The sequence below is a fragment of the Desmodus rotundus genome, chromosome 5 (genome assembly GCF_022682495.2).
Source record: "Desmodus rotundus isolate HL8 chromosome 5, HLdesRot8A.1, whole genome shotgun sequence".
In the NCBI taxonomy this organism is placed as follows: Eukaryota; Metazoa; Chordata; class Mammalia; order Chiroptera; family Phyllostomidae; genus Desmodus; species Desmodus rotundus.
In genome coordinates, this window is record NC_071391.1 from 80,511,098 (window position 1) to 80,653,204 (window position 142,107).

General features: G+C 38.9%; 1 protein-coding gene across 6 annotated transcripts; it reads left to right on the plus strand.

Annotated features, from left to right (window-relative positions):
- The first annotated feature begins 55,844 nt into the window (after positions 1–55,844).
- On the plus strand, positions 55,845–118,979 carry ZC3H12C (zinc finger CCCH-type containing 12C). Of its 6 annotated transcripts, none has more exons than XM_053925007.1 (7): positions 55,845–56,118; positions 61,889–61,927; positions 86,925–87,679; positions 104,853–104,992; positions 109,103–109,337; positions 111,036–111,142; positions 111,776–118,979. In XM_053925007.1, exons 1-7 carry the CDS (start codon positions 56,095–56,097, stop codon positions 113,170–113,172), a joined length of 2,697 nt encoding a protein of 898 aa, XP_053780982.1. In that variant the 5' UTR covers positions 55,845–56,094; the 3' UTR covers positions 113,173–118,979. The 6 variants fall into 6 exon arrangements, with proteins under 6 accessions (XP_053780982.1, XP_053780984.1, XP_053780983.1 ...); XM_053925009.1 differs by lacking the exon at positions 61,889–61,927 and adding an exon at positions 71,803–71,873; XM_053925010.1 differs by lacking the exons at positions 55,845–56,118; positions 61,889–61,927 and adding exons at positions 56,632–56,746; positions 59,267–59,269.
- Positions 118,980–142,107: the final 23,128 nt, after the last annotated feature.

The window sequence follows — 142,107 nt, forward strand, 5'->3', positions numbered from 1 at the left end:
TCCAATTTCCTCCCCACCTCAGCCACTGGAAAACACCATTGCACTCTTTACTTTATGGATTTGACTATTTTAGGTACCTCATATAATTGGGATTATGCAGTATTTGTCCTTCCGTTACTGGCTTATTTCTCTTAGTATAATGCACTCAAGTTTGATCCATTTTGTTTTATGCTGAAAATTTTCCATCTTCTTTGAGGCTGAATAGTATTCTATTGTATGTATATATCACATTTTCTTTATCTGGTCATCTGTTGATGGGCATTTAGGTTACCTCTGCATCTTGTCTGCAATAGTGCTGAAATGAACATAGAAGTGTTATTATCTTTTCAATATCCTGATTGCAATTCTTTTGGATAAATGCCTGGAAGTAGGATTGCTGGATTGTGTGGTAATTCTATTTTTATTTTTTTGAGGAACTTTCACACTGTTTTCCACAGAGGCTGCTCCATTTTGTATTCTTACCAATGGTATACAAGAGTTCTAACTTCTCCACATATTTGCCAAAACTTCTTGTCTGTCTTTCTTTATTTCTCTCTCTCTTTTTTCTAAGTACTAGCCATTCAGACAGATGTGGGGTTTTAGATGTATTTCCTTGATGACCTCGAACATTTTGTTGACCATTTCTATGTCTTCTTTGGAGAAATGTCTGTGCAACTTCTTAGCTAATTTCTAATGAGATTATTTTAGATCTAATATTTTTTATGATACCTTTCTGAATTTTACATGTGCCAGTAAAGACCAAAGTAATACTTGAATGGAAAATAATACAATAATTAACAAACAAGAATAAACCCTGTGTTTCATTAATCACAAATATAAACATGCTTTTGCCCAACCGTTTATATTAATCATAGTAACTGAAAGCAATTCCATCCATGTGACTTTCATGAATTATAATAATTATGTTTTACTTAATTTTTCTAATTTTCCAAATAAATTCAACCATGTGCTATACCACTAAAGTTAATTAACAATGTCTTAACTTTAATTTCATTAAAGACAGTGTTATTTCTCATTTTTGGCCAAGTATTCCAAAGGCTTTGAAGTATTCCAAAGTATACCCTAAAAAGAGCTATTATTTTTCAGTTTTAATGTATAAATTTCCCACAAATCCACACTTCACCTGATTTTTTTTGTTTGTTCATTCATTGTCTCTTCTCTGATCCAAGGTTCATGTTGTGCTTCTCTGTCCCTTTTCCAGTAATCTTACCTTTTCTCTGTTTCTGATGGTTTCGACTCTCTCCCATTCTTCAGCATTTTCTATTCTTCCTCACTGACATCTGCTGCTGAGGGTTTCTTTGTGTTCCCTGGCCTCAGTGCAGGGCTTCCCTTCCATTTTCCTCCCTCCCTGACCGTCCTCCCTTCCTTCAAGCTTCTTTGTCTTTTGTGCCGCTGATCAGAGCCGTACAAGCTTTGAGAAGGTCATGAGGAGTCACAATTCTGGCCACAGCTAATGATCCAAGGCTCTTTAATCTGCAGGCAACTTGTAACATTCAGGCAGGAAAGGGGAGCACAGAGAAAACCTCTGCCACCGCCTTTCCAGTAATGTCAGTGTTCTAGAAATAGAATAGGGACTGATTCTACTCAGCGTTCAAATCAGCTTGCTCCTCATTCAACTAATATTGTACATCTTGTAGTCAGGCTCTTGGAGTGGGTGCTAAAGATCTTTTCCCTTCTAGTGAAGTTTGGATTTGGTTTATATTTTGTTGTGTTGTTTGTTTGTTTACCAAGAATTTCACTTTCTGTGCTTTGCTTAACCCATCTGCCTTGCTGGGAGATTTTTCTGGTGCTTATTTGTGGAGACAATGGCTTATCCCTGCATGGTACCACCCTGGAGAGAGTTTGCCTGGAGACAAGGGGGTCCCAAACACAGCAGTGCCAACATGGCCTCATGGGGCATTTCTCAACAGCCTTGTCCTACCAAATCAACATGGATTTCTTTGTCAGTTGATGATACTGGAATTTATTGGATATGTTCACTGCCCTCATCCAGGAGGCAGCAATTTAGGTAAGGTCACAAGACTAATAGAAACTGAAGAGATAACGTAGTCAAGTAAGACCACTCGTGATTAATTGAGGGAGACAAATTGTAGGTAAAACCGAGGTTCCTTATGTTTTTGATTAAATTTAGCTTTAAATTCTAGCTCTTCAAATCCTATCTGTCTGTCTATCTGTCTGTCTGTCTGTCTGTCTGTCTGTCTCTCTCTCTCTCTCACCACGATAATCAGCAGAAGACAGTAACCCAGACCTGACTGATGGTCACAGGGTCTAGACCTCTGGCAGGCAAATGATAACATCTTGACCTAGGTTATGTTTCAGTTCCTTCCTGAGCCCTAAGGTGCAATAACCCCCCTACCTTCCCATGAAACCAGACAGAGGGATACCGGAACAGGCCTCAGAGTTGTACTCAAAGCTTGAAGAAATGATTCATCACCCTTACCTCACCTCTGACCAATCAGCTCCCAGCACTACCCCCAACCCCTAACCTACAGGCCCTTAAGATTTTTCCCTATATAATCTGTAACCTATGTGCCATCGTGCCATCAGGGAGTTCAGGCTTTTGAGCATCAGCTTCCTGTTCTGGGTGCACCATTCATACTAAAATAGCCAGTCTTTCTCCACTGCAATTCGGGGTGTTTGGTATTTGGCTCTGCTAATGCTAGGTGGACAAACTCTTTCTGTTCTGTAACATAGGAGCAGCTGGGATTGAAGTAAAGGCAAAATCAGGGTTGACTGGGAAAAACAGGAAGAGCCCCTGGCTTTGATCTGGTCCAGGAAGGGGTAGCATTAGATAAGGAAGGTCAAGAGGATTCTAGGCCACAATTGTGACTTTTGTCACACTACATGATTGCAGTGCCCCAGGCATCTGTCCTTGGCCCTGTTTTCTTCTCTATCTGTATTCTTCCCCATGGCTATACCACTACCTAATCTAATAGGTTATGATTCAGATTCATGACTCAAGCCAGGATCTTCCTATTCCAGACTTGTACTTTTATTGTTTACTTGATATTTCCAGTCTGTTGTCTAATAAACATTTCCAACTTTACATGACCAAAATAAAATTCTTTCTTTTCTTTTCCAAAATCCACTCTCCCCCATAGTGTCGCCTATCTAATTAAATTGCACCACCAGTCATCAGTTGCTTAGGCTGAAAATCTAGGGGTCATTCTTAAATTCTTCTCCTTCCCTTATACTCATTTTCAATTAGCAAGTTCTGATGTTCAGCTCTAAAGCTTGTCACAAGTACTACCATCCCTGCCATGTCTGTTGCTGAAGCCCTAATCCAAGCCACCATCATCTTTCCTGAACTACTTGATAACCTTCACCTGCTCAGCCTTCCTCCACTATTAACCCTATAGTTAATTACCCACACAGCAGTCAGAGAGGTCTTTCCTAAGGTGAGAGTCAGGGCATTTGCTCTCTAGCTGAAAATCCTCCAATGGCTTTCTATTCCAATAGAATAAAATCAAACTACTTACCATGGCCCTGCATGATCTGACCCCTGTCTCTGTCTCTGACCTCATCTCTCACCACTCGGCTCCATTCAAACTGGCCTTCTTTCGACGCTTCAAACCTCCGGAGCTGAGTCTAGCCTTGGCCTTTGGACCAGCTGTTGCCTCCAACTGGAAAACTCTCTCCCCCAATCTCTGTGTGACTTTCTTCTTGGTTTAGTCTATTCAGATGAAATGTCTTCTCAAAAAAAGAGAAAAAAAATCTCTATTCTAGCTAAAAACAAACAAACAAAAAAACCTTCCTGCCTTCTCCACTTTCTAATTACTGTTTTTGACTTTCTTCACAGAACTTATCTGGAATTATACTATACAGAACACTTATTTACTTTTGAGCTATTTTTTACCTCCATTGAGTGCAAGCTCTGTGAGCACAGCACTTTCTCTAGCGCTAGCAAGTGCTCAACAGATAACTGTTAATGAAGGAAGCTGATGTGGAACAAGGCCCTCTAAGGGTGGGGAGAAATTCAATCAGAATGAGGGCTCACAAGGTTGGCACGGGGACAGAACTCAGGGATGAGGTGGCGATCACAGGATGCCTTCTCTGTGCAGACACTGATACTATCTCCTCATCCAAGCAATTTGCATTGTGGACTTTGGAAAAGCCCTCCTAGAGAAGGGTTCAGATAAAAATGCACCCCAGCAGCATTCTATACTTACTGAGGACACAATGCAGGGTACCATATTGGTATGTCATTCTTTCCACCAGTTTGACAGGAAGGTAGTTTGAACTTACAGCAAGTCTTTTCCTAAGCACTTTGCACTTACCATAACTGATCCACACAACAATTACACTGTAAAGTAGGCATTATTATTCCCATTTTGTAGATGAGAAAAATCTAGGCTCAGAGAGCTTATATAATGCCTAAGGTCACAGAGCTGCTAAGCGGCAGAGAAAGAACACAAACACAGGACTGCTCGATGTTAAGCCAGTGTTCCTCCCCACCAGCCACATGTTCTCCTAAGAGGAAACAGCCATAGTTACAAATCAAGAGCCGCTGGCTTATAAGTGGCCAAGGGTCTGGTCACAGTGCCCTCCAGGGGGCAATCGGCATTTTGACAGGACCAAACAGCTCCTCTTTTGAGCTCTGTCACCATGGTAGGAAGCAGTGGAGGAGGTGGAGGAGGCTGCTGGGCATTGGCATGAGGTCTGTAAGACAATGTTCCCACTGCCCCATGAACTTGTCTTGAAGTAAACAGAGGATGTGGCAGAAATGGAGTTTGAGACATACAGCTAGCTGGTGAATCGAAGCGTCGTCGTATGAATTTCATTATCGCATGTGTCACCCAGGTGTTTACGGTCCTGACTCCTCATCCAGGTTTGGCCCCATTAGACCCTCTCTTGTCATCATGTGTCTTTCCTTCATAGCACTGAGCATAGTTATAACCTTTGATTTTACACAGTGAAGGACAAATTCTATTTTATATTCGTTATTATGTGAGTGTGTTATGTCACATCAGGAAGTACGTATGTCTGGTAGTTCTAAGCACAGTGATTCTAAATTTGATCACTAAGTTGAGGCAGCAAGAGCCTGAAATCTGCATTGTAAGGTACATTTATCCCTGTGTGATTAGAAAAGTAAAATTTAAAAAATCTTGGGAGTTATATTTTGATAGCATTGATTTGTAACCCAGGCTGCTCATTGGAAGTCACTTGGGAGGTTTTAAATACCTTGATGCCCAGAACTCATTCCAGACCAATTCCGTCAGAATGTCTAGTGGTTGGATAGAGGTGTCAATTGTTTTCAAAGCCCCTTAGTGATTCCAGTGAGCAGCTCACTTTGAGAACCACTAATAATTCTGCCCTGGTTTTTTCACTAGGGGTTGAAAAATTGGTGCTTTTCTGATTCTATAATTCCTTCTCCCTGTTTTAAAAAGAGCTTTCCCTCATCAGTGGACTTACCTGACTATTCTAAAATATAATTCTACTGAAGAGGCACAATAAATTCTTAATTCTTTTCTCATATACCTTCTTACTTTGGGAAACTCACATGGTTAGATTATTCTGATGTCAAAGAGGCTAACGTATTATTTGTAATCATTGATATCCCTATTGTGTGAGTTTCTGCTGCTGATTTTTTTTTTTTTGTCTATGTATTAGTTTCCTACTGCCACTGTAACAAATTAATACTAACTGGGTGGTGTAAAACAACAGAAACTTATTTTCTCACAATTCTGGAGGCCAGAAGCCCAAGATCAGTTTCAATGGGTAGAAATCAAGGTCGACAGAGCTTCTGCTGAGTTCTATACGAGGAGAATCTCTTCCTGGCCTCTTCTAGTGTCCTGTGGCTGCCAGTTTTCCTTGGCTTGTGGCCACATCATCTCAGTCTCTGCCTCTGTGGTTACATCACCTCTTTCTCTATTATGTGTACCACATCTCCCTCTACCTCAATCTTATACAGATGCATGTGTTTTTTTTAGGGAAAATCCAGGATAATCTAGGATAACTTCCTCATCTCAAAATCCTTACTTATATCCACAAAGACTTGGGGGGAGGGGCAGGCAGAGGTGCATGTAAGGTAATATTCACAAGTTCTGGGGATTAGGAGGTGGGTATCTTTTAATGGGATACTGCTTTTCAACCTACCACAGTCTCAGGAGAAGACAGGCCATATGGGGAATCAGGTAAGGTGTGGTTATCCTATTCTTTATTTTTTTCTCCATTCTCTTAAATTTTATTAATTTTACCTCTTTTCCTATATCCTACCAGCAATCACCTATTAGAACAATGTTCAGAATTCTTATCCTCCTGCAGTTATCAGCAACTCAGTTTCTTTAGCCCCTTCCTTTCTATCTCTCTATCACTTTGCTTCTGTTTATGTTCCAAAAGACATAAAAATGATCTTCGTTCCTACTGATTCTTCCTGGCCCCAGAATTCTGTCTCTCTTTGACCTTGTACCTGTTATCTTCTATTTCTCATCTTTATGATAGTTACGCCTTTTCCTTTCTGCCTGGGAAATATTTGCTCCAGAGTTCATCTCAGAAAATGTTGCCTTCCTATCTTTTAACACTCCTTGATAAATACAGGTGATGACAAATTTCAACAGACACATGAATATGATTCCCACATTATTCCAGACCTGTGCTATTTTCTGCAGGACAGTTTAACCTTGCCTTTCTGAAACTTGGCTAAGCACATCAGATCTCAATTGGTTCCACACTCTCTTCCTCTCCTTTAGTTCTCAAATGACTCTATTTAACATCAATATTTCTTTCTGTGTTCATGGCAGGTGGTAATTCATCTGTAAATGTTCATTTGGCCTTGAACATCTCTCACAGTATTCTGCTGCTGTCAGAGGAAAGCAAAGTGCAGCACAGAGGCACGTACCAGCATGCCAAAAACCAATCACACCGTATGCTGGGCATCCATTCCAAGAAACTTCACACCAGGTTTTTTAAAAAGAACCTTTTGCTTTCCAGTTTCCCAGGGAGATAGATGTGCGTCCTCACATTTTACAGGGGAACAAAATGGGACTTGGTATTTAACTATAGCAATCAGGGTACTAAATACAGGAACACTATTTTTTTTCAGTTCTATTCATTTATAATAGATAAAACCCTTTCTATCAGGCCAAATGAGGCCGATTTTTCATTAACTCCTTCTCAAGCCAATATCACTGCTGTGTGATTCTCGTTGCTGAGCCTCAATTACTTAGGAAACTTGATAAATTCAATATGTAAATAATCTAATTTTCTGGTGACTCAAAACAATATTTTTATTCCCAATCTTTATTATTAGATATCTTTCTAAAATGTGAGTCTACTTTTTAGTCTTAGTAAACATGGAATAGTGGCCATGATTTACTCTATTTCTACATGATTAGGAAACTTACAATACTGTGGGCTAAGTACTCTGAAGAGTAATCATGATTTGGAGCAAAGGTTCTTAATCTGGGGTTCATGGTTGAGCTTCACATTTCATGAACTGTCTGAGAGCGTATATAAAATAGTTCACATTTTTCTGTGAGAACACTGGCCACAACTTTCATCAAATTTTCAAATTGTAATGAAAATAGACCATTTCTTTATTATATGAAATATATGTACAGCATGATATTATTTATACAAAGTTTTTAAAACTGTTCATGGATCTACATAAATATAATATTATAAAAGTATAAATCCTGTTTGGAGTTGATAAACACTGAATTCAGAATAATTCTTACCTTTGCAACTTAATCTACTTGGGCTGCTATAAGAAAATACCATAAACTGGTGGCTTAAGCAACAGAAATTTCTTTTCTCACAGTTGTGAGGTTAAGATTGAATTTCTGGCTGGTGAGTGCCCTGTTCATGGCTTGCAGACAGCCACCTCCTCACGGTCCTCACATGACAGAGAGAGAGCTCTGGTATCTTTTCCTTTTTAAAAACAAATGTTTATTACACAAAAGAACTAATGATGTATTTAGAAACATTTGTAGTTGGAATAACAATCACATGATTTGTTGCTGTTTACACTGTCAAGATCCAGCTAATAAAAATACTTGCATCAAGTGAAGTTGTCTAAATCTAGATTTTTTTGTTCTTCCTGATCCAGTTGAAGGTCATACTGCTTCCCCTGCTCTATTGCATGTTGACTCCTTCACTGTCAATTCTGTATCTTTAAGTGGTGCTATGTCCTGTTGCTCTCGTAAAGGCTTGCCTTCACAATCACGGCCAAACCAAAGTGGAGGGTCATTAGGGCTGTATTCCTGCCGCTGAACTATAGATGACATTTTCTTAGCTGCCTCCTTGGAAATAAGTTTGCAGTATTGCATCTTAAGGATTTGGAGTTGTTTGCAGCCTATCTGAAGGTTCTCAAGCATTTGATCAATAAACAGGACACAATCAGAAATACCTAAAATGTACAGGTAATGGCATTTTGTGGGTAACATCTCTGAGTCAGTAATTGTTCTGGAGGCTGAGAAGTCTAAGATCAAGGTGCCCGCAGATTCGGTGACTGGTGAGGGCCCTCTTCTTGGCTTGCAAGAAGCTCTGGTGAGCTATCTTCTTGCTATATCCTCACATGGCAGAGAACTTTTGTTGTTGTTGTTGTTTTTAAGGCACCAGCTCTAAAGGGTCAGGACACAATTCTTAGGACCTCATTCAATCTTACCACCTCCTTGTAGGCCCCATCTCTAAATACAGCTACATTGGGAGTTGAGGCTTCAATGTGTGGATTTCTGTGGTGCATAATTCAGTCCATAGGATTCTGGGAAGGGGACATGGAAAGGGAATGGGTCTGATTTCCAGTACCCACCTGACACCATACATAGTTATTACAATATTAGTGACTATCTCCCTTATGCTATAGTGTACACCCCCTTCACTATTTTGTAACTTCCAATTTGTTCTTCTTCATCCTTTCACCTTTTCCCTCAGCCCCAACAGCCCACCCTTCTGGAGCCATCAGTCTGTTCTGTATCTCTGAGTCTCTCTCTATCTCGTTTGTTTATGCTATTCCTTAGATTCTACATATAAGTGAAATTGTATGGTAATACATTTTGTTATAGAATTCTCTTTGCTTAAACCATTTTTAAAAGAAAAAATGACCAAACAAAAATGTATTTATATTTCTCTAGAATATGAATGTGATGCGAGTAGGGATTTTGTTCATTTTGTTCCCTGCTGTATCCTCATTGCTTAGAACAGTGCCCAATCCAGAAACGGCATTCAATAAATATCTGTTGAAGCAGCCTAAGTGCCCATCAGTAAATGAATGGATCAAAAAACTATGGTTCATTTACACAATGGAATATTAAACAGCAGAAAGGAAGAAGGAGCTCCCACCCTTCCAAACAGCATGGATGGAACTGGAGAGCATTATGCTAAATGAAATAAGCCAGGAGGTGAAAGGCAAATACCATATGATCTCATCTCTAAGTGGAACCAAATCAATAAAACAAACAAGCAAGCAAAATAGAACCAGAGACATTGAAATTAAGAACAAACTGACAGTAACCAGAGCGGGGCTGGGAGGGAATAATGGGGGAAAAGGAGGAAGGGTTGTCAGGAACATGAATAAAGGACACATGGACAAAGCCAAAGGGGGGCTAGGATCGAGGGTGGGAGGTGGGGATCGCTGGGGTGGGGGGAATGGTGGGGGGGAAATGGAAACAATTACACTTGAACAACAATAAAACATGTGAATAAATATATATATATATATATGTTGAATGAAAGGAAATGGCTAGAGAATTGACATGTCTCTTTACTGAACCTAAAATATTCAGCAACCGAAAGATTTTATTAAGGTTGTGTTCCTTTTCTACAATTTCTTTACATAGGTGATTATTATAAATCACACCAACATACAGGAAATACGGTCCTAAATGTCAAAACAATCATTGTAGTGAACATGGGTATGAGACATGGTATCTTACTTATCATAGGATTAATATGAGTCAGAAGAGATTTGGGGTTAAATATGACTTTTTAAAAATGATTCCTGCCCATTACATTCACTTCTAAAGGAATATGACTTCTCTGCAGTCCTGCTAAAGGGTAGCAGCCATGTTTTCTAACACAGAACCTACCACTTGCTGACTATAACTGACTGGACCAGGATGGGAGCTGATCTCAGTGTAGCTCGTCTCCTGGCTGGCCAAGAGTCTACCACTGTTTCAAAAAGATGAGCTGTGCCTGTCAGTTTCCTTTCACATATGAGAAATTAAATGGAAACTGACAGACTGTGCAATTGACAGCAGAGGCAAAAACTAAAAATTAAGAACTATCAGAAATTAGGGAGGAGAGTCTATCATCATGGACCAGGTGAGATTCTAAGAAAATGGAAACTCAGAGAACTCACAGGAAGACAAATAGTAGAGAGAGAAGAAGAGAACAGACCTACAGAAAAAGAGATGTTGAGAGAGAAGGAAAGAGAAGAGCCTGAGGGTATTTCTAAAAGCCAAAAGCAGCCTAATTAAAAATCATTTTGTCAACCTCCTTAATTTACAAATGAAAAATCTGATGAGTTTGGTAATTTGCCCAAGGCCAACAAGAGTAATGAGGAAAGACAGGATGGTGTTTATACCACCCTTTAGTGCTTTTCTAATTCTCACAGTGTAGTGATCCGGTGGCAGAGGGGAACGAACAACTCCCAGGATGTGCAGGCGCAGGCCAAAGCAAGTTACTCTAAGAGAAATATTTCATTTTAGATTTACTTTAAAATCTTGCACTCTACTCCATAGTGTCTCTGGTTTTATATACATACAATGATATTTAAATACATAATATATGAAAGTATATCATATTTGGCCTCGTGGTTCCAAGCCAGGGATGTCAAACTCATTTTCACGGGGGGGGGGGGCCACATCAGCCTCGTGGTTGCCTTCAAGGGCTGAAAGTAGAGCTCCTTGCCCCTAGTTAAGGAGTAGTTACATTTATACAGTCCTAAAATTACATTGAGCCCTTTGAAAGCAACTGCAAGGCTGATGGGCCCCCAGTGAAAATGAGTTTGACACCCCTGTTCTAAGCTCTGCCCAACACACTGACTATCCTCCCAATTTGAGAATGTCCCATGTCAGCCCAGCTCTCTCTTCTTTCCCAAAACACATCTGGCAGTTTCAGATGGAGTTCTTTGAATTGTGAGCCCTCTTTCGCTGAGCATGTAGATATTCATTCGAACCAGATCAGGGAGATGCACTTTGGGAGGATTCTTGCATCTTTATGTATCACCTGCAACCAGGAGTCCCTAAAGCCTCTGGACTGCTCTGTAACAGCTTGTTTCAGCAACTTCGTCCCTTTCATAGGGTGTGAGAAGGCCACCATTTTCCCACCCTCCTTGGGGTACATATGTTCTCATCGACACTTTTCACCTCACTGCATTCCCACTGCATTCCCAATCTGCCTGAGTGCACCCCCAAGCAATATAGCTGCATTGCTCCAATGTCTGAAACACATTGTGCATGTGAGTGTGAGCCATCTTTGTTCTTAATCATTGGGATTTTGTTCATATCTCTTCTGCTCCCAGAGCTCTCACCCTTTTGCTGGGGAGCTACCTATACAAACTTCAAATTCCTCTCTCTGTCTTAGGCAGAGCTGTTCAGGCCTCTCCAGATCTGCATTTCCTTTCAGGTCCATGTCCTGCGGGCATCAGCTTCCATTCCCAAACAGGCCCATTCAAGAATTTTTACTAAAGGAAAGAAACATCAGCCTAAGCAAATGGAAGTTTGTAGTATTAAATAGGTGAATCAGGGTAAGCCTCATTGTAATAGGAGATTTCAGTAAAAACTTGAATGCATTAGGGCAGCTGGCTAAAAGGTTCTTTGGAGGAAGAGCAAAGGTGCTCCAGCAGGAGAGAACCTGGTGTGTGCACAGCAGAGTGAGCAAGGATATAGCAGTAGCAAAGGAGACAGCAGCATAAAGGGGAGTTGATCCTAATTGGGTCAGAGATTATAGCATACAGTGTGAACTCTGGTTGTTACTCTGAGTGAAATAAAGCTATCTTAGGGTTTTGAGCCAGAGAAGTGACATGATCTGAATGGTTTTCAAAGGACTCTGCTTGAACTGGCTAAGAGGACATGTGCGTGGGTGGGCAGCCTGGCACAAGATGTCTTTAGCCCAAGAGGGAAAGGAGGGTATCCCAGGCAGTAGCAGCAAAGAAGGAAGCCTGTGTGGGGGAGGGATTTCCACAGAAAAGAACCAGTATTCCTTGTTTAAAGACCTGATTCCAAGGCTCAGACAGGGAAATTATAACATGAACCTGAAACATCTTTTGCCAAGGCAGGCAGGCAGGAAGGAAGGAAAGAAGGAGGAAAGGAGAAAAGAAGGAAAGGAAGGGAGGGAGGGAAGAAGGAAGGAAGAAAATGTTTAAATAATGATAGGTACATGGCAAAAGGATACAGAAGCCAGCTTGAAAGAGCGCCCACTAACAAAACTAGGGACAATTTGAGCACCAAAATAAATCATTATAGTCACTAGTAAAAATGAAACAATAAAATGAATAAAATTACATAAAGTTAAAACTTACTATATGAAACAATGAGTCCATACAGATATAAAAATACATAAATAAATTATGTTATAAGGAATGATATATTTACATAGTTTCCCAGTAACTTCATGCAAAATACTTATCAATTACAAAGGGGAACATAGTTACTTTACAGTGGAGAATATTGGCAGACACTAAATGAGTGACCACATTCAGTCTCATCAAAGTTGTATACTACCTGATAAGATGCCTCAAGAGAAACACAGAGCTGATTTTTGTAATATTCTTGCCAAAGCAGCATAATTTGAATCTGTTTATGAGGAAATGTGAGACAGACTCATGTTGGGAACAATTTAACAAAATAACTGGTCTGTGATCTTCAAAAATATCAACAGTATGAAAGTCAAGGGAAGATTGAGGAACCCCTCCAAACTAAAGTTGTCTAAAGAGACATGACAATTAAGTGCAATGCCGGCTATAGAACTGAATCATTTTGCTACGAAAGGCATTATGGGGACCAAATGGTGAAACTTAAATGTGGCCTGAGGATTAAGTAATTGAGATGTATCATTGTTAACTTCTTGATTTTCATGGTTGCATTGTTGTTACATGGGATAAAGTCCTTGTTTGTAAGAACACATGCTAAGGAATTTGAGGGAAGGAGAGTGATGAGGCATCAGGTCAGCAATTTATGCCCAAATTATTCAGGAAAAATAAATTCTTTGTACTGAACTTCCAATTTTTCTAAAATGTTTTGATTGCTTCAAACTAAAACAATAATAACCATAAAAGAATCCTGAAGGCTGCTGGGTTGAGACCTTTAGGAGGCTATTATAGGTGACAGGTGATAGTGATTTATAATAAAACAGTAGCTCTGGCAGGAATGAATAGGGGTCAGATTACAAATCTATATATCAGGATATACAGAATATTGAATATTCTGCATGATTTCCTGATTAATTAGATAAGGAATATGACAGAAAGAGAGGCATTCAAGAATTCCAGTTTCTTTGGGCCTGAGCAACTAGAAAGAAAGTTAACTGAGACAGAGAGAAGGCTGCATATAGAGCAGATTTGAGGCAGGAGATGGAAAGGAAGACCAGGAGCTCAGTTTTGAACATGTTGAGTTTGATATGACTATTGGACATTCCAAATGGAGAGATGAACTAGGCCTTAGAATAGATGAGTCTGATGTTCAGGAGAGAAGGGTTTGCAATGAGGTATAAATTTGGAAACAGTCAAGATACAGATGGCATGTAAGCCAGGGAACTAGATAAGGTCATCAAGGGTATGACTATAAATAGAGGAGAGAAGAGGACTATATCCAAGGGCCCAAATTTATACACATAATCCCAAACATTTATTATTTTAAAAAGATAATACAGCAGTTTTATGCATAATTGCTCAAACTTAGAAACAACCAAGATGTCCTTCAGTACGTGAATGAATGAATAAATTGTGGTACATCCAGGCAATGGAATATTATTCAGCACTAAGAGGAAATGAGGTATCAATTCATGAAAAGACATGGAGGAAACTTAAATGCATATTACTAAGAGAAAGAAGCCAATCTGAAAAGGCTACATACTGTATGATTCCAACTATATAACATTGTAAAAACACAAAACTATGGAGACAGTAAAAAGATCAGTGGCTGCCAGTAGTTGAGGGAATGGAGGAGTAGGAATGAAAAAATAGAGCAAAAATAGTGGATTTTTAGAGCAGTGAAACTACTCTGTATGATACTATCATGGTGGGTATGTCATATATTTGTCCAAGCTCATACAATGTACAAAACCTTCATATATACTATGGACTTTGGCTGATAACTTGTCAATATAGATTCATCAGTTGTAAGAATTGTACCACTCTGGTGGAAAATGTTGCTAACGGGGAAGGCTATGGATGTGTGGAATATATGGGAATTCTATGTCCTTTCTGCTCAATTTTGCTGTGAACCAATTCTTGCTCTAAAAAAAAGTTTTAAAAAAGAGTGAATTTATAAAAGAAATATTATTTTTTATTTGCCACATCAAAATTTTAGTTCTAAAACTGAATAATATTCTACAAAGAATCCTTGTCTCCTAAGAATACCAAGAGAATAAGAGACTCATTATGCTGAATATGGCATTTACTTTAAAATTAAATTCTCCATAAACTGATGAACAACACAGAAACAGAGGCATGGACACATGGAACAGGTTGACAGCTGTCAGAGGGGAGGGGAGACTAGATAAAAAAAAGGTGAAGGGATTAGCCAAAGAACATTATGCATCGCCCACAGTCACTGACAACAGAGTGGTGATGGCCAGAGGGAAGGGGTAGCGGGGCCTGGAGGTGAGCAAAGGGTGGAGTATAGGGACATCTGTAAAGACATAAATATAAAGTGAATATAAAATAAAATAAAAACATCACTTGTTTATAAAATAACCAGTTTCTTATACTGACCTGAATTGTCCTGGATTTTACATTCTTGGCCCAGGTGGCTCTCTGTCTTGGATTCTAACCCAGATCATGTCCTATGGACTTGGCCAAAAGCTGCCCAATTCTAGGACACAAATGTCAAGTTAATTTTATGATTGGAAATCTTAAATCAGAAATAGAGAAAAAATGAAGGGAATATTTGTACATATTTTCACATAGGAAACAACAGTAGACATAGTGGAAAATAGTTGACATGTAATCAAAGTGTGTTAAGAAGGTATAATAGATTTATAATTGATATTAATCTGATGATTGAAAGAATAAATGTGTTTTAATTTGTAAAGTGATTGAAATGCTCAGCTTGTACTTAGTGCTTTTCTTTCTAAAGTTTGGCCTTATTTTTAATTTCTTATTTAATTTCTTGCCTAAGAGGACATTTTGCCTTGGCTATTTATCCAACATTTAGATATTTTAACATCCTTAAACCCATTCTGCTTTTTCATTTTCCCATTATTGTCCATAATGTCATCATTCTGTCTTGGGAAAAGCCAGAAGTTGCGAAGGGCCAAATCTGGGCTGTAGAGGGGCTAAGTCACTTGGGCAATTTGATGTTTCACCAAAAATCTCTGCACAAGATCTGATATCAGGTGTGTTGTCGTGATCAAGCTGCCAATCACCAGTTGCTTATAGCTGTAGCCTTCTGAATCATCTTAATGATTCTGCATAGGAATGGTCAAGCTTAATGCAAAATTTGATGCAGATTTGTTGCTCTACTTGCTCAGCCATTTTGAATGTGACAGCCACACAGTATACATGCCCACTCAGCAGCATCTACTGCCCCCACCAACTAGTACAGTGAAGTTGTCATTGTTCACGCATGCGCATTCCAGTCCACTCTCCTTGGCCGCCAGGTTACACTGATGTCATGCAAACCATTCTCATTATATTAACAGTGGCTGGACTTTTTGGACAGACTGTGTGTGTGTGTGTGTGTGTATATAGATTGGAAGTAGAATGGTGGTTTTCAGGAGCTGGGTAGGGAGTAGAATGACGAGCTAGGGTTTAATGGGTTCAGAGATTCTGTTTGGGGTGATGAAAAGATTCTGGAGCTGGATGGTGGTGATGGTTTACACAGTGTGAATGTACTTAATGCCTCAGAACTGTACACTTAAAAATGATTAACATGGTTAATTTTGTTATGTATATTTAATCTATTTTAAAAAGGTATACTCCAACCTGAACACATAGTGCAGGACACCAATTATGAGTTTTTATTAATCTCACAATTAAAATATATAAAATTAAGTTACCAAAGACATAAGGAGGGAAAGTCTTAGAAAATATAATAAAACAAGAAAAATAAAAATGAAGCATAATATTGAAAAGGAAGAGTGAAACTATTGTTATTTATAGATAGTATGATTTTGTACATGGAAAACAGCATTGTATCTACAAAAACACTAGAATGAATAAGTTGAATTAGCAGGATTGGATCATATAAAAAGTCAAATTGGTATCTTATCTCCCACCAGCAAACAATTGGAAAATAAAGCTTTTAAAAATTGCATCAGTCCTGGCCAATGCAGCTCAGTTGGTTGGAGTGTCATTCCGTAACAAAAAGGTTGCAGGTTCTATTCTCCATCAGAGCACATACCCAGGTTGCAGTTTTGATCCCCAGTCAGAGTGTGTACAATCCCTGGTTGGGGTGCATACAATCCCTACTTCAAGCACATATGATCCCAGACCATATGGAAGGCAACCAATTGATGTTTCTCTCTCGTATGAATGTTTCTCTCTCTCCTTTCCTCTCTCTCTAATTTATTTATTAAGTCCTCGGGTGAGGATTTAATAAATAAATATGGTATTAAAAACATCAAATCCCTGGAAATACATCTAATAACCAACAAGTAAAATCACTAACTGAAAACTACAAAACATTGCTAAGCAAAGTTAATGGACTTCTAAACAAATGTTTATGGATTTGAGGATAATATTATTAAGATGTCCATTATTTTAAAATTAATTTATGGATTTGATACCCATCTATTAAAATTTTACCCAGTTTTTTATAGAAATTAACATGCTTATTCTAAAATTTATATGGAAATGCAAAGAAACTAAAATAACCAAACAATCTTGAGATATTACATTCTGATACAAAGATTTATTATAAAGTTACAATAATAAAAACAGTGTAGTATGGATCTAATGACAGACAAATAAACCTGTGGGATGGAATAGAGAACTCAGAGATAGATCTTTACATATGTGCTCAACTGATTTTATTATCAAGGCACCAAGTCAATCAATGGATTAAAAAAGACTTTTTAACAAATGGTTGTAGAACAAAAGGATATTTTTTATGGGGAAAAAAATGAAGCAACTTCTGGTCAAGATGGTGGCATAGGTAAATATAGTACTCACATCCTCTCACAACTACATCAAAACTACAAAACTATCATCATCCAGAACCACCTGAAATCTAGCTGAACAGAAGTCCTACAACTATGGATAGAAAGGAGAAGCCATATAAAGACTGGTAAGAGGGGTAGAGACAAAGAACAAGCTTGTCCCATACCAATGTGTGGTAGATAAAAATCAGGAGGAAGCCCTGGCATTTGTGACTCAGTTGGTTGGAGCATCATCCCATACCTAATGGTTGGAGGTTTGATTCCCAGTCAGGGCACATACCTAGGTTGCAGTTTCAATCCCTGGTCAGGGCACATATGTAAGGCAACCAATCAATGCTTCTCTCTTGCATCTATGTTTTTCTCTCTCTCTCTCTCTCTTCATCTCCCATCCATTCTATCTAAAAGCAAAGAAAAAAACGTGATCAGATAAGGATAAAAACATTTTTTAAAAATTGGGGGGATATATCAGCTGCTGAATTCCTCCCGTAGGAGTAGGGGCCCCAGCCCCACACCAGGCCTTCAAGCCCAGGGTTCCAGTGCCAGAAAAAGAAGTCCGCATAACTTCTGTCTATGAAAACAACTAGTGATTATGGCTGAGAGAGATGGAGGTTTTCTGGAGTCCCAGGCATTCCTCTTAAAAGGTCTGCACTAAGACTTACTTGGACTTACTCACTCTCAGCTCTAGGGTGGGGAAGCAGCTTGAAAGGAACCAGGGACATTCAAGGTGGAACTGAGTTGTCTGGCATCAGGATGAAAGCTAGAGGGGCAGCTTTTTCCTAGCCAGAAGTGCTGGAAGGGCCATTGTTCCTTTTCTGAGCAATTCTCCCACGGAGCCAGCAAGTGGGCACCATATTAGTTTCCATCTACTTGGCTATCACTGCTTTCCCTACCCTGGTGATCCCTGAGATCCTGTCCTACCCAACTTGCTGACCCAGCCAAGGTGCTTCCATATGAATATTTTATCTTGGCTCATGCTTCAGACTTTCTAAAATATCTCAGACAACAGCATCTGGCCTCAGCATGCCCCATAACACCTGCTTAGTGGTCCCAGACCCAGCATTAGTGGCAGCCAGGCTTGGTTCACAGTTTTGCCTCTCCTGGGCACCTCCAAGCCCAGCATAAGTAGCAGCCATCTGCAGATCACTTAGTACCTCATGTCTGGTGGCCCCAAGCAGAGCACAGGTGGCAGCTGACTAAGGCCTGGGCCTCCCAGAGGCCCCTGAGCCAGTGAGCAGGGTGGACAAATTCAGACTGCACTGGGGCACCATCCAACAAACTCCACAAGTGAAACCCTCAAGGAGTAGACTCAGTGAGCACCAGAGCCACACTGAAATAAGCCCTGCTCCATGGGTGGGGTGGCCCTGCACAGCTGATCCGCCAAGGTGATCAAAGCTAGTCTTTGGAGCTGATCAGCCAGGGTTAAACCCCTCCCACTGACATACCAACAGCAATCAAGGCTCAGTATAACAGGACAGTGCACATAGCCCACACAAGGGTGGGGGCAAGGGGTGTACCTACAGTGACCAGCTCTGTTGAATGGGAGGCTGTGCCACTGTACCCTACAGGACACCTACTAGATAATGCCATTCTACCAAGCCCAGGAGATGTAACAGCTCTGCTTAATACATACAAACAAACACAGAAAGGCTGCAAAAATGAGGAGACAAAGAAATATGTACTAAATAAAACAGACTTATGGCCAAGATATAGGTATAGGTAGATACATTTTGTTACATCACACAACCAAAAGAAGAAAAACAACAAATTTAAAAACAAAAAATAACAAGGACTGCCAAAAATTGAACTGTATGGAAGTCTGACAACCAAGGAGTTAAAGAAGAAACATTCACCCAGACTGGTAGGAGGGGCAGAGACAGGCAGCTGGGGTGGAGACAACTCACAGCAAGGTGGCAGCTGGTGGAGTGGGCTGTCCCACATTTGTGTGCAGATAAACTGGGAGGAACAACTGGGGAGCAAGACAGACCATGCAACCCAGGGGTCCAGCATGGGCAAAGAAAGCCTTAAAACCTCTGACTGAAAATAACCTGTGTGGACTGAGGTGGCAGAAGAAACTGCCAGCCTCACAGAAGAGTTCATTGGAGTTCTAGGACCCCCCAGGGCCCTAGAATGTACACAAACCCACCCATCCAGGAATCAGCACCAGAAGGGCCCAATTTGCTTGTTGTGGGTAGCAGGGGAAGTGACTGAAAACTGGCAGAGAGCTGAACAAGCAGCATTGTTCCCTCTCGGACCCCTCCCCCACATACAGCACCACAATGCAGTAAAGTGGGTTGCCCCACCCTGGTGAATACCTAAGGCTCTGCCCCTCACTACATAATAGGTGAGCAGAGACAAAAAAAAAAAATGGCCTAAATAAAAGAACAAATCAAAACTCCAGAAAAAATACAACTAAGCAATGAAGAGATAGCCAACCTATCAGATGCAGAGTTCAAACCACTAGTAACCAGGATGCTTACAGAAATGGTTGAGTATGTGACAAAATAGAGGAAAAAGTGAAGGCTATGGAAAGTGAAATAAAGGGAAATGTACAGGGAACCAACAATGAAGGGAAGGAAACCATGACTCAGATCAATGGTTTGTACCAGAAGGAAGAAATAAACATTCAAATAGAACACAATCGAGAAGCAAGAGTTCAAAAAAATGAGGAGAGGCTTAGGAACATCCAGGACATCTTTAAACATTCCAACATCTGAATCATCGTGTTGCCAGAAGGAGGAGAGGAAGAGCAAAGAATTGAAAACTTATTTGAAAACATAATGAAGGAGAACTTCCCCAATCTGGCAAAGGAAATAGACTTCCAGGAAGTCCAGGAAGCTCACAGAGTCCCAAAAAAGTTGCACCCAAGGAAGCGCACAACAAGGCACATCATAATTACATTACCCAAGATTAAAGATAAGGAGAGAATCTCAAAAGCAGCAAAAGAAAGGAGACAGTTACCTACAAAGGAGTTCCCATAAGACTATCAACTGATTTCTCAAAAGATACCTTACAGGCAAGAAGGGGCAGTAGAGAAGTATTCAAAGTCATGAAAGGCAAGGACCTACATCCAAGATTACTGTATCCAGCAAAGCTATCACTTAGAATGGAAGGAAAAATAAAGTGCTTCCCAGATGAGGTCAAGTTCAAGGAGTTCATCATCACCAAGCCCTTATTATATGAAATGTTAAAGGGATTTATCTAAGAAAAAGAAGAAGATAAAAAATACAAACAGTAAAATAGCAACAAACACAACCATCAACAACCTTACCTAAAAAAAAAAAAAAAACCTAAGCAAACAACTAGAACAGGAACAGATTCACAGAAATAGAGATCACATGGAGGGTTACCAGTGGGGAGGCGGAAGAATCGGGGAAAGTGTACAGGGAATAAGAAGCATAAATGGTAGGGTAGGGGGAAGTTAAGAATAGTATTGGAAATGGAGATGCCAAAGAACTTATATGTATGACCCGTGGACATGAACTAAGGTGGAGGAGTGATAGTGGGAGGAATACGAGGTGGTGGGGAATAAAGGGGAGAAAAAAATGGGACAACTGTAATATTATAATCAATAAAATATATTTTAAAAAATAAAACTGAGAATGGAAAACAAACAAACAAAAAAAGAAACATATACTAAATAAAGCAATAGAACAACACTCCAGAAAAGGAACTAAATGAAATGGAGACAAACAATCTACTAGATGTAGAGTTCAAAACACTAGCTGTAAGGATACTCAATGAACTTAAGAGGAAGAGTAGATAAACTTAGTGAGAATTTAAACAAAGAAGTAGGAAACATACAAACTGAACTAAAAACATAAAAAAGAATCAGTCAGAAATGAAGACTATATTAAATAAAATGAAGAATATATTACAAGAATCAATAGTGGAGTATCTGAAGTAGAGGATCAAATCAGAGATTTAGAAGATAAGGAAGCAGAAAACACCCAATCAGAACAGCAAAAAAAAAAAAAAAAGTAATAAAAAAATGAGGATATTATAAAGAGCCTCAGGAAAACTTCAAGTGTAACATCTTTCACATCATGGGGGTACCAGAAAGAGGAGAGAGTAAGAAATTGAAAACCTATTTGAAAAAATAATGATGGAAAAGTTTCCTAACCTAATGAAGAAAATAGACACACAAGTCCAGGAAACACAGAGATTCCCAAACAAGATGAACCCAAAGAGGCCCACACCAAAATACATCATAATTAAAATGCCAAAGGTTAAAGTCAGAGAGAGAATCTTAAAAACATCAAAAGAAAAGCAGTTAGTTACCTACAAGGGAGCTCCTGTAAGACTGTCAGTTGATTTCTCAACAGAAACTTTGCAAGCCAGAAGGGATTGGCAAGAAATATTCAAAGTTATGAAAAGCAAGGACCTACAACCATGATTACTCTACCCAGCAAAACTATCATTTACAATCAAAGGGCATATAAAGACCTTCCTAGACAAGAAAGAGCTAAAGAAGTTCATTACCCCCAAACCAGTATTACGTGAAATGTTAGTCTTCTTTAGGAAGAAGAACAAAGATAAAAAATGTGAATAATAAAATGACAATAAATACATCTATCAATAATTAAAATTAAAAACAAAATAAACAAGCAGAACAGAAACAGACTCATAGATACAGAGAACATTTTGACAGTTGCCAGATGGGAGAGGTTTGGGGGGATGGGTAAAAAAGGTGAAAGGATTAAGAAGTACAAATTGGTAAGTACAGAATAGTCATGGGAATGTAAAGTACAGCATGGTGAATACAGTCAATAATATTGTAATAACCATGCATGGTGTCAGTAGATACAAGATTTATTGGGATGATTACTTAGTAAGGTATGTCTAATCACTGGGTTGTACACCTGAAACTAATGCAATATTGTATATTAACTGTAATTAGAAAAAAAATTATTTAAAGTAAAAAATGTGACACATGTATAATGTAAAAAAATGAACCTTGATCTCATCTCACTCTGTATACAAAGATTAATTTAAAATAAATCATACACTTACCTATAAAAACCAAAACTATAAAGCTTCTTGAAGAAAACAATGAAAAATATCTTTGTTACCTTAGGAGTAAGCCAACACTTCTTGAAAGGGAAAGAAAAAGCCTAAAAATATATTAATAAATATCGTCAAATTTTAAATGTTCTACTTTTCAAAAGTTACATTAAAAATAAATAGTTAAGTCACAAAATAGGGAACAAATAGACTTCATGGTTTCAATATATGACAGATTATATTTATACTGAAAATATATTAATATCTCCTAAAAACCAACAATAAAAAGACAACCAACTTAAAAAAAATGGGCAAAAGATTTAAACAGTCACTTAGAGAAAGAAGATACATGAATGGCCAATGAGTCCATGAAAAAGTGTCCAATGTCATCATGGAAATGATAATTAAAACCAGAATGAGACAGCACTTCACCCAGACTAGAATGGCTTAATCACAGACTGGCTCCACCAGATACTGGAGATGAGAAGCAGCTAGAATCCCATACATTACTGGTGGGTACATAAAATGGTATAACCACTTTGGAGAACTCTTTGGCAGTAACTTATAAACAGATATTTACATATGAACCAATAATTCCACTCGCAGGTATTTACCAAAGAGAAGTGAAGCAGGTTCATCAAAGATAAGTAATCTTTTGTAGGAATACTTAGGGAAACCTTATTTATAATAGCCAAATAGTGGGAACAATCCCAAATGTCCACCTAGAGAAGAATGGCTAAACACATTGTTGTATATTTCTATAATGGAATATTAGAAGTAAAAGGGAGCAACCACTGACAAGCAACAACCTGTATGACTCTCACAGACATTATATTGAGCAAAAGAAACCAGGCACAACAGAATACATAACGTGTTTTCATTTAAATGAAGCCCAAGAATAGGCAAAACTAATCAACAGGGATTGAAGTCAGAAAGCAGAGTCCTCTGGAAAGGGATATGAGAGAATTTTCTGATGTCATAGTAATAATCTACATCTTATTTTAGGTTGTGGCTGAATGGATGAACACGACTGAACACTTAAGATCTGTACATGTTAGTATATGTATATTATACAACTTCTAAAATGTGTCTTTAAACGAAATAGAAAGCTACGTTAAAACTGGCTAGAAAATTGACTGTTAAAGAACATTCTAGTGCAACACCTAGCAGTTACCATACTTAACAGGGAAACACAAGGATTCACATTAAATGCAGACATAAAACAAGGACTCTTAAAACGACTGCTATTCAACATCATACTGGAAACGCTTATCAAATAATATTACAAAAAAAGAGGCAAAATTATCAGAAAAGAAAAGGCAAATTTCCCACTTTCCAATGATTATCTAAAATATTAAAGAGAGTAAATGAAAACCTATTAAAACTAACAGGAATTGCAATAAGATGCTCAGATATAAGATCAATATACAAAAACAATTTTATTTCTATTTCCTTTATAATTACAAAGCATGATGAAAATTATTCCATTCATAATAGTATCAAAACTACAAACAGCTAAGGATAAACCTGTCAGGAATAGTAAAAGAAAACAACTAGACTATGACTATGGGAAATAAGGACTGTTTTTAAAGACCAAAGTAAGTACAAAAATTGTAAGTTTCTGGGTGGAAAAACTCAAAATTGTAAAAATATCCATTTTTCCCATTCATTCATTCATTGGGATGATTGAATGTATGATTCATTCAATCATACATTCAATGCAATAACTAGATAAAACCTCAAGAAGAATTGTATGACTCTAAATTTTATATAAAGAAAATACCAGGTAATAGCCAAGATTTTTTTTAAAGAATTATAAAAGGAAATAGCTCTGCCAGATATTTTTTAAAATACCTTGAAGCTATAGTAATTATTACATCCATGTGATATTGATGTTTAAATATGTAGATAAATAAACCATAAAAAGTCCAGAAACAGATTCATTTATAAATAGGACTTTTTTATATTCAATAAAGTTGGCATTTACAATCAGTTAGGGAAGGATATTCAATAAATAGTATTAAATAAATATCCATTTGGAAAAAAAAATAAAGCCAAACTTTTTCTTCAAATTCTACACACACACATGCACAAAAAAATAACAATAATGGCAAATGTAATAGAAAACTAAAGGTGAAAAATAAAATTAAAAATTAGACTAAGGACACACACAAAACACAGTTTTATAATCCCAAGACTGAATAGGTACTGCCAAATTCTAAAATTTTAGAATTCAGAATGGGAAAGATTGCTTGATTTAGTCAAATAAAACTTTTAAATAAAAAGTTTTAATAGTGATTTTTACCATAAATAAAGTTAAAATACAATACTGGTAGAAAATAATAGGATATAAAACACATAGATAATATTCAATCTGCATACAAATCAAGGTTATAAAAAGGTAAGTGGCAGAAGAAATACATACAAATGACCAATAAAAACTATCAAAAGTTGCCTGACCTCACTGGTAATCAAGAAAATACACATTAACTTAATATTATATTTTTCCATCAGATTCATAAAAATTTTTAAAATTTATAATACATACTATAAGCAAGGATGCAGGAAAATAATCACTGTTAGTGAATAAATTGGTAAACTCTTTTTGGAAAGACATTTGGCAGTACTTAATGAAATTGCAAATGAATATACATCTGGTCCTGCTATTTCATTTCTAGGAATTTAAAGAAATTTTTCCAAATGTACAAATAAATATGCATTATGATCTCCATGAAACAATAATGTGGATACTTACACAACATTTAACAAAGCTTCTGACATGCAAAAATCTCACATGCATAGTGCAGTTTATAAAGCAATGCATATTGATTGAGCCCATGTATACATTTTAAATATATATAATATATATGTATAAATGTTTAGAAAAATAGAAGGATACACTTAAAAACTTAATAGATGTTACTTCTGGGAAGGCTAGTGGGAGTAAGTAAGGATAGACACCTTTTAACATTTTGTTCTGTATATTTTGTATTGTTTAAATCTTTTATTAGGTTACACCTCTTTTATTAGATTGGGCTATTTGATATTGCTACTATTCGACCATTCTGACCTACAAAAATGGAAACTTCCTAAGGTTCAGTTTAATAGAGTAAGAATTTTTAGTGTATTGCCTTTGTAATTTAAATATATAGATAAGAAAAAAGAAAAATTATATATATTACATATAATATAAATATTTACTCCCCTGGAACTGAGTGGAATGGGCAGACTTGGCCAGGGCGCTCTAAGGATTTATGAGAAGCTGTCCACAGAGAGGGCAGTGCTCAGTCAGTTCTCATTTAAAATGGCTGCCCACCCATCATGTTGTCGTTTTGCTCTTTGCCCAGAAATTTTATAACCTTCTTAGCTTTGGAAAGACAGGCCCTTTGCCTTCTTCCTGACTGTGAGACCCTGGCTATTAAGTTTGGCAATGGTCTCAGAACAATGTATTCCTCCTCTTTGGACTCATCTTGACAGTTTTGCATGCTAGAATAAAAATTCCTCATTTTACAAGAAGCATTGAGAATTGTAATCGTCACTGTTTCTACTTCTCCATTAGTAATTTTCTAAAATCATCCTGAGTACCATGGCAAATTACTGTAAAAACAATGACCCAGGCATCTTTTTCTTTTTTGTCTTTATCAAAAACCCCATTAGCAATTTTATTTTAATAGACTGAGCCTTTTCCTGTAACCACTGCAAACAATTTTAAATTAATGCACTTTAAAAAAATTGAATATACAGTTGTTAAAAGTTTCACTTAAAAATGTGCTTTTTAAATGATCTTTGCACTGATTCACTGAGAATATACAATCATAGTTAAAAAAAGAATCTCTTCTAGTCTATTCAAAGATGACAGGTATAATAATTCACTTTTTAAATTTTTATCAAAGTAAATTTGGATAAGATCTGTAGGTTAGAGAATAGTCTTAGCCTGATGTTAATTTCTTGATTTTAATAATTACTCTGTGGTTATATAAGAGCGTGTGTGTGTGTGTGTGTGTGTGTGTTTAAGAAATACTGAAGTATTTAGATTTAGTGTCTTTATATCTCAACTTACTTTAAAACATATCAAAAATTATACATACACACATAGAAAGAGAGACATATGAAATGAGTAATAAAGAAAGTATAGTAGAATGTTAACATCTGGTAAAAATGATTGAAAAGTAAACAGGAGTTTTCACACTATTTTTCAACTTTTACTCTGAAATTGTTTCAGAATAAATTTTTTTTATATATATTTTCTCCTGTGGATGAAAAGGGTTCTATGGAAAGTAACCTAACAGGGTGATCAGATGATAAATCCTAACTGGGCAGGTCATGGTGGGTAGTCATGCCCCAGGCACATAAATTCTTCAGTAAAAGTGTAATCTTTGCCTTAAGGAAGCCCTGGCCACTGTTTCTGTGCATATCCTGGTCAACAAACCTTTTAAATGCCCCTTCTCAGACCCCTCCTTCTGGTGATCACCTTCAACAGAGCACATAGTTGTAACTATCCTGTAATCTAATCCCTGCCTTGCTTTCTCTCACTTCATACAATTCTTATGTTTTCTCCTTAATCCAAATGCATAAAAGAAACTGCAAACTGTCATTTCTTTGAAGCATTTATCTCAGTCTATTGAGATCTTTCTTCCAGGCATATCCTCTGTTTGACTCAAATAAATTTTTATGAAAACTCTCTACAGGTTTGGACTTTCTTACATTAGCACTCCCAAAGTGATCCATGGATTCAATAATTATTACAGCCCCTAATTGCCTCTATGTGCCAGACACTGGGTCAGGCCTTCACAAGAACTATTTCTAACTCCAGTCCCTGTGAAGTGATATTACTGTCCCTGTGCCTCAGAGCACATGAGGGTCTCCACCAGTAGCTCAGCAACGCTCAACTGTTCCTCTGGGCAGCCCTGATCTACGGACTTTAGGCGCTGTTCTGAACCTTCAACACTCTCTTCAAGCCCACTTCCTCCCTCATTCTTGTTGCATCTTCCACTCCCTCAGCACATTAATTCATTCCTTTGTTCATTATGTAATTATTTCCTTCCTCTTCTATGTATTCTGAGTCTCTTCCTCCCAACTGACTCCCCTCTGGCCATATATACATGATACAGTTACTCCCATTCTATTTTAGAACTCCCCACTTACCCCAATGTCCTTCTCCGCTTCAACCTTCTTAGATTCCATTCACAATCAGACCTTTATAGAGAATAATACATATGCCTAACCTTCACTTCCATTCACACCAGTGAAGAGAACTCTATATCCTACTATTTGATTGATTTTTGCTATTTTATTTTTTGTATAGGCATGTAGTAAACAGGAAAACTGCATTAAGAAAAAAAGATAAGGATGGTGCCTGCAGGAAGGAAGAAACAGACTTTCTCCTGATATGCAAAAACATACAATGAATGAAATAAATAGCTACCGGATACCAATGTAGTTTAGCTACTGGATGTTTAAGAGAAGCTTCTTGTTCATAATTTATTTCTAGCTGTTAATATAAATCTCACCATCAGAAGCAAAACAAATGCTAAAGACAGTTTTTATTTTTTTAAGTGTTTTATGAGTATTTATTTTATTTTATTTTTATTTTTAGAGAGGGAGAAGGGAAGGAGAAAGGAAGGGAGAGAAACATCAATTTGTGGTTGCCTCTCACACAACCCCTGCTGGGGACCTGGACTGCAACCCAGGCATGTGTCCTGACTGGGAATCAAACTGGTGACCCTTTGGTTTGTAGGCCAACACCCAATCCACTGAGCCACACCAGCCAGGGTTAAAGACAAAGTTTGTTAACATAATAGAACAGAATTATATCAAAGAATCCTCTAGTTTTTTAGATCAAATAAGATACTGGCAACCAAGTAGAAGGAATAAAGACTATTGTCAGGTCTTTTATCACTAAAGGAGAATCAGGTAGCATACCATTTAAAGAAAACTTAAAATCCAGAATAGTTTGGGCTTTGCTTGTGTCTTCAGATGCAAAGTACCTTATGGATCAGGTGAGACTATCAGTGGACCCTAATCTCAAATTGAATAAGCCCCTCCCAGTTGCTTCCTCCCTCTAGAAGGGGGTTGTAGCTAGTTTTCTCACCATTCCCCGAGGCCCATACTCCACTGCCTGCATCTGGACACTTATCACCATGCGAAGACATTTTGGAGCTGGAGGAACGGGGGCAACATTCAGCATTGTAAACTGAAAGGATGAATGAATGGATTGTATCTCTAGCATCCAGCACACAGATGAAATTTTATGAATATTTGTTGAATGAATAAATGAATTGCACCCAATAGATAATGGAACAAAATTAGTGGCCTTGAAGTTATAATCCCAACTTTTTCCCACTGCCCTCCGCAGCCTACACATCCCCCTCCCCAGACTTATCCCCATCCTTTGGGAGCATGTGAGGGCTCAGCTAAGGCTGATGTCCGTAATTGATCATGTTTTAATCTAGGATCATTTCAGAGCCAAATAAAGATAAAAACAAACAACTTGGATAGCCAACTCAGAGGAGTTATGGGGTTGACTGGTGGCTCAGTGCCATGAAATGGTACTGCACAGTTTTTCTTAGTTTCTACCTTGATTCATTTATCCATTATTTCAACGAATAGTTAATGAAAAATTATTGTGAGCCAGACAGTGTCCTAGTCACTGGGGGCAGAGTAATGGACAAACCAAAAAGGTCCCTGCTCTTATGGAATTTACCTCTTGATTCATTCAAATGACAAACTGAGGAGCTACTGTGTGTACCAGGTCCTTTGCTTAGCAGTGAATATACATTCCTACATTCCTGCCTCCAGGATATTTATATACTAGTAAAGGAAAAACAGAAAAATAAATAAATAACATTGTTTATTGGGAGATAATAAATCCTGGGTGAGGGTTGGAGGGTGTGGGAGGGTAGTGAAACAGAAAAGGTGATAGAGTATGGGTAGAGTATGGAAAGGTGTGCTTTTAAATAAGGTGTCCAGGTAGCACTTGCTGAGAAAGTGATACTGGAGCCAAGTCCAATAGGAGGAAGGGAACAGGATATTTAGGGAAGAGCATTTCAGGGAGAAGAAAGCAAATTTAAAGGCCCTGAGCTGAGAACATTCTTGGTGTGTTCAAGAAACAGCAAGGAGCTCAAAATGGCTGAAGCACAGCAAATAAGTAGGAGAAAAGTGATGAGGTGGGGGAGAAGGAAATTAAGTTGGACCTTGTTGACCATTTTATAGATTTTGCCCTTTTCTCTGACTGAGCCATCAGATTATTTCTAGCAGATGATTAACATGAAGTGACTCAGGTTTTAACAGGGTCACTCTGGTGCCTGAGCTGAGAACACGCTGCAGGCTGGCGGAGAAATGATGTAGCTGTGGCATTTTGTATGCTGATGAATATGCTCTAGTGAAAGACAAAATAAAAGTGATGCTCCAAGAAAAAGAAAGGATAATTGCTGGAGAAATGACCCTAAGTAGTCAAGAGGAAGGGCTGTGGTAGCCAAATGGAGGGGCTAGGGACACAGAGCGTTCAGCAATAGCATGAGGGGAAGGCGCAGTTTATGGGCATAGATAAACACAATTGGTTAAAGGTGGTGGTGGGAGCTGGTGTTATGTCTCTCACACTTGCCTCAATTTTTCAGTCAAGTGGGAAGCAAGACCATCAACTAAGAATGAAGATGGAGCAAGGGGTATTGTATATTTTAAAAGAAAAAATCTGCCCTGTATGAATACATCTTTAAATAATCCCTTGAAATACTCATAAAACAATACACATAGTAGCAAAATTCTGGCTATAGATGTGGTTCCAGAAAAAAAAAAAAGAGATCAGAAGACATTTTCACACATAAAGCATATGTAAAACCATCTGAATACAACATGTACAAACGAAGTGATATGATTTGACATGTTTCCATGAAGCAATAAACACTGTAAGTCAATTTTCTAAATGCTATTGAGTTTTGAATCAGGCAAACATCTTTTTATTACTGGAAGTCATTTAAATTTAGGTCACTGTAGTAAGAGTTAAATACTGTAGTGTAAAACACGTGTCCAGAGTTGAGCAAGTGAGAAACATTGGCTTAGGAACATGATCGTAGGATCTACCTCATGAACTGCACTGAATTCTAGCCGTGAACTGCCTTTCTAATACAGTTCTGTGTGTGCCTCCCCAGAGGATGGGAGCCTGAATTCCCAGGATTTTTTTTAACTCTCTCTTCTCTGGTGTTAGTTCAGCCTGCAGTTCCACTACAGGAAAATGTGCCTAGAGTACACTCAGTGCCACGACTGGATTTTACCAGCTGGATAAGACAACTTTATGGTGCAACATGCAAACAGTTAAGGTGAATTAAAAACCCAAGTGCCTCTGTCTGTTAAATATCTTTAAACCTGAAACATTTGAAAGCATTATGCACTTCCTTGGTATCTTGGGAGCCTGTTCTGCAGCCCAAACTTTGGCATTTTCCAGCATCCAAGGCTGTTGTTGGTGCATCAAGCTGGGCTGTGTATGGTGGGTAGGCATAGCTGTCCCACAGCACAGAGAGCATTTAACCACGTGGACAAGTGGACATGACTGGGCACCAGCAGTAAAAGGGATAAGAAAGAAGCTTATGGGTCCTTGCTCTTGGCCTTTAGCAATCTGGGGATCTACCTTGGGAGCTTTGGAGATTTGTTCCCACACAGAGATGTTAGCCCTAGAATTTTAATCTGTTATCCATTTTCACTTTCATTTTTAACTCAGTGCATTTTAACTTTTTTAATTTTTCAAACTTTGGCTTAACTGAATTATTTTAACATGTTATATTAGTATATTTATTTTTTTAATATTGTCTTTGCATATGATGGTTTTTGTTTATCTTCATTATATTTAGTTTATTTTATCAATGCCTCATTTTTAGTTACTTTTAATTCTTTTATTCTTTTACTACTTTTTATAAGAGCTATATATTTATTTCTAGTTTTTGGTTTTTGTTTTTTTGTTTTAACTAGTTGCAGGATTGGTTTTGATTTCTTAGCATTGCCTAGTGGCTCCCCAATTTCTCCCCACTTTAACAGCCACTCCCCAACCCCTCTCCATGTAACAAGGTGCAACCAAGAGTGGGGCCCCAAATAGGGATTGGTAATGGGGTCCAGAATTCAAGGTGTCCAGGAAATACTAGAAAAAATATATATAGGATGTCCTCGCCCCCACAAGTCTGAGCTGGGGGATGGGACACATGGAGCAGGGCCACTGGGAGCTGTTTTGTACAGCAACAGCTTTGCAGCTAACCTCTGGCATGGTCATTTAACTATCTATAACCTTTAACTGGTTTCATGGATATGTTAAATAGCTGTGGTCATGCTTTCAGCCAGGCAGATGGGAGTGACGTCCACCCAAGATGTAACTGGGAGGCAAGTCCCCCTGGTTACAGCGCCTACATGAGAGCTTGGAGATGATTGGCTCCATGCCATGGGGCCACACCTGCCCAGACTTACTATGGCAGCCCAGTAAAGCTGGAAAAATACAGGAATGCTGGCAGGTGTAACTGATTGTAGGAGGAGTCAGAAATGGGGCTGCAGAGGAAGACAGGCACTGGAATTTAAACCCAGGCCCGGCAGCGGCAGCCATACCAGGGAGGACCACATGGCTTTGACGGAGAAGGGGGAGACCACGCCGCTAGGGCAAGAGTCAGGACCAGGGGGCTTTGGGTTGCTCCTTTCTGCCACATGGCTTAGGAAGCAGGAGAGACTTTGCCTGGAAGAAAAGGGGTGAAAGGATTCTTGCTGGTGGGCCATGAGAAGGTGCCACATGGCTTTGGATTACCTGGAGATCGACACAGCTGATGGTGCCAGGACCCTGAATCACAGACTTCTACTTCTTTCCTGAGATACAATACCCCAGACTGGGCAGAGGGAGAAGGAAGGACTGTATGCATCTGTGGGTATTCTAAAGAACTTTAGTATTTTAATGAAGACATTAAGTCATTACTCTAAGTCTGTATAGCTTTTAAATAAATAATTCCTTTCCTTTTCACCAATCTCTGGCATTGAGAGACGTCTTTCCTCTGGCGGCGGGCAAAGCAAACCTAGTAGGTGGGGGAAACCCCGGAGAAAAATGGGGATCCTTTCAGTAATAGTATATCGTACACCGCCCCCCGCCCCAGGTCTGTTCTGTGACATCCATACTCCAAAACTTCCAGTTAAAACCTTTAACGCAGAGAATTCATGAATAACAGCCACCATTACTTCTTTGGACCATAAATATCCTATTCTAACTGCACATACTTGTACATTTGAAATGGTAGTTGTTTCTCACACTGTGCTCTGTAATGTTCTTCTAGAACCCATGGCCTCTACTCTACAAATCAATGGATGGGAACCAGTCCTGTGGAGGACCACTGCTCAGCAGGAGGAAGAGGAAGGTGCCAGCTTTCTTTCAGAGAAAGACGACATACTGTCGCCACACTTATTTTTACAAGGGGTGGGCATGAGACATGACTTTCCTAAGTAGGAGCCACATTAAGAGACCAACAAAACCTTCAAAACCTTCAAACACTCTCTCAACTTGCTATAACTAATATAATTAATCTGTTTCCAAAGCCCAATATAAAAAATTATATTCTTGAGTAGGCCTCCCACTTCCCTTACTTGAAGTTTCAAGGAGAAATTAGCTCTGGCAGGAATTATCCCAAATAGGGTGTAGATTTTGTTTTACTTTACTTTGGTTTTCTACAGCTATATGAAAAAAATATATACATACATTAGATTAAGCTGCTCTTTTGCTTTGAATCTGGATCACTTGGAGACCAGAATTTTATTTAGCAGCCTGGGTACTATGAACCCCCAAGTCCCACAAGAATGTATAAACTTCTGTTCCCCTTGACTAAAATGGGTCATTTTCCCACAAAGGAGGGACTAAGGAAAGATGTCTATACCCCTCTGTTCAGTTCCCCTCCCCCCCACAAAAAAGCCAGATGCCGTTGGGGTTAAATTCAAGTTTCTAAAAACAAGCAGATAAATTATCAAGGTCTGGCCCACATCCACTATTCCCCTAAACTAAGGGAAATTTTGCCAGCTAATTTTCCTACTTACATTGCCTAAAGAATGCATTTATGCAAGAATCTACATCTCTCTCACTCTCTCTCCCCCTCTCTCTTTCTCTCCCTCCTCCCCTCTCTCCCTCCCTTTCTGCCATCTATTTATCCATTACTGTTATCAGTGTAGTCCCTTTTTTTACAAAAATTCTTTTTGGGCTTAGAGCTTATGCCTTTCTTATTAACATGTAATTCTTGTTGTCTGTACACCTCATGGGTGCAGGAATTCTTCTCAGTTGGCCAGCTCGGGCCATAGGGACCCTTGTGTACCTGCTGAGCTTTCATGGGTCCCTGCAGTCTTCACCTCCATGAAGTGTTCAGTCATGCTCTGTCTTATGTACCTCAGCAAAGATGCACCGAGTCAAGCCAGTTCTGATTCCCATTCACGGCCAACAGATGTGATCATGTCAAGATTGGCACCTGACTTGTTAACGTCTTTTCTGAAGATGGTTTACACTAAAAGGATATCTCCATGTGGCATGGGCCACTTCTCTACAGAGACTTATTTTAACCTAAATGAAAAAAACACTGTCAAATCTACAAACTTCACCAAGTATTGCTGAAGGGCAGCCTAGTTCAAATTCACTCACATTTCAATTCTCTTACATTAGAAAACTAGAAGGGAAAATCTCTAAAATATATGGCAGGTGACATTTGAAGTGTTATAGCTTTTTAGAAAGCAGAATGGCGATATCTATAAAAATTTAAATTATTGCCCTGGCTGGTGTGGCTCAGTGGATTGAGTGCCAGCCTGTGAACCAAAGGGTCACAGGTTCGATTCCCAGTCAGGGCACATGCCTGGGTTGTGGGCCAGGTCCCTCCACAGGGGACACACAAGAGGCAACAACACATTGATATTTCTTTCCCTCTCTTTCTCGCTCCCTTCTCCTCTCTAAAGATAAACAAATAAAAATCTTTTAAAAAATAAATAAAATAAAAATTTAAATTGTGTATACTTGTCAACCCATTAATTCCATTCCTAGGAGTTTACCCTTTGGAAATAAAAGTGCCAGTGTACAAGGAAGCATGTAAGATCCAAGAAGTGAAAATATAAAGTCCATCAATGAGAGTGGATGGCTGAATTAATTGTTGTATGTCCATGAAATGTCACACAGCCACTAAAAAGAATAAACTAGAGCAACACAAGATGATGTGGAAGGTCTCCATTAGCTACTGTTAAAGGATAAAAGCCAGAAATAGAAAAAAAGTATATAATTTGTTTCCTTTAAAAATATTACAAAAAAGTCTATATGTGATGGACACATAGATATAATGGACCTATACAGAATTATATAAATGTTTATTAAAATATAAAAAGACATTCACTAGGTATCAACATGGGTCACTTGATATGGTCAAGGATCAGAAATTGGGTAGTAAAGCCTAGATGGGTTGGGATGATGTGTCTATGATAAAAACAATATATGATATGATACTATTCCTGCAAAATCATATTTATGTATTTATTTGTATTTTTATTTATACTCCAAAAATGTTCATGAGAACAATGATAACCAAACATTAATAATGGTTATCTCAGGATAATGAAATTTTATATGAACTTGACATTCTTTTTATTTATTTTTTAATATTTTTTACATTATATTTATTTTTAGAGAGAGGGTAAATGAGGGAGAAAGAGAAGGGGAGAAACATCAATGTGTGGTTGCCTCTCGTGCGCCCCTTAATGGGGACCTGGCCCAAGCATGTGCCCTGACTGGGAATCGAACCTGTGACCCTTTGGTTCACAGGCCCATGCTCAATCCACTGAGCTACACCAGCCAGGGCTATCTTTTTATTTGTTTTTATGTGTTGCTTGAATTCTTTAGAAAGAACATGTGCTACTTTATTTTATGTAAATTTATTTATATTTTATATCTGTGGTAATAAACAAAGACCAACCCAATGAGAAAAGCAAAGACTATTTACTCCAAGCTTGCTCTATAGAGAGTCAGCAACCATCACTCATATTTTGGCAGAGACTCAAAGGCAGGCAGAGTAGTGGGAAATGTTATAGTTGGGGAAAAAATAGAATGCTGCAGGTGTGTCCTCATTGGAGACTGTTGGCATGGGGAAGCTATGGGCAGGCTAACCAGAGCAGGTATCCTTCGTGATTGGTCAGGGGTGTACATTTGGCTTTCTCTGGTTGGTTCAAAGCTAGAGGTGGGGACAAAAATTAGGGAAGCTGTTAGTTATTAATCAACTTCTGGCCATTTTGGAGCATTTGTTACACAAGTTATTGTTTAGCTTCCCGGATTGTTACTAGAGAGAGCTATCTGTCCTCCAGCAAGTCTGACTTATAGTAGGCTGGTTTCCAGGACTGATTATTCTAGATAAGAGGGTTGGTTTCCTGGGCGCATTGCTGCAGGTTGTGAGTCATAGTTCTACTTTTGTATACAGTCTGGCCATTGTCTGCTTGTATATCCAGTCTCTCATATTTTATTACATTTATAGATAAATATATTTATATGTGTTGACAAATATATTTTACATAATTTGTAGTGCACATAAAATGAGCAATTTATATTTTATATAAAAATAAAACTAACTGTGAAAAGGGCAAAAATAATAGTAAAATAATAAAATAAAATAGGCTAATAAATGATGAAAAGCGAAAACGTCCCCTCTTCCTACCCCTTATTACCATAATATGGTAGTGGTTTTCAAACCTATTTATACATGTCATTGTACTACTAAAAATAATTTATTAAACTGAAATGGGAAAGATATTTCTACTTCTATAGGAATATTTTTTAACTAGAAGAACTTCTTAAATTCCTGTCCTAATTGCTCTACCTACCCCTTACTGATGCACTGTTACCTGCACCACTCTTGCTGTGGGTGTTTAGTGAGGACTGTTAGGTATTGAGAATGAACCTGTCTAGATTAGCACTGTGAAAAGGAACACACAGCAATGTGCTGAAGTGGCCTGGAAGGACCATGATCAACCATCCCAATTACATGTCCCAAGTCCTGTCATTGGGGAAATTAAAGGTGAGAAACTCCCAAGATGGGTGGAGGTTGGAGTTAACAAACAAGTGAGCTGGGCACTACAGCAGACCTGCTATTGCCTCCCTAAATAAACTGTCAGTCACTGGGTTTGTTTTTCTCTCTGCAACCTGGAAACTAACACATGTGTCCACTCAAGACATAAATATCTAAGTTTTCAAAAATTACTTCCAAAAATGAATGTAACAGATCAAAATAGGAGGTCCTAACCTCGTTTTGTATTACTAATTGTAAAGGTGTCTTTGTTGACAGTTTTCCACTGTATAGCTTTCAGAAAAATGTATTGAAAGCACAGATCAACATTAATGTCTGAATGGCCTATTTCTTCTAGCTTTACAATTCTAAAGTGATTGTTGTATGCTCGAGTTTCTCATGTTTCATATACTGTAAGTCTCTCAGATTGGACCTGGTCACTGGTCTTGCAATTCATCTAAATACGCTACTTAAATTGAAGTTTAGGGTGACTATCCTTTCTCACGGAGCCATTTAGTTCCTACTCACCAAAGACTTTGCTACAATCTCATCTCATAAAGCAATCAGAAAAGAAAAATTTAAGACTGAATAGTGAATGCCTGCTTGAGAATAAATCTGTATTTTTTTCATTCTTGTTTTCTCTAAACACACCTCTTAAGAAGAGGTGAAGAGAGATTCCGTGCAGCTGCCCTCAGACAAGGATGGGACTGCAAGTATTAAAGTTAAGCAATCTTAAAAAGGCAATGTAAGTGATAGGGGACTCAAGAGTTGGAAAATTTTAGTTTAAGTAATAGCTAATAAGCTTAGTAATCAATGCATGTAAAAGCTATTATTCCAGGAACTGAAGGTATGACCCACCCTGACTCCAGGAGAACATAAGCAGTTCCACCTTTGTTCCTCAGGAGGACTTCAATTCAAGATGGTATCCGACCCATTGTACTCCAGGGTGAGATGACCACCTCCTGGGGCAAGCTAAAGACCACTGCCCAGGGCAAGAATGATGCAGTTTTTTTTAATCCAATTAACTTTTCCCTGAATTCCAAACCCCTTACTACACTTTGTTCTCCTTATAAAAAGGGCTGTTTTAAAATGGAATTTAAGACCATTAGGGTATGAACCCACTGTTTTCTCAGATCACTGGCCACCTGAATAAAGCACCCATAAAGATTCAATCCCTGTCTCTGCTTATTGGGTTCAGTATGTGACATGCAGCATGAATGCCAGTCTTTTCTGGTTTCATAAGGATTTAAGGTAGCTACCCTTCCAAGACGAATATGAGTACTTAGGGTGGCCACTTTTAAAGGGAAGAAAGAGTCCCATTATCTGAAAAGTGGGTGAGAGAAGAAATGAGGTCAAGGGGGACTAGGAAAAGGACAGGACAAAACAGTGTGTCTGGGGTTGGATGCCTAGGCCTTATTCCCAAGAGACTTCTAATTCCATCTGAGCTAGCACAAGGGGAACTACTCAGTGGGGCACCGTGCTTTGCACTCCAGAGCTGCAGCAAGCTATTCCCTGAAAAAGGAGACTATCAGATCTCAGCCAGCTATTGCCAGCACATTGCAGGAGAGGGCTCACTGTGCCCCTACTGCTTCGAGTGCACACACACCAAGTCATTTGGTCCCATTCAGGCAACCACCTGTCTCAGTCCAGCACACATGCAAACCACTAGATTCCCAGCTGGGGAAGGGAAGGGAAGAAGGAGCTCTTTCACACCTGGATTCCACAGCCAGACAATGGTTCCCTGGAGCAACTCTAGCAGGGAGAGTAGCACAGGCGCCTCCATCACTACTTCTTACACTTTCAAATGCCCTGTCATTGCCCTTTTCTTTGGGATGTGGGAAGTGGCTCTGGGCCAAGCTGCATGAACTCAATATAGCCTCTGACAATTTATGTTCACACAAAATGACAATAGGCATGAGTAGTCCTCTGACAAGTCAGATGCTAACCTCCAGTAGTATGTATTCTGTCCCAATGCTTTTTAATTTACACATTCATAATTTGAAATTAATTTAGATTTCCTGAAAGATGTCCTCTCCCATATATAATAATAAGACAAGATGGGTGTGAAGAAGACCCTCCTCACACCCATCTTTTAGAACCTCTGACAAAGGAAATTAGAAAGCTTCCAGTCTTTTCTCCTTGCAATCTATCCTCTGAACTGAAGTCAGATTTATTTCTCTAGAATGAATTCTGGCAATATCTCTCTCATGCTTAAAATCCTTCGATGGCTCTCACATGGCCTTAAGATCAAGTCCAAACTCTCTATGGGAAACACACCAGACAAAGTCCTTCACGAGGCTGCTCTACCATTTCCAGCCTCCCCACTCACAACTCCTTTCATCTTAACCATGAGGATATACTTGCGTATCTCCCACTGTACCATGATTTCCCACCTCTGACATTCTTCCCTACCAGAATGTTCTTTCTTGTATTGTTTACCAAGTGAACTCCAAGCCTTTAAATATAAATGCTTTCTTCCCCAAAAAACTTTCCTCAACTTCACCAAGCAGAGCTTACCATGTCATATCTGATGGTCCTACAATGTGTTTCACTGACCTTATCATACAGTTGATCATTGAACAAGGCAAGGAGTAGGGGTGCTGACCCCAGGGGGTTGAAAATCTGCATACAACTTAAGTCAGTCTTCCACATACATGGATTCCTAGCCACAGATTCCCAACTGCTCATCAAAAATATGGCTGTGATTAAATATTAGTAATAATTTATACCTTACATTTATAACAATAATTCATGATTAATTTAAATAATATAATGATAGTTTCTAATGCTAATTTATAATTAATAATTTAAATATTATTCTATTTTTGATCCGCAGTTGGTTGAATCTGCACATGTATCCTGGGCATATGGAGGGCAAACTATATAGTTATTTTTCTAAATCCTGGTATAACTGGACCCACACAGTTCAAAGATCAACTATATATCACTATAATCATATGTTTTTAATGTTTGTCCTCCCACTAAACCACCAAGGGAGACAACTGTCTTTTATTAATCTTTTAATCCCTAGCTCCTTGCATAGTATCTGACCCATAAAATTGTGCAATAAAGAAACTGACAAAAAAATGAATTAATGAATGTTAGAGAGAATCCAAAACACATTTAAGGAAAATTTTTAATGTTAACCTTAGATATGTAACTCTACCAGAATTGGGTAATATCACTTGATTTTCTTTAAGATGAAAAAGAAGAAGCATATGTTCTATAGTTTGGATCAACACCTTGAGAGTTTCTCTGGGACCTAATGATTCTTGCCCATTCTCCAGGAATTCTGAAATAGAAGAAGTTGTGGTGGGAACAAAGGGAAGGAAAAGAAATCAATTTAAAAAGATAGTAGTTGATGGTTTTCCACATAAAAAAAATAAAACGTTTGCTTTGATAACATTTTCAAATATGTGAACTAGCAGGAAAAAGAGCTATAACCAACCAATTATTACACAAGTTAGGAGAGAATGAAAATTTGTACCCAGTGATCTCAGGCTGTGTCAGCGATGCCATAAGGAAAATCATGCTGGCAGGCAGGCAATTGAATCAGCTGGGAAGAGATGACACCACAGAATTGTCATTATCAGTAGAGTCATACCAAAGTGTTCATAATTTTGTTCTTGTTTTCACTCTGAATGAAAGGTAAATAAGATTTTTGTGGCATCAGAGAATAGAATGCTGAGATTCATTTTACAACTCACATAACTGGTTATGTATGTTTTTGATGGTTCTGTTGAATTTTTATTATTTTTTTTAATTCTGAAGAGTTGGGTGGGGAGGAAGAAGAAGTTTCCTCCCCAACTCTCTGTGTCTCATAGGCACTGTGCTTATGATTCTCTGGTTCATTTCCATGTAAAGGTAGAAATACGATCAACAAAGGGTGTACTTAAAGAGCTTATATGTTAATAATAAGATGACTAGCTGATTGCTATTGTTTTTTATTTTCAAAGCACATATCAGTCTCAATCAGCCACTGATGCACAAGCTCCTGGATAGAGAAGGTACCCTCAGCATTATCTGCCCCCTATCCAGCACCTACCAAGAACCTCGCTGAGTGGTATTGTTTAAAACTTATCTTTTATTGAAGTTAAGAACAATCTAATAATAGCCAGAGGAGAGGGGGGAACAAATGGAGGGAGCAGGGTTTTCAGGAGCTACTATAAAGGACACATGGACAAAACCAAGGGGGAGGGTGGAAGCAGGGGAGGGAGGTGGGTTTGGCTGGGGTGGGGTAGAGAGGTGGGGAGAAAATGCAGACAAGTGTAACTGAACAACAATAAAATAATTTAAAAATTGAAAGAAAAATAAAAAATAAAAAAAACTTATCTTTTATGATATACAACCCACTGTTCTTCTAGGTACTATGCGTGATAGCCTTAACTCAAATCAAACCATCAAATGAGATGTTTATCAACAAAACTGCAAGGAATAGTCATTAAATTCCCTATTTCTTTTCCTATTTAAAAAAATTATTGGGATCATTAATGACCATCTCTCACAGAAAGTTTTCCTGTGTAGTATTTCTTTTAAAAATGCCTTGGCTACTCTGAGAGAAATTGTGTATGCTTTATCCTTTCTAACAACATTAGTCAAAACTGTAGCCCAGTAGCTGACTTCCCTGGGTCCTCTGAGCCCACCAGTTCACAGTGAAATCTCTGTCTAGTCATCTTCAGGTAATATGGTCATTCTTACTTTTACTTACTATCTCTTGAGTTAAGAAGCCAACTTCTCCATTTCTTCTTGCTTTTTCTCTATTTCTTTTGGGCCTAAGTAATTTAAGTGATAACTTCTCAGTCTTATTCTTTTACCCATTGATTCAAAATGTATTGAGAGGTATTGAAAGTCTACTATGTGCCAAGTATTGTGCTATGTAATGAAGACTGTAAACATGATAAACAATAATGGAGCTTACAATTTAATCTAGGAATCAATACATGCTAGGCTTTCATTAGCTTTTTCACAAACCAACAATTTCTCTCTCAAAAATTCCAGGATCTTTGCGACGCTGTCACCCCCTGTCTTGGTCCTTCCACCTCCTATTACCAACAAAATGTAATTCTAGGTGTTGAATTTGAGTTCATTGGTAAAGGTCAGGAGTTCTGGATGTCAGACAGAACTGGATTTGAATTCTGTTCCAAGCCATTAACTAGCTGTATGAGTTTGGGTATGTTACTTAACATCTCCAGACTCACTTTTCATATCTGACTAAAGTTATTTTAAAGATTAAATGAGATAACATATTTTAAAATTTTAAGTATTGTTCTAAGTGCTTTATATGCATTAACTCATCTACACTTACAGGTGCCCATCCCATAAGAAATTTAGGTATAAATATCCCATCACCATTTTACAGTGACTTCTACCAGCCCACACCTCCCCTACATGCCACACTCTGTGCCTCCCAAACACAAAATAAGGCAGTTTTCTTGCCCTGGCTGGCCTTGAGGTATTCCTAACCCTAGGCATGCAGCCCCCAAGCCCTTCTGAAAGAGACTTTCAAGTTCACTGTGGCTGCTTCACTCAGATCAGCAACCTGCCACACTTTGCACTAGCTGCAAATGCATCTCTGCATTTTAATCTAACAGAGCTAGGTTTGCTGACATTAAGGACATGCTGCAAAGCATAGCTCTTTAGTTTCCGAATGAATGAAAATGGCATATTAAAAGCGAGGCTGGCCACAGCATCAAGCTAGAAAACAATAATGACTCACAGGAAAGACAGAGACTGAGTAAGCACCAACCAACGAAAGGCCACTCACACCTTTATTCACATCACTTGGGAAAATATGGTCTCGGCATGGCACAACCACAAACATGTGGACAAAAGTCTCCCAGGTTTTTGAGGATAGTCTAATTCCCATCTGGTTTATAGTTTTCTAACTTCTAAATTAGCTACACCAGGAGTTGGGGGATATTAGAAATTCTTCCGTGAGGCATGCATCTGCATCCCAACTGGCATTGCTAATCAATTGTGAAATGACTGTTAGACAGCTTTGATGAGAGATCTTGTCATTTACTGCCTAGCTGTTGGACCACAAAAACATTCCACTGGTGACAAAAAGAGATTGAAGCTTCTTTCTGCATGTATGTACTGTCAGAGGTCTAGACAGAAATCTAAAAAAAAAAAGGAAAATCTAAGAATAAATAAAATTTTAATGTGTTACTCTTCCCTTGTTTTTATTAATAGTAGTAGTATTAGTATTATGACATTTAATGCTACAAAATGTTGGCAAGTCTTAAGCATGAAACTATCTTATAGTACATAAGCTTTTCTTTCAATTTATTCATTACTTTTAAGAATGAGCATTTTTAATGTATTAGCAATTATCTTTGCACTATGAAAAAATCAATCTTGATTTTTAATGCTAGTAAACATCTAAAATTCTGAATTAAAAAACTATTTGCATAGTATTTCACAGGAAGAAAATTACTTAGGTTAAAGGGTCTAATGAATCAGTACTGAAAACTAAAAGGAAATGTGTAGAAGACTGGGAGTTGTATGCTAAAATATTTTGTATTAACTAAATCAAGGGTTTGCTGACCAAAATAAAGTATCCTTAGAAGACAAACCTTGTATACATGTTTAACATTTTTGTCTTTCTATCATCTAATCCTCTTTGCTCTGCATGAGAAACCTTACAACAGAGCTCACCTACCAGTACCAACTTGAACTTACCAAGTTTTAGCTTGCTTAGCTACCGTGCTGGCACATGACTTAGACTCCTCTGACTGGATGTGCTCACCTCAGATTTTGAACCAGGAGCTATCAACTTAAGAAGAAGGAACCTCGTAGAGTCCATTTTGACAACAGTAACAGCAGGCACAGAAGCTATGTTCACTTTCCAGAGGCAGCAGACACAATGGTTCTAGTGGCCATCTCTAGTGCCAGCATCAGGCTGGAGGTTGGGCAAGCTGTGGTATCTATACCTATCAAGAGAGACGTTGATATCTTCCTGGGCTACTTCTGTGGGGTGATGCTGGTCATGGTGCCTGGCTCTATGGCCTCTAAGCCTAGTTTTTGAGCCCTTCTAGAGCTCATGTCAGATAACCAGTGTTCTTTAATAAATTCTATTGTATGAGACCAGAATTCTGACTATTTCATTGTATTTACATTTTAAAATATTGGACACATTACTGCAGCTATATATTGTAGGTTGAGAAACAAGGTAGTTTCTTCTCTCTCTTCTAGGTTAAGAGAGAAGAAAACATAGAAACATAAGTACTACAAGGCAGCTGGCAGCCATCGCAAAAACATTTGCTAGCAGATTTGGGCATTCTCACTTTGATTTCCAGAATGTATTTCCAGGCAGCAATAACTATGTATTAACATGTGATGGGCATCAGCAATTAACTGTTGGTTTCCTCTCACTTGTCCTGGAGTCTTCACACCATACCATGGCCTCCAGCCTGTTCTTTCTTCACCCTGACTGGCCTACTTGGGATGCTTGATGGAGTAATTCTCAACCACAGAGAACAGTTTTGAAATCCTAGGCCAACCTTCTTATTCCATTGGACTTTCCCTCATTGTATTCCTTCTATTTCTACTTTCTCATCATAGTTCCTTAGTACAATGTCTTCTTTCTTTGGAGAAGTGCCTTAACTAGCTCTTCTACCCCGTTTCACCTCATATCTTAAGAGATAAATTCATAGCAGTAAAGCGTGCATTTGTGGACTGTCTTGCTGAAGTTGGCCATATTACCTCTCATTACCACTAAGGAATTTCTTCTTCTTATACATCTGAAAATAAAAAGGAAAATCTTTTGGGGGAATTACATATTTGTCGTATTCACTGAGCATAGTGCCACTTTGAGCAGTATCTTAAAAAAAGCTCCAGCAATTAGCAAGTCAATTAAAACCACCTCTACTACTAATCACAAAGGTTATTTGGGACCTGGATGATTCCAGATGATTAGTTTACATGGAGCTTTCCAAAGCAAATGCTTATGAAATGATAAACATGTTGACTTAGTAAAGGAGAACCCAGGCATCAGAGAAATTTACTGACTTGCTCAAAGCACAGAGCTGGTTCAAAGTGAAACTGGATTACTGGGACTTGAAACCAGGCATTAGACCTCATACCTCATACCATTCTTCAACATAACTGTGTCTCTCAACTGTAAGTGTCAGTTGGGCTGTTTGCCACACTCAGCACCCATAGTCACTTCTAATGAGAAGGAAACTACTCCCTCCTGAGCCCCTGCTGACAGGGCAGCTCTGGCCTGCCATGGTGACTTGGTCACACCCCTATCTCGTCTCTACTTATTGAATAGGGATGGGCAGCTGACCCCACGGAAACCAATCCACAGACTGGTTAGCAGTCTGTGAGGTGGCCTGACACAACAAGTTTTGACTCAACAGAGGTGACCTGAGTCAATTAGATTCTAGCTGAGTCTTGTTCCTTCTAACGAAGGGACCCTCACTGACTCAACTTATCTGTAGATAATGGCTGTGTATACTATTCTGAGTAACTGATTGAGTGGATCAACCTTGTTCAACTTTCTATTTTACCACTCTTATGCAGACATGTCTTAACAGAACAAGACATCACATGTTTGGAAGTTCCCAATTTTCTTAATGTCTGATAACTACATTTCTTCTAGAAACATTCATCCAGTAGATTCCATAGCTCCATACTATCTTGGTCCTCTTTCCACTTTTTGCTCCTCCCCTTCCTCTTCATACTATGTAGCATTCTGAGTGTTTTACAAAAACTATCTTATTCAAGTCTCATAATACCCCATTAGATAAATACCATTAGTATCTCTACTTACAGATGAAGAAGACAAAGTGCAGAGAGATGGTGGCAGTTTGGACCAGCATGGAGGAAGAGGAGAAAAGAGGGCAGGTTATGGATATGTTTTGAAAGTAAATCCAACAAAACCTGGTTTCCAGAGTAGATGTGGAGGTGAGGAAAGGGAAAATTCAAGAATATTGCATAAGTAACAGGGCGAATTTTGCTGACATTTGTCTAACCTATTGGTCACCTCTAATTGGATGTTCCAGAAGCACCTCCAGAAGACAAGTTGAACTGAACTTATCATGTGTCCCATAAGACCTTCTCGTCCTTTTAATATTTTCATTTTCAAAGAGTATTATCATCACTGCTATCAAGTGGCAGCTACTTTACAGAGAGGGATGCAAATGACTATACTAAAGATCTTCCTAGGTATTCAAATTGTTTTCTCCATATTATTCATATATTTACTAGACTTTTAACTCCTTCAGTTGACCGTAAGCTTCTCAGGGGCAGAGATTATGTCTGTAATTAGAGTTAACATTTATTGAGTATTTTTCAAATATCAGGGCACTTTATACTTTACATGCATCATCCCAGGTGCTCTCCCAACAGCTTTATGGAGCAGGGACTAGAGCGCAGTGGTTAAGAGGGTGGGCTGAATGGCCTGGTTCAAATCCTGATGCTGTCGCATGATTTGGGTGAAGTTACTCAATGTTTATGTGCCTTGATTATCACATGGGATAGTAGGAGCATAGAAGAGGGACATCTAACCCAGTTAGACAAGATCAGAGAAAGCTTTCTAGAATAAAGTGAATTGCTAAGTTGAATCTTTATTCACAAAGTATTAAGGGAAAGGTGTTAGAGACAGAGACAGTAGGCTATGTAGAAGCCAGGCAGGTAAAGTAAGAGAGGCTGGTCAGCGGTAAGATAAAGGGAAGACACGAGGTCTGGAGCAAACAAGTGCACAGGACCTGCCTAAGGGGACCCGCCTCCACTCCCGCCAAGCTCCTTCCCTCTCACCAAGCTCCACTAAACTGCTCTTCATTCTCTTCCTTGAACCTCCACTTCTGCCACCTGGAGGTTCCTTCACTTGCTTGTTCCTCTACCTGGAATGTGCTTTGCATGGCTGGCTCCTTTGCATCATTTTAGCTCAAATGTGATTTAAAAGAGGCCTTCCCTAATCACTTTCCATGAGCCAGTCCCAAACCTGGTAGTACTCCACTCTTAATTTATTTCTTCAGAGCATTTGCTATTATGTGAAATTATTTTGTTTATTTGTACATTTCATGCATTTGTTTAATTGTATACTGGTTACATATAATACAAGCTCTATTGGAGTAGAAAACTTTTCCAGCACCTAAAATAATGGCTGACACATAGCAGGAGCTCACCCCACCCTCATCCACTCACCAAAAATAGCTGTTTATTCATTTTGAATAAATAAAATGTGCTTGTATTGTGTACCTACCAAGTGCCAGGTGCTAGGGGCTGCAGATAACTATTTGGCAAACATCAGAATATGTGTGGTAGTTAATGCCACAGGACGGGTGAGAAAACCCAGGGCGTGTGTGTGGATTGGTAAGATAATGGGTTGATGGGTCATAGAGGAATTCTTTGTAGGTGTAGACAGAAGAAAAGTCCCAAAGAAACTGGTCAGGAGAGATGGGGAACCAGGAGAGAAGTGGTAACAAAAGGCAGAAGAAAGTAGAGTCTATGATGAAAATGACAACTTAATCAGATAATTTTCTTCTGGCTGCTTAATCTTCCTCTGGTATCTGGGGATGTGCAGCAGATACCTGGACAGCTGAGACTCCTGTCACTACTTTGTCTCATTGTTATATCCATTTGGGGACTTCTGAAGAAAGCCTTACCTACCGTACCTACTGTCTGTCTGGGTTTCCTGTGATACCTCCCACTAGGGATATCACATCTGTTTTCTCTTTTTATACCTTATTGAAATAAAATTTCCTGCATTTTCATCTTCAGAAGAATAAATTCCACTTATATATGCATCTTATCTGGAGATTAGATATACATAGAATTTTTTAATTTTATTTATTTACTTTTAGAGAGGGGGAGAGAGAAAGAGAGGGAGAGAAACAGCAATGTGCAAGAGATACATGGATTGGTTGCCTCTTGCATGCCCCCAACTGAGGACCTGGCCTACAACGCAGGCATTTGCTCTGACTGGGAATCAAACCGGCAACCTTTTGGTTTGCAGACCAGCCCTCAATGCACTGAGCCACACTACCCAGGGCATACATAGCATTTTTATAAACACTTTTTTTAAAAGCAGAATCAGGAAATGGATTGTAACCAGAATGTATATGATGGGAGGGAGGATATGTGTTATATTCTACATAAGGTGTTGGGGGATGTCTTCTCTAATAAGGTGGCAGATTTGAGCAGAAATCTGAAGGACATTAGGGAGCATGCCTGATGGATATTTGGGGAAGAGTGTTCCAGAGACAGGAAACAGCACAAATAAGAAAGCCAGTGTGGCTCATGGAGAATGGGTGGAAGAAGATGAAGAGTTTTCTGTGTACAAGGTAAACCAAGCAAAACAGAAGTATCTTCAGCTTAGGAATTCTCCAAGTGCACCTTAGGAAGTAGTGGTACATCCTCACAATGGCAAGCACAAAGTAAGTAGTCAGCAAACACTTGCTAAATGAATGAATTCCTAAGGTGGACAGAGAATTGTTTTCAGATCCTAAAGATCACAGCTAAGTGAGCCCCTAACTCAGGCAAGTTTGGCACTTGATTATGTTTAATTTAGTATTTTCTGTAGATTTTTTTCAAATGTATGTCATCTTGCTGAGAAAATATTTGGTTCCTTTAAGATGTGGACCATGTCTTTTATGATTCCAATTGCAGTGGTAGAACTCAATAAACACATGTTTAACTTACTTAAATCAAGAAAGGTAGTGGAGCCCTGACTGGAGTGGCTCAGTGGATTGAGCACGGGTCTCTGAACCAAAGGGTCGCTGGTTCGATTCCCAGTCAGGGCACATGCCTGGCTTGTGGGCCGGGTCCCCAGTGGGGAGCGTGCGAGAGGTAATCACACATTGATGTTTCTCTCCCTTTCTTTCTCCCTCCCTTTCCCTCTCTCTAAAAATAAATAAATAAAATCTTTTAAAAAATATTAAAAAAAAGAAAGGTAATGGAATATAAATGTAGAATGGAAGAAAATGATAAAAGTGTAAGGTAGTTATCTCTGGTTGATGGGATAAGAGATAATTTGCATTTCTGAAATCTTATGTTTTATTGTGCCTTAAAATTTTTCTACAATAAGCATGTATTACCATAAGATCTCACTTATATGTGTAATCTAGTGAACAAAATAACTTAACAAACAAAATAGAAACAGAAGCATAGATTCACAGAACAGACTGACAGCTGTCAGAGAGGGGTTTTGGGATTGGGTAAAAAGAAGGTGTAGGGATTAAGCCAAATAAATGGGATAAATGTGGGATAAATTGGGATGGAAAGACTTTACTCTGGGCAGTGGGAGTAAATGCAGTGTGCGGATGATGGTTTGTTGAGTTGCACACTTGAAGCCTGTATGGTTTTGTTAACAAATGTCACCCCAATAAACCCAGTAAAATAATTTCTACAATTATTTTGAGCATGAATTATTTTATAATTTAACATAATGCATTAGAATACTAAAAGGTACTAGATGCTAAAGGCAGTGAGATCCACCTCCACTAACTCTTGTTCGAGATCCATACAGCTAAGGTATTTGAATCTCAGTTTCACAATTGGTTGGCTACATATATAAAAGAGGCTTAGAAAATCACAGCTCCTACTTTTGTGTAGAAATAATTGACCACCAAAACAGTACAAGTAACTGTATACACCCAATCCTACCAACACTCTAGAAAGTTCTTATAAACACAGATTTTAGCAAAGCAAACCACAGAAAGTGATGATCATATATTTTGTCAGGACAGTGTCTTCTAGTAAACAAGTTTTTCTTGCCAAAGATCACTGAACATTTAACTGCCGCTTGTAGTTATCCCAAGTAAAATGACAAATTCCTGAATTTCCCCAGCATAATCTCCACTAAAAAGTAGGGACTACCCAAGACAGATAATATTCACTTTTCAAAATAGATGTTTGTAAGTATGACCTAGATGCCTACCTCTTCTCAATAAGCCAGGGTTCTGTGTATAAAATTTAAAAACTAGAGGAAGTCACAAATGTATGAAGAGCTAAAGACACATTTTAGAGGACTACTGACATTCTTTCAAATAAGATGAATATTTTGACCAAACTCAAGGGCCCTGAGACACAGCCTGACTCTACCTCTGCCTACAAGTCAAAACCTGTGTGCTCTGGCTTGGTCAGAAAATAGATAAAATGGAAGACAAATAGTTTCTCTAAAATCAGACCTACCAAAACCATTAAAAGTCATCAGATAGCTCCCGTCTATGTATCTCTTCAGCATCAGTTATTTATCTCCTACCTAGGCCTATAGGTAGGTTCCACTTTGGACCCATGGAGACCTGCTTAACACTTCCTGCCTGGTTGGACTCTTCATTTCTAACTCTTGGATGCTCTTTGCCTGAATATTCCCTGGAATCTCCACCTTCAAACAAATAGTAGCTGACAGCGTAAATCTCCCATGGATGCGAGTACTTAAAACCACCTAAGTTGGCTGTTTCCCCTGATTCCTTCTGACCTTAGTGACTAAGCTCATTTATCTGTGTTCTATCCTAGACTCTGAAGCCAACCTAGACCCTAAGTCAATGGCTTGCCCATCACAGCCACCCAACTCTCTGCAGATACAGTGACTCAGCAGCTGACCTGCTCTGCTGATAATCCTGCTTATCCTGTGAACTGTAGCCCTAATTATGTGGCTATCCCTTCCATTTATTGTTATGATGTTTGTTCTTTGTTTGGGGGAATTGTTTTTATTTTAATGTCTTTGCTGGTTGGCTACTTTTTCTTTTTTTAAACCAAGCCCCTACCTGGTTTTGCTAGTTCAGCTGTAGGTTCCTTGGCTTGTTACCCCATATGTAAGACATTTTTCTAACTCCTCAGTTCCTTTGAGATTTGAATTCTGCTTTGCCCAACATTTCAGAGACTGGGGTCTTGAATCCTTGTTCCCATGGCCATGTCTTTACTACCTTCTAACAGATTAATGCCTAAATAAGCATCCATAAGCTGGAGAATCACTGGGTGTTATGGTCCTGTAGTCTGGGACCAACCTGAATGACTTCCATGTGCAGGCACAGGACAACTGGGGATGCTGCAGGAAGCAAGACAGACAGAGCTCCTGTCTGCTGATGGGAACTTCCCTGAATGTTCCCCTTAGTTAAGCCAGTTCCCATCAAAAATCTTTTAGAATCTGCATTTGGAACTTTTGACAAGTTGTAAAATCAGTGACTAACACCACTAATGCTGGCTGGGAATCCTTTAGCAATTATGGGATCTCCCCTTCCACATGATCATAGAAATCTTTCCTTTCTCTGGGAAGCCCCAGACTCCACATATGCAACTCACAGGACTCCCATAACTTCCTCTTCCTTATAGTACTATTTGAAAAAAAACACAATAAATATTTATTTACAGAATCAAATAGAAAGGCATGGACAATAGCACATATCACCAATGAATGTAGACTTTAAAAATATTTTCTGAATAGCTCATTCAAATACCCAATTTAAAATTCAAAAGCTATAAAAGGATATGGAGTAAAAAGTGAATCTCTCTTCTACACTTTCTTCCTAGTCATCCAGTTCCTCAGCCCAAAACAACCACTGTTACCGGTTTCCTGGGTGTCCTTCCAGAGATATTATATCCATATTTAAGCAAATACAGAGATATTCTCTTTTTTTTTTTACACAAATGGTAGCTTACTACATACGCTGGTCTTCACCTTAATTTTTCAATTAACAATGGATCTTAAAGTTTATTCCATACACATAAAGTCACTTCATTCTTTTTAATAGGTAAATGGCATTCTAATATATAAAGATACTATAATTTATTTAAATAGTCTCCTATTAATGGACATTTAGGTTGATTCTAATTTTTGCCTCTGCAAATAATACTGCAATTAATATTCTTGTGACATAACTTTTTAATGTAAAATGCACTCTAGCCGGGAAATTCTATAATTCTGTTTTCAACTCTGTCAATTTTGTGCATTTATAATTCTACATACGAATTTTCTTTTAATAACAACAGTTGCTTACAGAGGTATGCCTGAAATTCTATGTTGAAATAACAATTTCAAAACTTCTGGGCAGAGTGAACTGCAATGACAGGTGTTGTCCTTGTCAAGATGGCAAAGTGCCACCTTAGGAACAATTTTTTATTCTATATTAAGTGCTCATTTTTGTCAAAATTCCTGTGACGGCCAAATGCAGTGAAAGCAGGGCAGCCGTGCTGTCTGATTCAGGTAGAAAGCCAAGCACATGACTGCACAACACAGGCATATTGAAACCGTGCTGTTCTGTCTCTCTGGCAGCCTCCCACAAATGCTGAAAAAGAGTCACGCTGCTAGTGTGGAATCTTGTGGTAACTCATCAAAAGAAAGAAGCTCTGGGATTGGTCAACAGCACATATCTCATATCCCCCTAGTTTCCTTTCCCTAAGAACTTGGTATTAAGAAGCAACTTGAACCAGTCACTAAAGCACATGGTCAAGAATCAATGCTATCCCTATGTATCTGTATTACATAGATCATGTGCTTAGGAAATGGTTGTTTAGAGTAATGGTATTAAGGAAATCTTACATTTCATAGGTTGTTGGAATTAACCAGAACTCTTCTGAAAGACATAAAGAAACCGTGAGTGAAAAATCACAGTAGTCACCTGGCTATGTGAGGGAATTTCTTCAGCTGTAGGAGTTAAGTGCTGGGCAAAGAGCTGAAGATAAAGGTGCTTCCGAAGGACCTCTGACATTGTTTCAACTAAGGTAAGTGTTTTGGCAGAAATGGCAGAGGCAGGAGACATGAGAACAAGAGAAATGGTTCTCTTGCACCCCCAAGTTTAGCCACTGGGTTCACACATGTTCAATGAGAAAACTGCTAAAGATGCTGCTAATAAAGCTATGGATTGACTAGCAGTTGCCAGGGGTGTGTGTCAGTTTTGAACAAGAGGGTGACCTACAGTCCCTGGAGGTCTTAGATAAGGTGGCTGGGTAATTAGAAGTTCCAGGTTGAGGCATCAAGGTAGAATGTTCTGGGCACCTGAAACTTTGCTTTTTAAGGTTCAAATGTGACTCTAGGTTTGTGGCAGTCTACCCAGGAGCTATATTTTAGAAAGAAGTGCTGCCCTTGCAATCATTCTCCCTCCCATCCCATCCCCAACCTGTTCTTTCCAAAGCACTTGCTTTTAACTAGTGAGGCTGTCGAGGGTTTTGCCTGTTAGGGAGTCACAGCCACTCAAAATTTTAAATTATGTGCAATTCAAAGTCATAATTCAAGGTCTGAACTTGATATTATAACACAAATACCAATTAACTATACAGAGTTGGTAATAACAAATGTGTCATACTTGGCTGATGCCTATTTTGAAGTTTTGCTATTAGACACTGAAAATTTGATCCTTAATTTTACCATTTGCGAAATGAAAAGTAGAGTCAGATTAAATGATTTCTAACTTTTCTTTCACCAGCCTTACATTCTCTGAGTCCATGAAATTTCTTTCTTATATATTCCCTTTTCTTTTTAAGTAAATATAACTTGGAGTAAAGAAAAGAGGAATTCGCTAATGTTCATTCATCTCAGAAATTTTCTTTCAACTCTAACAGTTATCATTTATAATTTTCACACTCTCTCGATAGCAAATAAAAGACTCATTTACCCAACTATTTGCCCACTCTAGATAATACTATAATATATATTTCCACATTCATAACCTACTATTACCACAAATATATGCCTGAAACCAAATTATTCTAAACATTTGCCAAAAAAGTAGTTCCTCTGCCTCTAAATTTGACCTTTTTTCCACTCAGTAATACTATAGGCTTCACAATCACACCCACTAAGTCATTTTGGACTTCTCCCTTTTCTTAATTCCATCTCCATTAAGTGTATCCAATCATTCAACAAAAACTTGGTGATTGTTAAGTTACAAGGGCTCACTAACCTGTCCTTTTCTCTCTCTCTCACTGTTTACTTCATTATTTCATGTCAGTGCTCCTATACAGGTCATCAAACTTGTATTCCTGCTTCAATCTCTCCCATTTCCAAACCATCTGATAACCATCACAATGTTGCTTCTCCTAAAATAGGATGTTCTCCATGTAATCTTCTGTTTAAAACCCTTCACAGAGTCTACACTGTATAAGCTCCAATTCTCTCTCCTTCTCTTCTTCCCCTCTCCCTCTTTGTTCAAGTCTCTGTGTAATTTAAAGCTCTGCAGCTTTTTTTTAAATCCCTATTTTCCTTTTCTCCCTGGAATTCTCTCTATGTTTATGCAGTTTCATTGATATGCCCTTCCTTATCCTCTCTGCTTATCAAAATATTATTCATCATCATCACCCAGTTTAAATTTCCCCTTTTTGAAAGTCAGAATCATCTGTGTAGACTTCCCAACCACTCCAACCTAAAGAGATTCCTCTGTCTTCTGACTTCTGTCTTCATTGCATTTCTCACCCATGACACAAAGTTAACACTTGTAAATTCTCTCATCTTCTTAGTTTTATTTTTAATTTGTCTATGGTTTTATCTTCCTAACTACACAGTAGCTGGTAATTAAGAGAAGTATCTTATTCACGTAATGGTTCCTGATTTTAAAGTCAGACTGCCTACATTTCAATCTGTTACTTACTGATTGTGTTTTTGGTCTCAGTTTTCTCATCCTAAAATGGAAATAGTGGTGGTTATTCTCTCAAAGGGGTTTTGGGAGCATTGTATGAGAGAACACACTCAAGTGCTTAGATCATAGAAAGCATTCACTAAATTTTAGCAATATAATAATTACACACATCTCTTACTGCAAAGGACCTCATACAGTGCCTTGCTCTATAACTGTGTTTAGTTGATGGAATTTAATTGTTGACTGAGGGGAATAAGGTAGACTGCGTGGGCCGTATATTGGGGAGTAGGGGAAATTTCTGGCTTTGCAAAAATCATGCCAAAGATGCCATCACTTATTGTTATCAGCCAGCCAGCCAGCCAGCCAGCCAGCCAGGCTCTTTCTAATTCCCCACCTCTTTCTAATACTGCTCAAGAGACTTTTGAGAGTTTGGTTCAGTAAACTGGAGATGCTTTCCCAAAGCATGCTTCCCTTCCTGCCAATCAAAACAGACCTGGCTGCAGAGAGCAGGTTGCCAGACTTCCTAACGGTCTTAATGATGGTACTAAAAATGTGGACCAGAGGGCTTTCTTATGCTCAAAATGAAGTCTATGAGCCAGCTATTCTATTTATTACACCCCAAGACTGGCCTACTGAAGTGGAAAGCAGACTCAGTGAGATGCTCCCCTTCCATCTCCCAAGCGGTGAGAATGCCAATAGCACTAGCCACTAGAATGCTCTCAGCTGGGACCCCCATCATCAACAGCTAAAGAGCAACAGGTGCTGGCCAAAGAGGTGAGGACATCTGTGCTGCTCAACTAAGTCTAAAGGCAGAGAGAAGAACATTAAACTGGGAAATATCAAGTTTGAGCCACAATAAGCATCATGGGTATCACTACCACTAAATAGACCGAGCATATTCAACAAATCCAGGCATGAACCATATATGCTCTATTGAAAACTATTCAGAGAGGGAAGGAATAATTTTATTGAAGATGAAAATGTGCTATCCAAGGCATGAACTCTGTTCCAGTGAAACAAGTACGTGCTCAGGATGCAAACACCTGAAGCTGTGTAATGTTGGGAAATTTTTCTAACCTCAATTTTCTGACTGCTAAAGGGGATTATAACACCTAGCTCACATGGCTGTGGTGAACCTTAAATGAGATAATGCAGTTAAATCGGGCAACCTAGTCTGTGGCACAATCCACATAATTCCCCCTCCCTCTCACTCTAAAAGCTGATGATGCATACTGCCCAAGGCTAGGAGTGAAGCACCTGGTGACAAGTCCACAAGCCGGTGAATAACATTACTTGAACACTTCTGAATCTCGGGATTGTGCTGGGTGTTGTATAATTCACAGAGGTGAAAGCTCTCTGCTGCCAGTGCTTTTCACACAACTCAGGAGCCCACCTTAGTGGAAAAGGCCGTCTCCTCCCAACCTCCTGAAAGAGATCTAGATTTGTCCTGGCTTTAACCTCGATTTTGATGTGTTGCCATTTCCAACAAGGCCAAGTTTCCATGCTGAAAGAAGTCCTTCCCCTAGAAGAAATCCCAACAGCTTCATTTAAGTTCCCTTATTGGTCTTGATAATGCCGGCTGTGTTTTTTCCTCGTCACGGTTTATTGATATTAAGAAACAACCACGGGAAACTTGCCTTAAGAAGGCAGACTCTAGATTTCCTTAACTGCCCAGGGATGATCCGTGTTATTGCTGGGTGGAGAAGACATCGCGGAGCGGACAGGCGCTGGGGAATTGGGGCGGGGAGGTGGGGACCCCGGGCTGGGCCGGGTTGGGGAATGGGCGCGAGGAGAGGAGGCGCTGGAACCTTAGGCAGCCCCAGCGGCTGAGTCGAGCCCGACAGGTTCCAGCAGCTCCCCTCACCGCGCTCCACGCCTCCCGGGTTTTCCCCTCGGCTCGGGGTTTCCTGTTTCAGTTCTCGGTGATCTCCAGCAGCAGGTGCTGGTTTGCCAACCTCGGCTTCAGAGGAGGCGAAGGAGAAGGAAAAGAGGGAAAGGGAGGCGGAAACGGCGGAGAGGCAGCGGCAGCGGCAGCGGCTGCGGCAGCGGCTGCGGGCGGGAGGTCGCGGAGCGAGCAGGCGGGCGGGACAGCCGAGTTCGCTGTCGCCCGCAGGGCAGAGGCGCGGGCGGCGCGCCTGAGCCGGGGCCCGGCGTGTGGCTGGGCGGGCGGCATGGGGGGGCCTCCAGCTCTCCCCGCGCCCTAGCGGCGGCCGCGGCGGCCCTGGGCTGAGGCGAGAGACGGCGGGCCGCTGGAGGGCCCCGGGGCTGCCCCGGCTCCCAGGACAGTGATGGCTGCTGAGAAGAGAATGCAAGTAGGTTGAGCAACACGATTGAGTCCGTGTGCGCGCGCGTGTGGGGAGTGAGTTGTGCAAGCCCGAGGAGGGGGCGCGGGGCCGTGGCCCGGGGGGAGGATCGAGGTGGCCTCAGTCGCTGCGGGCGCCGCCGCCCGCTCACGGCTTCCTCGTGTGGTCGGCCACGCCGGGTAGCGGTCCCGCAGGTTTGTCCCTCGGGAAAGGGGGTGGAGAGGACCCAGGGCGGTGAGTGCTGGTCCCGAGGGAGCTGGGAGAGGGGAGGGACACGGGCCGGGAGGCCGCGCCGCAGCGCTGGGCGGAGGGGCCGGGGCCGGGGCCGGTGATGGTGATCTCCAGGCCGTGGCGGGTTGGACGCCCGGGGGTTGAGTCATTGAGTTCCCGCGACCCCCGGGGCTCGGGTGGGGCGGAGGGGAAAGCTGAGCGCATCCGCCGCGCCCGCGGAGCGGCACCGCGGGGATCTCGGGAGCGGTGAGGCCGGTCTCCTCCGCCCCGCGGCCTAGGGCACTGGTCCCCTCCCGCCCGCCCCAGGGCACAGCGGCCGCCGCCGAAAATGGAGGCGAGCTCGGGCGCCCCAGGGGAAAACGGACCCACAGCCCTGCTCCTGCGGCTCAGACTCTCGCGCGCTCGTGTGCTGAGGCACCACCCGACATCCCAGCCCCAGCCATTAGCTTTTATTATCCCATCCATCCCTGCATCCAAACCGCCACCGCCTGCAGGCCGGCTCTAAAGAAAACTCACCCCACCCCGTCCCTCCGGTACCCCTCACGCTTCAGTTACAGCTGAATTTCCATTTTCACCCAGTGTTCATGTTAACTGGGCTGGATTACATTTTTAACTCCGTACAAAGTCGTATTACAAATACAACTTCAAGACATGAATCCCGTTTTTCTTCCCTAGACTGCTTCATCCTTCTCCCCTTTTAAGTTCCTTAAAAAACAGCTTTACCTTCCAAGTACAGATTACTCTAACTGGGTTTCTTGCCTTTTGGGTAACCAAGAACAGTCCTGGTTCGTGCTCTGTGTTTTGTGATAAAGAGGTGAAATGCTAATTCAGATTTAGTGCAAGTTTTCCTATTGGTTGTAAGACTACTGGAATATCCCCAGGCCTCTGAGGCCCTTGTTGATTCAGATCTTTTTTTTTTTTTTTGACCCTCTTACAGTAGATGCAAAAAATACTTATAGCTACGTATATTTAGAAATTTGGGAAAATTACTCATTTCTTATTTCATCATATTTTTCTAATTCATATTATAAACAGAAAACAGTGGATATGCCTCAAACATATTTTTTGGACTTTCCAAGAATCACAAGTCACAAATACAGTTATTTTTATTTTTTAATTTAAATTATGTTTTTTTGTATGCTATTACAGTTGTCCCAATTTTTTTCCCTTTGCTCCCCTCACCCAACCCCCCAGCCTCAGGCAGTCCCCACAGCATTTGTCCATGACCATGGGTCATGCATACATGCTCTTTGCAGGTATGTTTATATTTTTAAACTATTTAGGGTTCAATGGATATAACTTCCATTTACTTGATCACTTACATATACAATTAATTTTAGTAGCATTTTTTTAATATGGGTGTTATCTAATGTTTAAATATGAACAAAAATAGTGGAATCAGCTCTGGACGGTTGGTTCAGTTGGTTGGAGCCGCTTCCTCTTCACCAAAAGGTTGTGGGTTCCATTCCTGGTCAGGGCACATACCTAGGTTTTGTGTTCCATTCCTGGTCAGGATGGGTAGGAAATGCAGCCTGTCTTTGTTTCTTTTTCTCTCTCTGTCTCTTCCTCTCTGTAAAGTTAGTAAACATATCCTCGGGTGAAGATTAAAAAATTATAATGGAACCAAATATTTGGGAAATTATTGTGATAACCACAGGAAGATGCCTATTTCAGACTTGTCTCTCTCTTCACCTCTTTTCTTCCAATTGGGCATTCTTATTTTAAGTTACCTAAATCTGTCTACTTGAAGGTATCCTAAAAATATTACAATAGTCTAGTAACTGACTGTATATCTATAATTCAAAGTGTTTAATTGAGTATTTTTACCTAATTTAAGAATGGGTTTTACTTTTCAAAGTAAGTTACAATTCTGCCTGTAGCATCTGGTCATTACAAAAGTACTTAAACACTATAAGCAAAGTAAAACGAACTGTTAAGCAAAATGATGACCAAAAAAGCCAGTATTTTTTAGCCTGCATTTAGTAATGAAAATCTAATGAAACTATTTTGTTATAATGGAAAATATTAAAGGATCAGAAACAGAAACTTGGAATGTCTGTATACAGATGAGAATTTTTATTAGTCACTTCCTTTTACTACATTTTTGTTTTAATTACAAAACTAATAAAATATCCTTCATATTAATGATTTCTCTGGAGCTATGTTTTCATGAATTATATTGCTACATTGGACTCCAAGTGGTTAATTGAAATTGTATTTTCTAAATACTTTTCTCATTCTACACCTGGGTTACCTTCTCTTAATTTTAGCAGACAACAATGGTTTCTACATTAATTTTAATTTTTGTAACAGATGTAAAAGCATTGCTCTCATTTTAAAGCTTTTTATGCCATTTTATACTATCTTGTACCCTTAGTTCTTGTACATAAATCCAGAAGAATCCTACTTTCATCCTGATTTTATTGCAATTTTAAAGAAACAAGTTGTGTAGTAGAATGTGTTTTGTTCTTTTGGTTGTTAGAATTTAGGATTGTAAACTAATCTCAGTTATTGTTCACTTAAGACTGGCAAACCACTATTCCCTCAGAAAATAATTATTTAGTATCAGTCTAAGTGCTATGTAAGGCCCCTGACCTATAAAAAAAGAGAGATTATGAACCAATAGAACGTAATGCTGGATCAAATGTGCTCATTGACAGGAGGGAAGAAGTAAAGTCAGGTACTGGGGAAGGTTATATTCCAGGCCTCAAAGGTAGTATTCAGTTACAGGCAGACATTGGAGATATTGCGGGTTCTGTTCCAAACCACTGCAATAAAGGGACTGGTGATCTTTTTGCTAGTGGAGGGTCTTCCAACATCTGTGAAGTGCAATAAGGCGGAGCACAATAAAATGCCTCTAGGTAGGGTTGGGTGGGCGTCATTTCCAAATGAGTACTATGAGTCAAGGATCCTGGCAGGAAATCAGGGAGTGGGTAGTCTAGTGTGTCCAGAGCATTCAGTGGTGTGCTTTAATTCAGAGAATTAAGTAACAAGGTCAGGAAATAACAAAAAGTTATTAAATCAGGATTCCAAATTTACATCTAAAATATTGAATCCTATTGTTGAATCTCAAATATACCAAATGTTCTAAAAAGTCTTCATGTGTTTTAGGGATTAATATGCCTCATGGACCTACTGCATATAAAAATCTCATGTCTTTACAAAGCTATAATGTTGCAGTTCATCAAAAACATGTTATAATCATGGCTGCTGTTTCACTATTAACAGTTCAGCAAAATTATCAACACTTGAGAATGTGATACATTTTTTTAAAAAATATTTCATCCCACAATATATCCAGTATCTTGGTAATTCAGTATGATTTTTCTCTCTTTAATTTTTCTATTTGACAGGATCATTTTCCTTTCCTAAAAGGAAAATAGGGAATAATCACCAATAAAGCATAGCATTTACGTTCATGCGTCACAACACTGACAGTAATTCTTATGCATCGTAAACTGGCCTAAAGCAAAACACATAAGCACATTCTGAACATTCAGAGCATTCCACCTTTAAGATAATAATCAAATCTCTAAGTGTATATAAGAAATGCATAGAAAATCTCAAGGTCTCCCTGCTTGTCTTGAACATTTTTCCCTAGTATCCCCATCCCTGACCTTTTGTTTGGCTCAGCCTTGTTAAAAAGTTCAGGCCTCAGCTTCGATCTCTGTTGGTTAACTCCATTGTAGTTTAATAACTTATGCCAAGCATTGCTCTGAGTGTTCCACCTGTATTAATGCACTTAATACTTATTACACTCCTATGAAGAAGTATTTCATGGCTGTTTTCTTTTCTGATGAAGAAACCAAACCACAGTGTGGTTAAATAACTTGATGAGTCTCACAATATTGGCAGAGCGAGAGTTCCAAGGCTGAGTCCCTGTGTTAACCGAATATTAAGGTCTCTGGAACCTAGCACATGTTAGTAAATGTCTCTTATTGTGAGGATTAAATATCATGGAATTATCTTTCTTGGGAGTCTGGTTCTTAAAATACATCTTTTTCTTGTACAATTGGAATTAGACTTTTTATAGAGCTTTGTGTCCCACCTTCCCTTCCACTTGCAACACACGATAGGGATTTTCTTACGCCATTAAAAATGTTTCAAATGTTATCTTCTTAAGAATATGCCATTTATTTAATCATTCTCCTATTCAGTTAAATTTTTGGGATTTTGGGGGGGGCCCAAATTTTAATATTATAATGCTTAAGTTGAACATCCCAGTAAAAAAATTTTTTTTGTATATGTTTCTCAGCATGGATTCTTAGAAGTAATCATCCAAGATATAAATATACTTTAAGGTTTGTGATGGCCAAAAAGCTTTACAGAAGAGTTGTACTAATAATACATATACCCATCAGCAAAGAGTGGGAGTGGTGATTTCATACTGTGTTTGAATGCACTAAGAATTAACTTTAAAATTTTTTGACAGTTTGTTAGATGAGCATTAATATCTAATTTAAATATTTTTCCTACTTATATTTTAATTATGAAAGTAGTACAAGTTGATTAAGAAAAACAAATTAAAAAGAAAATTAAAGTATCTGGAATCTCATTATCCAGAAATAACTTCCATAAATACAATATTTTGATAAATATTTTCCTGTCAATGTTTTATTCCTATAGTTATACTTTATAGAATCTTTATTTGGGTTTTAAAGTAAAACATATAAGCACTTCCTAATCCATCAGTTTTAGGCAAAATTATTTGCTTATGCCCTGTGTTTTTCAAATACTGTATATTTTCTATAACATTTGCATATTTAGTGGTAGTTAGCTGTTTCTTTATTTCTTACTTATTTTCTGCTTTCTGTGTCTCTGCTGTTCATCTAGAAAATATCACCTAGACCATAAGAATTAACTGATAATACAAAATGTTGATAACAGTGACTTATATTGTGCATAGGATTTTTTTTTTTTTATCGTGTTAGTAGTGTTTAGGCTGCCTGAGGGCAAGGCCTCTGCGGTTCCGTCTTCTAGAGCATTTGCACACAGTAGAAAAACCTTATGAATGCGTTCTTATTGTTAAAGGCCATATACTACTTTAAATATTAATAATCTGCTGATGTGGGTAGGATGAACAAAAGCCAGTACGTGGTTAAGAGATGAACACAATAATGCAGAGTAAATAACACAATTCTTGGTACCTAAATGTTTTTAAATTAACTTAGAATGCATGATGTGATTTCTTGAGGAGCTATACATATTTGCCTTGTAAGAATATAATTAATCTTAACCACCCCCCTAAACAGGGGAAGGATATTATAGAAGTGGATTTTCTACCAAGTTAAGTTTTTAAAATCTTTCAAGAGCAAAACATTTATTTCAACTATTTTAAATGGGAGAATGTATACAAATACATTATATTTTTCTACCTTAATATAATATATATGTTGTTTGTAATGTCATTTATTATGAAATATAGTAATAGCTGCCATTTATTGGGTATTAACTCTATGCCAGGCATAGTATTTAGCAGTTACATTATCTGATTTAGTTTTATAACAATTCTATATGGTTTACACTTGTTGTTTTGCCTGTCTTCCAGGTGATGGAGCTCATGCCTGGAGATGTTAACGTTACCAAGGTTATTGAGATTTCTGATTTATCCTGAACTAAATAGCGATACTTGTTACACTTTTTTTTTTTAAGATGTTGGGGACAGCAGGACTCCATGCTTTATATTGATTTATATCAATGATTTTTTTGGTGTTTTCTCCTTAATGTTAGCTGTTCCTTACTGACATTGTCACTCTCTCTAATACACAGCAGATACCTGCTGTGGACTATGAAACTGAATAATAACTGCTAATATTATGTCTAGAATAAAAGTATTTGGGCGGTGATTAAAGGCTTTTGGGATGCTGAGATAGTCTAGGTTGCAAAACTGAAAGACTACTGTATGGAGAGAACAGGTAGGACCTCTGAAATCAGCTAAATTTGGACTTGAGTTCCAGCTCTGACCTGGCTGTGATTCTAGGCAAGACCGAGTTTCTTTTTGATTTCTCACCCATCAAACACTAATCACTTTCAGAGAGTTGTTTTTACTGATTCAGGATAATAAGTGTAAATGCTCCTAGCACATAGAAGGCACCTAATATTATTATAAAATGATTTAACAATCTCCATTGATTTGATTGGACAGAAATTTTATTTTTTCTGTCTACTTATTCACTGGCCCTTAATTGTGTTCTGAGTAACTGGGATTACCAGATATGAAATTTCTATAAAATCAAGTTCACTGTTACTGCTTTTAATGTCAGTTTATATTTTAGATTTTTTGAAGGGCCTTCAAATCTATTACCTCATGTCTTTTAGGGTGAGGCTAAAATTAGTTTTTGTTCTTTGTTCTTAGTCATCTGTACTCATTTCCTATTCAAAATTATGTGGGCTTAATTTTATCCTTATTCTGTGACTTGGTGTGTTTCAAATCTTAGGTTTTTTTGTACATTACAGTGAGCAGGTTTTCCCAAATAATTGAAGCTGCCTCCTAATTGTTTTCTTTGATTGCCCCTCTCAGTCCCACTTAGTTGATTGATTATGTATTAGTACTTTTTTTGGAGTTTTGCTATAATTTTAAATGATTAATACAGCCCTGGCCAGTGTGGCTCAATTGGTTAAGTGTTGTCCCATAAACCAAAAGGTCATGGGTTCCTTCTCTGGTCAGGGCACATACCTAGGCTGCGGATTTGGTCCCCAGTTGGGGCAGTTATGGGAGACAACCAGTTGATGTTTTTCTCATATTGATGTTATTAGTCAATCAGTATCAGTATCCCACTCCCTCTCTCTGTCTCTGTCTCCCTCTCTCTCTTTGGAATCAATAAATGTATCCTTGGATGAAGATTTAAAAAAAAAAGGTTAGTACAGCTCTAAAAAGCTTTAAATGTACAGTAAGTTATTTTGATAAAGCAGGTATTTCTCTTTTTGCTAAGATAAAAAAGTGCCTTAAGTAACATAAAAATCATGGAGTAAAGTGTTAAAATTAGCAATATCATACATAGGAAAACAGTTTTAAATAGAGGAAGTGTTTTCTAAACTGCATTTCTGTTACTTTGACTACATTTTATCTTTTAAAATTAAATTTTGAGCTTAATATTTCAATGTGTGCATTTTATCACATTTTTCAAATACAGTCAAAGTATAAAATGATAATGAAAATCATCTACAGTTCTCACCTAGTGATATAAGTTGAAGCATTGGTATCAGTGTTTTCATTTAAAAAAAAAAATCTTAATATAAACACACCCTTTAAAAAAGTTAAATTCATCTGTAGTTTCACTCAATATATCATGTTTCCCCATGTCATTAAATATACTTTCAGTATTATTGGCCAAATGACTTCCCAACATAGTTAAGTAGTACAATATAATAAAGTTCATATTGTTGAGTATTTAGAGTGTGACAAGGTTTTTTGTTGTAAACAACAGTGTAATGTTCATGTGTATCGACCTTAGTACACACTGATGAATAAATTTTTTTAACAAATGCCTATATGAGACCATGCGGATTGCCATCTAGCAAAGTTGCACCAATGTATATTTTTACCAGCAATACCGTTCTCTGCTCTCATCACCGTTTCCCCTCACGACCTGTCTTCGTTATTTTGATAGATAAGAGTGAGCATGATAGTGCTAAGAAACCTATTCTGTAGAGTCAGAAAGACTGAGTGTGAGTTCTGTTCTGACACTTACTGGCACTGTGATCTTGGGCAGATTTCTTAATTTCCCTAGGCTTTAGTTTCTTTGTGTATAAAATTGGGCCAATAGTACCCATTACCATGGTAGTATTATGTAATATTATGTAATACTGTGATTGTGGAGATTAACTGATTATGTATCATTGAAACACTTAAGACCTTTAGAGATGTTAGAATGAGATTTATCAAGAATGAGATTTTCCCTCCTTATATTTTATACTTGGTATACCCATATTTTTACCTGGTAGTAGCTGATGTAATGGAAAGTTATTCATTTTTAAATACCCATCTAGCTCCCTTACTGAACTCTTTTATACAATGTTAATTAAATTGAAGGTCTTACTCCAACACTTTTCTACTTAAGTCTCTTGATTTTTAGGATATATAATAGTGAACCAATAACATCAGTTTTTTTTAAATATTGTAATTATTTTTTTCTTGTCTTACTACATTTGTTGAAATCAAAGAATAGTATTAATAGTAGGCATTTGGGCTTATTATTTTAATGGGAATTCCTCTCTGGTATTTTTTTAAAATGCTGATGGCTGTTGTTGTTTTTTTTTTAAATGAAATGCTAACTTTATATAAAATTTTATGTTAGGTCATATGATAATTTGACAATAATTTTGATAGCTGCAAAGGAAATGAAACACCAGCAAGATTTATGTAAGAAGCTGTGTCATCCTGTACATTTAGAATCAGAAAAATAAAACTCTAGTAACAAAAGCAATAGTGTTTTATTAGGTAAAATCTGAACAATAATCTTTTTTTTTTAGGTGTCCCCTGCTTTTATACATATATTTCTGAAAATATAAAAGTTAAATGTGAGAAACTTTAAGATAGAAACATAAAATTTAAATGTAGTAAGGCTTAAAATTTACTGTTTTCAGCTCATTTAATGATTACGTTCTTGTCTCAGTGATACAAACTTTGAGACCTACTCTTATTTTCACTATTGTCCACTGTTGCAGCATTTATAAAATATTATCAAAAGGAAATGAAATAGTTTTGCCCTCTGGAATCAAACTCTTTATTCAAATGAAGTCTTAAAATCAAGGTCCCAATGCCATCTTTACTCAGCCTCTTAGGCATCTTTCAAAACACTCTTTGGAAACTACTGCCCCCCTCAAAAAACAGATTCAAACAATTTAAAACTCCCCACAATGACAGTGCTGCTGAAATTGAAATTTTCAGAGGCTAGCAGGAAGACCACCTTTTGATATGAGGGTTTTTTTGAGCAGTTTTTATATGGATGTCCTAAGTTAGAATGTTTTTTAAAATGATTAAGCATAGCAACATAAACTACATGAAAATAGAGTATACACAAATTTAAGTAGTGTCTATCTTTATGTTACTAAAATTTTGGTTCTGGAGTCTTTTTTTCCCTACAGTTTTCGATCCACCCAAGACTATATTTTTAAATACCATCTACATGCTGATGACTACCACATTTCTATCTCCAGCCCTGACTTCTCTCTTTTTATACAGCTGTCTTGTGGACAGTTCTACTTGGATAGCTATTGGTATTTGAAATGAAAATTATCTAAAACAGAATTTTCATCCTTCCAATTTGTTCCTTTCCAAATCTTCTCAGCTGCTCAAACTAAAAATCTAGCAGTTCTTGATTCCTCGTGTTCCTCCTTCATCTTCCCCACCCAATCCAACACAAGTCTTTAGTTAATGCATGTAATGAATTGAATTAACAAGGTTGCTCAGTATTACAAATATCTATTATAGAATAAAATCTACCTGCTTAATATGTATCATTATAATTTGATTTACTACATAAGTTACCTTTCTTAAATTTAGAACTTTTGTATATAGTATATGTAAGCCTGTCCATACATTTGGTTAGTTTTTGTTCCATCTTTGTTGTGTTTTTGCCAACAGAATTATGCTAGCCTTATAAACCAGTTTGAATGCTTTCCATTTCTTCAGTGCCCTAGAATAATCTAAGTAACATAGGAGTTGCTGGATGCTTTTAGGTTTTTCTAGAACATAGCTATGAAACCTACAGGTCTAGCATCATTTGTCAGGAATATAATAGAGGGTATATGTCATTTTAAAAATTATATTTTATTGATTATGCTATTACAGTTGTCCCAGTTTTTCCCCCTTTGCTCCCCTCCACCCTGCACTCCCCTCTCTCAGGCAATCCCTACAACATTGTTCATGTCTATGGATCATGCATATAAGTTCTTTGGCCTCTCCGTGTCCCATACTGTACTGTACATCCCCATGGCTATTCTGTAACTACCCGTTTGTACTTCTTAATCCCTTCACTGATTCATTCATTCTCCCACGCCCCTCTCCCATCTGGCAACCATCACAACACAGTTCGTATACATGATTCTGTCTCTGTTCATCTCATTTGCTTAGTTTGTTGTTTAGATTCCATTGTTGAGAGATTGCCATTGTTATTTATTGTTATTTGTTGTTATTTATTGCCATTTTGTTGCTCATAATTTAGATCTTCTTTTTCTTAAATAAGTCCCTTTAACATTTCATGTAATAATGGTTTGGTGATGTTGAACTCCTTCAGTTTTTTCTTGTCTGGGAAGCTCAGTGCCCTTCCATTCCTAATGATAGCTTTGCTGGGCTATGGTGATATAGGTTGTAGGTCCCTACTTTTCATGACTTTCAATATTTCTTGCCAATCCCTTCCAAAGTTTCTTTTGAGAAATTAACTGACAGTCTTATGGGAACTCCCCTGTAGGTAACTGACTGCTTTTCTCTTGCTGTTTTTAAGATTCTTTATCTTTAAGCTTTGGCATTTTAATTATGATGTGTCTTGGAGTGGGCCTCTTTGTATCCATCTTGTTTGGGACTCTCTGTGCTTCCTAGACCTGCATGTGTATTCCCTTCACCAAATCAGGGAAGTTTTCTTTCATTATTTTTTCAAATAGATTTCCAATTTCTTGCTCTTTCTCTTCAGGGACCACTATGATGTGAATGTTGGAGTGCTTGAAGTAGTCCCAAAGGTTGCTTACACTATGTTCATTTTGGGGGATTCTTTTTTCTCCCTGTTGTTCTGATTGGTTGTATTTTGCTTCCTTATGTTCCAAATCATTGATTTGATTCTTGGCTTCATCCACTCTAGTGTTGCTTCCCTGTAAATTGTTCTTTATTTCAATTAGTGGATCCTTCATTTCTGACTGGACCTTTTTCATGCTGTTGAGGTCCTCACTAAGTTCCTTGAGAATCCTCAAACCAGTGTTTTGAACTCTGCCTCTGATAGATTGCTTAACTCCTTTTGTTTAATTCTTTTTCTGGAGTTTTGATCTATTCTTTTATTTGGGCCATGTTTTTTTATCTCCTCATTTTGGCAGCCTCCCTGTGTTTGTTTCTGTGCTTAGCTAGAGCTGCTTTGACTCCGTGTCCTGGTAGCATGGCCTAATGTAGTAGGTGTCCTGTAGGGCCAGTGGCACAGCCTCCCCTATCACCAAGCTGGGTACTGGAGGTGCGCCCTTTGTGTGGACTGAATACACCCTCCTCTTGTCGTTGAGCCTTGACTGCTGTTGGCTAATCAATAGAAGGGGTTTACCTAGATTAGTCAGCTGCAAGGATTAACTGTGACCACTTAACCACCCACCTCCATCTCTGCCCTCAGTGAAGGATCCACTATGCAGGGGCAGAGTAGTGGTGCTCCAGTGTGATCTGTAGCTGTCCAGTAGGTGCCCAGGCCCTGAGGTGCCTTGAGTGGTGCAGGCCAAGGTCAGCCCCTACCAGTGTTTGCCTGGGGCTACCCTGCCTGAGCTATAAAGCAATCTGAGATGGCTGCTACTTGTGCTGGGCTTGGAGAGTCCCAGGCAAAGTCAAGCTGTGAATCTAGGCTGGCTGCTGCTAGTACCAGTACTGGGGCCACTTAACAAGAGGTACGGGGGCTGGGAACTCACTGAGGCTGGCTCTTGCTTGTTTGAGAGGATTTAGGAAGTTGTGAAGCATGAGCCAAGACCAACCATTCATATGGAAAAGTCACTTTTAACAGCTGGGTGGATCCATAAGATGGGTGGGATGGAATCTCAGGATCTCCGGAGCAGGGCAAGCAGTGTTAGTCAAGTTGTTGGAGTCTCATATATGCCCCCCGCCTTGTTGGCTCTGTAGCTGTGTTGGGGGAGGGTTCAGAAAAGGTACAATGGCCTCTACTTGCCTTTCTGTCTGGGAAAAAGCTGTCCCCCAGCTCTTGCCTTGATGCTAGACACTTCAGTCTTTCCCCGTATCCCACTGGTGCCTTTCAACTGCTACCCCAGTGCTGGAGCTCAGAGGGAGTGAGTCTTAGTAAGTCCATGTAGGGGCTCTTTAAGAGGAACTGCTTGGGACCCCAGAATTTCTTCCACTGATTCAATCCCCACTGGTTTTTGCAGCCAGAAGTTATTGGGACTTATCTTACTAGAACCCTGGTGTGGGGCTAGGATGCCTTGTTCCCGAGATGTCCCTCCCAAATTTTTATCTACCACACATGGGTATGGGACAAGCTCACTCCACATCTCCATCCTTCTAACCAGTCTGGATGGATGTGGTTTCTTTAATTCTGTAGTTGTCAGATTTCCATTCAACTAGATTTCTGATGGTTCTGAGTGGTGGTGGTTCTATAGTTTAGTTGTAATTTTGATGTGGTTGTACGAGGAGGTGAGCCGTGTGTACTTACCTATGCTGCCATCTTGACTGGAATTCGAGGGTACATATCTTTAACAGTTTTTATTTCTTCCATGGTTATTCATACTTGCAGTCTTTTCTTAAATTAGCTTTAATTATGGATTCTTGAATTATTGGCATAAATATTTATGCAGAGAATGCCTTCTATGTCATTGAATATTACATTTGTAATATTACATATTTGCAGGGTTCCCCAACCTGTTGGTCAAACTTTTAGGAGGTTAGTCATTCATTCATCATTTAGAACCAGCTCTCCATGTTACTAACCAGTTCTTTTTTTTTTTCCTAATTTGTTTGTGCTTTTAATTTTTATTCTTTTGCCCACCTTTATTTTGTTTGGTTTGCTCATTTTAACCTTTCCAATTTAAATATTAAATTCCTTTATTTCTTGTTTTTTATTAAATATATTTACACTATTTTTTCTTTGAGTATCAGTTTGGCCACATTCTATAGGCTATAATTTTATTGTCATCTAATTCTAAATGGCTACAATTTTAGTCTTTATTTTTTTTTTAACTACAAAGTTATTTGGAAGAGAGTTTTAATTCACAGGAAGTGGGTTTTGAGGGTGGGGGTTTAATTTGTTTTTAGCTGTCTTCTGCTAACTTCTCATTTTTTGTTTCATGGTCAAAGTGTTTCCATTCTGTTGGTTTGAATTTTTTCCTAAGACTTGAAAAGGTAGGCTCGCCCAAAGATCTGTCTTCATCGCAACTTTGAAGTTAAACAACTCATAATGAATTATTTGAGTACTTGAGATAAGGGTCATTTTTATTGTTTTTGTTTAAATACTGTATACCCTGGAGTTTAATGCAATCATCATCATTTAAGGCCTGTGGATAAGAGAAGTAAATCTAATGCTTCGGATTGTTGGGGCTTTTTGTCATGTTTGTGTAAGGGCTGAGTGGTGTAACTTTCGAAATAAGCTGATTTCCCAGTTTGTTTTAAAAGTATTTGAGTTCCTTAAATGGGGTTTCTCTGCGTTTGGATCTTCTCGTCTCCTCCCCTGGTGTGCTCCCTTCTGTGTGTTTCCTAGGATCTCTATGGGGTTGGAAGAGTCAGAGCGTCTGTGGTTCCGCCACAGCCCTGCCTATGCTCTCTACCAATGTAATTATAGTTCAGAGAGCATCTTCTGACTCCTTCCCACTTTCACCCCCAAGATTCTAAAGCTTTGAGGGAAAAAATTAATTCTTTTTTCCTGACCTGTTTATGGATGGGATGAATAAAATAGCCAAGGAATAGCAGAATTACAGGAATTAACTCCACATTCTTGCAAATGGAGAGTGATGGCAATTCTTGAAATTCTTGTAAGAAAATTAACCAAGTACTTTTTTTCTGAAGAAAAGAATTCTTCAAATCATTGCCCTTTTATTTTTTCTTAAGGTATCTTTTTTCATCGTTCTTTCAGGTCTTTCTGTTACATTAAAGAGAGATTCTCAGATTGGTCTAAATGTCATTAAAACCTCCCTTTTGACTAAGAACATCAGCAAGGAACCACAGGCAGCTCATGTTTGAAGTCAAATTCTGATCCACAAATTAGAAAGATTTTCCAAATTAAGAAAAAGACTATATTCGGAGTATAGGTAGTATATGGTTAAAGTATGGTTTTGAAAAAATATCAGAAATTGGCATATAAGAACAATGTCACAAAATTAATTTTGTGGGTTTGGTTAAAGTAGGAAATTTTACTGCTGGCCTTGGTGGCTGGGAAGCATGTGCCAGGTTGGCAGCCTCAGCTTAACTTCCAGATCATCCCATGCTGTGATAGCACCTGAGTGCAAACGAGGCAGGTGGAGAAAGCACTTGGGAACTCCTGAGTGCCCGCCAGAAGCCAGAATGCCAGTTTGGCAAGTGCACTCTTAGGTGCTGAGTCTTGGGCCTGAGCATTCCTCAGAATAACAGGTAGATCATAAATGTTTATTTCCTACTTTGATAGCAAATGAGTACGTGATTTTTATGTGCATTTTAATTGGGTACTTACCTGACGATAAACACCTAAAATAGGCAGAACAGTTCAACATGGGTGTACATTTGATCAAAATTCTGAAATAATTTTCTTTTTAATGTATGATAGCCTCTTACTCAACTTTTTGTATTATCTCTTTAAAAGATAATCAGAATTATAATATAAAAAAAACAGCCCTTTCCTTATTTTAGAAATACTGGTTCTGAAGACTGATTAATTTGTTTAATTGCCAAATCTTTGCTTCCCAATAGGTTAAGAACCTCGCCTAAGGGTGAGAAATGGAGTACACTGATTCTGTCCTCCGTGTACCTGCTTCTGTCCATGCATGTGCGCACTTCAACGCATACAAGAGGACAGCCACAGGCACAAGGAGATCAGGGGCCTGAAATAAGCTAAGATTCTTACGTTTAACAATCTCTTTATCTAAACAGTCATTTGGCTTAACAAGCTGCCCTTATAATATTCGTTGCACCTTCCTCAAGGATATTCATACTTAGATGTTTCATAGTTACTTTAAGCTTACAAGTATTCCAGTACCCTGACTGATCTTTCATTTGGAGTTTTGATTTTTTGGTAGGAGAGAGATTGGAAGAAGCAACTAGGATGGGAGTATTTAGACTGCCAGATGGCAGCATTAAGCCTCTAGGTATCCTGAGAGCTGGGGAAGAAGATTGAAGGTGGGATAGAAAAGGAGGCAGTGGAGCCACAAAAAAAGAACCTCCTGCTCCTTGAGGACTGGTAGTTCTGCCACATGTCTTTTTGCTCCCCTTTCCCTCTTCACTCCCAGTCAGTCCTGGCCCACTGGGTCGTATAGAGGCTGGGAAGTTTGTTGAGGGTGGTAGACAGGAGCACTTCACTCCTTTCCTTCTTTTTTTGTCTAAACTATTGTCCTTTTAATTATTGTCATTCGTTCCTTCATTCATGCACAGATGTGCATACCTTTTCCTCTCCTGCCCCATCAACTCCGTTCTCCTGGTTTAAAGTTCTAAAAGGAAAAAATAAAGAAAAAGAAAAACTTATGCTTTCCTCCCAACCCTAAAACTATCTTTCTATATCTTATTCCTTTCCTGACAGACTCATTAGAAGAATACATATGCTACCATCTCTTCTTTAGCACATACTTACCAAGATTTTTTTTCTTAACCAGGAGTTTTTAACCTGGGTTCTGTGGTTCCCCAAAGAGTCTGGAGATAGAATTTGGGCATTCGTTGATGCTAGGTGAGAAAAAAGTTTACATGTTTATATTCATATGCTCTAAGTGAAGTTATGAGAATTTTTAAATTCATAATTGTGAATGTAAGCAACAAAGCCAGTATTAATAACAGCTTATATGACTTTATCACCCATAGAAATCATAAATATTTCTCTATTATGTTGTAATAGAAGTAAATATTTTAAAGTATCATTTTCAACTTAACAACTACAAAATCATTGTGGTACCCTGGCTGGGTGGTTCAGTTGGTTGGCGCCTTGTCCTGTACACCGAAAAGGCTGTAGATTCCATCCCTGGTCAGGGCACATGCCTAGGTTGCGAGTTGGATCCCCAGTCAGGGCGTATACAGGAGGCAGTCTATCGATACTGCTCTTACATCAATGCCTCTCTCTCCTTCTCTCTGTCTCTCTGTCTCCCTTCCTCCCCCTCCTCCCTTCCTCCTCCTCTCTGTCTCTCCTTTCTTCCTCCCTCCCTTCCTCTTTCCCTAAAATCAATAAACATGTCTTTGGGTGAGGATTGAAAAAAAGAGCTAGTAGAACACAATTGTAGTCTTTGCCTGCATAATATTATTTTTTTCATAATATTTTCTCCATTTAATAATAAAGAGAAAAATTTTAGAATTAAGTTGAGAACATAAACTAATGAAAATGAGGTTTTCTATTTTTTTGTATCTCAGCTTCACTTTTAGTGTAAACTTTTCTAACACTTAATATTTGCTACATGCCAAGTACTAAGTTTTTATGTATATTAACTCTTTTAATCTTCATGACAACCCTGTACTGTTTGTGTTATCATCTCCATTTCATAGTTGAAGAAACTACGACACAGAGCAGTTCAATAACTCGTCCAGGTTACTTGGTTAGTGTGGGAGGGGGTGCATGGTAGGGTGTTGGTTCTTACATCCATAAGTTACAAGTTTTCCCTCTTGCTCACCTCTTGTCTTTGAACCACATGCTGGAGTAAACTCTTTCCTGACATTTACACCAAGGGTTCAGGGACGCGTTTCAGAATACCAGTAAACCAGAAAGAATAATGATGTCTTTCTACGAACACATGGCCCAATCTAGTCTAGCTCCCTTTGGTACACTGGGCATTTGGTTTGCCACTGAGAAAAAGTTTGGATGAAATACCATATCCCTTTCATAATGTCAGCAAAATAATGGTGCCCAAATGTGGCAAAGCAAATAAGTTAAAGAAAATGACAATCCAGTCTTATGATTATTGATATAAAAAGTTTTAGGGAAATACCAGCATATGTAAAAATCCTTTAAAAATGTAATCGTGTTACTGTAGTAGACAGTCTATTAATATACTTCATAGTATTAAGTCAAAGAAAAATTATAATCTTGCATGAAATCCACATTTTAGATTATTTTCCTAAATCTTTCATGAAGAAGGAAAATATATTTCCGTAAATGATTGTCAAAGGCTATATATAGTGTGGTATATATACATATAGATGGATATAAACATACAATTTCAGGTAGCTAACCCCTGTTGAGTGCTTAGGATATGCCTAGCACTGTTCCAGTATTTTATATTTATTAGCTCAGTACATTTCAAAATAACCATATAACAATATTTTTTACTGTTGAGGAAACTGAGGCATGGAGAGGTAAATTTGCCCAAGGTGATGTGTGTGGTGTGTGTGTGTGCCGTATATCTATGTGTGTGTACAGACTAACCAGCAATCAGTGTAATGCTTAAAACATTGGGAGCATTCCCATTACCATCAGGAACAACACAAAATAATCATTGTTTATTAATATTACAATGTAATGAGGTAAAAGTATGGAGCAAGAGATATAAAAATTGGTAAGGAAGACAATCTGGTGATTTCATTGTGTCTGGAAAACCTAAGAACCTCAATGAAACATTAACAGAAACATTAAGAGTTCACTGAAATACCTAATTCAGAAAAGTTTGTACAAGAATAAGAATAGAAATACTTATTTTTAGATAACATCAATAGCTAGATAGAAAATATAATGTGGAAAGAAAAACCCTCCATTGATTTATTGCAGCAAGAACAAAAGCAAAATATTTTAAGACAAGTTTAATAAGATTTATAAGTCCTCATTAAGAAATTTAGGTAACTCTATTGAAAGAAAGAAAATTTCAGTAAATTGTCTTTTTAAGCAGACACTACTGCAGCACAGTCTCCATCAAACTCTCAACAGCTTTTTGGTTAAAACTTGTCAAAGCAGTTCTAAAGTATCCAAAAGCATGTACATGCAAAAACAGCCAGGATAAAAATATGAAAATGAGAAGCACTAATGATAGAAGACTTGCACATGCAAGGTACCCTATATATTATAAATCTGCGGTTTTTAATATACGATACAGGAACAGAAATAAGTGAAGATCTATGTAACACAATTGGAAGTGTGGAAGTAGGCCAAGCTTATAAAACATTAGTATAAAATAGGATCACATCACTCTCTCTGCTCGAAGCCCATGGACGGAAAGCAATAGCATCAGCTGTGAGCTTGTTAGAATGTAGAATCGAAAACCACACCCCAGACTTCCTGAATCAGAGTCTTCAAGATCCTCGTACCTTCAGTTGCTATGTAAAGTTTGAGAAGCATTGCCCTTCAGAGTTCAACAGCACCTGGCTTCTCTTGTCCGTACTTTTCTGGCCTCATCGTCTGACTCATCCCCTGGCTCACTTGCTAGCTGTCTTACTAGCCACCTTGCTGATCATGAACACACTCTCTTCTCGGGGCTTTATACTTAATCCTCCCTGTTACATATTTCCATTCACTTCATTAGGTATCTGCACAAATATTACATTATCAGTGAAGACTTCCCTGATTCAAAGTTTCTTTGTAGGAAACACAGGATTAGGCTCCTGTGAACCTCAGGTCAAAACATTTTCATCGGTCAGTACATAACCTTGTTATAGGTGTCTTGCTTTTTAAAGACACCTTATTTAATATATATTGTTGATTCATTAACATTGAACTCACAACTAAGAGCACTATAACCCATGTGTAAAAAAGTTACTTAACACCTATTTTCTCCCTAAGGAACTTCACAACCTTGCACTTAGGAACAATAGATGCTTGGGGGCCATTTAAACAGCAAATTCACCTACAAATAGCACAAAAAAATGCAAAAAGTAGCACTAAATAGTCCTTTTTAGGACACTTGTTTATGGTATGAGAGCTGAAATGGGAAGGGAGAGCCTCACTTCATTCAGCCTCAGCTGGAATGTGTGACGTGGGCAACTCACATTTTCTGCCTTTCTGCCCAGGCACATGTCTGTAGAATGACTCCAAAGCACCACGAGTTTTAATTTTGGGGTTACAAATTTTACAAGTCATCAAATTTGCAAATACAGAATCCATGAGTAATAAGAACCCACTGTACATCATTCCTGTAATACTGGGTGTCATGCTCCCAGAATTATTTGCCATTCCGTTATTTATCAAGTCCTAACCATGTCAGGCCCTGTGCAAAACTTCAATAATCCAAAGGTTAGTCTAACAGTGTTCCAGGAAAGTTTTCATGGCAGGGTTGGTCTTTAGCTGAATCTTCAATAATAGTGGGTAGGATTTTAACATGCAAGGTGTGCAGAAAGTTGTTTTAGAAGAAAGAAACTTTAAATCAATGTTCTTAAACTTGGCTCCATATTAGAATCACCTGGCATATGGCCACACTTCACCCAAATGTTTTATGTTTTCCTGAGTTCCTTTACATTTAATATACTATTACACTCTCTTCTAGACCATTAATAAGAAGAGACAGACCTAATATAATGATAGAGCCCAATTTTAATTCTATTTGATAACAGTTATTTTTTTATAGCCTAAATCTGTGGATTTCACGTTAGCAACACTTTCGGTCAAGCAGCTTTGAGGTAGTTTGCTAAGCAGAATTATTTAATACCTAAAGAACAAGACATGCACCCATCATCAGCTGGTATGTGCAGCCTGAAAGTATTATTATGTGCAGATAAAAGCACCTACTAGGTACAAAGTGAGGAATGTCAGCTTTGGCCAACATGGCTCATTTGGTTGGAGCGTCATCCATAACCAAAGGTTTGGGGTTTGATTCTAGTCAGCATATATCAAGGTTGTGGGTTCAGTCCCCCATCTGGGCATGTGCAGCCAGTCGATTCCTCTCTCTTGCATCGATGTTTCTCGCTCTCCCTCTACCTCTCTCCAAGAGCAATGAAAAAATATCCTGTGGTGAGAATTAAAAACTATAATGAGGATAGCCAAAGTGGGAGATAATGTGGTATCCAGAGAGGAGTTGTGACTAGGCTTTAATGATGGTGTTGTAAATGTTGTCATTGCCATATAAGATAAAGTGTCATTTAACTACTATCCAGTTGTGATATAATTCTGAGAATGTCATATATTTTTTATATAAAGTTACACATTTTTGGTCAGTTTTCCCTCAGAGTTTCAGTTATACCTAATATACCTGTGTTTTGTTAATATGGATGATATCATGTGCTTTCTACCTCTCTTAAAATCATATACTATGTCCCTTTTTTCCTCAGGAATTTTCTCTCTACGACTCCCCATATATTAGTTGCTTTAGTAACCTATTACATCAGCATTTTGGATGTGATTTCTATTCCTTAACCTTTACTAAAATTCTTTGTTTCTTGAGTATTTACAAGTTTTATAGGAATTTAAGATAATCTGTTTAAAGACTTCTAATGAAATTTTTTAAATACTGTATGGGAAGCTAATCACTGGGAAATATTTGAAGTCTAGGAATATGTGTTACGTTGTCACTTAAATTACTATGGAGAATTTCTTTGTTTTTAGACCACTGGAAAGAAAAACTGTTTTGTAGATTTATTCAGTATCTATCTCTGAACCCTAAAGATAGCTAAAAGCGGCTGCTCTTAGTGACGTGGCACAGAAAGATTTTTTTTTTATCAAACCCTAAGACTTTTTACTTTGAGGATCTTTATCTTCTTTCTTTATTACAGATTTAAAAAAAAAACTTTATATGTATTTTAAAAGTAGTCTGACCAGAGTTAATGTATGTAAGTCTTTTTATCACCTTTTTTCTTAATAGTTCTTTATAACAAAACTTTTTCTTGTTGAATATTGTGTGAGCAGGTCTTTTTTCTGCCTTAGTTCTGAACCACCTGAGAAATAGACAAAGAAGCCAGGCAGGTGGACATCAAAATGGCAGCTTTATTTATTTTTTTGATAGAACTATTGTAGAACACGACTTGAGATCACAGCACAAAGGGCTTAGTTACATTGAACCCCCAAATTAGAAAGATTTCACCACTCAGCCTGAGGCAGTGCTGGAGAACAGAGGGACCATATACTCCACCTGGACAGATCCTGAAGCAGTTTGTGAGTCAGGCTGGGCTTTGCTCTCGCAGTTCCTCTTCCCAGATTTACCCACCAGATTACTGTAGCCATCCTCCAGTGAGGAGGCAGAGGCCCGAGTGTTACTCCAACAGATGCCACTCTAGGTGGGAAGTCGCAGCCAGAGGAGACGTCAGGAAAAGGCCTCTCATCCCTGAGAGGCTTGAGCTCACTCGATTCCACAGCTGCCTGTAATGGGGAAAGCAGCCCCTTGGTAGAACCAGGGCTACAGGAGCATTGCGGATAGCTGAAGGCTCTTTGATAAGGTGGCTTTGTCACAAAATAGAAATAAAAATTAGCAGGGAAGCATTTTTGTTCATATGAATGCCTGCATTCATATTTGCAGGAGCCTGGCTTTTTTTACTGGTCATATTTTTCACTCAGATGTCTTCTAGATAACAGCACATTGCCGCACAAATAGGTTTCTTCCATGTGGATTATGTAAGGCTCTGCCCTCGAGTTTACAGCCTGGTTCATTAGTAAGTGCTTGTATTATGCAGTACAGACTCTTCATGCTGTAGAAATTCAAAGGAGTTGGGCCTCAATAAAAACTGAACCAGTCCAGGAAGGTTTTAGGGAAAATTAAACCTTGAGCTGGGCTCAGAATAGCAGATGATATGGGTAGAGGCAGTGCAAGAGAACACTTCAGTTAACTTCACTTGTGCTATCCCTTCACCTTCAGTGAAAAGGGAAATAAGATTGCAGGGCCAACAGGGGCCCAGGCTGTAGCAACAATCTTGAAAACAAAGCAGAGAACCAGAGATTTATGATTTGCTGCTGTGACTTTTTTTTAAGCATAAGAGTGGTGTCTGTGAAAATCACTTTGGCAGGCATGTGCTTAGGGGTTATTCAAGGAAGGAGTAACTTAAGTAATGAAAGTAACAAAGAAAAGAAAGTAACAAAGAAAGACCCAAAGAATATAAAATATATTGAAGCTTTCGTGGCCCATCTGACTTCCTAAATATAATAACCCAGAGATTAGAGTTAGTGCCTGATTGGTTTTGCTCCATTCTTTTATACCATTTGTATAAATTAGGTTTTTTGTTGGTTGATTAGTCTGTATTTTTAACCCCCCAAAATAATTTTTTAACTTTTGAGGGACAATTGGTAAAACTTGATATAACAATCTTACTTTTATGATGTTATTGTTAGGCTTGACAGACATTGCATATTAAAGGGGAACAAACCCAATTAGGAGAAAGGTACCAGGAAGAGGGCTTGGATCACCACTGACAAAGATTGATTCCAAACACTAGAGTCAAAGCTTACAAGTATCACATTCATACCTCAACCAGCGTACAAGGTACTGTCATACGGTTGAAGTTTCAGATGTTAGACACGTCCTTAGCACTGACCGATTTTAGTGTCTACCTAAAACTACACTGTCTTGTTTTCATCTGTCGTAACTGCACAGTCGTTTATGGCAGTGATCGAAGCAGAGCCAGCCCCTGTTGGTTGGCACTGGCTATACAGTGGGAAGTGGACTAGGGCAGTGTAAGAGAGACGGGCTCGGGCCACCCTTTCACCCAGATGTTTTAATGTGCTTAACATTATCCAATACTAGCAACCCAAAGAGTCTAAATACCACAGCAGGATTTGATTAGCTTTTTCAGATCACTGCCTTTATTTGCTGTTGCAAAAAAGCTTAATCCAGTGCTAGAGATCAGGCTGCCTGCTGAGCTCTTGGGTAGTTTTCTCTCATTCTTTGTGTTCACAGTGGCAGGAATTAGTGAGAAGAGTCCTCCTCCTGAATTAAAGCTATAAAACAGCAACTATAGTAGCAAGGGATAAGAAGAAGAAAGAGAACCCAAGGGAAAGGAGAAGGCTGTCTATTCATACTAAAGAGTTTCCTTTGTATACACAAAAGAAAAAGTTTTTAATGTGAATTCATAAATATTTTCTCACTAGTCAGTGTATAGATTAAGTTTTATGAGGTTTTGGTTTTAACTATTTTGCATGAATATGTATTTGTCATTTTTATCTTTTTTAATCAAACTCAGTTTTACCAGAAGTATACTTGATAAACCATACTGGTTGGTGGCTTTAATTTTTTTTTTTTTTAAGAAAGAGGGGAGGAGAGGGAGAAAGAGGGAGAGAAACATCAATGTGTGGTTGCCTCTCATGTGCCCCCAACTGGGGACCTGGCCCACAACCCAGGCATGTGCCCTGACTGGGAATCAAACCAGCGACCCTTTGCTTCACAGTCCCGTGCTCGATCCACTGAGCTGCACCAGCCAGGGCCTGGCAGTTTTGATTTATCTTTCCTACTCCTTTCAGGGCTGGTACCTTTTACTCATGAAATTTCAAAAAGAAGTACCACCGTACCACCAAAAAAATGATAAATTCTATTTTCCTGCATTTCTTTAAAGTTCATATGATTACCCAAGACATAAAATTTGAATTCTGTATAATTCACTTTATAATTTCCAATAAACTATATAATACTAGAGACTCTTTATCTTTAATGGGCCTATGAAATGAGACCATGGGCTTAACTATTGCAGAAGCATTACTGTAACCCTTGGCACACAAAAAGAGAATAGTTCTTGCTCTAGAAGTTAGTATGTCATTCAAAATCAAACAATTTCATTTAGTTAAAAATATTTTTAGATTTTTAAATTTTCTAATATTTTGAGATGACATACTTTCAAGCTCTTTTGAGGAAAAATATCTATAGACAAATGGTGTCTACTATATCATACTTTGTTTCAATTTTTTCTGAAAACAACAATTTTTAGTAGGCATAAGGAATGCTTTTCATGAGATAACTGAAAAATTTTACCCATATAGAGTACACATTCCTCTTAGTACAGAGAGAAGAGCTTATTGACATTTGAGTGGGCACAATAAAGACATGGTCAAGAGTCCCAACCCGTGTGATATTTTTCCAAATATTCACAAATAATCTTAACTATGAGTAGTCTCTGAATGTGTGTGAAAGGAGAGGCTATAGATTGTAGAGATGTAGATTGTTTGGGGTGCTCTAACTGAATTTTATATCTTCAGAGTTCACAATTATATGTGTAGTGGAAAAGCCTAGGCTCTGCCTACATCACACTATGTCAAAAAAAATTGTATTAAGAACAGTTTTTTGCCTTTTTAAAAAATTTTCACTGGAATGAAAAGGGGGTGCTAGTATATGGGTGTGTGCTATATCACATAAGTACATACGTAGTAGGACAGTTCTAGATTCCCTTTTCCTGGAGTGGGGAAATTTTCTCACATCCGGTGTGTAAATTTTGGCTGAATTTTTTCATCATCAGAGGCCACCTAAGATATAACTTATGCAGCCTTCAAACGCAGGTAGTCCATTGCATTATAAATACTGCAGTATGAAACTCTGCAATAAATCAGGGATAACAAGCTCTCTCTCTGAGGGCTCTGGTTTTAGTATACTTTCCTTCAAAAAAAAATCACAATATTTCTTCTTTGTAAAGTTTATTAGTTACTGAACTAGAATATGAATATTACATCTTACAAATGTTATGAAGTACAAATACTTTTACCAGATACAAAGGTTTTGCTTTTATTTAATTGCATGATTAATGGTATCCATCATAAAAGAATTTTATGCTACTATTTGACATACAGAAGATGGACTGGCTGGTGATTTTAGGTTGAAGTAAGTGTTGTCTATATGTACATTTCAGATGAGTCATTTGGCACAAAGCTGCACCTAACTTGTTTTATTGAATACCTTACTACAGTATAATTTAGGGAACTTACTTTTAAAAATCAGTTCTGTTCATAAGCCCTTAGATCTTTTTCTTTTGCAATGTTATTTTCATCATCTCTTTTTTCTATTTATTGCAACAAATTAACCAATACTTCAGATTTCCCAGTATTTCCAGGCAAGTAGTTTCGTTACAACCTTCTGTCTCTTGTCACCAATAACTCATTCATTACAGAAACGAGATTGCTACTTTGACACATCTCCTTTTCTTTATTTCTCAAGAACAAAAAGCTATACTAGAGTATAGCCTCAACTTTTTGGAAACATGCAACTTTTACTACTTTAAATATAATTGGTTTCTTTGTTTCATGCATTAAAAACAAGGAGGAAAAGCTGATGTCTGCCCAAGCCAGGTGTTTCTTGTTGGCAGCCTGCTCTCTAATGACTGTTCTCAAAGAGCAGCTGCCTACTAGTCAGCTTTGTATGGCCTATTGTTGCCTCACACCCCTTGTTAATATACATGCTGCCCAGGCCGACCCCAAGAGTGACATCAACTTGCTTATCTTAAAAACCTGGATGCAGGGTGCTGAGGTTGGCTTGCATCTGCCTAGCCAGCTAATTGTGAGCTTTCTGGACTATGATTGGCTGTTATTCCACTCTGTAGTAGGTTAAGCAAAGACATTGCCATTCCATCTGTTCAACCATTCATTGTTCTTCTTGCCTGCCTGGAAGTCTGCGGCTAAAATAGTGTTAAGGAGTTACTGCTGAAGCTGCTACAGAAACCAATGTCTTTGTATTTTCCTGCTAACGTGAGTATCTGTGCTACTTAATGCCTTGGAAGTTAAACTTTAGTAAATATTCGAAGTTTTAATTTGAACTCTAAAGGATAGAAAGCACCTCAAATGAAAAGAAAGCCTTCAAGTTACCACATAGTGCCAAAATACCAGAAAATTAAAATCTTTGTGTAAATATGTGAAGCATATTTTTTATATTTTTAAACTCTGGAGTTTTATAATTACAGCTTCATGAGCATTTGCAAGGCATTAGACATGGAATGTTATCATTTTGGTACTTAAAGAAAACTGAGAACATGTTATGATAGTTTGATAGACAATGAATTTAGATTTTATCTTGTCACATTTTTGTTTCTTTAGGTGTCACTGTCAGCCCTACGTACCGTATAGCAATACTAAGATTTGATAGATTTTTTTCCATTGTCTTAAAAACCTAGCTCGGGGAGATGGATTGATGTAGGTAGATGTTTCAAACAACTTGTCTTAAATATGATCATTAAGCATCCAATTGCTTTATCAGCTGTTTCAATATTCACAGAGTTACTAATTTCTTCTCTCCCATCTTTTTGTTTCCTTGCACTAGTTCCAGATATTAGATTGAAGATGTCATTTCAAGAACTGTTGCTTTTAAGAGTTCTGTGATGGGGAAGGGAGGAGGAAACAAAGACTTTCATCTGTCAGTTGGGAGGGAGAGAAAGAGCATAAAGAGTGAAAAAGAGGTTTTTATTCCTACCACATGCCCTATTGTATGAACATATGCATAAGTCTATTGAAAGTTTTTAGAGGATGGGCAGGCCACCAGTTGCTGGTCTCCTGCAGCTCCAGTAGACATCTGTTGCCCTGGAGCATTAACCAGTCTGTTCAAAGGGACATCCTTCCTTTGTTAGCCAGAGCCATGCAGACAACAGCACTCACTGAAATACAGTGGTAATTAAATACACAGAGACTACAGCAGTAGGTAGTTATTACATATTCATTATTTTTTTTTCATTGTTCTCTTAGTATTGCCATTTGGATAACAACCAGAACCCACTTTATGGCGTTGTAACTTTACATTACAAACAAATAAATTGATGAAACAAGTTTATGGTCTAATATTCCTTATTAATATGAGGCTCTTTAGAATATTTTTTAAAAATTATATTTGATTTGAGAAGAAGGATTAGATTACCCAAGTCATGTAATGAGAACTTTCAGAAAATCTCACTAAATGGGGAACTTGTGTGTATGCAACAAATTTCTAGTAAATAGACATTGTATCATTAACCTGCTAAGATAAAGTTTCTTTGGGCCATTGAAATAATTATTTATACTTCATCATCATCTACAAAATTTTGAAAATTTCCTTCTAACAAATATTTGATTTTTAACTTATTAGGCCTTTAACAAGAAAAATTATTTTTATTTTCAGTATAATATCTGGAGGGAATCTGTAGTTTTATAAGTGTAGAAATCTGTTCTCAGACCGTTATATTTTTGCCCAATATCTTTTGTGTTCATGAATATAGTATGTAAGACCAGTTATAATGGATTCCTGATATTAAGCTTAAAAGTTAGGCCATATTTCTTGGAGTTTTTTGATAACTCTCAAAGTATACACTGACCTGCATTGTCTGTGAAACTTGGTCTGTGCTGCTTCTCCATGAACTGAGGAAAATTACCCTTATCAGTTAATAGTTGATTAATTTAAAGATGGTCTATATACACTTCCATTCAAATAAATATAAAATTTAAAGTCTAATGAATGGTTTAGAAATTAAAGAGAAAAATATTTTCTATCTTACATGTAATAAATTTTGTGATGTTATTAGAGTCTTTGCTATCTTTTCTTTTTCCAAAATTATATTGGTCATTTTTAAGACACTAAACAAAAGATCATATACCATTCTTTATCCTAAGGTTTTTTATAATAATTACTTGTAAGTTTTACACATTATGTTACATTGACATGTACTGCAGCATATAAAAATATTTTTATCAGTTTTTAAATCTGAGCAGTTAAGTGTTTATTGAATGATTTCAAGATATTGCCAAATTCTTTTCTAAGTCCCATATTCAGAAAGGGCAACACTTTACAACTTACAAGTGGGCAGGGAAGCATTTTAGAGATTAAAGTTTGAATAGAAAACAAATCTTTACCACTTAGGTCAATACAAATCAGGTTATTTCACATTTATATTAGGTAGTGGAAAAAACGTATGCAGTTTATGCGTCTGGCATTTGAATTCAGTTGACCTTACCTGTACTATTTCATACTTAATTCACATAGATACTAAAAATTATTTAACTGCTTGTTTAGGACAAGGTGACATTGAATAATTTTCTTTGAGGTAACCAATTAAATCTGGAAGATAGAGAGAGGCCTATCAATGTGAAAAAATTAAATCAAAATCTTTTTCAAAAAATTATTTGCAATAAAATTAGATGTTAATTTTTTAAAAAGTAGGTCAGATCAAACTTACATTTATCCTTAATATTAAAAATCATGTTAGCCCAATTATTTCAGATGTTTTGTTTGAATACTATGTATAAACTACATGAATTATCAGAAGTTAAATGTGTGTGATATTCACTAAGTACATTTGTAATCAAATGAGTTTTATCTGGTTTAGTATTATAAAAAGCAAACAACTATTATCCCATTTTTTTCTCTATTTTATCATAGCCGTACAATAAAATTATATAGCAGGTTTACATAGTATCAACACTTTTTTATGTTAAGTTGAAGGTAATATAGAAAGATTTAAACACTTTTTAGGGTAGCTAATTTTCATATTAAAAACTTCACAGTATCTGGTTTTGTTTCTTTGAAAAATAAAAAAATTAAGAATAATTTAATTTACACCATAAATATAACATTGCATTCTAATTTTCTGCACTGGATGTATTTTTCATAAAGTATGTATCTTATTTGAAACAATCTGTAAGAAAAACACTACAGCTCAAAATTAAAATAATACTTCCTAGTTTAATTTAGGGATTTGGTCAGTGAATTACTATCTTGAAGAATCATCTCACAACAGTACTTATGCAAAACCCAAACTTTTCAGAGGAGATCAAAAATGCTGCCCATTAAATATACTTCCTGCAGTCACAGCAGATTGTGGGGTTTACAGAACAATGATGTCGGAGCTTCCAGATTGGTTTGGCAGCTTCATTGTTCTCCGAGGGTAAACCAGACGCGCTTGAGTCCCAGTCTCTTTTATAGGCTTTTGTTCATACCAAATTATTCTTTCACTGTGCTAGCATTCATGATGGCATGTTAAAAGAGTGCAGCTTAGCAACCAGCTTCTGGTTGCCAAGCAGCCCAGCTTCCAATAGGTTTTCCTTGTATAAGATACTTTTGGTGGGAGCTCTACGAAGGCCACAGCATGGATTTTTCTTTTAACTGTATCCCTTTATTAGGATGCTGTTGTGATTTGTTACTTGCATTATGGTGTCAGTATATTACAGTAGTTAATAAATCAGTGAGTGTAAAGATTTGCTTTCAAAATCCCTTCTTTTACTTGTAAATAATTGGGCTCATGCATATCCATATTAATAGAAAAAATTAAAATGGATACAGCTTCATAATGGAGCAGATGTATATGGAGCTCTCCTAAGGAATATTTCTTTTTATCAGTTGTGCAATCAGGAGCCAGGGGAATTTGATGTTTCTTTAAAACTAATGAATGTTTCATTAGTAGAACAGTAAGTTATCTGTCTTCTCAAAGGACAAAATCTGTAGAAACCCCTGTAGGAGTGTGTAGGAGTTCTACACTGAAGGAATTTTAAGTGTATTGTATCAAGCTAAAGATTTCCATGTTCTCTTCTCTAGTATTTACCATAGCTAATATAATTTATTTCAATATGTAGAAATATTTAACTCTCTAGTAGGTTCACCAAATGTTCTTTCCAAAGACTTAAAAAAATCACTTAGCATTTTCTTTTAACATTTGTATAATAGCTCCTTTCTAGTGTAAATAAGATGTTGAAGAGCTTTAGAATGAAATGTTTTTCCAATTTCTTTTTTAAGGTTATTTAAATAGGTATTTTATAGAGTCTCAAATTCAGCTACCACTAGCTTACTAATGTTATCCATGGATATAACACCACAACTACCTTAATAAGTAAACTACTGAGATAAATATAATCCTTACAGTGAAGCACAGGAGAAAATAATTTTATTTTGCTAAACCTGTTCCTGGTAGAGAAGTAACAATTATTCCCAATAGACTGTAAGGAAAACAGTAAAACAGCAAAAGCATTTTAAACAGCAAAAGCATTTTTATAGGTGGAAGTAGGAGGAAAAGACGACTTTTTAATCAAATGCAGATAATGGTTAATTATCTGATATGATATAGAAATATTTTCTGCCATAAAATTCAGGAAATTAAGATAACATTATTCAGTGTACCAAATTATTTGCTGCTAATTTTACGTGAAATATTTTATTTCTCTGCTTTCCATAAATGTGCATAGAATAAAAGAGCTTTTCCTCACTCCCTGGAATGAAATAGACTGTACTATCCCAGGCGCTTAATAAGGGTATAACATTAAAATAGTCACAAAATAAAGATTATTAGGGCAAAAGTACTAATCTCTGAACTGGAATATAATTGACTCTGTAACTATGTAATTCCTTGTTGGTTGTTACTGAATATATGCTCTTTCAACTCAGTACTGGAATTATTTTTGAAATGTCTTAGATTGTTGTTAAAATTATTAATTTTATAATTAATGATACTTTTCCAATCATAAGTTAATGTTTTCCTTTCTTTCCACGTGGCTTTCTCTTTAAGAGAAATTTTACAAGTTTTTTATGAATTCTTTTAGAAAAAATGTACATTAACAATCATAGCATATCTAAAAATGCTTTTTGATAGTATTCTGTATGTCACTCCAGAAACACTGGTAGGCCTTTCTGACAGTGGAAAAGTCTCTTCCATCAAGGCTGAGAAGCAGCATGATATAGTGGGAACAATAGGGATTTTGAAGTCAGACAAAAATTGGTTTAAAAAATCCAGTTCCATTACTTATTAATTTGATTGCCTTGGAGGGGTCATGTGGCCCTTCTAATTTCTAACGGCATTTGCAAAACAGGGTGTGATACTTTGTCTTGGCAAAGGTCTTGAGGGAGGAGAGAGAGTAGATATAACCTGAAGTAGGTATTTATAGTTTGCTAATTCTCTTCCAACTTGTGTATTGAGAAAAATGAAATAGTAAATATGAAATAATAAATATTTTTACATTTTTTTTCTCTAGGAATACGGGGTGCTTTGCATTCAGGAATACAGAAAAAATAGCAAAGTGGAGTCAAGTACACATAACAGCTTCATGGGCTTGAAGGATCATCTGGGGCATGACCTAGGCCACCTTTATGTGGAGAGCACTGACCCGCATTTAAGTACATCTGTACCTTGGTCAATGGTAGAAAAACCAACAATGGATAGAGTTAATTCTGGGAAGGAAGAAAAAGAGGTGTCCGAAGAGAATGTGAGCTCTGGTGACTCAGAAGAAAGCACAAATTCTGATAATGAGTCAGAGCAATTGAGTAACATTTCAGTAGAGCCATGTTTATTAACCAAGACTCACAGACAGCTGTGTAGGTCTCCCTGCTTAGAGCCTCCTCACATACTGAAACGCAGTGAAATTTTACAAGACTTTAAACCTGGAGAGGCCCAGGCTATATCCAGGGAAGTGAAGAAACCCCCTGATGTGGTGCGAGAATACCAAACAAAACTGGAGTTTGCACTTAAGTTAGGTTATTCTGAAGAACAAGTTCAGCTTGTGCTAAACAAACTTGGTACCGATGCTTTAATCAATGATATTTTGGGAGAACTTGTCAAACTCGGAAATAAAAGTGAGGCCGAACAAACAGTTAGTACAATTACCAGTATAATGCGGGAAACATCCTCCCTGGAATCTCAGCGGTCTGATTCCCCAATGCAAGAGATCGTAACTGATGACGGAGAAAATCTGAGACCAGTAGTTATCGATGGCAGCAATGTGGCAATGAGGTAAGTGGGAAAATCTTCATTGTGACTTTCTCTTCTAACAGTCATTAGAGTCAAGATTATTCTCCATCCTTACATTAGCTTGCATATTTCTAACTGTATCTCTTTTAGTTTGCTCTACTTCTGGAGTGGTCAGCCATTTTCACCCCATTTGTCCCTCCTTAGAGACCCCTTTCCCCAGATGTCTCGTTGTCTCCTCTCCTGGCTCCATCACTATGCTGTAAAAATTAGCGCTTGTTTTGGCTTTAGTGTTAACCACTAGTTTTAAGTGAAGAACTTGAGTACCATAATATTCAACAATTTTGGAATCTAGTCAGATAAATAGACAATTTCTACACAAAGTCAAATAACCGGAAGGAAAATAAACTATTTTTATGATTTGGGAACAAATCAAAGCTGTAGTTTCAAATGTTTTGTTTTCTTTAAGGATATAATTCAAAAATAATTATTGAGGAACTAGGTGGGGTAGAACAAATGCAGAACTTCTAATGAAATATTTTTTATAAATTTTGATGGCATAAAATTTAAAGCACATCTAAATTCAAGTAGTACTGTGTAGTTCAACTGCCCGCAATGTCCAGAACACTGAGGATATAGAGATATACATGAAGGCAGCAGTTCTTTTATAGAGTTAGAAGTTTAGATATTGTTTCTCAAAGGGTCACTTGAGGGTACCTACCACAGAATCATTGGGACAACTTGTTAAAAATGCACATTCTAGAACAGTGCTGTTCAGTGGAAATATAATGTGTGGCATATATGTCATTTTTAATTTTCTGGTACCTACATTAAAAAATTAAAAGAAACAGGTACAATTAACGTGAATAATATATTTTGTTTAGTCTAATATAGCCAAAATATTACAACATGTAATCAAGTAAAAAATTGTTAATGAGATGTTTTGCCTTATTCCTTTCCTATGTGTTAAAATCTAGCATCTTACACTCACAACTCATCTCGCTAGTGGCTACCATATTGTGCAGTGTGGTTCCGGAGCCCCCCCAGCTCTACACACAGTCCTATCGAGTCCAGTCAAGGTCTAGCCCAGGCACCTCCTTCTGTAAAACGTACCCTGCTAATAATGATACCTACTGAAATTTGAGAACCACTGTTTTTAGTAGATGGTAACAAGTACTTCTGCACAGGGTATGAGAAGGACCAACTTCTAATCCTCCAAAAAACCTTTTCAGGTGGAAGCTGTATTACCTTACTTTCCTTTATAAGCAAATGAGACTTGCAAGATTTAAATTACTTAGCCAATTTAGAATATAGTTTCAACCCAAATATGTCTAATTTCAAAGTGTATACATTTTTATTAATATAATGAAGGATAAAAGCAAGTTGCGAAGGTTCAAGGCAGATAGATTACAAGGCCTTGAAATGCTAGGCTAAGAAATTTAAGGTTGGCTCTAATCCAAAGTTAATTGAAACTTTTTGAGGAGGGGAATGCCAAGAGTAGAGTTATTCCTTATACTGATGTTTGGCATGGATGTTTAGGGTGGATTATAGGAGGTAGGAGATAAGCTTGGATGCAGACAACCCTTTTAGAAAGAGAGCTTTAAATGTCATAGAGGTTTGAAGAGATACACGACCTTGAGAGGTCTCAGTAAAATAATCTCTCTGTTTAATCTTTTCCAAACTTGGCCACATAATGATTTTTTTTCTTTATAATAATCCAGAACTAGCGAGCAATTACCTTAGCAGTGTGATAATGTGCAGGGTCAAAATGCCATGAATTTGCCAATGGAGAGAGTAATGAGGGAAGATGTAAGAGATCCAAGCGGAACACCTGCAACATGGCCATGCACCACAGACACCAAAGGGTTTCTTACAAATGCATCTTCCAGGGCTCTGCTCTTGGAGAACCTGATTCAGTATGGAGCTCTTATAGAACCCGAGTAACTGTATTTTAAGGGCCAAGGCATTTTTGATGCATAGCTTGTGTTGAAAACAACTCAAGATGAAAAGTGTGGATGTTTACAGGTCAGGAGGTAAAAGAAAGTGAGAATCCAGGGGAAAAGTACTGTGGAAAACATGTGTTAGAAAAAACCAAGAAAACCATAGTGTTAGAAAAACCAAAAGACATATGAAATGTCATCAAACTCAAAGAAGAAGAGACTTTAAGGAGAGAATATCCTGCGGGGTATACTGAAAAAAAAAAAAAAAAAAGATCAGAGGACAATGACAGCCAGGAAGTAATTTCCTTTAATACCATGTGTCATTCTTGAAGACAGTGCCATATGGCATTAAAGATAGAAGCCCCACGTTGCAGGATGTCAAGAAATGAAGGAATAGAACCAGACTTTTATTCCAGAAAGTTGACAGAGGAAGGGTAGAAGACTGGGGAAAGGATTTTGTTGAGTTTTGTTTTTAAGGATAAAACTATATCAGCTGAGGGGACAGGAAAAGTGTTTCCACAGGAGAAGAGCTGAACACGAGTTTAATTTTCGAAGCAAAGTTCTGAAGGAGGAGACAAGATAGGCATGAGTGGAGAATTTGGCGTTGGAGGTACATGCGGGCAGTTGAGGGGAAAGACAGCTTTAGATTTATAAAACTTGTAACCCGTAGAAATGAATTCTTAAGATGGGTATCATTTAGGTAAATTATGTCACAGTTGGGTCATCCTGACATCAACTCACGTGACTGAAACCTAGTTCTTCATGGAAATGAAAAGTACTTGGATAACTGAAAATTTACCAGAAACTCTAAAGGTGCTCACCCCACACAATGAGAACTATCCACAGAAGAACTGTAATGTGAAAAAAAGATGGCATAGTCAAGGCATTTCAACTCTGTTCTTCCGTAGTGAGGAAAACAAACTTTTGTCCCCACACTGCTCAGCCCCGTCCTGTCTCCCTTGCTGTAAAGGTGCGGCGGTGCGGAGTCAGTTCTCCCCATCGTGTACTTATTCTGACACTCAGTGAAGTGCTTCCTTCAGGCATTTCAGGACAGAGCAAGTTGACAGGAAATTTTTATTATAGCAGCATTATACTGTCAGTCACAATAAAATGTACCGCCTCCATAACTTTGAAGTACCAGAACTCATAAAAAGTCATAGTAAACTTTTTATAGTCTGCCATTTGTAAGACCTACATAAAGTAGTCAAGTCATGTAAAACTGCATATTTACTTCAGCTCCAAAATCTTAATTTAACTAAAATACAGAAAGATTTCATCCATTTCATATTGAATTAACTGTTACATGCTCTTACTTTTGACATTAATTCTTATTCATAAGTTTAGCAAACCTGTTATAAATGTATACATATATAGTAACAAAGTATAATAACAAGTAAATGTGGGGGTGGAGTAAGAATAGAGTACTATTTTTTTTTCTGATCTCTCAAATAGATATATCCCCTATATGATGAATATATTTTGATCTCATTTAAATGCTAGCCATGGAACTGATATAAATGATTCTTTAGATGTAAATTAAAAGTAGGAAAGCAAAGGCATTTTTATTAAAATAAGCAAAATAGACTTTAAAAAAATTTATTCTCTACAAACTACCATTGTGATTCTGAGTAAGTTGTTTAAACTCTCCAGCCTTAGTTTTCAAAATTATATAAAGGGGAAATTTTTATCTTGCAGGCTTGTTATTATAATTAGAGATGATTAGTACCAAGTGCCTGGCATTTAATAAATGCTGAGTAAATTAGAGTTGTTATTACATTAAGGAGCCAGAATATAGTAACTAATGTAATAAAAAGTTAGTTATCCCAGTATTTCATTCAATATTTAACAAATACAGCAATTTAGCAGTCTATTTTATTATGACCTGTAGGTTTATTTTAATTTTTACTTCAAATTTATGACATCAGTGATTTTCAATGATGATTTCTGCAGTTTCATAAAGAAGACTCGGGCTTTTAGATCTGGGTAACTCCAGAATTGCCCAGAGACAAGCCACATAGCCAGAGGGTCCCAAAATTGCAGAGATCCTGTGTTACCTTGGGGAGCATACTTCTACTTTTGGCTTATTTAATAAGCTACTTTTAAAAATGTGCTACCTTGATAGAAGCTCTGGGTAAGTTTGTTGAATGAGCAATTCACCAAAAATTGAGACAAATACCTGGAACTTAGTCTAGCATAATTTGTGATAGGTATTTCACTGCTAGATATAAGAGCAAAGAGGACATAAGTATGCAAAAATAGAAATTAGGGTAAAGTAAGTTTAGAGAAAATCCTAAACTTTTGCATCTAAAATGTTAAGCATTCAAAAAGTGCTTGGTTTCTGAAACATGAAAAGAATGAAATTTATAGTTAGTGGAGCTGGGCTAACAATTCCTGCTAAAAAGCTGCAGTTAATTTTAATTCTTAAAAAAAAATACTCTCAGTAGTTTAGCAAATAGGCCTCTTTTAGGGCAGATACTTGCTAATATAGATGCACCATGAAATGTGTATTCCAGATATAGACACAGAAATAAAGCATAATTAATATTTAATATATTTCTGAAATGAAATTCTTATAATATTGTGATTTTTATTTCTTCCAAGTAGCTTTTACAAGCCTTGAAAATCTGTGCTTCTATTCAACTTGATGTAGTTCAGCAGTGGAGTACAGAACAGCGTAGAATTAGTCTCTATCCACCTGCGTCCCATAGTTTGAATTCATTTTTTTCCTTAAACAAATCCAGCACTCTTTTAATCTGTGGTGTTAGGTTCAGATGATATGACATATCATAACAAAGCACAGTCTTGTGAGCCATCAGGGATGGAGTATGATCAGTTGGGTATCCGAGCCTGTGATTTCTAAAAGTCCTTGATTTCTTCAGTGGGCTCCCATGACCTAGTCACCTGACTTTATTAACTATGTCTTCATATTCTACTTTAGCTTCTACTGAGTATTATATAAAATAAGAACAGGGAAAATCTCAGTGTCTCATCCCTGCCTCTACATTATGCTGTAGCACAAGTTCTTCTGTTGAGTAGAATAGAAGCTACAAACTTTTTCTGATGTGAACAAACTACTGAAACTCCACTGCCCACCCACCACTATAAGCCTTCTAGCTGGTAGATGAACCCAGGTTTCTGGCGTTAGATCAGATCTGACTGGTGGCTAAGCCTTACTGGTGCATATTTGTGCAGAGTATTAAAACTGATATTTTCTTTGCTAATAAGCTCAGGTGGGTAACTTTTAGCCAGTAGGATTCATTCTCTAATCACCTCTCTTACTGATAGAAAACCACCGCGAGAATTTAAGCGAGGATGAAGTGGCATGTCATTGGCCTTTAAGAAAGATCACTCTACAGAGACATTTAGAGAAAGAAATGAACACTAAGACTGGAGACAAGGAGACCTAGTTATATTTTTTAAATGCATGCAGAGGTTAAATTGTAGGTATCTCCTAGGAAAAAAAGATGAACTAAGAATATCATTACTTTTGTATACCAGTCAAATGGTATAGAATAGAGAAATAAAGCAATGATTTACTTGACAATTTACACCCACCCCCCAAAAAGGGAACACTAGAAACACTCAGATAGTACAAATCTGAGTGTTACCTGGAAGTAGAAAAGCACTCCAGGTCAATCCTTAAAGTCATTTACTTAAAGTTGAACAGAAACCAAATACAGATTTTAGTATTAGAATTTGAACAGAGAAAATGCATAAGTTGTGATAACTTAACCTTTCTATCAAGAACAGTCCATATATTTATAAAATAAAGCAAAGTTTAGCAGTCTGTATAAATAGGATTTAAGCTTCTCATGAATCTTTTTAAAAGTACAAAGCCTTTCATGTATCTCCTCTGGTTTATGAAGTTGTAAGAAATTCAGAATTCTTTTCAATGGCAATTGAATTTTTTATTTTTATTAACTGATTTTTAGAAACAGAGGAAAAGGGAGAGGGGGAAACATCAGTTTGTTATTGCACTCATTTACGCATTCATTGGTTGGTTCTCGTCTGGCCCTGACCGTCATCAAAGCTGTACCCGTGGAGCATGGGGACAGCACTCTAACCAGCTAAGTTGTCTGGCCATTTTGCCTCTAGAACTTGCCCACAGTAGTTCAGAGGGTTTGCTGTCGTGTTGCCAGTTTGCCGTAGTTGTGCAGCACTGACTCACAGTTAATCAAATCCTCCTGAACACCTAGTCTGCATGTTTGGTGTAGACTGTAGGGGGACTACCAATTGCCACAGTTCATTCAAATTTGGTTTTTGTCCCTCAACAACAGTGTATTGAAATGATGTGCCACGGACCTGTGTGACCCAATGTGGTAACTGCTAGCCACATGGCAACTGAGCTCTTAAAATGTGTCTAGTCCAAATTGAAATATTGTAGAAGTGTAAAATACATACCAGATTTTGAAAACTTAGTACAAAAATACGTGAAATAACTTTTATGTTGATTATGTGTTTAAAATGATTATTTTGATACATTGAATTAACAAAATTTATTATAAAAATTACCTTCTATTGCTTTTAACTTTTTAAAAATGTGCTGTACTAGAGCATTTAAAATGATATATGTGGTTCACATTGTATTTCTATTGGATAGCCTCTCAGTAGAATGTTTTAAGCCCCAACTTAGTAGGGGCTTAATATCAATTAGAGGACAGCTTAATTTCCCTCTAGGTGAGTGTTATAGGTACTTATTATAGGTTACTCCCCCATTTCTCTTGCTGTTGTAAAGGAAATACTTAGAGACTACACAAAGAATTGAAGAATTAGAACTAGTTTTTTTCTGTTATTTAATTAGATCACATAGAGTCTGAAAAGACAAATATTAGTTGTAGTCTACTGCATCTCTTTATAATCCTATGTACATAATTCTAGTTTTCATTACACATGAATTTTAATAGACCGATGGTCAATAAACTTCCCTGTTATCTCAGGTAAGTTTGTTTAAACCCTACCCTAGGACACAGCAGCCTCAGTAGTCCTGTTACATATGAATAAAGTTAACTACAGTTCACCTGACTAGTGATAGCAATGATCAGAAATGGGGAAACTTACCCAATTGTAAGAAATAGGAAAAAGTGATTAGAGTTGATGTTTTCTACTTTTGTTAATATTGAAGACATTTTTACATCTACTTAACGGAGGTATAGTCTCTTGAGCCTTTTTAGGCTGATCACCCCCTTGGATCTGAATTAGCTAGATGTGCTTCCTGTTATTAACTTTGGCTTCAAATTATGGACCCTAGAAGATCAAAGAAATCTTTCTTCTTTCCTTTTTCTTACCCTCTCCCATTCTCAAAACTCATTCTCTCTCCCCCTCCCCCTTCCTCTCTCCCCACCCTCACGCCCTATTATGTGCATACAAACTGGAGGGTGTTAGTAAACCATTTCACCTCAAGACTTCCGTTGTAATTTTGGTGCTGGATATTTTCATTGTCCTAAATCAGTGATTTCTTTGACTTCTTTTTTCATTTAAAGCAGTACAATCCTGCAAATATTGCACGGAGGCCCAGTATTTAAAACAAACAAAAGCAGAGATATGTTTGAATTGGGGTCATAGGTGGGACTGTTTTTCCCATCTAAAAATTGTCCCTGACCCCTAGAAGGGCCTCAGAGCCACACTGTAGAATTTCTGTTTGGAGCACAGCCTGATAAACATGTATTAAGTGATCTATAATTGGGAAGCATGGATTAAATTTCTGGTGGTATGTTCAGGAGTTAGCATCCTGACAACTAGGTTTAGATTCAAAGTGATCTGAAGAAAGAAATCAGAGTTAAGTTGAGTAGTTAGAAGAGTGACAAAGTAGGCATCAATCAGTAGTATAAAACGAAGAATTCTAGATGCCCATGAGTCAGCACATGGAATTAATAGATTCTCAAATAAAATATGAAATTTAACTAGACAACAGTGATAGAAAGTAAAATACTCTTGTTTCCATATTGAAGATGATACCCAGCTACACTTCTTCCTCCCCGCTTAAGGAATGTAGGGTAGGTGTAAGAGAATTGGTAACACTTTGTGACACTCATTAAACATGGAAAATGTGTTAATGAAGAAGGTCTTAAAGGTATATTTTTAGAATTCTTTTATTTATTTTTTTTTTATTTTCAAAAGATTGTATTTATTTTTAGACAGAGGGGAAGGGAGGGAAAAAGAGAGAGGGAAACATCAATGTGTGGTTGCCTCTCGCATACCCCCAACTGGGGACCTGGCCGCTCCCCAGGCATGTGCCCTGATCTGGAAATTGAACCTGCGACCCTTGGGTTCACAGGCCAGCACTCGTTCCACTGAGCCACACTTTTTCAGAATTCTTTCAAAATAGTTTCATATATCCAACTCTGTGTATAATTGGGCCTAAAAATTGAGAAAAAATAAAATAAAATTAAGCCAATAAATATTTAATGAACACCTGAGTATATTAATAATTTAGTGTTCAATAATTATTTTTATAATTGCATTACTGTTATTCTGTGATCAGTGTCCAGTGTTTCCTGACTTTCTATGACATTAATTAAGCTAACTATATCTAAACTTGAAGTACTTTGGTACTAAAGATTCAAATAGGTTTTCCAATTTAAAAAGGATACTTTTTTCTTATATTTTTCATTGTAGGCGCTTGACTGAGAAGCCATGATCATTTGTGTCCGTATCATCATAGGGGAGCTTGATGTAATGATCCACTAAAGTCATGGGAGTTTTATAGTCATACTTGAATCTCCTAGTAAAGGGTATAGCAAACTTATACGTCAAGTGTTTTTATTTAAATAAAAGATGATATACAGGAAGTTATTCAAAAAGCAATTGATTGTCTTTTTGAGTCCTCTGATTACTTTGATCTCTTTTTGGTTTCTTTTAAAAACTAAATCTGTTTAGTGAACTTTACACATCAAACATAGTGCTGTAAAGAGCACAATTTACTATCAGTGGTGAGATTAAAGCTATAAAGATCTATTTTATTGGTTTTATTTTCATTCCAATGAAAGCTTTTTTTGCATTTTCTAAAAATTAGGACTAAAGGGACATGAGAAAGTAAAGTCTCCAGGTTCTCTTGTTCAGTTCTTATTGCCCTACAAGGTAGGTGTGATTACCTCCATTTTAAATATGAGGAAATTGAGGTTCAGAATGAGTAACTTGATTAAGGTCACACAGAAAAGTGGTAAAGGAAACACTTAAACTCATGTCTGATTCCAAAGACTTATTTTCACCGTATTGGCCTACTCATCCAAAGCCATCTCTATTTACTAGTAGTAGTACTAGTTTTATTAGTAGTAGCACTGATACTATTATAATCATTGTTAGTAGTAGTACTAAACAAGTCATTCTGGGTATAATTATATAATTAGATTTTAGATGAGTTATGGAAAGACTTTTTAAGAGCCTTTCTTTGATCATATGAATAATATATTTATTTCATAAATTTTAGAATATAAGAAAATAACCTATGATTTTCAAAGTTCTGTGTAACATAAATAATATGTTAATTCAAGGCAAATACTCAAAGCAAAATCAAATTTGAGGAAATAAGATAACGGAAAAGAGTTTCCTTTGTTCTCCCTTTTTTCAATGCCATGAAAAGTAAAAAGAACAGTTCCCTTTAATAGATGACTTCATTCCCTTTTTAAGTTTCTCTCTGTTTTTTGATTACTTCTCATGTTTAACACAGAGATAATAGTCTGAATTCCAAAATAACTCTTCAAAATAACTTAAATGATAACTCTTCTTAGGTTATCATTTAATAACCTAGTAAATGATATGTGTATGTATAACTGTATGTATGTGTATGTGTGTATGATATGTATATGTGTGTATATGTGTGTGTATGTATGTTTAAGGAAACTATAATATGTGAAATTGTTTCCTGAATATGTCAAATGGACTGCTTGGTCATATTGAGGCAAACTACTTTAAAATACATGGTTCCCTGCATTTTTCTCCACATTACAAAATACACTTTTATAATCTATTGACTCTAACAGGTGACTAACTTAATGGCACCTTACTAAGCAAGTATAATTCAGTTCTCTAGTGGGAAATATATGTGGTGTTGGTAAAAATATGTAGCAAATATCAAATCATTTTGACTGTTTATTGAATTGCCCTTCTGTTGAAAACAGAAAAATAGAATTTATGTGCTTTTCAAGTTATTTACAGTAATATATGTGAATAAATTAAAGATAATCCCATTAGATATGAGACAAAGTAAATTTGCATAATAAGAAGTTATGACACTGAAAGTCTTATGTTTGTCAAGATAATCTATCTTCTTAGCTTCCCTTGGTGTCCTGTTTCTAGTTCATAGGGAGTTTCATGTGTCTGAAACTGCATGGGAGTCCCTGGACAGAAGTAATGAGGCTTCAGTCCATGCCGTAGTAGCCCTTTCACAGCTTGGTCTGCAAACTGACTTCAGAATCTTATTGTCTGAAATAAATTCTATAATTAATTATAGAAACCTGTGGGGGAAGTTGCAATTACTAATAAATCAACAGTTAGTTGCCCTTGATGTTAGACAGCCTCTTCTCCAAAATTCACCCCACAGCTTGGCAGATCCCCTGCACACATTTATTAACAGTGGAGATAAGCACATGTTCAGTAACTCAGGTACCTTGCCTCCCAGGAACTTCAGAAACACCGTGCCTGGAGTATAGCCCTTAGTTTATATAGCAGATCTCTTCCCAACAGATTAACAGCATTAAGAAGAGTAGCATATTCCTTCAACAGCCCACCTGTTTGCTCAAGAGCCTCAGAGGAGAAAGAACAGGTAGAAGGTTGTTCAGTGATGCCCACAACTTGTATGTTTTTCTGGGTTCAAGTAAAACAAGAACGATCAGTAGAAATTACAGAATACTTGGCTCTAATAAAGGACAGGAAAAGATTAAGGCAGGAAAAAAATGCATGTATAAAGTGTTCCCATACCCAGCTCAGGAGCTCTCCAATCATGTCAGTTTTGCTCATTAGTTTGCACTATTAGCTAGTTATTTCCTGTCTGATTTCCTGGGGGGAAGAGGCTCCTGGTGGACATCCTACAGCTTCATAGTTAGGCTGCATTCATTGCATCTTCCTCAGTCCCTGTCAGCCTTCCTCTTTCCAATGTCCTTCGCTTGTTACAATATGACGTACTGACTTCTCATTACGGAGTCCTATCTTGTTTGTTGGTGTTCCCAGAAACAGGTTCGCTTCCTTTATGAATAATTCTAATTGGGCAGGTAACACTGCAGTCTTGAGTTTCTTTTTGTCTTCACCTTTCTCCGTTTTTTTCCCAAAACTGGATTGCTGTTGCCAATACCTGAGAAACTGTCTGTCCCTGTCATCCAGGTACCTTTCCTCACTTAAATTCCAGCAACAAGGCTACCACAAAACTGGAGAGGTTAAGGGTCTATTCTGATCTGCCCCTGAATCCATCCCTGTTAATTTAGAAAATGCCTTACTGAGCCACTGATGGAAATCAGTGGGGCTGACGCAGCAGCCTGGGTCAACTGTTGCAGAAGGGATTCAGAGACTGCCCTCAGCAGTGCCTCACAGTGGGTATCCCTGGCAGAACAGCCTGAGGAGGAGGAAGTGCCTGAGGCCATGGCACTCCCACTTGAGGGGTTACCATTTGGCCCCACTGTGCCTGTTTGATTAGTCCAGTAGAGTCGTCAAAAGGCAACACTTAATGTAACTTGGTGCATTTTTGCAGATCTTTCCAAAGCGCTGGGAAATAACCTTTAAGGTGGGTAATATGAACTAGGCAAAAGGGCATGTGCCCTCTCACCACATCTGATCTACCCAGCAACCCTGGGTAAGAAAAGAGTTTGCCCTCTTTGTGAACAGTGAATTCACAGAAGGCATTTGAGTCCCTGGGGCTCCAAGAGAATAGGGCTGGTTTTTATATCACATCGAGATGAAAAGTAAGTTGGTGTGGTTTCACTCTCATTTTGCTGTTTCCCTTTCTTCCAAGCTATCTGGGAAACCATTCGCCAACCTGATGCCTTAATTCTAGGACAGTCTTTTATCCAAATTCTTATACTCTTTGTTCCTCCCTATTAATCATTTCCGCTTCCCTGGCTATGTTTTGCATGTTGAGTGTCAAGGGATTTATGGGTAGAATCCATATCAAATCAAGGTGGAGGGTGGAGGGATGGGGAGAAAAGGCACACAACTGTAATTGAATAACAATAAAAATTAAAAAAAAAAAAAAAGGCTGGCAGTTCTCTCTCTTCTAAGTGGAAGTTACCCCCAGATCCTAAGGCCATTGGAAACCATCCATCCAAGAAGTCAACGATTGAAGCAAAGAAGGGTGAAGGGGGAATAGAGGGAGCAGGAGCAACAACAGAGAAGGATTGCAAACCTGGAGAAAGAGGAAGGAGCTTTCAGTTTCTTAATTCATTCTTATGGCTGTCCAGTTCATTCGTTTATTTCCTGAGATCCAGAGATACCAATAATTCTTTTACTTAAAGTTTGGTTTTTCTAAAAATCTCTGTAACTATACTAGTTTGTCCACTTCAAATGATCCTTCCTCTGGCCATTGCAAAGCAGGATTTTTATAAGCTTACTATTCCAGACATGACAGTAAAATAAGCCTTTTAAGAAAGAGGCCTGCTGGTGGGCTTTTTGTATTATTTTTACCCTTGAAGTCAATGATAAATCACATGCAACCTTCAAGCCTACATTATCCATTTTGCTCAACAGTAACTCAAAATTTGCAATAAGGATTTGGACTTTTCCCTGGGACCCCAATCCCAAAGAGCCAAAGCAGATGAAGGGGTACTTCTTAGCAAATATTCAGGGTTTCTTACTAATGAAAAGTGACCAAAATCTTCCAATAAATTTACCCAGCAAAGGACTCACTTGAGGTATACCATCCTTATTACCAAATGGTTACAATAAAAAAAATTGAGGCCCAAAGGAATATACTGATTCATAAAAATATAATTAGCTATTTTTATTACTGAGGAAAATGAGGAAAAATAACCCTGAGTTCGTGCAGATATAGCCCATTAAGTGGCCACAGTAAACACTCAGCAGATAGTTACTTTGTACCAGTAGGTATGCTATGCTTATTCTAACACCCTGTTTTTCATAGTTTTTATCAGGCTGTTATAATTGTTTATCAGAACCTCCTCAGGTGCCCCTTATATTGTATCCAGTACATGTGATCAATCACATCCTTCAACATGCCTCATTCAATAAGGTTAGATTAAGTTCAGTCACCCACACCCTCTCCTAGTCTGTGGAAGTCCCACCTGCAGTTTGGACTCAGTTAGTAGGTCTGCATGGACTTCAATATTACCAGGGATGATTCTGGGCCTTGGCTGGCAAGAAATTCTAAGGCAAGTAGCAATTCCAGGGATTTCCTAATCAGCATTCATTTGTCTGGCCTGATAAGGTGAAGATTGGATTTCCTTCTTCCTGTAGGAGATAAAGACATTAGCCTTTCCCCTTGAGATTTAAGGCTGGGCGGAAAGCCATCTGCTAATTGCATTAAATCTGATTTTAAGTTACTGTTGGGTTTTACTATACCTAAATGTGGAATACTGTGTTTTAGAGAAAACACGCCTTCGACTTTATAAAGTATTGCCAGATTGCTCTCCTGAATTGTTATCCCAATTCTCACTCCCACCTGTAATGTGTGAGTTCTCACTTTCACACATCCTTGGCAACATCTGGTGTTTGCAGACTTTATTTTTCCAATCTCATGAGTGTGAAGTGGTGTCTCATTTTGGCTTTAATTTTCATTTCTTCACTATTGAGCATCTTTTCATCTTTGTTGGTCATTTGGGTTTCCTCTTCTGTGAATTCACTGTTCGTATGTTTTACCTTAAAAGAAAAAAACAAAAAAAACAACTGTTACTCTTCTCAACGTTAGGAGTACTTTATATATTCTGAGTACTAGCCTTTTGGTTGGTCCTACATGTTGTAAACACCTTCTCCCAGTCTATGGCATTTTTATTTTGTTTATGAAGTCTTTTGCATAGAGAAGTTTTATGTGCCCAAATGTATCCGTATTTTCCTTAACAGAGCGTGTGGTTGCATATCTTGTTTAAGAAGTATTTTTCTATCCTGATGTGAATGTCTCCTATAATGTCTTCTAAGAGCTTTATAATATATCTTTTCATATTGAAATCTTTGATCTATCTACAGTTTACTTTTGTCTGTGGTATGAGATAAAAACACAAGTTTATCTCTCCCATATAATAACCAATTGCCATAGTACTATTTGTTGAATAGTTTTCTTCACTGATTTGTAATGTCATTTTTATCATTTACACATGTGTATCACCTTACTCTCACTTTTCTGTTACATGTTCTTTGTTTTTTATCTTTGCCTATACCAATATATGGCATTGATTGGATTTCTGTAGTTTTTTACTAAGTATTGATAACTAATGGGGAAGTTCCTCCTCTTTTGTTCTTTAAAATTGCTTAACTATTCTTGGCCTTTTGTTTTTTGATAACTAATTTTAGGATCAGTTTCTCAAGTCCCAGAAGAAACCCTTTGAGGATTTTGATTGGAATTGTAGTGAACTATAGATTAATTTGAGAATCTCTTCTTCGGAAGTTGAGTCTTACCATCACTTAGGTCTTCTCATGTTCCCTTTAATACAGGTTTTCAATTTTCATTTTCTTTATAAATCTCTCGCATGTCTTTTCTCTTAGGTTTGTTTAGTTTTTGTTACTAGTACAAATGAAATTGTTTCTTAAATTAAAATTTTTAATTGGTTTGCTGGTGAATAGCAATACTAATTTTGAACCTGGAACCTTACATCTTCAATGTAATAACATTGTCAAAAATGTTATCTGTATAATACAGATGTATGATGTCCGTTGAAATCTGTTCTGTGGCCTCATACGCAGCTAATTTCATCAGTCTTTTCTGTGTTCTTGAAAAGGTTTTCTCTTCGCTGATTTTGTGCAGGGTTTTGTATATGTCCATTGGGTGAAGCTTGTAGTTGATTGCTTCAGTCTACAGGCTCACTAAGTGTTTTCTGCTTTGTCTGTCCATTGTGTGATTGTGGATTTGTTCGTTTCTCTGATAATCCTGTGATCTTTTGCATAACTCATATGGAGACTGAGTTCAAAATTATTATAGCTTCTTTGTGAATTGGTTCTTTATTACTATTATGTAATAACTCCCTCCCCCCCCACTGGAGGTATTTTTTTATTATTTGCAATTTTTTCCATATTTTTTTATTGTTCAACTACAGTTGTCTCTATTTTCCCCCTACCACTCCCCCCAACCCTAGGGGAGAATGGGGGGAATATGTAATAACTTTTTTATCACTAGTAATTTTTTGCCTTAAAACATTTTTTCTGATATTAACATACAGCTTTGCCAGTTTTTTTGGTTTATGGTATCACTAATATAGCAGCTAAGGATGTAAATAGCTGCAAATAACAGAAAAATTGACTACAGTTTCCTAAAAAAAAATGAGGAAGGGTCTTTTTTCCTCAGATAGCAAGATCAGAGATAGATTTGGGTCCATCTGCTCAGAAACCCAGGTTCTTTATGTTTCTGTTGACTCTTTACAGTGTGGCACCTTTCATCCCCCTGCTCGTTTTCTCCCTGTGAGGCTTTGTGGGGTGGGAGCTAGGGGGTCAGGGGCAGAGGGGAAAGAGACAACATGAAAACAGCCTTTATTATCAGTATTGCCTGGTACAGTGTCCTGTTGTAGCATGTATAGAATCTTTGTCTCATGTTTGCTGCTTACCCATGTTTTACGGAAATTCTTTAACTCGAAGGTAGAATTTTCTCTTCCTATCGTAAAATGTGACAGTTATTCTTACCGAGTGGGGAAAAAATGCGTATAGTGGTCTCTCAGAGTCACAGGTTTCAGTAAACTAAATGTCATTAATGACTAGCAAATAATCATACACTTAGATTGCAAAGAATTAATGCAAAATAAAACAGGTTTTAGCAAGTTGAGTTTTTATATTTAGGAATGGTTAGTATGTATTCTCTCAAGAGATGCTACCGTCCTTTTCTGTAATTTTTCAGAAGACTGATTAAATAATACTTTCCATGAAACCTAACATCACCTTGTGTCATTTGCTGGGGCCTTGGTGTGAGGCTCTCCAGTATCCCTTCTCATCTAGAAAATGTGACTGCAAACTCCTCCATCCAGTATCCCTTCCCCTGAAACCCCCAGGGTGTCTGACTGCATCTCCGATTGTGTCCCGGCTCATTAGGATGGGTGTGTGGAACCCCGAAGTCTGTGTGGTTTGCTTGCATAGCCTTCAATATCTAAAAACCAAGGTAGTCTATCTCTTTTTTGTTTTTAAAATGGTTAGCCATATTTAGATGGTTCTAGTGCTTCCCAGGGGGACCACTAGAACAATATATTAATATACTTAATGTTTGACATGTGCTAATAGTAAAGCATTTATCTGTTTCATTTATCCTTTCTCAGCCATAAGAAGTAAAGAATATCTGTTTCCATTACAGATGAGAAATGGAGCCTTCAGAGCTCAAACTATAAAAGAATGTTATTGCATTCAAAACAGGAGACTTTGTTTTTAAACCATTAGAGGTGTTGTTTTGAATTATTAGGTTACAGTCATAAGCAGAGCCTGGTGCTACATAAATACTTGTTGAATGACTATGTTCTTAGTCAGGCATTTTCTTTTAGGCACTACAACTGCTAATCCAGCTTCGAATGCCCTTTGTCATCATTAATCCTTGTCTAACATAATAATGTTAAATAGAAACCAGGTGTCTTCTCCTTGAATGACGTGGAAAGGGTTTCTTGTATGAGATTAAGCATTGTGCACATATTTTTCCTTTTAGTACACATGTGTACATTCTTTTACACGGTCACCATATAAATTTTGTGCATTACTTAATCATTATATTGAAATACACACATAAGAACTCTTGAGAAAGAAGTTTTTAAAAACAAATGAGTATTCCATTCCATTGTTTTTACAGATTCTTTTTTTTCTATGTGACTTCTTTTTTACATTTGACTGAAATTATTCTTGCTGTGTTTGAAGACCCTTTGTTTTTCCCCATTCTAGTTAAAGAGAGCATGTAGCTTTCTGAGTAGTTAACCTTCACAACTTTACATTTGAAAACTTAGTTTTCTTTATTCTCCACGCAATAATCATCCCAATTTTCTTATTTTTTTTTCCTCACAGATTTCCAACTCCTAGATTATTTTAATGTTTCTCAGAGCTATTCAACTCCACCCTAAATTTGAAACCTATTACTGTTGTAATTATGTGATCATTTCTGTTTACAAATTTGAATTAATTTAAATTTAAGTTTTGTTGTGTTGTGTTTTAAAATAATCTTTCAGCCACGGAAACAAAGAAGTATTTTCCTGCCGAGGAATAAAATTGGCAGTGGATTGGTTTTTGGAAAGAGGCCACAGAGATATTACAGTTTTTGTCCCTGCTTGGAGGAAAGAGCAGTCCCGACCTGATGCTCTCATTACAGGTAAGCCCTGTTATCTGTTTAGTTTTAGTTTCCACGTACACTTGTGCAGGTGTCCGGCACTGGCAGGTACTCTGTTGAATATATGTTAATCTTTTTCTGTCTACACAGTGTAACTGCACATGGTCTTGGTGGAACATCAGAGTTATTTTCACGTTGGAAAACTATGTGATTATGCCAACTAAACAGTAATCCTTGTTACATAGGCTCTTTTTTTTTAATTTGGAAATTTTTACTTCAAATATTGTGAAATTCTCACCTTCAGAGACATGCTATGTGTTGGGAGACCTAAATTCAAATTCTGGCTGTGTCATTTACTAGCCGTAGGGTACCCTGAACCTCTTTGGACCCCAGTTTTCTCATCTGCTATAAGAATTAGACGGAGTGAATATCAAATTACAGTGACTACAGATCAAAAAAGATCTGTGAGTCTCAGGATATGCTGTCTGGTGCCAAGGGGCAGGCAATGACTCTATCCTAATAAAGTATCTCATTTTGCATTATTTTGCAATTTCTAAGTATATGAATTTCAGGCAAAAATGCCCTCTGTGCCTGCTAATAATTGTTGCTGAACATTTTGCTCAAGTTAAGTGATTCTCAGTCAGCATCTAACCCTTCTTGCCCCTCTCCACCTCCAGCAGCAACAAAAGCTGAGGGACCTGTGTGAAGAAAATATACTTCAAAGTCAAAAATAAATGGAGAAACCACTTACATGTACCTGAAATCTTTTTTTAAGATTTTTCTTTTTATCTATAATCATTAAGTCATTATTCAAACTAGCATAAGAACAGGTGGGCAAGTTATGGTGAAGTTCAGAGCCATGGACTCAGACCCCAGCCTATATAACCTGTAAGGTAGGAGAGGTCGGCGTAATCCAGCCAGTCGTACCAAGACCCTGGATCACTCTACGGAGAAATTATACACACTTAGATCCTTATCTTACACCACGTAACAGTCAGTTCCAGATGGTTGAAGAATTAATTGTCAAGTTAAACCATTAGAGACTATAAATAGTCTCTGAATAGCTGGGAAGACCTATCTAAATTTAAAATTTTTAGAAGAAATTATGAAGGAAAAGATATTTAATTGCATCAAAATGTAAACTTCTATATTTGGGGAAGTTTTCTTAAAAATGAGAAATCTTTTTATTTGCCTAAGGAAAAAAATATAACTAATAAACACAGAATCCATGTCCATAACATAAAAGTAGCTCATACCCATTGATAAAGCAAAGTTCTCCCCAATTATAAATGGTAACATGGGAGTAGACAGCTCACAGAAGAATGTAAGTGCCAAACAAGTGAAAAAAGTGTTCAACCTCATTAGTCATTAAAGAAATGTAAATTTAAACAAGTCTTATTTTTCACCCATCAAATTCACAGGAATAAAAAACTGATAATACTCAGCATTTTGAGAGAGTTACTTCTCCAGTGCTATGGAAACATAAATTGTTACAACCATTCTGGAAAAGTTTGGTCTTAAAATATTAATACTCTTGGATCTAATATCTCCCTTCTATGAATAATTCTACAGGAAATAAGCTGAGGTCTACACAGACTTCTGACCACAGAGGGATTCAGTGCAATATTACTTACAATAGAAAAAAACAGGAAACAACCCATACCTTCTTTTAAGATATGGTTCAATAAATTAGTATATATTGATAGAACAAAATATATATTAGGTTATTAGGCAGAATTTTTAATGACCTGAGGAATGTTCTTTTACATAAAGGCAGGTTTTATCATTGTGTATGTGTATATATACACACATACACATACATATATAAACAATGGAAAGAAAAAATACACAGAAAATGACTAGAAGGAAACATGCCCATATATTAACAATAATCAAACTGAAAAAGAAACAAATAGTATTTAAACATGAAAATTAATGGAAAGCTTCTTGAGCACCAAGGGAATATGAGATCAAGAAGTTAAAATGTAACCTGGCTGGTGTAGCTCCGTGTATTGAGTGTGGGCCTGAGAACCAAAGCATCGCTGGTTCGATTCCCAGTCAGGGCACATGCCTGGGTTGCAGGCCAGGTCACTGGCGAGGGGCCCCCAAGAGACAACCACACATTGATGTTTCTCCCCCTTTTTCTCCCTCCCTTCCCCTCTCTCTAAAAATAAATAAAATCTTAAAAAAAAAAAGAAAAGTTAAAATGATGGTGGTGGGTGGAGCAGGAGAAAGTGGTGGTGGGAATATGGAGACAACAATATTTGAACAACAATTAAAAAATGATTAAAAAGAAGAAGTTAAAATGATAGTTTAGTTTTCAGAATTCCAGCATGATGTATCTAGAACACAAAGGAAAGTGCATCTTTTTACTGTCAGAGGTTGTTCGGTGTTTTCTCCCCCAGGAAGATAATTCTCTTGACTGAACCCGTCAAACTGATAAGTTGAGTAGTCCCATATCTTTTCACTCAATCAGAAAAGAAACTTGGTAAGAAATTTTTCAAGTTCTCAGATACAGATTCAGACTAGCATTTTTTCTAGTCTTCTGTGATTTATCAAATACTTAACAAGCAGGTGCTCAGCTCTGTAGCAGGTACTGTGCAAGGACCTAGAGATTCAGTTAACTCACTAGCTACACTAAACCCATATTTACTTAAGTTAGAATTACTTATGGCAACCAGTTGTCATCTAATTATCACTAGTTACCATCCTAATTAGTGTTCTTTTTTTCTCATTAGCTGTTTAACAAATGCAAAGTGAGCGAGATGATGGTGACTTAGGTCAGCACCCCAGCTCTGTCAGTCATTTTGGTGAAGATCCAGGCATATTTTACATGACTAAACGTTCTGACAAGTAAAGTACCCTGGATTATTCTCGAACGTAGACAGTAAATAAACTGGAAGACCTCTGAATGTACATCATTAAGTAGCTAATGTATTCATGTGCAGATTTTTTTGAGTATCTACTGATGTACTGAGTGCTGGTAGATTCAAAGATAAATGAGACAATCGCACCTGCCCTCAAAATGTTTATCGGGGGAACACACAATAATTATAAGATGACAGATCTTACAGCTGAGATGGGGCTTTTAATTTTGTAATGGTTTTCTGTAACTTTTAAAGGAGACCAACAATTACATACATCTATGAACAAAATTAAGTAGAAGAAAAACACAGGTTTATTGAGAGTTTTCCAGGCACTGTGCTAAGTGCTTTTACACATAAATAACTCATTGACTCCTCATAGCCCATCAACTGCATTTGAGGACACAAAGAAACAGGCTTCATAAGACTGATTGCCATATATATAAAGTAGCAGAACCTGAGATCTATCCATGACTTGCTGATTTGAAGATCCACATTTCTTCCACTTCTCTGCTGTTTTTCGAAACCAAAGGTCTCATCTTGGTGAACTTTCAAATTTTATCAGGAACATCATGAAATCTGTATGCTAGTATCGGAGCGAGTTGACCCATGTCGCTCTCCCACCCCCTCTTCAGGCGTACCCTCCTCATACTTCTGTTGTAAACAGGGGCAGTTACAACCCTTGATTGCCTAGTTTACATGTTTATCCAGTCCAGTACGTGACACCTTCCTGAGGAAAGGTCATCCTTAATCTCGGTGGCCATTAGCACTTAGCATAGTACATACCATAGAGTAGACATGTTGTGATTGTCTGCTCAGAGATAGAGCTCTAAAAAAATCAGTCACTCTGGTTAATAAGCATTGAGAAGTAGCAAGCCTTTTTTTAAAATGATGGTGTCTGTTGGCTTATACCTGGCACTCTGTGCCAGAATTCACCATAGTGGGGCGACAGGGAGTGGAAGAGCACAAGTAGGAGGAAGGGATGTACATCACAAGTTGTTCAGTCATGGTTAAGTTTTATGCTTTTAAAATTTTTTTAAAGTTTTGAAGTTTTAAAGTTATGTTTTTTTAAGTTCATTGGCGGGGGCTATTTTTAAAGCTTTTGTTATTGGAAATCCTGAAGGAAAAATATTATTGGGGGTTATAAATTTGCTACATCTACAAACTATTAATCATAATCCCTAATTAAATGATTACATATATCCAGCTTACCTTATAAAATATTACATTGCGTGAAAGTTGCTACATGTGTTTTGTATGTATTTATTCCTGAAATTCTACCCTGCAGATCAAGAAATTCTTCGTAAATTAGAGAAGGAGAAGATCCTGGTGTTCACCCCCTCCCGGCGAGTCCAGGGCAGGCGAGTGGTGTGCTACGACGACAGGTTCATCGTGAAGCTGGCTTTCGAGTCAGACGGTATAATTGTGTCCAATGATAACTACAGGGACTTGGCTAATGAAAAACCAGAGTGGAAGAAGTTCATAGATGAGCGATTATTAATGTACTCATTTGTCAATGACAAGTAAGTAGGACCAATTACTTACAAGGAATACCACTTTCCAAAATTAAGATTATGAAAAGCTATTAAGAAACATGGAAAAATATGTTAAAAAGTGAAAGCATAAACTTTGCGTTTGTAAAATGGTGAATGCGTACAGAGAAATGAGTGTAATGCAACACATAAGTGGAAATTAATTGTATTAAGATTGTAGGATTGACTATCTTCTGTTTTTAAACTTTTAATGTCATATTGTTTTATATTAATATTAAACACTGTATTTGCTAAGTGTTATTACTCAGCCATGTTGACTCTCCCTTAAGAGTTCATACATTATTCACATTTTATGGGTAAATACTTGGTTTATTTCAAGTTTGGGCAGTGACATAAGTAGTAGCAGAACTTTTCCATTATAACTGCTTTTCATTAGGCGTGCCATGAGTTTTTGCTGCCATTGAACAATCAATCCAAAATAATAAGGTTTTTTTAAGTGAACATATCCTCAAGATTTTATTGTCACATAATAAAACAAAATATGAGAACTAAATCACTTGGCCCTTTCTCTTCTTATCTCCTGTCGGTTCAAAAATGCCTTCATCTCTTAATAGCCAGCATTCTCTCAGATCTGCAATTGGGCTCAGCACAGTCAGGGCTCAGCGCAGTCAAGCCTCAGCACAGTCTTTGGACTTTCAGCCGTTTTTCAGAAAATCAGCTTAGTCTGCCCACCACAGCCACTCTGCTTCCTGTCATAACGCCACCTTCCCTGCACATACAAAGAATCCCTGCCCTTCTTGTCCTGTGTTACTGTGTGGTGCTGACACTTGCCACACTTCTTACAGAAAGTCTGGTGGCTTTTAGGAATAGTCACCTCTGATCTCATCACTTCAATCCGTGGCCCCGAAGCCAGGTCCCTTCTGGGTCGAACGCAGCAACCCTGGGTTTCTTTGCTACAACAAGTTCATGGAGGAGCCTGGACCCAGCACAGAATGGCACTCTCTACAGTGGAGGGAAGATTACACTGGATGCTACGTGTCCCAAACCCAAAGTCCTGCCATGTTTTATCAATTTATTTTCTTAAGACATTTTCTGTATCTCCTGAGAAGCACCTTAGTAGAGTGGGAAGAGAATGGACTATGGAGTTGACATCTTGACTATGCCATGTGAGCTTAGATAAAAGTAACTTAATTTATCTAAGCCTAAATTAGAAGAGTGTATTGATCCATAAAATAGAGCTGATACTTTAGGGATCATGATAGGATTAAAAGAGATGACGTGTGCACAGGAGCTGGCACTCAGGGGTTCTGTTAGGGGCAATCTTCCCGTCGGTTTATACTATGTCTCCCTTCCCTTCCTCAGCTGCCCCTCGTCACTCCCCCTCCCATCCCCAGTTCATACTACTTCACAAGATGGGTGTTTATAAAACTCTCCTAAAATGTCACAAAATCCCAAGACTGAGAGGAAGGAAAAAATAATTAGAACATGCTAGACTCCAAATTTGAGTTAAAACAAATATGAGTTCAGCTTGATTTTGAAACAGTTTGATTTTGTTTTGATCAAGAAAAGAGAACCTCATGTACTAATATTTTTATCCTATAAATGTTGATTCAAAGTACTTGGATTAAAATGGAAAAAATACCTTATAGTAATAAATATTTACACTCTTTTGGGAATTAAATTATCAACTTCCTACCTAGGTACAATTCTGTATTTTATCCGTGACAGGTTCATGCCTCCTGATGACCCTCTTGGCAGACATGGCCCAAGCCTGGATAATTTTCTGAGGAAGAAGCCTATTGTTCCCGAACACAAAAAGCAGCCTTGTCCATATGGTAATTTTCTTTATGGGTATTTAATATATGCCTTTAGAACACAGTATGTTGTTAGATTTTTGTTAATAAACATTTTTAGTTTTGTATGGCATACTATGTAGTTCTTTTGATTATAATTAAATTTAAGAAAACATCTTAACCATGAAAAAGTAGTAATTATTTTTACCTAGTTGGGTTCAATGCAGATACATTTCTTGGAATTAAAACATGGTTCCAAACACTCATTTAGTAATCTATGTGAATTTTCAGGTAGATAAAAATTTGGAGTTCTTATAGCTACATACACATCAGATTGGAATGGTTTTATCACATTACAGCAATATAATTTTTTTCCCCCAAACAGAATGTCCTATCTGATTGTAAAGTCATACTGGAAGAGAATAGGTAGGTAAGAGTTGAGGATACAGGGCATTAGCCAAAAACTCTGGGGGTGATTATTAATCATTCAGCCAGCTTTCTTAGTGCTGAGGAGAGAGGGCTAAAAGGTGGCATTTCTCAAAAGTAAGGAGTAGAGTAACAGTATGTCTCCCATGTCTGCCTTTGTGTCTTTTACAAATAAAAGCAGTCGTGCCAGACTGAGTTTTCAGGGCCTGTTGTTGTGCTCCTCTGGCTAATGAATTTTACTCTTTGTAGGAAAGAAGTGCACATACGGACACAAGTGCAAATACTACCACCCGGAGAGGGGCAGCCAGCCGCAGCGGTCAGTGGCGGATGAGCTTCGTGCCATGTCAAGAAATACAGCTGCCAAAACTGCAAATGAAGGAGGACTGGTGAAAAGCAACAGTGTCCCCTGCAGCACTAAGGCCGACAGCACTTCTGATGGCAAACGAGGTGCTCCAAAGAGGCAGTCGGATCCCAGCATTAGGACTCAAGTCTACCAAGACCTAGAGGAAAAGCTTCCCACCAAAAACAAACTGGAAACCAGGTCTGTACCTTCCTTAGTTAGTATACCGGCTACTTCTACTGCAAAACCCCAAAGCACTACATCTTTAAGCAATGGCCTTCCATCTGGAGTTCATTTCCCACCTCAGGATCAAAGACCACAGGGACAATATCCTCCAATGATGATGGCAACCAAAAATCATGGAACGCCAATGCCTTATGAACCTTATCCAAAATGTGACTCGCCTGTTGACATTGGATATTATTCCATGTTGAATGCATATTCGAATCTGAGTATCTCAGGCCCACGAAGTCCTGAAAGGCGTTTTTCCTTAGACACAGATTATAGGATAAGTTCTGTAGCTTCTGACTGCAGCAGTGAAGGGAGCATGAGCTGTGGGAGCAGTGACTCCTATGTGGGGTACAATGACCGGTCCTATGTCAGTTCTCCTGACCCGCAACTAGAAGAGAATTTAAAGTGTCAACACATGTACCCTCACGGCCGCCTTAATTCCCAACCCTTCCTGCAGAATTTCCACGACCCCTTAACCAGAGTGCAAAGTTATAGTCACGAAGAACCAAAGTACCATCACAAGCCTCCTCTTCCACATCTGGCTGTGCATCTGCAGCACCCTGCCGTGGGAGCGCGGTCCAGTTGTCCTGGTGATTACCCTTCTCCTCCAAGTTCAGCACATTGTAAGGCACCACACTTGGGACGGTCCTTAGTGGCCACAAGAATAGACAGCATTTCTGACTCTCGGCTGTATGACAGTTCTCCTTCAAGACAAAGAAAGCCTTACTCCCGCCAGGAAGGGCTGGGAACCTGGGACAGGCAGGGTTACGGGATTGAGGCGTATGGCTATCGGCAGACTTACTCTTTGCCTGATAACTCCACACAGCCATGTTATGAGCAGTTCACCTTTCAGAGCCTGCCTGAACAGCAGGAGCCGACGTGGCGAATGCCGTACTGTGGACTGCCGCAAGATCCCCCAAGGTATCAAGACAACCGAGAAAAGATTTATATTAACTTGTGCAACATCTTCCCCCCTGACCTTGTGAGAATTGTCATGAAGAGGAACCCTCACGTGACAGATGCCCAGCAGCTCGCCGCAGCCATCTTGGTGGAGAAATCTCAGCTGGGTTACTGAAAGATGATGCATCTTTGTGGTGTTTAGTTTTTTGTTCAGCTCAAATGCTGAGGGAGGTTTGCTACAATAGCACACGTGATCTCCTTGTCATCAAGGAGGTTATATAGTATCCATTTATGTGAAATACTGTATCATGGAATCTGTATGTATAGCCCCACATAGTGGAAGTATCACGGGATTGCTTTACATTTAAACTTTTTTTTAACATTTCCTTTTTAAAGCTATATCCTTGGCTGGAAATTTTTCCAGTTTGATTTATTAGATGTATCTGTGATCTTTGATATTAATCTTTGGTGCATCAGGGGTTTATATGCAGCACTTTTTATCCTTATTTCATGTTTTATTAACTTGGTGTTTCTCTATCAATTGCAAGCAATTACAATACCTTCAGAATGTTGAACATTTGACTAGACATAGCAAACAAACTATTTTTTCAAGCCAAGCTTAATTGGAATCTTTTACAGCTTTTTAAGTTATTTTTATTTGGGGAAAGTGGGCTTCTTTGTGCTATAATCATTATTTATAGAAACAAAGATATACTACAGCACTGACTTTATATTTTAAACAAATGTAAGTTACCAGTTTATGTTGAAATGGGTAACAGTATATATTAGGATGATTTGCAATATGGCACTTTTCATTGTTTTATTTTTGTTTGGATTTTCTTGTCTGTTAAGTAATTTAATATGGTGGATTTAAAGGAAAGCAGATGCAATCAATGGAAAAAAATGTTTCCATTTCTTTTTTTTTTTTTATGACTAAGGCAAAAGCCGTAACTGTTTTGTTATCCAGCTATGATGTGCTTCTAGATGGTGGAAATGGAATTGAATTCCTAGAGTTCCATTGACCTGTATTTTTAATGTTTGTCTTTTTGTTTGAGGGCACAACAATATTGGATAAAATAACCTTTTTGCAGTAATTGCCTGTTTTAATGAATCTAATTATTCTCAATGCAACTTTTATATTTAATACACTCTTCAGCTTTCCTGCTGTTTATCCAGGCTGGCCTGAGGTGGCTTTGTGTGTTGAGGATATGCAACATTTGTTGATACTGCACTATGGAAATGGTGATGGAGGAGTTGTAAATGGTAACTTAAAATTTTTGTAAGATACTGTATATTTTCCATTTTCCTGAAGGTAGTTTTATGGGGGGCCTGTTATATTAGTAAGGCCAGATTCTTGCCACAAATAGTATAGTTTTAGATACAGACTAAAGTCTGTTTTAGTATTAGTAAGGGATATTTCTGGTTTCAAAGTCATGGGTTTTGCTAGATGCTAATTCATTTTTGTCAGTTAGAAGACAGATATTGCAAGCAGTGGCAGTTATGTGATTGACATGACTTCTCTGTTGCCTCCAGTTTTTGAATTTTACTCAGTGTAACGGACTTACTTGGACCTGTTTCTGTAGCTGCCAAGATGCCCTGGTTATTCTGATTATTCCATGCGCTACCGTTTGAAGTAAAGCCCTAAAAAACCAGAAAGTACCTTTTACTGTTGATACAAATTGTATCTTTTTAACTATAAGAACTATTTTGATTTGTAGATCTAGTTAAAACACAAATGTGTAACTATGATTAGACTTTTGGGCAACATTTTATCCCTTATTTAATACAAATTTTTTAAGTGAAACTGAGGTCTAGAATAAGGTAGAAAATTAAAGTAACAGTTTAGGTAAATAAAAGTGTCTGTCCTAGTTTTATATAATATATTAAATAAATTCATTGCCATTTTCTTTCTCCTAAAACTTATCTAGTGTGAACTTAACTTAAAATAAAGGTAAAATGCTGCCTGAAAATAGTGTCCAAGCACCTTTGACTAGGATAACATTTTCACTACTTGTGTGACACTGTGTGTTGCATGGAGTAGGATTTGGGTATACAGTAAATGCTTCTAAAAGGCATTGTGCATATTGACATATCCAATAATCTGAACCGTGTTCAGCAAACTTAATTCAGGAAAGTGGTGTTCTCCATAATTATTGCTGTTGTTTCTGAAGTGAGTGTGGCATCCTCCGTACCTCGGAATACTACAGACGATGCCACACAAACCATTCTGAGCGGCGTCTGTCCGAGAGTGACCCCACTCACTTGTGAAATTGTTCTCTTTGATTTTGTGGGTCACTATCTGTAGAACAAGCTTAAATATAGGGGCAAAACCAGTGCCAAAAATAGGGATACAGATGTGTAGTACCTTTCTTTAAAGTCATATTCTAAGCCCTGTTTTGAGTGTAAAATCACTTTTAAATTGTACCTGAAGGTTTTGCTTCCATTTTCTTAATTTTGGTATCATAAATGTTTGGAGATTCTGCCAAAGTTTACTAAATGTATTTAAATGAGATTTTTGGTAGAATGTATATCACACTTTTAATTTGACCTTCTAAATGTTTTTAGCTAACAATTTGTCATCGCTTCCTGGATTTCAGACTATCAAGAGTAGTGTAGCTGCCACCACCTGTCCTGAAGTGAATAGCTCTGAACTACCCACTCTGACATCCTGCAGTATAATTGTAAGTTAAGATATAGCCATTTTCTTATGTCAAGGAATTTGTCCCCCCTCCTCTGCTTTTTTTTTTAAGCACTAATGTTGCTTTGAAAGTTTAAGAATCAGATATTTGGCAGACTTTGGATACAGCAAATTCTTAATTATCTAAAGCAATAAGTAAAAGGATCCATCATTAAATTAAATCCAAAGTTGACTTCAAACCTTTAATTTAGCTAAAACTTTCACCTTTATCTTATCTTTTACCAGACTTGCTAATAAATAAGAGAGGGTATTAGTAAATAGTGAAACTGCCAGGAGAAAAGATTTCAATTGGAATTTTCTGCCCCTGAATAATTGAGAGTTGACTGTACTTTACACAGTAATTAGCCAGTTCATTGTCTCTGTGTCTTAGTACAGAGGGAATAGTACCCAAGTGGCCAAATACTGGCCCTTAGTATCACCTCCGTTCTTGCATGTGATTCGTAACTTTTCAGTCTCCTTTTTATGACTTCTCTATCCTGACAGAGCTTGTCATTGACTAAACATTTGAAAGAAATGCAAACCAGTATAAAAAATTTAATACTGGTAGAAACTAGAACTTTGTGTTTTTATGAAAATACATTTTTAAGAATATGTACTATAACTGAAAAGAGTGTTTTTATATGTATACCTACATGCACAGATATTTGTTATGAAGTAATATTAACAGTGGGAGGGTGTTACGCTTTTGATGGCTAACTTTCCTTAGTTGAACTGTTCCCTTGAGTTACACATGCCTGAGTCTGGGTGGCCAATGATAAGGTTTAGAAATGCTTGAATGGAAAGCAACTCTTCACTGGTTTTATTCCTGGTATTTTTAAATATTTTGATAATTTTAATAGAATGTGTAATTTTTAAACACATGAAAACCTTAAAATAGTATTGATTATACAGATAATTATTTAACATGTCTTTTATGGATGTATCTCTTATGTATTATAAACAGTAATATATTTATTAAACAAATATACTTTATGTTGTAGCTATTAGTTTGTGGTAGGTGGGAGGGTAGCTCTGGATATGTATACGTGTGTTTTGAAAACTATCGAACTGTTTTTCCTGATTGAATGTTATTTACCCTAAGATATATTTGGTTTTGGTTATTCTTTTTGCAGTCCAACTTCCTTACTCAGTATGAAATAAGATGTACAGTTTTCTGGCCATTGTGTTAGTGAATGGCTCATCTATTCTATTATCTTCCACATCCTGGAGCATTCCAGAGTGACCTGAAATCAAACACGATATAGCCAGAGAGAAGGCTATGTTCTAAATATTATATGTTAAACATGAGAACTCAGCTAGGACGTTAACTTTGTAGGTATAATCCAACAAATAAAATGAAGTATAAAATACACGACTTGTACACATACATTAGAATAAGACAACAAGTGTTTATTCTAGAGAAACATACACATTATTTCAGATTGGTCTGGGAAACACCCTAGGACAAAAGTTAACAAGCTTTCTTTAAAGGATCAGATAGTAAACAATTCAGGATTTGAGAATCATATAGTTCTAACTATGGTAATGAACTACTCACCTCTGCCCCCACCACATGAAATTAGCCACAGACAGTACATAAGTGAATGGGTGTGGCTGTGTGCCCAGAAAGCTTTACTTACAGAAACAGGCTGCAGGACAGACGTGGCCAGGGGCCACAGCTCACTTCTCCCTGCCCTGCAGGGAGAAAAACAGACATTTTAAGCATTCAATCCCAATATATGTTAATATAATAAGAAATCCTTGTATTTCAGTTGGCATTGAAATTTTTTTATTGATGACTACAAAAGAAGATTGTGAGTCATTAAAGCATCTTAATTCACTTACATGTTTTACCTGCTCACAATCCTTATTTATTAGATTTCTTATGTTCCACCACAAAAAAAAAAGTGTTCTGTAAAAAGATATTTTAATAAGTATTGAAATTTTTTCATAAACTTTGTATTTTTACTGGAAAATCAGAATCGCTTCTCCACCTTTTGTTTCTTAAAGGCCTCATGGACCAAAAATTCTATTGTATTTTGAAAATTAGCATATAATTAGCCACAAAAAACTTTAAAGACTGCATTTATCAGTTACATTTTTCTTCTGGTTTTTGACTTCCAAAAAGTGACAGATGTGTCCTTTAGAAATGGTTTTAAAGAAGATAAATATATTATAATTTCACATGCTGTAGCTTTGTTCTGTAAGGCTGGAACTTGTGACTAGTGTAAAGGTAGCTGAAACGTGAGCGCATTCGCTGTATTGGTGTCTCTGTAAGAAACAAACTATATCCTTGCTTTCCCATCCAAACCTCCAGTGCAGAATTGTTCTAAACGATGCCTTGGAACAGTCCATGTGAATGGTATTCTTAACATGATCATGTGTAATTCTGAATTCATTGGATGTACACGCTGTGGAGCATGTTCACAGTGGTTTATAAATTGTTGTATCAGTCACATCATTTCCATCAGTTTTGAACATTACCATCCACTTAAGTAGTTATACTTTCTTTTAAAATTGGACTACAACTCTAGCTTTTAATGGTAACTGGTTACTTAGTTTATTTTTCTTTGATGCCATCTGTCCACCTGCTTTTTTACTTCTGTTACAATAATACTGTTTTATGTTAGGAGTGGATTTTTCCCCAGGGTCCTTAGTCTTTCAGATTTAAAAACAACAAAGTTTTGACCATTTGGCAGTAAAAATGTCTATGCATATTTTAATTTAGTTTTATAAAATTTGTAAAGTTTCACTTTCTAAACCATGTACCGAATTCGCCAATTTTCTGTCTGGATATTTCTGATAAATAACAGATGGTTATCTGTGAAAGGATTTGACTCCTTTCCTAAAGCAGCTTCTGTCTCAAGGGAAAAAGACATTGAAGGTATATGTATATGGTATATACAGTATATTCAATATGGTATATTTTAGATTTCCTCAGATTGTTTTGAAATTATAAATTTCCCAGCTAATAAAAATGCCCACAAACATGCAGACTTCTGCAGAGACACGGACAGCATTGCAAGTGAGCCAGGTCACTGATTTTCTTTTCCTTCAGGTTTTTTCCTCCCAAACTGAAGTTGTATGCTGATAGTAGAATTTCCAATTTGATCCTTCACATATTTCTTATAGGAAAATAAGGCAAATAATATCTTTAGAACAACCATCTGATAAACTGATGTGATTCTATTTATCCTGTGTCTATTCTGTGTCTTTCTGTAGTGGAATTTTTACAACTCCAAAAAGCAGTATTTTAGACCTAACTGGAAATCGTATCAAAATAGCTATGTGATTCTGCCACTGAGAAAAAATAATTAAAAAATTCATTTTTCTTATGGTGGATTGTTTTTGTTTCATGAAGAAATGGACATCATGCAGCAGCACAGATGCTAAATACATAAAAATATCCTCGAGTCCCAGAACTCACTACAGTCAATGGTTAATAACACATGAGGCTCCTGTAGGAGAAGCACACCTTCATTATTAGTGTGGTAGAGCCATAATTATTCACATGAAACTGGAGATTAAATACCAAAGACAACTAGTCATACCTTATTCTAATTTTCTATTAACAGTTAACCTAAGCCATTTCTGCCCTAGCCTTGAGTTTCTCTTACCTCCTGTGACCTTACTTTATGGTATAAATCTAGTTTCTCTCCTTGCACAAATGAAGCTTAGTATCTAGCAATCATGTAATAATAATACGTTCAATCATGAGGTCCATTTGGAGTGACATTTTGACCTTTAAAGAGATATTGAACAGAGGGCTGACTGAACATCTTATGCACAACAAATGAGAGACACAGAAATGGGCAGGAGAGATAGAGACATGGTATCATGGGAACCCCCCTCCAAATGCATCCATGTGCAGGAGGGAGGTATCACTGAAGCCCACACACAGACTTACCTATTCTGGAGCACTGTGTAAGACAGTGGTTTAAAGGGCACCTAGACTATACTGGAAAGAAACACATTTATTAGCCCTAGAGCTGTCTGAGGTACCAGAGGGCACCATTTGTTGTGTTGCCCCTCCCCTTTGATTGCACAGGCAGCTGCACTGCCTAGGTGCTCTAGCAGCCAGCCAAAGCGATCCCAGTACACCCCAGGCCCACACCAGGCTCTCCCCAAGATCCCCCACAGCCTGTGCCCACTCCAGCCACAGCTCTGGACTGTGGTACAGCTTATCCTTGGGTCTCTCCTTGGCCTGCTCCAGCTATAGCTTTCATCCAGCCCACCAAGGTGGCCCCAATGCTGCTTGTCCCTGAGATTTCCCACAGCTCCCACACCGGTTCAGCTAGTCCCAGGGACATCCTGCAGACCACTCTTGCTTCAGCCACACAGCACCAGGCTTCAGCACAGCCTCCAGGACTTCCCATGGTCTCAGCCCACTCCAAGTACAACTTCAAATGGCCTGCCAAGGCATTCCCAGCACAGCTTGCCCTTGGGACACCGTGGTTCACATGTGTTCCAAGTAAAACAGGGTCCCAGTGTGGCTTGCCCTCAGGACTTTCCACAGCCCATGCCCACCCCAGCTGTAGTTTCAGGCCTCAGGTCAATTTACTTCTGGGAATCCCCTTGGCCCATACCCAATCCAGCTACAACCTCAGCCCAGGCAGCCCCTTGGAGTCTTGCCCCCCGGTTGCCCTGTGGCCGACTCCAGCTCCAGCCCCTGCTGCCCTGCCAAGAAACTCAGCTCACACAATGTACGAAGGGAAAGCTCCTACACGAGGCCACTCTTTCAGGAATAGGGGAGGTTTCTGTTTCACCTAGTTAATAGAAAAACACAGAGATACCCAAAATGAGAACACAAATATGTTTTAAAAAAATAACAAAAACAGACAAGCAATCTACCAGATAAAGAGTTCAAAACAATGGTTGTAAAGATGCTCAACAAATGTGAGAGAACAGATGAACTCAGTGAGAAATCCAACATAGAGGAAAAAATGAACCTATCAAAACTGAAGAATACAATCATAAAAAAAAAAAAAAAAAAAAAAAAAAACCTAGCAGGAATCAACAGCAAATTAGATGATACAGAAGAATGACTTAGCAAGCTGGAAGGTAAGGTACTGGAAATCACCCAATCAAGATTGAAAAGAAAAAAGAATCAGAGCATGAAGACAGTTTAAGGGACCTCTGGGAAAACATCATGCATGCTAACATTCAAATCAGGGTTCCCAGGAGAAAAGAAAGAAAAAGGAACAGTAAACATATTTGAAGAAAATAGCTGAAAACTTTCCTAACCAGTGAAGGAAACAGACATCCAAGTTCAGGAAGCAGAGTTTCCAAAAAGATGAGGCCCACACCAAGACATATGATAATTAAAATCCCAAAAGTTAAACACGGAATCGTAAATGAAGCAAGAGAAAAGCAGTTAGTGACACACAAGGCATTCCTGGATAAGACTAAAAGCTGATTTTTCAGCAGAAACTTTGAGGCCAGAAGGGAATGGCACAACCTATTCAAACTCATGAAAGCCTACCACCAATAATACTCTGCCCAGCAAGATACAGAGAGAAAAAGTCCCAGACAAGCAAAATCTAAATGAGTTCACCACAAAACAGGCATTACAAAAAATGTTAAAGGGCCTTTTTTAAATTGAAAAGTTAAAGCTAAAAATAAGAAAATAAAATATTTCCCTAATAAAGGCTAACATTTAGTAAATATAGTGGATCAACCAATTGTAAAGTTAATATGAAGGTTAAAAGACAAAGTTGTAAAGGCAAGTATAACTATAGTAATGAATTAAGAAATACACATGTATACACACACATACACACAAAAGATTTAAAATATGTCAAAAATGTAAACGAGGGAGAGTAAAAAATGTATTGCTTTTAGAATGTGTTCAAACTTACGTGACCGTTAACTTAAAATAGACTGCTATAAACATGCCTTGTTATATATATGAATCTCATAGTAACCAAAAATAGATGCACAAAAAAAATTTTAAAGGAAACTAAACAAAACACTATATGACTATTAATGTGCAAGAAAAGAGAGCAAGAAGACCATCAACTTACACCATATGCCAAAATAAACTCAAGATGAATAAAAGACTTAAATATGAGTCGTGAGACCATAAAAGTCCTAGAGGAGAACACAGGCAGGAAAATTTCAGATATACCATGCAGCAATATTTTCACTGATACATCCTCTAAGGCAAGAGATATAAAGGAAAGGGTAAACAAATGAGACTACATCAAATTAAAAAGCTTCTGCACAGCTAAAGAAAACATCAACAAAATGAAAAGGGAAACAACCATATGGGAAAATATAATTGCCAGTGATATCTCAGACAAGGGTTTGAACTCCAAAATATATAAAGAACTCATATGACTCAAAACCAGGAAGACAAACAATCCAATTTAAAAATGGGCAAAGGACCTGAATAGACACTTCTGTATGGAGGATATACAGAGAGCCCATAGACACATGAAAAAATGATCAACATCACTAGTCATTGGAGAGATGCAAATTAAAACCGCAATGAGATACCACTTCACACAGGTCAGAATGGCCATCATTAACAAATCAACTAGTGCTGGAGAGGTTGTGGAGAAAAGGGAACCCTAGTGCACTGTTGGTGGGAATGCAGACTGGTCCAGCCACTGTGGAAAGCATAATGGAATTTCCTCAAAAAATCTAAAGATGGAACTGCCTTTTGATCCAGCTATCCCACTGCTGGGTTTATACCCTAAGAATCCTGAAACACCAATTCAAAAGAGCCTATGCACCCCAATGATCATAGCGGCACAATTTACAATAGCCATGTGATGGAAACAGCCTAAGTGTCCATCAGTAAATGAGCGGATGAGTAAAAAAACTGTAAATGAGAAAATGAGTAAAAAATGAGTAAATGAGTAAATCAGTAAATGAGTAAAAAAACTGTGGTACATTTATACAATGGAATACTACACAGCAGAAAGAAAGAAGGAGCTCCTACCCTTCACAATACCATGAATAGAACTGGAGAGCATTATGCTAAGTGAAATTAGCCAGGTGGTGAAAGACAAATACCATATGATCTCACCTATAAATGGACTCTAGTGAACTAAACAAACAAATGAGCAAACTAGAACCAAAGACATGGAAATAAAAAACAGACAGAGACCAGAGGGGAAGGAGGAGGGTGGTAATGGGGGAAAGAAGGGGCAGGGGCAAGTCAAGGAACATGAACAGAGGACACATGGGCACAGACAATGGGGGGGATTGACTGTGGGAGTAGGGGAGAACAGGGCAGGGGAGAGCAATGGGAAAAAGGTGGACAACTGTAACTGAACACAATAAAAAAATTGTGATGGTTACACACCTTTGTGCATGTACTAAAAATGTTGAGTGGCACACTTCAAATGGGTGAATTGCATAATGTATGAATTATATGTTGATAAATCTATTATGTAAAATAAAAGATTTAAGAAGTAAAAAGAAAGAAAGAAAAGAGAACAAGAGAAGAAGAAAGGAACAAAGAAGAAGCACAAAAACAACCAGAAAACAATTAAATGGCAATAAATACATATCTATCCATAATTACATGGGGTATCTGGATGAGTCAGAATAGATCCATGCTAATGCTGCCAACAGGAGACTACTTTAGATCAAAAGACACACAAACACTGAAAGTAAAGAAATGGAAAAAGATATTTCATGCAAATAGTAATGAAAAAAAAAGCTTGAGTAACAATACCTATATCATATTAAATGGACCTTAAAATGAATAACAAGAGACACAGAAGGGCATTACATAATGATCAATGAAAAAGTACAATCAAACAAGAGGATGTAACATTTATACACATGTATGCACCTAATATAGAGGCACTTAAATACATAAAGCAAATATTAACAGACATAAAGGGAGAGACAGCAATACAATAATAGTAGGAAATTTAACACCCTTACATCAACAGATAGATCATCCAGATATAACTTCAAAAAGGAAACAGTGACCTTAACACATTAGATCAAGATGAATTTAATAGATACATTGAAAACATTCCACAACAAAAGAGCTGAATAAACTTTGTTTTCAAGTGCACATGGGACATTCTCCAGGATAGACTACTTGTTAGGCCACAAAGCAAGTCTCTATAAATGAAAGAAGACTGAAATAATATTATTTTCCTGGTCACAATGGTATAAAACTAGATATCAATTTCAAGAAGAAAACTTAAAAAAACAAACATGTGGAGGCTAAAGAACATGCTACTAAACAATGGGTTCATGAAGAAATCAAAGAGAAAATTAAAAAAATAATCTTGAAACAAATGAAAATGGCAACAGAATGATACCAAATTACAGAATAAGAACCAGCAAAAGCAGTTCTAAGAGAGAAACTCACAATAATATAGGCCTACATCAAGAAACAAGAAAAATCTAGCCTTGGCTGGTATAGCTCAGTGGATTGAGCATGGGCTGCAAACCAAAGGATCACCAGTTCAATTCCCAGTCAGGGCACATGCCTGGGTTGGAGGCCAGATCCCTCTGGGAGCCATGTGAGAGGCAACCACACATGGATCTTTTTTTCCCTTTCTTTTTCCTTCTCCCTTCCCCTCTCTCTAAAAATAAATAAATAAAATTTTAAAAAGAAAAATCTCAATTTATTTTATACCTAAAGTAACTAGAAAGAGAACAAAGCCCAAAGCAAGTAGAAGAAAGTATTGTAACAAAGGTCAGAGGAGGAATAAATGAAATAGATACTAAAGAACCTATAGGGAAAATGAACAAAACTAAGAGCTGGTTTTCTAAAAAGAAAAACCAAATAGATAAACCTATAAACAGACCCATCAAGAAAAAAGAAAGGAGGTCTAAGATGGCAGTGGAGCAGGTAGATGTTACACTCACCTCCTCCCAGGACCAAACTGAAATTGCAACTAAAACATAGAGCAATCAACCTGAATAACTAACTGAAAACTAGCTGAAGCGAAGTCTTATAACCAAGGATTTACAGAAGAAACCCCACTGAGATGGGTAGGAGGGGTGGAGACACAAAAAGGGCAGGTCTCACTCCCACAGGTGGTGACTAAGATTCTAGAGGGATATCTCAGCTGCAAAACTTCCTCCTGAGGGGCCAGGGTCTCAGTCCCAAGCCAGGCTCTCCAGCCCAGAGCACCATAGCAGGAAAGAGGCACCCACATAACATCTGGCTGTGAAAGTCAGCAGGGATCCTGACCACCAGTGAGAGACAAGAGTCTGCTAGTCACAGGCACCCTTTTAAAGGCCCAATGCACAAAATCTCATTCACAGTCATTCATACTGGACTTTGACAGAGGGAGGGCAAAGCAGACTAGAATCACATGAAAAGAGACTAGGGTCTGTGGCTCTGAGGAGAAAGCTGAAGGGACAGCCACCAGGATAGCTGTTCTGAGTTCCTCTACCATGCTCCAAATGCCAACTCTCTTGGGTAGAGCACTGCCTTCCATACAGCATCTCTTGGGGGCATGCAATAGCCTTACCCTCTGGATTCCCTGTAGCCCCACCCAGCAAAGCTTTGCCCTGCTGAGGAGTCAGCAGCCTGGGCTGGGGTGTATAGGTCTGGGCAGACTCAGGGGATGTCAGTGACTGACATGTGTGGCTTTGGGGCAGAGGCTATTCCTCCCAATTTCCATGAATCTGACTGGTGTCTCCCATCACAGAAGATCTGTTAGCGCTACTCTCCAGGTTCATGGCATTTCCACCCTCTGGCTTCCCAGTGGCTCTGCCTTGCTGAGATCTGGGCAGAATTTGGGACAGACTGAGTTGTATGGCTTGGATGGGGGAGGGCGGGTGGGCACTACACCTACTTTCCCCCAGCCTGACCAGCGCCTCATTTCACAGGAGATCCATTAGTCCCATCCTCCCAACACCTGGCATACCTGCCCTACTGAGATCAGGCTTCTGGCAGAATCTGGGACAGATTGAGTTGTGCGGCTCTAGAACAGGGGCCATTTCTCCCTCACATGCCTGAGTGGTGCACAGCCGTCCATTCATATGGCCAAATTTTGGTCTGTTTGGCCCTGGTAAACTCTGCTGGCCTTACCCTGATGACCCCTTGAGACCCCAACCCACATCAAAGTTGTAAGAGCACCCAGCAGGTGGCAGGTAGACTTGGTATACCCTGGATTTTGCTAAGTGGCCTCACACCCAGCTGGCACCAAGTTTGAACCTGTATCAATGTGGGGAACACCACTTGCCCCTACCTGGTGACTCTCTGAGAACCTATTACATGCAACTCTACCCCCAGAGGTTCTTTCAGTGACTGAGCCTAACAGGCAGCTGGCAGGTGGAGGCAGGCAGAAGTGGCTCTCAGGTACCTTGAGACAACTGTTGACCTTCCCCCAAGTGTGGTGCTGGTAAAAGCAAACCTTGGTGGGCAGCTTGGTCCTTCCCATGTACATCCAGGCCCAGCAGAAACAGTCACAAACTGTGTATCATTTTGTAGCTCCAAACAGGTTGCCCAGAGCCAGTCCCAAGCATTGTCTGACATAGGTCTGCACCAGAATCCATCCCAAGAGGCCCAGAACCAACACACCCAGTGGCCAGCTTCAGAGAACATCAGAGCAATACCCAACTAACTTCACAAGTGGCATCTCCAAAGAGAGATCTCAGCAGACACCAGACCCTGCTGAGGTAAATACCACTTTGCGTGGTCAGCACCTGCACAGAGCTTGTACACTGTCGTCAGGGTTGGTCCTCACAGTCAGCTATCCTAAATGTTGATCCCATGCATGGACAGGCAAGAGCAATCAATTACAACAAGAGGGCCCACAAAACCCACACAAGGAGCATTCCTGAAGCACCCAGTCCAGGTGATCAAGAAGACTGCACCACTGGGTCCACACAATGCCTACTACGTAAGACCACCTTACCATGACTGGGAGTCATAGCAAATATACATAATACATAAAAATAAACACAAAGAGGAAGCCAAAGTGAGGAGACTAAGAAATATGCCCCTAATGCAAGAATAAGAGAAATCTTCAGAAAAAGAACTAAATGAAATGGAGGCAAGCATTTATCAGATACAGAGTTCCAAAACGTTGTTATAAGGATGTTCCAGTAACTTAGTGAGAATTACAACAGCATGAAAATGGACATGGAAACCATAAAAGATGTCAGAAATGAATAATACAATATATGAAATTAAGAGTACACTGGAAAGAATAAAAAATAGGTTAGATGAAGCAAATTATCAAATCAGTCATTTGGAAGACAAGGTAATAGAAAACACCCAATCAGAGCATTAAGAGAAAACAGAATTTTAAAAAATTAGGATAGTTTATGGGACCTTTGGGACAACATGAAACATAATAACATCCACATCATGGGAGTACCAGAAGGAGAAGAGAGTGAGTAAGGGATCAAGAACCTATTTGAGAGGAGAACCAAGATGGCGGCGTAGGTAGACACACTGCGCCTCCTCGCACAACCAGAACTGACAGAAAATCGAACGGCAAGGAAGTCCACAGCAAGGAAATAAAAAATAAACATTCATCCAGACCGGTAGGAGGGGCGGAGACGGGCACCGGGGTGGAGAGGACTCGCGTGGCTGTGGCGGGACTGAGACTGGCGGAGTGTGGGACAAACGGGGCAGGCAGTCCGAGCACTTAGCAGACCCTGCGGCCCCACATTCGTGCAGATAAACCAAGAGGGCCGGACTCAGAGTGGCGGAGAACAGGGCAGGCAGAGCTGCGGGTAGCACCCTGCGGCCCCACATTCGAACACAGATAAACCGGATGAACAGCGGGGAGCAAAACAGACCGAGAAACCCAGGGCTCCAGCTCGGGGAAATAAAGCCTCAAACCTCTGATTGAAAACGCCCGTGGGGGTTGAGTCGGCAGCAGGAGAGACTCCCAGCCTCACAGGAGAGGTCATTGGAGAGACCCACAGGGGCCTGGAGCGTGCACAAGCTCACCCACTCGGGAACCAGCACCAGAGGGGCCCACTTTGATTGTGGGTAGCGGAGTGAAAGACTGCAATCCGGTGGAGAGTGAAGCAGGCGCCATTGCTCCCTCTCGGGGCCCCTCCCCCCACTTACAGCATCACAGCGCAACTACCAGCCTTACCCCGCCCAGGTGAACACCTAAGGCTCTGCCCCTTAAAGTAACAGACACGCAAAGACAAAAAAAAAAAAAAAAAAAAAAAATGGCCCAAATGACAGAACACTTCAAAGCTCCAGAAAAAATACAACTAAGCGAGGAAGAGATAGCCAACCTATCGGATGCACAGTTCAAAACACTGGTTATCAAGATGCTCACAGAATTGGTTGAATCTGTTTGAAAACCAGATGAAAAAATGAAGCCTATGCTAACAGAAACAAAGGAAGATGTACAGGGAACCAATAGTGATGCGAAGGAAACTGGGACTCAAATCAATGGTGTGGACCAGAAGGAAGAAAGAAACATCCAACCAGAAAAGAATGAAGAAACAAGAACTTGGAAAAATGAGGAGAGGCTTAGGAACCTCCAGGACATCTTGAAACGTTCCAACATCCAAATTATAGGGGTGCCAGATGGAGAAGAGGAAGAACAAAAAATTGAAAACTTATTTGAACAAATAATGAAGGAGAACTTCCCCAGTCTGGCAAAGGAAATAGACTTCCAGGAAGTCCAGGAAGCTGAGAGAGTCCCAAAGAAGCTGGACCCAAGGAGGAACACACCAAGGCACATCATAATTCCATTAGCCAAGATTAAACAGAAGGAGAGAATATTAGAAGCAGCAAGAGAAAATGAAATTTTTGTAGAAAAGGTGAATTCTATAAAACATTCAAAGAAGAATTAACACCTATCCTTCTCAAACTATTTCAAAAAAGTGAAGAGGAGAGAAAGCTTCCAAACTCATTCTACAAAGCCAGCATTACCCTACTACCAAAACAGAGAAAGACACTATAAAAATAAAAGGCCAATATTCCTGATACAAAATATTAGCAAACCATATTCAGCAATTCATTAAAAAGATCATACACTGCCATGACCGGTGTGGCTAAGTTGGATGGGCATTGTCCCACAAAGCAAAACATTACCATTTTGATTCCTGGTCAGGACACATGCCTGGGTTGTGGGTTTCATTCCCATTCAGGACACATATGAGAGGCAAGTGATTGATGTTTCTCTCTCACACTGATGTGTCCCTCCCTCTCTTTCTCCCTTTCTTCATCTCTCTCTAAAAATAAATAACTAAAATATTTTTTTTAAAAAGATCATACACCATGATTAAGTGGGATTTATTCCAGGGATACAAGAATGGTTCAATATTCATAAATAAATCAATGTAATACACTACATAAACAAAATGAAGAATAAGTCTATGATCATCTCAACAGATTCAGAAAAACTATTTGAATGAACTCAACATCTATTTATGTTTTTAAAAAACTTTCAACAAAGTGAGTGTAGAAGAAATATGCCTCAACATGATAAAGGCCATATATGACAAACCCACAGGTAACATCCCACTCAAAGATGAAAAGCAGAAAGCTTTTTCTCTAACATCAGGGGCAAAACAAGTATGTTTACTCTCACCTGTCTTATTCAAAATAGTATTGGACATCATGGCCATAGCAATCAGACAAGACAGAGAAATAAAAAGTATCTAAATTGGACAGGAACAAGTAAAATTGTCACTATTACAAATGACAAGTTTCATATTGAAAACTCTAAAATTCTCACTATTGCAGAATGCATGGTACTATATATAGAAATCCCTAAAAATTCCTCCAAAATATTATTGGAACTACTAAATTAATTCAGTAAAGTTGCAAGACAGAAAATTAACATTCAGCAATCTGTTGTATTTCTACAAACTAATAACAAACTATCAGTAAAATTAAGAAAACAATCTCATTTACAATTAAATCAAAAAGAATAAAATGTTTAGGGATAAGTTTAACTAAGAAGTTGAAAAACTTGTACTCTGAAAACTGTAAGACATTGAAGAAAGAAATTGAAAAATATACAAACAAATGGAAGGATATACCATACTCATTAATTGGAAGGATGAATATCATTTAAATGTCCATGATATCCAAAGTAATCTAGGAATCTAATGCTACCCCTGTCGAAATATCAATGTTATTTTTCTCAGAGATAGAATAACTCTAAAATTTATATGGGATCACAAAAGACCTTGAGTAGCCAAAGCAATCTTGAGAAAAAAGAACAAATTTGAAGGCACCACACCACCTGATTTCTGATTATACTCTACTAATCAAACCACTATGATACTGACATGGAACAGACACATAGATCAGTGGGACAGAACAGGGAGCCTAGAAATAAACTCACACATATATGGTCAGTTACTCTACCACAAAGGAGAAAAAATTTAAAGTGAGGAGAGTTACTTCAATAAATGGTGTTGGAAAAACTAGACAGATACATGCAAAAAAATGAAACTAGACCACTTTATTATACCATGTACAAAAATAAACCAAATGTTTAAAGATTTAAATGTAAGGCTCCAAAACATAAAACTCCTAGAAAACAAAACCATAGTCTGTAAAGTCTTTGATTTTGGTCTTTGCAATATTTCTTAGATATATCACCTCAGACAAAAGCAACATAAGCAAAAATAAACAAATGGGACTACATAAAACTAAAAAGATCTGGCACAGTAAAGGAAACCATTCACAAGACAAAAAGGCAACTTACTTAATGGGAGAAAATATTAGCCAATCAAATATCTGATAAGTGGTTAATATCCTAAATATATAAAGAACTTATACAACTCAACATCAAAAAAACTAGCAACCAATTAAGAAATGGGCAGAGGACCTGAAAAAATATTTCTCCAAAGAAGACATAAAGATGGACAGTAAACACCTGAAAAGATGGTCAACATCACTAATCATTAGATAAATGTAAATTAAAACCACAGTGAGATATCACCTCACATCTGTCAGAATAGCTATCATCAAGAAGACAACAAGTAACAAGTGCCAGCAAGGATGAGAAGAAAAGGAAACCCTCATGCACTGTCGGTGGGAGTGTAACCACTGTGGAAAACTATGCAGTTTCCCCAAAGATTAAAAATAGAACTACCATATGATCCAGCAGTTCCTCTCCTGGTATTTATGTGCAGAAAATGAAAATAATTTGAAAAGCTATATGTACCACTGTGTTCACTGCAACACTGTTTACAGTAGCCAAGATATGGAAGCGACCTACATGTCCATCAATAGATGGGGGGATTAACAATATGTGGTACATGTATACAATGGATATTGCACGGCTATAAAAAAAGAATGAAATCTGCCCTGGCTGGTGTGGCTCAGTGGATTGAGCGCTGGCCTGCGAATCAAAGGGTAACCTGTTTGATTCCCAGTCAGGGCACATGCCTGGGTTGCCTGCCAGGTCCCCACTAGGGGGCACACGAGAGGCAACCACAAATTGATGTTTCTCTCCCTCTCTTGCTTCCTCCCTTCTACTCAGTCTAAAAATAAATAAAATCTTTTAAAAAATGAAATCTTGTCATTTGCAATAACTTGGGTTGACCTATAGAGTATTATGTATGGTAAGGGAAATGAGTTGGACAGAGACAGACAAATAGAATATGATTTCACTTACATGTGGAATCTAAAAATTAAAACAAATAAATAAAATGAAACAAACTCATAGATAAAGAGAACGAACTAATTGTTGCTAGAGCGGAGGGCAATGGGTGATGGGCAAAAGGGGGAAGGAGATTAAGAAGTACAAACTTCCAGTTACAAGTCACAGGGATGTAAAGTACAGCATAGGGAATACAAGAGTATAGTCAATAATATCGTATTAACTATGTACTGTGACAAGTGGTTACTAGACTTATTGTGGTGAGTGCTTTGTAAGGTGTATATAATTGTTGAGTCACTGTGTTGCACACCTGAAACTAATATAATATTGTATATGTCAACTATAATTAAAGATAATTTTTTTTAAAAAAGATCTTGGAACCCCATTTTCTTGCTACCCCTATTATTAGGTCCTTGTTGGCTTAAGGGTTTTCTATTGATCATAACAGGGAAATAAATGGAATAACAAAAATAATGATGATAAAACAGAAAGTAAGCCTTCCAGAATCTCACAGTTCAGTAGCTCATGGTCTACATTGCTGACCTCCTCTGAGCTCTACTTTCATTCCTGAAGGTGATGCTCATCACACCTGTCTGAACCCCTTCCCCGTGACCTGAGTAAAACAGAATGTTGTCCCTCAACTATAGGAACCTGCAGAGTCGATCTGGACGGAGCAATAGGTACTCTGTGTCCTCAGGTGGACAATGCACATTTCTGGGGGAGATGTCAGAGGAAATTGGGAGACTGAGCCTTTTCTCCTAGTTTATAACTGCTGCTCTTGAAGTTGGAGTGATAGGGATGGTAGGGGGACCACTTACATTGCAGGGTCCAGTACTGTACGTAAGTTAAACTAAAATCCTATGAAATAGGCATTATCCCTGTTTTAAACATGAAAAAAAAAATGCTAAAGCTTAAAGGTAAATTCCTCTCTACAGGTTTCCATTTTCCCCCTTTTCACTATGTTGCCAGACAGTACTAAGGATGGGCCTGTGATTACCTGGTGGGGGTTATTCTATAAAAACTTCGGTCTGAGGAGTACCAGTGACACTGTAACTGCACATGCTTAAAGCCTGCTCTGATGACCTAGGGGCAGGGAAACACTTGGAAAATAGGAATTAGAACTTTGGCTTCTCTACTTCAGTAGACCCACACCCCTTCAAAACTCTGCTTTTGTTTATAAATAGTCATGACAAAGATATCATGGGTATTGGAGGGAAAGATGACCCAGTGATCTACCTGTCCCGAGGCCCAGTAATGGCCCTGTCTCAGGTCCCAGTCAGCTGGCCAGGGCTCAGAGCTCAGGGCCTGAGGAAAACCTACTTCCTGCCATTGTCTGATAGGCAAGGCTGTTCCTGAGCCGGAAGGAGATTAGAGTCTGGCCTCCTGCCTCCACTCCCTGGTACCCTTTGTAGTTTGAGAGAGCAGAGGCAGCACAGTCATCTCTCATGTTTCCAGTCATGGCCAGGGCTCCTAACTTTCAGACTCCTGACACTGCAAACACATCACCTGTTAGGTCAAGTAACTGCCATTTGCATTTCCCATGCTTTCTATTTGCACAAATTCAGCCTGAGATTAGAAATGGAAAAGGCTAATAGGTGGTGAACAACTCCCCTTTCCAGTTCCCCAGGAGAACTCAGTGAGAGACAGAATACTGAAAGCATAAGAAATACAATGTTTAAATGCATTTCCCTTTTGCCAAGTCTCTGGCCTGCCCCACTCTGGTTCAGAGACTACGCTGGCCAGTCTCAGTGCTCACCTGCTCCCTGGGTCACCCCTCAGCCCCTCAGGGGCCTTACCAGCACCAGAGACCTCCTCAGCCTTCAAAGGTCTTCTTCCTCCTCTGCTTTCCAAGCATGTAATTATCCTTCATTTGACTAATTGTTCCAAGTATGTACAGGAAAAGATGAAGGGAGATGGCAAATGTGGCTTCGTAACTACATGAAAAGCTCAGGATGAGATTTATGGATTTGCTATATATGTTACCAAATTATCAAGACCAGGACAAAGCACATTGTTCTGTTGTGAATACACCTTAAACACTGCGAATTATAAAGCAAGGAGTGAGCAAAATGCCCGTTCTAGTCCAACCTCGTCTTCATGGACTATGTTGAGCTCAGGGAGGGGGTGTGTGTGGGGCTGGAGGAGGCCACTGGCCCAGGGGCAGTGCAGGTCAACCCCTCTAGCAGTCCCAGGTTCTTACAAGCCTCAGAGCAGAGCCTCCCTCTGTAGGGCATTGGGCTTCAGGTAGTAGCACCTGGCTCTTACCTGCAAGTGTCCCACCATCTCTTCCTGCACCTGAGTCACCCAGAAAGGGCAGGATTCCCAACTCCGCCCCTCAGCCTCCCTAGCCGGAGGTTACCTGGGGACATTGAGATCACTGGGCATCAGTGGTCATGGTGGTGGGGAAAGGGGAAGGTGGCAACTGGCTTTGAGGGCGCCCGCTCCATCTCTCTAACTGGCTTCTGATGCCACTTCACAGATTTGTAGCAGGAAATGCCAAGAAGTAAAGGGTTGATGTAGGGAGCATTTTAATCCAGCTGCGAGCTCTAGTTACGTTGTTAAAATATATAAGTATTCGAGGATTGAGCGACCGGCCTAGAGGCCCAAGCAGAAGTTAGAGGAGGACAGTCCCCACAGCTTGCTTCCTCAGCTAAGGAGCCAGGTGGCAGGAGCACTTCACAAAGGGCAGCCTCTCTTGCAGACTGCCTTCTGAGCCTTCTTTGCAACCGGAGCCTCCAGTGCAACACCCCCCACCTGCCTCAAGTCGCAGCACCTCACCTCCTCCCTGACCCTTCCTTCCAAGACACCCAGCGTGTCGCAAGCTAACTACCGTATTTTTTGGAATATAAGATTTACTGGCCCCCCAAACTTTGGGAGGAAAATGGGGGTGCATCTTATAGTCCAAATGTAGCATACCTGGCTCGCTGGGAGAAGTGAGGGGGGGGGAGCGGGGTCATAGGAGGCAGGAGCAGGGTCACTGCTGCAGGAAGCCGGCAGTGGCAGGAGTGGGGCAACGCTGTGGACCCTGGGCTGGGAGGAAGGGGTGTCCCGGGGGTGCAGAGCAAGGGAGGCAGGAGCCGAGTCCCTGCTGAGGCATACTCTAGTGCTAGGGAGGAGGATACAGGCAGTGCAGGCACATTAGGGGAAGAAAGCCTGCAGCGCCCGTAGGCGCCTCCATCACGTGACTGGTGTGTCCCCCATTAACATTAAAAAAGGCAAATTCCACTGCAGGGTCACCTGTCAATGTGGCCCTGCAGCTGTTGCGAAACTACAACTCCCATCATGCTTGGACAGGTTGGGATGATGGGAGCTGTAATTTGGCAACAGCTGCAGAGCCACACAGGTTGCGCAAAACTGCTGTCCCCATACAAGAGTGTTGCACAACCTGTGGCCCTCCAGCAGCAGATCCCCCCATAACAGTGTCAGCAGCAGATCCCCCCATAACAGTGTCACAGCAGATCCCCCCATAACAGTGTCAGCAGCAGATCCCCCCATAACAGTGTCAGCAGCAGATCCCCCCATAACAGTGTCACAGCAGATCCCCCCATAACACTGTCAGCAGCAGATCCCCCCATAACAGTGTCACAGCAGATCTCCTCCCTGACCCAGCAGTGGAAATGCCAGGTCAAAAGGCAATTCCATTTTTAGTTTTTTAAGGAAATTTAATAGTGTTTTCCACAGTGGCTGCACCTTCTGCATTCCCACCAAGAGTACGCTAGGTTTTCCTTTTCTCCGTAACCTCACCAGCACTTGTTTGTTGATTTATTAATGATGACCATTCTGACTGGTGTGAAGTGGTATTTCATTGTGGTTTTAATTTGCGTCTCTCTGATGGCTACTGATGCTGAGCATCTTTTCATATGTCTATGGGCCCTCTGTATGTCCTCCTTGGAGAAGTGTCTATTCATATCCTTTACCCATTTTTAATTGGATTATTTGTCTTCCTGGTGTTGAGTCATATGAGTTTATATAGTTTGGAGATTAAACCCTTGTCTGATATGTCATTGGCAAATATAGTCTCCCATACAGTCGGTTCCCTTTCTTACTGATAAGAGGAAACTAATAAACAAAATAAACTAACAAACATAATAAAACCACAGGCATGGAAACATGGACAAGAGTGACAGTGACCAGAAGGGAGAGGGGAGGGACATAATGGTGGAAAGAAGGGGAAGGGAGTAGACACCGAACATGTATGAATGACCCATGGACATGGACAACGGAGTGGGGATGCACTGTGGGAGTGGGGGGGATGGATGGAGGAGAGCAAAGGGGGAAAACTGGGCCAACTGTAATAGAATAACAATAAAAATGATTTATTAATAAACAAATAAATGAATACTACTGTCAGAAGGATAGAAAATTAAAATCTAGTGATATATATTTTAAAAAATAAAATAAAATAGAAAGGAAAGATATTAACCCACCTCCCAGGGGGTGTCAGTATAATGAAATAAGACAGTGACTAATGTCCAGCACAGAGCCTGGAAGGTGACAGATGCTGAAAGACATGGACTCCCTCTCTGGCTAGAGGCCTGAGGATCTCCCCTCCTTTCCCTCATACGTGCAGAGTTCCCCAGCCCTCCACTCAGCCCTCCTGACAGATCCAGCGTTCACCCCTTCAGCCCACCCCACTGCTCTGACTCAGGCCTCTGGGCGCACTTCTTACCCAGTCTCCCCACTCTCCCTCAAATGCTTTTTCCACTCTGTACCCCAACCAGAGTCAACCCTGTAATGAGGCACTTCCTGGAAGCCTTTGAACCTCCACTCCCCCACCCCTAACACACACTGCCTGTATGATGAAGTCAGAATTCCTTATAATAATTTTCAAAGCCCACCCATCACAGTAACATCCCAGGTGCACTACACGCTCCCCCACACCTGCTACAGACGCCAGACCACTGACCCTTCCCTAAGCACAGATGGCTAGTGCTCCCATCCCTTCAGCCTGTGCCCTGCGGGCTCCTCCCCCTGAGATAGTTCCATCTCTGCCCCACCAGCAGAAAGAGAATCCTGGGGTCCACATAAATGCCACCCTGTACCTACAGCTTTCTCTAGCCTTTCTAACAGAAGTTGGACTCCCTCTCCTACTGCAGACCTCTGTTGGGTCCTGATGCTATGTTTAGGTTGGTTGCTTCTTACCCACTATCTTTCTCCCTCTATCCAAATCAAGACTGTCTGCCACAAGAGCAGTGGCTGTGCTGAGTTCCATTTTCTCTTTGATTGATTAATTCATTCATTTAGCAATTACTAAATAAGCAGCTACAAAATTAGGTGCTGAGGAGAAGAAAATGGGACGAGAACTAATGCACAACCTGCTTCATGTTCTGGGCTATACTTGAGCTCCCATCCTCTCGCCTTCTGCCCCTGAGCAAACCATAGTCTAAGGGGAACAAGGGAAGTGGTCCAGTATACTTGTCACCAATGATAATGCTGTGGACAAAATAAAGAGTCACAGAGAACGTGGCCTTGAACCTGGGTCACAGAGGTTGATTGCTTTTGGGGGACAGAAAATATAAAAGTCGAAAAGAAACCATGCACAGAGCATCTTCGGAACATAGAGAGGTTCTGACAAAATCATTGAGTACACAGAGAGGAAGCTGGGAGACACACTGAGGCCAGATGGTAGACACTGTGGATCTGGGGCTTTGGACCAATTACAAACAGGGAGCACCTGAGCCTGGTAGGATGACCTATGCATCTGCTTTGGCCAGAATGACTTTGTTTCTCTTTCCACTGACGGCCTCTGGCCAGGTGTGCACTCTCTGGTGGGCCCCACTGCTGGCTGCAGGATCGTGTCATGCCTGCCTCCTGCAGATATTTGTGTTTGGGGTCCCTGCAAATAGGCAACCCTGAGGCCACTAAAAATGGTGAATATTTTTAACAGGAACTAAATGGTGGATCCCAATTTTGAAAAAGCCAGTAAAACTACAGGAGGGTCAGCATGGGAGAACACCCTGATTGCCCATCCCCATGAGGGCATAAACAAAACCAACTCAGTGTGCAAGGAGAAGGGGGCAGAAGGCAGACAGACCTCTGAAGGCGAATCCAACTCAGAATTTTATTGGGTCCGTCTTGGACAAGGGCTTTACTGCACGGCCACCATGACATGTAAAATCAGCAACTAATACCACTGGCAGCACCGCGCCTGGCCCAGAGCAGCTGCCCAGCAAATGGCCATGCCTGTCGCCGCCCTGGCCTGTGTATTCTCTCTAGAACACTAAGGCTTCCTCTCCCCAATTCCATTCTTACCCCCGCCCAGACCTGCTCTCCACACAGTAACCAGAATATTCTCTTAAAATTGTAAGGTTCAGTGAATCCCCTATCGAAAACTCTCCTGCGGGTTTGCATATTCAACTGGGACATACTTTCTCCTTAAGGCCTTTGCACTTGCTCTGGATGAAAGCTACCCAGCTGCAAAAGTGGAGGCCAAGTGTGTGGATTGACCTTGCCCTTCAGCTCATCTCTCTATATGCCAGCCGAGTCCGAGCACATTGTCTCCCTCAATACGGCCAAGATTGTCCTTGTCAGCTCCAGCTCTGGGCCTGGGCTTGCTCCTCCTTTGCTCCCCGTTTTGAACCTTCCCCACCGCTCAAGACCAGACCTGAAGGAAGCATCCCCTGCCCACATGCTCTCCTGTCACCCCCCTAATGGCAGGTCTCATCTTGTCACCCTGTTTCCCGAGGCCACTGCAGCTGGACAGCAAATGGCACCACAACCGCCCCAGTGAAGCGGCGTTTCCCAGGCTCTGCCCTGTGGGCTGCAGCCCCCTTCACTGGCCCTCCAGCAGCCTCTTCAGCATGCTGCACCCCTCCCCTCTGAGGGCACTTTTGTCATTTCCTCTGCCTGCTGTTGTCGCTGCAGGTGCCTGCATGGACCCTTCCCTTCTTCGGTCTCTACTCCAGTGTCTGCCTCTCAGGGAAGCCTTCCTGCCAACCAGTTGTAAGTTGCGCCCCCTGCACCACCTCTGGGATGGGCCCCGCTTTGTGTGTCCTCTGGCACTTCCCACCATGCGGTTCCTGCACTGCTCATCTCCCTCGGCAGGAAATGTGAACTCCAGGAAGGCAGGGGCTTGAATTACATATTTGCTCTGTTCATATACGATGAACAAATCAACAAAGCTCCTTTGGCGTCCCATTCCAGGCGTCACCTTGTAATGTGTCTGGCTCTTCCTGAGGGAGCACAGCTTAGGTGGGAGCTGGGACCCAGGGACACACACTGGCTCAGGGAGGGTGTCTTAACCTTCCTCTGAGGTCACATGCTACTTGAGGTCAGCCCCTTCCTAGTATCTCCCACTGCCCCTGTCTTGGGTGGGCAGGAGGCCAGGGGCGGTGGGGCCTCAGGGCTAGGCTAGGAATGGGGCCTTGGCCCAGGGCCCTCTGATGTGTGGGTTGGAAGGGTATTTCCATAGATGGAAATGGACAGAGGCAGGACCTTGGCTGTGCCGTCCAGAATTGAGCTATTACCTCCCAACAGAGCAAGGAAAGGGAGGCACCTGTGCCACCGTTACCACACACACCAGGGTAAGATGGACTGGGGCAGAGTCATTTTTAATCAGTTCCACCCTCCCAGCAACAGCCTGGAGACAGAGCAGCTTTCACTCCCAGACGTTGTTAGTTACCTCACACGCAGGCTCAGGGCACACCCAGGAGGCAACTGTGGATGATGTGGATGTAAACACTCTGTCACATAGCCATCCATACCCCACCTTGTCCCTCTCGAAGCCCACCTTGACCTCCCTGGCTGGTCTCAGCACCAGGCCCGGACACAGAGAAGGTTGACACACAGCAGCTGGGCTCACTGCATGAGCAGCTTTCTCAGAGCGAGAAGTTGCAACTTCTGATTCTACATGAATTGTCAGCCTTGCAGTCTCCCTTCAGTTGTCAGCGGGTGAGGACTAAGGAACAACACCCAGGCCTTGCGAGCACCACTTGAAGTGGATGATGCAGAAACTCCAGGAGGGCAGGGATCCTTCCCAACCACTCACTCTGAGAGCAGTGCCCAAGGACACAGTGGACAGTCCTAAATAGTTTCAAATGAATGAATAAAGAGTAGCCTTCTCTCAGGTGACCCTATATTTCAGAACTTGTACCAAAGTCTCTGCATTTGTACCTTCAGGGCCCCTTCCGGCACAAGCCCCTGAGGGCTAGGTGGGCAGGCTGCCCTGGCAGCAGGGCACTTGAGTCGCTTCGCTGTGTTACACTGAGACACGGGAAACCCAAAACAGGTTCTACCCACCTACATACTTTATCTATTTGAAGAAGAAAAATATACGTTATAGAAACAAAATTATATTTTACTGGTAGAAATGAAAGTCCAGAGAGGTTAACAACTTGCTGAGAGTCACCCACCAGAATGTGACAGCATTGACAGAGGCCTGTTCACCATGAACGAGGGAGACGACTCACTCACTGTAACTTGAGTTGCCTTCACCTTTGTTCATCCAGCAAACCAGGAAAAAAGAACAGTCGCAAAGAAATACATGCGGTTCAGAGTGCAAGAGGCCAGTGCACTCAGCCTCCACAGCCTTCGCCTTCAGTGCCTCTCTGGGCGGCCTGAGGTCGTGTCCTGTGCACAGCCAGGAGCCACCAGGGGAGGCACCCTGGGCATGCTGTCTGCTGTAGGATTAAGGCTGGGGAGGAGGCAGGGGCTGTCACTCAGCTTTCCTTCTCTCTCAAAGGACAAAGAGGCACATATTCTTGTTTTAAGAAAACTGGTGCAATAGAGATAGTGATGCTCGACAAATATTTTCCTACCTCTCCCAGTCCCTGAGGCTAAGAGTGGCCGTGTGACTGCTTCTGATGCAAGAAATATGAGAAGAGACCAGTGTAGCTCCTGGGACAAGGTAGCAGAAAGCCCTGGGGGGTTCTCCAGTGCCTGTGTCCCCACAGTGGTGCCTGAGCTACTACAGGGTCCACAAGGTGCAGGGAAAACCTGGTCCCCCAAAACTGTGAGAAGCAAAACATCCCCAATGCACAGGGATCAAGGGATGAGCCTCAGAGTTGTGGGCCTTTTGGGGACCAACAGCCTTGTCTATTCTGACTAATGGAAATCTGAGGGAAGGAAGCTTGAAGGAAGGCCTGGAGGTGGGGGTCCAGCTGTCGACAGTTAAGGGGGAACCTGGGTCTGGGAACAGCCGCTCTGTGGAGGGAGCTGGGGAGGTTGGTGCAGCGAGTGGGTGCAGCCCTGGCACAGAGGCCTGGGAGCAGCTTGAGTGGAGTGGGTGGCAGGCAGACTGGGTGAGAGTGAGTGCTAAGAATTCAGGAGTTTGTTGAGTAAAAGGCACCAGCCACTAGAGAGTAGGAGCTGAATGACTGCACTTATGTAAATGCCCAACAGTAAACCACGCCTCCCCCGTGAGAACTCAGATCACACTTACCTGGGAGGGAGGACCAGTGACCGCAGAAAACACAGAGTGACGTGGAGGGATAAATGCTCTCTTTCCGGTCTGGTGCTGATTCCACTGGGGCTTTCAGTTCATGGAGAGTCTGTCCACCAATCTGCAAAGGTTTGTGTTTTATATTTCAATTAACAGCACTTAAAGGGCACTGGCTTCGTTGTTATTGCACAGCTCCCTTGAGTGTCCATTAGTGCACAGCACTCCACAGGGTTTTACCGAAGGAGAGCCGCCCTTGTCTCTTGGAGTCTGTTTTTAAACTGGCATTTCAGGGCTGCTTTACGGCTGGCATTGGTCCTGCTGTTGTTCTACTTAGAACAGAAATGAGTGTCGTCCATCACCATGTGTTCTTTCGAGGCTGCAGGCTAGAAGAGGACATCGATTTGTAGGAGTTACACCAACCAGGGAGCGTCTGCCGGCCCAGTTTCCGAAGGATACCAGCTGACTCAGTCAGCCTTGAGAACATTCAGTGCCAGGGTTGGAGGGGACCCATAACTAGAACTCCCTCGCTCGGCCAAGTGCTCCTGGGGACTGTGAGTGTGGTCCCCACCAGCAGCCTCAGTTGGGAATCGGACACTCTGGGGGAGATGAGCGTAGGTGGCTTAACAAACCCTCCTGGTGATTCTGAGGCACATTAAAGCGAGAATATTGTGCTCAATGGGAATTAACGTAAAAGAAGCAGCTGGGGAAGGCCATAGGTCCCCTTGATCACTGATAAAGCTGTTATACCTGTGGCAACTAGCTTCCTAATCCTGAACCCCAGGTCAGACAGACTTACCGCTCTGGGTGGCAGCCAGGGCCTCCTCTGTAAAACTAAGCCGTGGAGCAGGAGACATCATCTGCACTTCGTGTGGACAGCTTGCCTCAGGAAAAGAGGAGGAAGGGCTGGTCCACAGCTCCTCCCTGCACTCACCGGTCACACAACCCCACCTGCCTGAGGCTGAGCCCAGAGAGCCCCAGCACTGTGCTAACCGGTGTTGTATCTGCACTGAAGGAGGGAACGTCCCCCAGCCACGTGTTCCTTAGTGACCCATTTTCTCCCTCCCAGTTGCTACACCTGCCAGCTATCCCTGCTTGACCAGGACTGAAATCCAACAGTTTACAAGGGCCAGGGGGCGCTCTTCACGGAGCTACCCCATTGGTGCATGAAAAAAAGTTCTAATTTTGAGGCTGCAACGTCCATCTGTGTGTCCCAGCAATAAGTGTAGACAGCTGTCTTTCTGCCCCTTTGCAGAAGGGCCCAAGAAGAAATCCAGTCAGTAAGATGTGGAGAGGGGAAGCTAAGCACATTGTCTCCCCAAAGTGGTTTGGCCAGGTGCGGCTTCGACTTGTCATTTTCTTGATGCATTTCTTAGTACCTGAAAATACGCCATCTTCCTGTCTTCTGCCTCTCGGTGGCCCATGTTTGCCATCCCATGACCTGAGTAGGTTGGAGCAGTACCCCGTACCAGGGGTGTCCAACCTTTTGGTGTCTCTGGGCCACATTGGAAGAAGAGTTGTCTTGGGCCA

Coding starts and splice junctions, on each gene's coding strand:
- ZC3H12C (XM_053925010.1), top strand. CDS start 56,669: ATGGAGGCGAGCTCGGGCGCCCCAGGGGAAAACGGACCCACAGCCCTG. Junction 87,680..104,852: donor GGCAGCAATGTGGCAATGAG/GTAAGTGGGAAA, acceptor ATAATCTTTCAG/CCACGGAAACAAAGAAGTAT. Junction 104,993..109,102: donor ACCTGATGCTCTCATTACAG/GTAAGCCCTGTT, acceptor TCTACCCTGCAG/ATCAAGAAATTCTTCGTAAA.